Below are 142,757 nucleotides of genomic sequence, written 5' to 3'. Positions count from 1 at the left end.
TCGCTCCACTGTCTGTCCTGGGAGGTCGTCTGCAGCCCCCCGAAGGCCAACCAAACCACTCGTTTCTAAATGTTGACGTTAATGTTTCCTTTATTTTAAATACTTTATTTGGAAACAATGCTTTACTTCGAAAAACTTGTTCTAGAAAGCCGGATCGCCTTGAAATTAAGGAGTTTATCCTGCCTTGGTGATGGAGCTGTGATGAAACCAGGAGCTAAGGCAAGAAGTAAACAGAGATTTGGAAATGAAGGCATGTCTGCCTTATTTTTGTGTAAGGTACATTAACATATTATTTATGTAATAATTTTTATATGTTACAAGTGAATAGTATGATACATATTTATGAGTAGATTGTTAAAAATTAATTACAATGGAAAATATATTTTAATATAAATATAACATACTATAGAAAGTGTAACCACAAAGGTGCTTCAAAAGTTCATTGAAAAATGAAATGAAAAGGATCATGAAATTTTCCATGAGCTTTTTGAACCCCATTTATATATAAATGTTTAAAAGCAGACATGTCACCAAATATCTTATGAACAAAAACCAATTGATATTAACCTTCTGGTATATTTCTTGCAGAGCTTTCTCTCACTCTCTGTGAACCAGCGGTTCTCAACCTGTGGGTCGTGACCCCTTTGGGAGTAGAACAACCCTTTCACAGGGTCGCCGGATTCATAACAGCAGCAAAATGACAGTGATGAAGTGGCGATGAAAATAATTTTATGGTTGGGGGTCCCCACCACATGAAGAACGTATGAAAGGGTTGCGGCATTAGGAATGTTGAGAACCACTGATGCAAACACACAACAAGGAGATAGATTGACTAATCCCATACTTATTTTATAAGCCCAGCAGAGAGTGTACATAGGTTTCACATAGTTCCAGCAAAAGTCCTGGGACTTAGAGCTGTCACTGGCTCATTGGGGCCAATCCCTGAATGCCTGGCCCTGAATGAGTCTCAAACAAGTTGTCCAGCTTGGATCATGTACCCGTTCGGATAGGGATTAAAGTATGTCTCCCCAGAGTGTGTGTTGTCAATCACGACCTCTCTGCTTATGGCTATGGCCTTGCTTGGAAACGGGTGTCTTTGTTAAGTGAACGAAGTAGGACTAGTGTAGGGTACATCTTGAATCCATCTCTTTTGAGCTGTAACAGCGATGAAACAAGTCAGCTAGGAAGCAGAAGCAAGGGAAGGGAGATGACAGGCACAGGAAGCTGCCCGAGGGGCGGCAGCTCAGAGAGACAGGGAGCTTCATGCAGATCTCAGAGAGAGAGAGAAGTAGCCTTTCCCCAAGAGCGGGCATTCTGACTTCAAACTTCCAGCCTTCTGAGACTGTGCGAAGAGAAGGGTTTTTGTTTGTTTGTTAAAGCCACACATTTGAGGCCCCCCCCCCATTACAGGAGCACAAGAGAACTAAAAGGAGATTGGGTCCCACAACAGTGGGGTACTTCTCGATCAAGTCCCTCACCTGTGAGAGTGCTTTTGGAATTGGGGACAGATGGAAGCTGGAATTCTGTCATTCCACATTAGAACTGACTTGAAGGCAGCGCGTTTGTGAATCAGCGGCCATCTGGGCTCTGCTTTTTGTGCAGTGGCAAAGGCGCTATCTGCATTACATTCAAATATTGGGTGGAAATTCCAACGTGGAACGGATGGACTTGGATATCTGGCTGAAGAGATTTCTAAGCACGATCTTCAAAGGGCTGCGTGGCTTCTCCTTGCAGCCTGTAGTAAAATGTGAGAAGAAAGATAAGACTTTTAAAAAGAACGGTACAAAATGAAAACAAAAGTTAAACTTGTGTAAACTAAGCAAGCATATCCTGGAATGTTCAACATTGACTGCCCCCCCCAAAACTTAAACCCATTGTAATCAAGTTCATTCTGATTCATTGCAATCATATATAGGGCAGAGTAGAATGGCTCCTTAGGGTTTCTAAGCATGTAATTTTCCATGGAAGCAGATTGCCTCACCTTTCATTTGCAGAGCAGCTGGTGGTCTTGAACTGCCAACCTTTCCATTGACAGCCTAATCCTTACTCCACCATGCTACCACGGCTCCTTTCACCAAGGATATGGTTATACAGCCTTTTGTTTAAGAGATTAAGCCTGTGACTGAGGGATTTAACCAATGACCACAGCAGAACGCTCCTCAGCTTAGACTTAAGGGGATAGAGAGAGAACAAACGGAGAGAACTCTGTGCATTTTACAGGCAGGAAACGGACCAAAGAGGCTAAATCTGTTGTCTTCCAAGGAAAGAAAAGAGCTGTCCCTGGAGAGGCTTGGAACTGAGCAGAACTGTTGGAAGAAGCAGCGTTCTGGACGGCGAGGATGCCTTTCTGTTTGGCCGAGAGGATGGGGTCACTGTGCAAAGCTGAAAAGATAGGGCTGCCTTGGCCAAGGGACCTACCAGGACCAGGGGGTCACCACTCAGATGGACTAGAATAATGGAGCCAGGCTCTGACAGCTGGGGGAGCAGAGCTGTCATCTCCAAGTGGGGCCAGAAGACAGAGTTGAAGGCCAGGGCTGAATCTTCCACCCAGAATCCAGCAAGCATGGCCGACACCCCGTCTGAAGTTCAGGCCTTTTGCCTAAATGATCCCAAAGAACAGGGGATTATTTCCAAGGGCTGAGCGCTAATGGAGTTTGTTCTGCTGGGTTTCAGGATTGCTAGGTGCTTCTTATCCCATCGTTCCTTCCAGTTTCTTCCGTTGAATGGAAATGCCAACCTCATGTCTGCTCTGCCATGATACTTTAAATATAACTTGGATTAGAAATTTCACAGGTTCATAGACAAAGAGGAATTGGACTTCAGGATGGAATACTGCCTAAAGTCTCACCCACATTTAATTTAGATGATTGAGAAATGAGATTTCAGACTTGGACTTGATCTAAGATTTGGGAATCATGTGATGGGGTGAATGTATCCTGCATGTGGTAAGGGCAATAAATTTAGATGTCAAAGAGTGAGATGTTATAGATTGGAAGGTTTTTTTAAAAAAATATATTAGAAATCCTAACCTCTGTTCTTGTGGTGAGGAGTCCTGGTGGCACAGTGAGTTAAGTATTGGGTTGCTAATTGCAGGTCGGCAGTTCAAACCCACCAGCTTCTCCGTGGGAGAAAGATGAGACTGTCTAAAAATGCACAGCCCTGGAAACCCAAAGAAGCAGCTCCCCACTGTCCAGTAGGTCTGTGAGTGAGGAGTAACTCAGTAGCAATAGGTTTGGCTTTGTTTGGTTTTTTTTTGGGAGGGGGGTGGTTGTGTGGCATATCTGTGGTCCCATTTGGGGTTTTGGTGTGCTAATGAGACAGGATTTGGTGTGTTAATGAGACAGGATGAGGGCAGGAAATATCTTGGATCAATCTCTTTTACGACAGGCTCCAGATCCAGCAAGAGCTCAGAGCTGCTCCAGGTCTCTCTTATACAAAAGGTCACACCCCTAAGGAGGTGTGATTGGCCACAAGGGATTGAGAGGCTAGGCCCCGCCCCTACCTTCATCCAAGTACAGCTAATCATCACAGCTCTCTTTACCATTCTCCTGTAAATCTAAAGCTATTCTAAAGTTTAAAAACTATTCTTAATGGTAGTTGTATTCTAACACCACGACCTGAGTGCTACGATCATGAATGTTTTCAATTTTCTTCATTATACTTTTTATGTTGCTCAAATGTTCTACGAAGCATAAACTAGTTACAACATCTTTTTTTTTTTAAATAGGTGTGAGCTTCAGGTGAGAGATGGCAAACTGACCACATGGCTTTATCTCCTTTCCAGATAAAGCCACACACCACCACCGCTGCAACCCGCAAGCACACAACAAATGAATTTTTTTTAAGTATAAACTCACGGGCACACAAAGCATGGGCGTGGAGACCTCAGCGGTGAAGAGAGTTCAGCAGATCGTTGGATAACTGAAAGAGGCTGGAGAAAGCGCTGTGCTGAAAGGGCCCGGAGAGGTCACTGATGATCAATGAGCAACTTCTCCACATCAGGTTCGGAGAAGTCCAGAACTCGGTGACAGCAGGCTCTTCAGAAGTGACTTTGAAAACTCACGGAAGTCTAGGGAACTGGCTCAAACCCAGGGGACAGATTGGCAAAAACATTTGAAAAAGTACAACTCCAGCCTCTCCCCCATCCCCACACGGTCTGGCCAAACTAAAGCCCACCGTCATCGGTTCGATTCTGACTCCAATGCAGAGACGTTAGCAGTAGTGAACGGAGCCCCCGGGTGGTGTGAACCCTGGATTGGGCTGCTAACGGAAAGATTGCTGGTTTGAATCCACCCAAAGACATCTTTGAAGACAGAACAGGCCATCTGCTTCTGACAGGCCCCAGCCACGAACACCCTGGGACGCAGTTCTACGCTGAGAGGAATTAAAAACACAAGGGCTAAAATAAAAGGATGGACAAAAGGGTAGGAAAAGCAAGTTGAAGAAAGTAGAACAAAAGATAAAGGGATGAAAACGAAGAAAGGAAAATGTGCTGGGAAATTATCGTTCCCATTTTGGGATCCGAGAGAACAATTTCTTGTCATAATGAATCTAAGATTCCATTGAAGCTGGAACAGTGGACAAATATAAACCTAATTCAGCCTTCAAAGGAAATGGGGTCACACAAAACAAATGAATGGAGAAGCCCAAGACTGGGTTGGCAATAAAACATCAGAACAGCATTCAGCACGAGTGTCTCCCGATCCCTCCCCCCTGCCACCCCCCACCCCCCCTGAGCAGTTAAGTCTGCCCACATCACACTGAGCCCTTGCCCTGCACAGGCACACACCCGCCCAGGAGCACCCCCTGGACATGATACAAAGCAAGACACTGATCTCATGTGAGGGTAGACACACACGCGTGTCATCTACGCGGTGGCAACAACACGCCCGGCAGTGAATCTAAGTTCAGAGCTGCTCTCGCCCATGCGAGGGGAACCCGTCGCTAAGGCAACGCTGCCAATCTGCTCCGCTGTCACAAGCAGCAGGAAGGCCTTTAAGAGCTCCATGTTTGCGGGCCATTTTTAAGAGCCCATTAAAGGGGGTGTAAGACCTGTTATTTCAGGAATCAGGACATTAGGGAAGACCGCTCATTGTAAAGTACACCCCCTCCCAATGGCCTTTCCTGGGACCTCCGATTAGGGGTGCAGCGATAAACAAAGGAAATGTTAGCATGTCAGAGCACATGCCAAGTGAGGGGAGGCAGAGGAGGGAAGAGGGAACTCTAACCACAGACCAAAACCAAAGATCAGTCTAGGTGGGGGGGGGGGGGGGAATAAAAAATATATATCATATATAAATTCAAGTCAAAAGAAAAGGGATTTCGTGCAACGCAGGATGGAAAAGTACAAGGAGCACACTAAATGCAAATGATGGGTAACAAGCAGGTCCACAGCCTATGGTGACAACCCTCCCCCCATCAATCAGGTTTCTCCTCATCTGTTAGCTCAAGATTATTTATAGACCTGGCGACTTCAACAAGAATCTCTCAAGGGAGGGCGTGCAGGCTGCAATCATTGCTTTCTGGATCTGTCTGCACCACGTCAGCATCCAACGCCGCATGCAGGTGTCCTTTTGTTTCCGACACGTGGGCATTTAACTGGTTGTCCAGCAGCTCCTTGGTCAGCATAGATTGAGAAAGGGCACCTCTTCCTCTTCCACGTCCACCTCCTCAGCCTCCAAAACCCTCTTTTCTCGATCTATTAAACCTGGACCTCTACCACCGATTCCACCATGACCTAGGCTCCCTCTCCCAGGACCCCCACAACCACCTCTTCTGTGGTAGTTACAGAATCTGTTGCCAACTTGAAACTATTAAGAGTGAAGGGGTGCGGTGTAGCCTGTCAATCAGGTGGCAGTTTGATGCCCTCATTTGGAGGCTCTAGGGAGATAAATAGCTTGCTGGAGGCAGGACACCTACTCACTCCCTGGGAGACATTGCATCTGACAAGACACATGGAGCTATGCGAGAGCCTTGGAGCTGAAGGAGCCACATGGAGAGCCCTGCCAGAACTGAGATGCCCGTGGATCCACAAGACTTCCCACCCTGGCCTGTGATCTTCCTGCATTTGGCATCATTGCATGTGCTTCATGAGTCTGAAGAGGAGTTTATAGACTGGTATCAGACATATGGGCTAATATCAGACTTATGGATTTGATCTAGATTGGGCTGGAATGTTTTCTCAATATACAATTGCTCTTTTAGATCTTTCTTATGCACATATGAACATCTATGAATTTGTTTCTCCAGTCTACCCAGACTAACACACCTTCTTACACACATTCGGAGAGCTATGGCTCGTCTACCTCGGAGCAGGTTCTGACCTCACAGTAGCATCCCAGCGCTGAGCAGGGTTCTCATGGTACGTCTCCCACACACATCTCCCACACAGTCCTCCTCTGGGCAAGCCTCTCTGAGTTACGGGCAGAACTCATGCTCCAATTGCTCCCCTGCCCAGGACCTCGATGGGCCTGCCTACTCCCGCCTGGATGTTACTCTTATCCAGGCACTTCTAAAAGTGCGTCTGCTGAAGTAAGTGTCAATGCTGCCTGGACCGCATTCCTTCTGCTGGGCCCGTCTTCCATTTGTGACCCTGGCTAGCTGCTGCCGCCGCATCGAAACACCAACAGTCACCGGTGCGGCTGTTTGTTCCCCCGCATATTAGCAAAGCGCTCATATAGAGACATCTCGGTGGGGCCCTTCAACACAACTCTCGGAGCGACCGTGCAGCCATCTTCAAATGCCGAGAATCATCCTGCGGCGGCCACCGAGGCCCAGGAACCCGCTGCACCTGAATTGATACGTGTGGGCTGAGGGTGGGTGCGTTTGTGTGATCGGTCCACCTGCTCATGGGACCTGCCCTTCCTTTCATCTTTGTCCCGTAGCTGCCACTGATGCCACCCCCTCCCACTCGAGCCCCCAAACAAAATCGAAACATTTCCAGGGAGTTCCAGCATCTGATGAGCTTCAGGAAAGAGAAAAGGAAGCAGAGAAGAGGGAAGAAAGGCAAATTTCTCAGAAGTGAAGGCATAGATCTCCACACAGAAAATGCCTGCTGACTTTCCAATACAGAAGGCAGGAGATGGACAGACACGCCAAGGCAATGTCTTTGAGGTTCCGAAAGCCGAGGTAAAGGGGATGACCCAGAGCTTCCAGGGAGGAGAATCGGGTCCTTCATGAAGGAGTGGGAGCCTGAATGGCGTCAGACACTTCCACAGCGGAGCAGGAGGCTAGAAGACAGTAGTGCTGGGCGTCCAAAATTGTCAGTGAAAATTAATTTTGTCTTAGAAGTCTATACTTAGCCAAAGAAGTTATACATATGAGAGTGGGATTAAGCTATCTATGTATGTATGTGGTGTGTGTGTATATATATATATATATATATTCAAAATTCTTACCTCCCACACACGTTTCTAAGGAAGATAATGAAGGATATGATTCACTGAAATGAAAGACTGAGCCAAGAAAAGGAACAAAGGCATTCCAGAAAGCAGAGGAACAATCTAAAGGAGATAGAACACTGATGGTAAGTCCTGAGATGACAGCGAAGCCCCAGGTGTGGAGATCAGCTCATCCAAATTGGATCAAGGTGAGAGGGCACCTGAGGGCGACTTGTGGTGCGTGCAAATGCAAGTGATGGATGGTTTGATGCATTTGGGAATTTGGGGGGAGGAGAATGGTAGATATTTAACAACTATGTATAGGGCCTTTGAAAAATGTTAGCAATACCCCAAGAATAATAATAATAAACTTGCAAGAACAAAAAGCACTAAACAAAAGCAAAAGGACAGTAACTGTTAATGGCAGGGAACACCCAAAGTTGCATAAGACAGGGAATGTGACTGTGCTATGCTACTGGTAAGCAGGAACAGATTTTCCAGTTATGAGCAATATTTAATAAACATTGACTATTTTTTAAAATCATACTAAATAAAAAAACAAATAACTTTTTAAAAGTCATACTATACAAGAGTATGAGGGAAGGGGAAGTGTAAGAAAAAGAGAAGGTCCGTTATCATGCAGGAAATCAGTTGGTAGTATTGAGCTTGCACGTACTCATACAAGACAAGGCAAGGCTTGATTTGATGAATAGACACAATAAACCACTTTCAGATTCAGATAGCTTGTTACTTGAATAACCGCTCACTTCCATGAAGTACATTCTAGTTCACAGCAAGCCTACTAGATTGCCTGGAACTGCCCCGCACAGTTGCCAAAGCGGAAATATTCCCAGAAGCAGACTGCCCCATCTTTCTCCCACAGAGCGACTGGTGGGTTTGAACCCTCAACCTTTCAATTAGCAGACACGCACGTCCACCACTGCATTACCAGGACTCCTTTCCAAAGCGACTCTCTTTCCAGAATGGATGTAATGTCCAAACTTCATCATCAAACTAGAGTCCATCAAGAATAAAGAACAATCCTGCAAGCCAAACGAGAGAGAGGCCTGATGGGCTACCAGAGGGAGATGGGACACGCAATTCCATACTCAGAACTGGGAAAACAACAAAGCTCTGTCTCGGGACAGCCTACTAGGCGAGACAGAGACCCTCGTGGGACACAGCCTCGTAGCTGTTCTTACAAATCCCCATCCTCTCCTGTCCCCAAAACCCACGTTAGCTGAGGACCAGCCTTGCCTAACGAGCCCCGAGGGCACCGTGGCCAACAAGTTGGGCGCTAACAGCCTCAAGGTCAGCCTCAAATTCACCAGCTGCTCTGCGGGAGAAAGATTAGACTGTCTACTCCAGAGCACAGTTACAGTCTCAAGAGAGCCACGGGGCTGTTCTGCCCTCCCTAAAGAATCCCTATGAGTCAGAATGGACCGGATGGTGATGGGTTTGCCTTGGGGAGCCTTTGCGTGCCTGGCCTCTTTGGGTCTCTGCAGACCACCTGGGGGGCTAGAGCACAGCAGTTCCCCTCAGTAGCTCGGTCAATGGGTGTGTCAAGGAACATGCGTATATGCATATTATTTTAAAGTAGGGTAAGGGCCCCTGAGCTTATGCTAAGGGGAAAATTCAGGGATGGCGAATGGAGCTGGTTGAGCAACATGATGAGCATAATATTCCAAAATGAGACCCGTGCCGACTGTTGGTGGTGAACACTTTGTTGCCACTTGTATATTTACCATATTTTTTAAAAAGTGAAAACAGAATTTACCAGAAAGAAAAAAAAAGAAAAACACTAAAAGAGTTCAAAGTAGCTCTCTCTGGGAAAGAAGTTGGGAGGTAGGGGCAAAGGGCTTACTGCCTTTCTAGAAAACACTCTTTGGTTCTATTTAAGTTTTTTCTATAGGGACTTCAATCAAAATACAAACCCTTGGCCTGTCGCTCAGGAGCTGATGTTAGAGCCTAGAGCGACCGTCCTCTGCAGCCCCATGCTTCTCCTCCTCCTCGTTTTCTGAGGCCCAAACCTTCCTTTCTCGAAGCACAAGTCTTGAGACTGCAGGCTGAAAGAACGATGCGGTGCCCAGCAAAATAAAAAAGAGGAGACACTCATTGAGTCACTGTGATGTTCAAAAAGCATGGGAAGCAAAGGAGATCCCAAAAGCTTTCGGTAAGAGGTGGAAATGAGGCAGTCAGAGCAGATGAGGAATCAGAATTACAGTTGAGCATCTCGAGGTCATGCTGGATCCCTGAAGGCAATGGCACCAAACTTCTGAGGAAAGATGATTTTCATCCCTGAATTTATTCCCAATAAGCCATCAAATAAATGAACCAGAAAACTAAAGATCTTGCCAATTTTTTTTCCCTCGGTATTCAAAATATTGAAGACCCATGCACCTTTTTCTTAGGAAATGCTTCCCTGCATGAAGGCAGCAGCCAATACGGCCCCTGAATTGGGGTCACAATATCTCCTCCCAGGGGCACGGGCAGCAGCCGGGCTCCCTGTAGAAGAATGGCCATGTGGGATTTCAAATGTGGTCGAGGAGCACTAGATCATGAGACCACCATGGAGAACATTCAGTGGACCCAGGCACACTCCCCAGTGAGGAGGTGGTTCCTGAGTGGGAGGAGAGATGTCACCTGCATGATTGATGCCAGTGCACAAAAGCGCACATTCAGGACCATTCTCTCACTTTCTGAGGCTCCCTTAGCTCCACCAGCCACACCTGGATTCAACAAGCCAGGAAGGAGGGTGAGGGAAAGGATCTGTGGGCCCACCATACCTCTACTCTTCCTCCACAGCGCAGAGGTGCAGGGCCCAGCACTAAGACTGCAGGCAAACCCAGTGATTGTGCAGACGGAAGAAATGGTGTTGAGTGAGCACAGGGAAGGCAATGGGAAGACCTTGAAGAGGAAGGGGTTCGTGCTCCCTTCAGAGATTCCCAAACCACCTTTGCAGAGCATGTCTCTGCAGAAACCAGCACCCAGAGGTGTTAAACTTTGGAATTGTCTTTGGGACCGGGAGTGGGTGCCCACTGAGCTTGAGCACGGCCATAAAGAGCAAACAACAGTTGAGGCCCAAGAGTCCCGCCCACATTACTCCACCAATGGCCGCACAACACAGAGAGCTGCACAGGATGCTCCCCGCCTCACACCTGGCCACGCACTGGCCTAACTGCATGAACGTGTTAAGTTTAACACGAATTCACCATCGAAGGATGAAAAGGCTATCTGGCTGGTTTGTGAGTCGGTTCGATGGCAGTGGGTTGGGTTTGGGGTTTGGTCCTTAGGTCAAAAACAGTGAGGATTGCCTTTGACCTTCCCAGGTGCCGGCCATAGGTGGGAACGCCTAGGATGGGAAGCATCGTTGTTGGCCTCAGATGTCTAGAGTCTAGGAGGGGGGGAGTGGGGGGAAGGGAAGAAAAGGACACGAAACAACTGACTCCTGTTTTGTTATGCTCAGAAGCCAACACGACATGGATGAAGGGGCTCCCAGGTAAGTTCTTTCAGATGGACAAAATCTCTCGAGGGAACAGAGGGGTCCTGAGCACAATCCTACAGAAGCCTGATAAACTCAAAATGCCCATAACGCAGTCCAGAGAGAGAGACGGGATTCTGAAAGGGCGCAGCGCTGAGTCCACTTCAAGGAGCGTGAGAAAAGAAAGTTAACTATGTTTCCGAGAGAACCGCGTCGCCACGAAGAACCAGCAGCGTGAATGAACAGAGAATGAGGCAGCTTGAAGTGTGCGATGACCTTTGATTCCCCGACCTTGCCCTTGCATACGGAAGCGAGAGTGGATGCGTCTAAATTTTGTGATTGAGATTTGAGGGGTTGTTTGTAAGCCCAGGGAGCCTTCGTGGCACCGTGGTTAAGCATCGAACAACCTTCCAGTTCCCTGCAAAGCTGGGGCCGTCTGCTTCCGAAAGTCTGCAGCCTCAGAGACCTAAGGCCGGTGTTCTACTCTGTCGCGTAGGCTGCCTATGAGCTGGCCTTGACTTGATGGCCCTGAGTTTAGTTTTTCTGGGTTGTTGCCCCAGAGACGCTGGCTAATATCTTCTGGTCATTTTCAATCACATGCCGACATAGAGAAAAGAGTCGACTAGGGCTCCGTCTGATCAAAAAGTGAAAGCCTTCGCTATTGGGTCGATCCGTATGCACAGTGACAGCATACAATCACAAGCACCCACCGTTACTAAGTTGTCCGTTGTGCTTAGCCCTTCTCAGAGGACTCCACGCAGAAACAGAATATTTTAACTTGATCATGAGGCCATACGTACATTATCAGCTCAAATTTAGGATCTTTACTGAACTCATTTGAAATTTATATTGGTATCTTGGTTACCTTGAAAATCTTGGATCCTAATGAGTACATAATTGTTTATTTGCTTCATCTCACCGGTACATAATCAGTTGAGATGAATAGCAAAAGTTTTACTAACAACATGATCATTAAAAGGAGTCTAACAATTTTGTAGGTGGGTCGGGTGTTGTTCCGTAGGCCATACAATGGGACATCAAAAATTCATGACAAAATTTCATTTCCTTTTCATTCTATTTTACCATGAACTTTTTGAAGTCCCCTTGTAGACCTCTGAAGTCATACCCTCAAATTCCTATGTTAAAGTCTCTTGAAATAATCTCTTGGTCCCCAATACCTTCCACATTGAGAGCTTCAGTCAGTGTGTGTTAAATAAATGAATACGGGCAGAAGTAGGAATCACATAACTATTATGTGACTGGGAACAAACAGAGTCCCGAAGATGGTCGAGGAATAAATCACTGCCGGTTGAAGGCAGAGTTACTTCAGGCACCTCAGCCGGGGCTCAGACCCCCGGGTCCCACGCACCCATAACGAACTCTCAAAAACAAGCAAACCTGACTGTGTCCCTCCCATAGAAAAACAAAACAGATGCTCTGTGGGTGTTTTTTAAGCAAATCACTGGGGATGGTAGCTCTTGGAGTTCTTCAGCTGGGGGTGACAGGCTGCGCGTCCAAATCCACGTAGGAAGGGGAGGTAAGTGCACCCCTGACACCAGCTCTTCCCTCCTGGGCTTCCACCCAAAACGTCTACTCTCAGCTCTGGCTCAGGTGACCCTGGGAGAGTGTCTGTGGTCCCTTCCAGAATGCCCTGCCTCATGGATCAGGAAGCTCTGTCCTGGAGGGAGGAGGCCAATGCAGAAGGGTAGGGGGATAACAGATGAGGCTAAATTAATTTTGGAAACCATTAGATCTTGGAGAAGAGAGCATGTTTGCAGCAGAGACAGTGAATCACTGTGATTTGCAGAAGCAGGCACAGAGCAACTAGCCATCTGGATGCTGTGTGGCTTCCAGTCCCCCCCCCCCCACCGCCCCAACGGAAACGTCAAGCAAGCAGAAGGCTGGTCATTACATAGCCCAGGCCGGGCACTGCAGGCCCCGCGGTTAACTCCTGGGCCTCCAGCCGGCTGGGAGCCCAGAGGCCTAAGACGAAGGGCGAGCTGGCACGTCACACACAGCAAATGGGCAGGAAATGCAATGGCAGTCATTCTACTTCCTTCTTCCTGTGAGCGCCAATCAAACTCTATCATGACTCAGGGAGCAGTTCACACGCCCCAGAAAAGCATTCAACCTCCTTACACGAGTGTAAAAATTACGCTAGTTGATGCTCAAGATGGCCATATGAGGGGATCTGCCCACGGCGCCACTCCAAAGGGACCCACTGCATGCTATCCTTGTGAGTAGCACCCCCTGTGGTGATACAACAGAGTGACTTTGCCACAACCCAAGTTACACAACAATTATAACCTCGCCTCTTTTCATCAACAAGGAACTAGACACCAAAAATGTGAATTTGTTCCAGGTAAAAAGAGGACTGAGACTTGAACTCAGATTTCTGGATCCTTTCCTACATGATCCATATTTGCAAACAGCTACTCTCACTTGTAAAGTTATGAGAGCCAAACAATGAGGTACATGAGTGTGAAAGAGTTTTATAAACTTGTTAGCTACTGTCAGGACTTGGCCCCTGACGCATGATAACCTTGTACACAGCTGAAGAAAACACTGCCTGATCCAACGCCATCGCTGTGATTGGTTGGGTACCAGATCATTGAGATACACAGGACTTCCATTGGCTGATTTTCAGAAGTAAATCATTAGGGCTCTTTGGACTGGTATTGCCATTTTTAATCAATCATACGACTCATTCTTCCAGAAGTGACAAATGGCAGAAAAAGAGTGTCAGTCAGAATCAAAAGGAATATTTCAACATCTATCCTAAAGTGTAACACTGTCAGTAGTAGGGTAATATTCATACGCCAATAAGAAAAACCAGTTAATTATGACTATTATTCAAATTTACATACCAACCGTGTGTGCCAAAAATGAAGAACTTGACTACTGTCATCAACTCATCAGACATGCAATCAGGGCACACTGGCAGTTACTGGTGAAGAGAATGCAAACATTGAAAACGAAGGAGAGTCAGCAATTGGGAAATAAGGCTTCAGTGACAGAAATGGTGCTGGAGATCGCATGCTATAGGGTTGCACAAGACCAAGGACCTGCTTGTTGCAAATAACTATTCTCAACAGCATGAACTGCGACTCTACCCATGAACCTCTCCAGATGAAATAAAAGATGAGGAGAAGCCCAGGATAGTAAGTCAACCATGTTCAGGAGCGGACTACAGGCCAGTCAAATGCTCATGTGAAAGCGGAAGGAAACGAAAATAAGCTCATGAGCATCCAGGTACAACCGGCTTGAATTGAGAAGCCATCTCAAGAACAGTTGTGGCACATTGGAAACCAATAACCAAAGACCAGAACATCCTACACAGAGAAAGCAAACAGTCCTTTTAAAGAGAGAAAGATAGAAAAGATCAAAACGGATGCCAGAGAGGCTTTGAAACTTGTTCTTGAATGTAGAGTAGCTAAACACACACACACAACAACAAACCTCACTGCCAGTGAGTCGATGTCGATTCACCGCGAGCCCATAGGACAGGGTAGAACTGCCCCTGTGGGTTTCCACGGCTGCAACTCTTTCCAGGAGTAGAAAGCCCCAGCTTTCTCCCAAGGAGCAGTTAGTGGTTTCGAACTGTGGACCTTGCAGATTACAGCCCAACATGTAACCATGACCAGAGTTCCTTAGAGTAAGTAAAGGGAACAGAAAGTGTCAACAGAAAGCTCAAGAAAACAGTGGTCTAATGAAATCCACAGAGCTGTGGAGCTAGAAAACCAAAGGGAAGCACAAGCTCAGCCTTGCTCAAGCTGAAAGGACTGAAGAAAATCGTGCAAACCGTCAGCTATGTGCTTGGAGGACGCAACTGGCAAACACTGAATGGTGAAGAAGCGTCAAAAGAAGGACGGAAGGAACATACAGTCACTGTGTCAGAAAGAACTGATCCGCATTCAGCTATTTCCAGAGGTAGCGATGAACCAATGACACGGAAGGAAGGAGCCCAAGCTACACTTCAAGGCACTGGCACAAAAAAAAGGTTCTAGGAACTGACAGAATATCAATTGAGACGTTTCAACAGATACAATGCTGGAAAGGCCCACTCCTCAATGTCAAGAAAGCTGGAAGGCAGCTCCCAGATCGACACACAAGTAGAAATCCATCTTTGTGCCCATTCCAAAGAAAAGATGCAGAAATTACACAGCAATATTGATATTCATGAATATCACTTCCACAGATAAAAAGTCACTGAACGAAATTAAAAAATAGTTGCAGAAGTACATTGACGGGGAACAGCCAGAGAGTCGTGGCAGATTTGGAAGAGGATCCGGTAGGAGGGGGATCATTTGCCGAAGTCAGACGGATGGTACCTGAAAGTGAAGAAATTCAGAAGGGTGCTTACCTGTGTTTTATTGACTATGCAAAGGTATTCAAATGTGTGAATTGCAACTAAGCATGGACGTGGCAGCGGGAATTTCAGAATGCCTAGTTGTGCTCGTGCTGAACTTGGACACACACCACAAGTTGAACAGTCGTTCCAAGAGAGCAAGTGAACACTCCCCAAACTCACTGCCATGGAGTTGATGCTGACTCGTAGCAGCCCTGCCGGACAGGGTAGACCTGCCCCGCTGGGTTTGCGAGACTTCGACTCTTTATGGGAGTAGAAAGCCCCCTCCTCCTCCTGAGTGGTTTCAAACTGCAGACCTGGTAACCACCACGCCACCAGAGCTCCGAAGTGGACACTGCATGGGTTACAATCAGGAAAAGTGTGTGTCAGGGTTGTATCCTCTCACCACATGTATTCAATCTGTGTGCTGAGCACATAAACCAAGAAGCTGGACCATCTGAACACCAAGCTAAGCATGGAAGAAGATTCATTAATAGCTGGAAGTAGACTTGAAGCCTTTATTGACCTAGGGTAGGTATGGATTAGACCTCAGCATAAAGAAAACAAAAATCCTCACAACTAGACCAATAACTAACCTCATGATAAACAGAGAAAGGATTGAAGTTGTCAGTGAGTTCATTTTGCCTGGTCCACAATTAACGCTCAGGGACACAGCAATCAAGAGAGCAAAGGATGTATTGTATTAGGCCAGAGGTTCTCAACCTGTGTGTCGCGACCCCTTAGAGGGGGATGGTCAAATGACCCTTCACATAGGTACCTAAAACCATTGGAAAACACATTTTCGATGGTCTTAGGAACCAAGACACCACTCCTCTATCCATCTCCAGGCGGGTCTGCTCACATGAAAATATGCCACATATGAGTGAGTACCAGGCGTGAAGACTGTTACCCATGCTACACCATGCTTCAAGACAAAATTTCATTTATTTGTCATTAAAAACAAATATTTCACACTCTATAACACCATATTGTTTTTGTGGTGAATCACTATGTTTTAATTATGTTCAATTTGTAACAATGAAAATATATCCTGCCTATCAGATATTTACATGATGATTCATCACAGTAGCAAAATGACAGTTATTAAATAGCAACAAAAATAATGTTATGGTTGGGTGGTCACCACCACATGAGGAACTGGATGCAAGGGTCGCGGCATGAGGAGGGTTGAGAACCACTGCTTTAGGAAAATCTACTGCAAAGGACCTCTTGGACGTGTTTACACCAATGGGGGCGCTTTGAGGATGGTGGCACTTTGAGCAGGTGCACAGAGCCGAAACTATGGTGTTTTCGGTTGTCCCCTCTGCACGCAGAAGTCGGACAGTGAATCGAGGAAGGACCCCCTCACAGGGACTGACTGACACATGTGAACTGTGGCATTGCGAAGACGGTGGACTGTGTGGGAAGAACAGGCAGAATTCTCTTTAGGAGCAAGAATGGAAGGACACTGTCGCACACAGGGCTTGGTATCAGGAAGGGGCCAGTCTGCAGGAAAGGACATTATGCTTCCTCCCTCCCCTCCACCACCCCCCACCCCCGCCAACTATCACGATCCCAATTCTACCTTGCAAGCCCAGAGGATGGACACTGGTACAGATAGGAACTGGAAACACAGGGAATCCAGGGTGGATGATCCCTTCAGGACTAGTGGTGTGAATAGCGATACTGGGAAGGTGGAGGGAAGGTGGGTTGGAAAGGGGGAACCGATTATAAGGATCTACATGTGACCTCCTCCCTGGGGGACAGACCACAGAAAAGTGGGTGAAGGGAGACGTCCAACAGGGCAAGATATGACAAAATAATAATTTATAAATTATCTAAGGGTTCATAAGGGAAGGGGGAGCGAAAAAATGAGGAGCTGATGCCAGGGGCTTAAGTGGAGAGCAAATGTTTTGAGAATGATGAGGGCAGTGAATGTACAAATGTGCTTTACATAATTGATGTATGTATGGATTGTGATAAGAATTGTATGAGCCCCTAATAAAATTATTTTTAAAATCAAAAAATATGTTTGCAATGAAAAATAAAAAAAGAAAGAAAAATGCCTGCTTCTCCAGGAGGGTCCAAAGCCAGGAATGGAGAATACCATGTAGACAACCCAGAGGTTAATGGCCTCACTTGGAGGTGAGGTACCGCACCTGCCTGCTCATTTGCTGAAGGACCATTGACTGACCACTTCCCACTCGACACTTACAGTGGAGGCTCCCAGGAGCCTCAGCCAAGAGCTGTGTGGACCAGCTCAGTGTGCTGCGATGGCCCGAGAGGCCCACACAGGGTTTTGATCTGCATGGACCGCGGAGACGATGTGGGTGAGAATCTCAGCTCTGCCTTTTCCCTCCTGAGGTTGGACGAGGAGGCTGACCTGGTTTCCTTCATGCCTGAAGTCAGGTTCATGTGCCTGGCCTGAAAGAGAGGTGAAGATAGAGTGAGATCACACGTGCCTTGGGGAAACAGGCAGGTAGGTAGTCAGGAGCACAGAAAATTTAAACAATGGAGACAGGTGGGGGGAGGGGCTGGGGGGGACTGCAGCAAATGGCCAGGTGGGAGGGGGTTTCCCAACACTGCCTGATGGAGTTGTCAAGAAAAATCAGAAATCCAGATTTTTATGAAACCATTTCCCATTTTCTAAAGTCTATGCGGGTACTTTCACCTATAGTAATGAGAAAAGAAACATTTTTAAAAGCCCCAAACCCTGTGAGATGTAACACAGCAGTCCACAGGCTGTGCGTGTGGAACGATGGGCCCACACCTGTCATGCCTCCTTTCTCCATCGTACTCCTTTCTGCCTGGTTTCTGAGAGGTAAACCGAGGCACGGGGAGACGGACAAAGATAGCTGAAAGGATGAAGGGAGAGCAGAGACAGCAATAGCTTTCTTAGCCGGGAGCTCTGAGCAAAGCCCCATGGTCTAGCAAGTAGCCCAGGGGGGTAGTGGGCTTTGCCCGGGGCCGAAGTTTGTAAAGGAAAGCGGGGAGAGGGTGGGGGTCCGTGCTGCAACAGGAAGGTTTATGGCCCAGGATGTAGTTTTTCAGCTCTGGCAGGCAGACCTGCCGTTGTCAGGGAGTCCGGCATTCCAGGAATTGTTCTTCAGGCTCCTCATTTCAGGGGGGCAGCTGCTGACCTGAGGGGAGGGGGGCACGTGCAGGGAAGCGAGGCCCTGACCTGCTTCAGCTCAGCCCAATCAGTTTCCCCCTGCTCCTCTCTGTCACCCACGTGGCAGACTGGGCTGCCAGTGCGCTAAGCCCCCAGGATTCTGGACCCAAGACCTGGGTGGGCAGGTCGAACGGGCGTCCTGTGGACGGGGGCGCAGAGGGGGGGGTTGTCTCAGGGGCAGCAGGTTGGGGACTGGAGCTGCCACCCAGGAGCCCCTTCCCCAGAGGGGGCCGCAGCGACGAGAGGCGATCGTCCCTAGAAAGAAGGACCGTCCAAGCGACCCGAGCCTCGAGGGCAGCGCTTTGGGGACCGGCAGCGTCCGGGATGCTCGCGCACGCCAAGCCCGCACCGCCCTCCAGCGCTAGGCGCCGCACCCACTGCGTGCCCCGCCCCCGGCCCGGGCGCCTTCCCGATCGGGGGCGTGGGGTGGCTGCGGAAGCGGAACGGAGGCTGGGGGCGGCGCGGGGGCGGGGGCGGCCCCGGCATCACAGCCCTTCCCAGAAGGGCCCGCTTTGCTTTCCCCGCCCGTTCCCGGACGCGCCCCGCGGCCCGCAGCCGTTCCCAGGCCGGCCCCGGGCTCCACGGGCGCTCGCCCCTCCCCGCCCGCCGGGAGCTCTTCCCGGGAAAGGGCGGGAGGCTTCCCGACAGCCCCGCTGTCCGTCCGCCCTTCCTCCCAGGTGAGGCCTTGTCCCCGTGAGGTCCGTCTGGGCTCCAGGTGCGACGTGGGGCTCGGGGCCGGCCCCTGCGCACAGCTGGGAGGGCTGCGGGGACAGCTGGGTCTGCAGCTGTACGCTGCCGTCGGTGCCACCGGGCGGGGCCGGCGCCGCATCCTTCCAACCTCAGATCAGCCTGGAGCAGCGGTTCTCCACCCTCCTCGCGCCTCGACCCTTGCATATATACCCCACACCATAAAATTATTTCCGTTGCTACTCCATCACTGTCATTTTGCTACTGTTATGAATCGGGCGACCCCCAAAGGGGTCGCGACCCCCGGGTGGAGAACCGCCCTAAATGGAAAGGCATTTTACCATGCAACCAAATCTGAGGCAGACGCCCGCCGGAGACTTTGAGACTGAGACCCCAACAACTGAATGAAGGCCATGCATGCCCCCTGCGGGAGGGGATTGCGTGTCAGGACTAACCAACGGCCCGTGAAAGACAAACTTAGTGAACTTGGAGCCTAGGCCGTACACCAGTTGCTATGGGGATGTGCACTGCCCTGGGTCTGATCGGTGTCATAGGGTTATGGCAAAGGACCTAACTGGATCGGGTCTCTGAGCTTATCCAGGCGGGTCACCAGCAACGGACTCTCACATGGTTCAGAAATCATAAATGTATGTACATCATCAATCTCCAAGTGATCAAACATAACATGACCATATGACCCAGCGATTCCGCTGCTAGGTAGCTATCCAACAACAGAAAGAATCCAACCAAGACTTGTACATGAATGTTCAAAATAGCACGATTCCTAATAGCGAGAAAGCAGAAACTCCCAAATGGTCCTCAAATTCCCCCTTCCCTCCACTTTTCCCTTACCCTCCTGGTATACCACTGTCATTATTGGTCCTGAGGGGTTTATCCGTCCTGGATTCCCTGTGTTTCCAGTTCCTATCTGTACCAGTGTACATCCTCTGGTCTAGCTGGATTTGTAGGTAGAATTGGGATCATGATAGTGGGGGGAAGAAGCATTAAAGAACTATGATAGTCAGGGGGAGGAAACATTAAAGAACTAGAGGAAAGTTGTATGTTTCATCGGTGCTATACTGCACCCTGACTGGCTCGTCTCCTCCCCCTGACCCTTCTGTAAGGGGATGTTCACTTGCCTGCAGATGGGCTTTGGGTCTCCACTCTGCACTCATCCTCATTTACAATGATATGATTTTTTGTTCGTTGGTGCCTGATACCTGATCCCTTCGACACCTCGTGATCGCACAGGCTGGTGTGCTTCTTCCATATGGGCTTTGTTGCTTCTGAGCTAGATGGCCGCTTGTTTACTTTCAAGCCTTTAAGACCCCAGACACTATATCTTTTGATAACCGGGCACCATCAGCTTTCTTCACCATATTTGTTTATGCACCCGCTCTGTCTTCAGCGATTGTGTCGGGAAGGTGAGCATCATGGAATGCCAGTTTAATAGAACAAAGTGTTCTTGCATTGAGGGAGTACTTGAGTCGAGGCCCAATGTCCGGACATCTGCTACCTTATGCTAAACCTATAAGTATATGTACATAGATCTATTTCCCCATCGTCATATATAATTATATTTACATATTTACATGCCCGTATTTAGACCTCTCTAAATGCCCTTTGCCTACTAGTTCTTTCCTCTATTTTTTTAATCATGTTATTGGGAGCTCATACAACTCTTATCACAATCCATCCATCCATCCATTGTGTCAAGTACATTTGTAAATGTGTTGCTATCATCATTTTCAAAGCATTTGTTTTCTGCTTGAGCCCTTGGTATCAACTCCTCATTTCTCCCCCACCCTCTTTCTCTATTTCTGAAGGGGAGAAATTAAGAGACAGACAAAAGTTTTGGGGTGCTCACCGCCTACATGACATCAGGAACCAGGTCCAAGTGGGAGAGAGAAAAAGAATGCATTCTTTTGCCAACTTATACAGTCTTGGTTCATACAAATCCCACCCACCCACCCACCACCACAGTCCCCCACATACCAGGTGGGCAGTGTCAACCCTAGAGGTCCCTGAGCTCATTCCAGGGAGTAACCTGACACCAGTGCTGGGGGCAGGTAAGGGGGAGTGACTGTCCCCTGAGCAGGGGGAGCAATAGCAACATGTCAGCTCCTATTGATAAAGCTGCCGGCCAGACAGCAATCAGCCCTGTGCTTGTCAGGAGGATTATGAAGGTCGTGCTATCATGGGAGGATATTGTGGGGTGATGTTTATTAGGAGAATGTGACTGTGACTCTTCTCCAGGTCACAAATGTGACGGCCTCCCTCCACTCAGAATTCCGGCCTAAAGAATCTGTCCACATACACTCTCTTCCCGGTCCTCCGTTTCCCACAGAGGTTAGTGTTGATTCCAGGCTTAAAAGTTTGTTTGTAAGGAAAAGCAGGGGGAAGAAGTTTGTTTCGTTCCCAAACAACAGATTTGGGGGTTCCTTCAGTCGGCCTGTATCCAATAAGTCTGGTTTCCGATAAGAGTTGGACGTTCTGTTGCTTCTTTTCCTTTTGATCGGAATCAATCTACTGAGCCCTTGATCAAAATGTTCGGTGGTCGGGCACCATCCACTTCCTCTGTCCCCCTGGCAAAGGAGGGAGTCGTAGCTCCTGAAGGCGTGAGACCTGCAGCCCGGTTCCTTTTCCAGCTCCAGGGTCCCCTTCTTACTCTGGCCTCATGTTAAGCTGTACCATGTTTTGTTCCCTTTACACAACACACATTGGCTGAGCATTCACCGCCTGCAGGTGCTGCATTCAGTACTGGGGATTCTGACATAATAAGACAGGTCCCAGCCTTGATGAACAAAGTCTTTAGCAAGAGAGACTTGTTAAAAGCAAAAAGGAAAGTCTTTTCATCGCAACCTGGAGATGCTGAGGAAACTTTTCAGTCTCTGGTGGGTAAAGACACTTCTAACAGAAATTGGGTAGCCCTTTTTGCAGAGGAACAGTACATGCAGACCAGCTGGGGCATGTCGCATGTCTGTCCTGCGAGTGTCTCATAAGAGGTCATGAAGAAAGCGTGCCTGAGATCACATTAAGAGCCCTTGAATGACATACCGATGATGGTGGGCTTATGAAAAGGAGCGGCACTTGAAGACAGGTGGGCTGAGTTCAAATCCTGCCTGTGCAACTTTAAGAGCTGTGTGACGTGGGGCAAGTTACACACCCTCTCTGTGCCTCCTGTTTCCGTGTGGGAAATGGAACGAATCATGAATGTAGAGCAATGCCAGACACCAAGTAATGTGCTATTCTTTTTCACCTATCACCACCTCAACCCTTTCCTAGCAGCTGGGTCTTCGGGAACATAACTACAAGAAATGACAATAAAGAAAAAGGCAGGGATGTGGGGGTGGATGCTGGCAGCCCTGGGGCTCACAGGAGCAGGCTGGCTGCCAGGGTCAGGTGCAGAAGTCCCCACCGCCAGCCCAGCCCTGGGAGAGGGGAGCGGTCAGGTAAAGATTTGGGGGAGACCCACTCAGCAGAGGGAAAGCTGTGATGGGAACACTTCTCTCTCAAGAGGAAAAAGGGCCAGGGAATGCCATTTGTGTCCCCACTGATATGCAAATCATCTTATGAGACAGATGATTTTGCTGGAAAAACACATCCTGTTCAGTCCAGAGCATTTCCCTTGACGTCAGTCAGCTGGGGTGGTCAGGGAGTGAGAGGGGTGATGCAGAAAGGAGCCTGTGCATTTGGCAAATGCAGGCTGTCAGCTGATAAGAGAACTGGCCCAGCCCCCCCTCCCCCTGCAGCCATCCCCAGACAGGCTCTCCCAGCCACAGGGGGGTGGGGAAGGTGGGGTTCTCTGTGGGGAGTCAGGAGTCCAGGCTTCTAGGGCTAGCTCAATCCCTAATGCATTGATTGCTGTTTCCTGATCCTTAAACGGAGAGGGTTAAAATTAGATGAAATGATTGTAACTTGAGGCATAAACTAAACCAAACTCCCAGCCCTCCAGTCAATTCCAACTCAGAGTGACCTTATAGGACAGGGCAGAACTGCCCCTGTGGCTTTCTGAAATTGTCACTGTGTCAGTGGGTAGAAAGCCGCCTTTCTCCCACAGAGAGGCTGGCAGTTTCGAACTGTTGATCTTGTGGTTAGCAGCCCAAAGTTGAACTCATCACACCACCCAGGCTCCTCCCAACTTAGGGTAGACAGAGTCTTAAAGTCTACTTGGGCTTCAAGGGATTGGTGCACTTCTCAATTGCATACACAATGGTGCCCAGGTGTATTTTTCTAGGGGGTGGGGAGGGGTGAGCAGAGCAGTCACGGTCCACCCAGGGTCTGTCACCCAGACAAAAGCTGAACTAAGTGGTCTCTGTGGTTCTGGAGCTGGGTGGATAGAAACGTCCCAGTGACAAGGATGTGTCTTCTAACAGAAGCATTGTCCCTGGCATGACAGGACACAGGCTCAAGGAACACATATTGAATAAATGAATGACCAGCATGGGGGTGGTCAGGACACAGAGCGAGGAGTGGAGGGGGGTGTTGCCACAGGGCCCAGCTGTGGAAGGGAGGGTGACCGGTGAGGACAGCTGGTGAGGGACCAGGGGGTGGGGCATGGAGGCCAAGTGCCATCTGAGAAAGCATCCTAATCTCGGTTCAGTCATGGGTTTCGCTTGGTAATCTGGTCCCCAAAGTTCCGTACGCCTATTGGTAGGGCACCACCCAGCTTCTGTGTATCAGCAGCAAGCTGCCTGATCCTCTTGATGGGTCACGAGCACCTTCTCTGCATAGCACCCAGTCTTTTTGTGGGAGTTACAAGACCATGACTGGAAAAGCCACCTCAAAGTGACCCTTTGCATCAGCCCTGCAAAGACACTCTGTCCTTAGAAGGCCTTTCTTTGCATGCGTTGTATGCTTGTGGTTTGGTATTTGGTAATATATAGTTTTAAGGAAGGGGTGGATATAAGATTGCATATCTATAGTAAGTCTGAACCCCCAAACACAAAGCCTGTGTGTATGCATATATGCGCCTTCCTTCATTTTTTTTCATGCTTGATCTTCTTAATCAGGTGAGAGGCATTCTTGGTATTCTACAGCAGAGGAGGCAGCTGGGTGGCACAGGGCTGGGAGGATCAGCATGGCAGGAAGGATACCCTTGTGGTTCAAGACACCGAGCCCCTGGGGGAGCTCTGCTCTGGGCCCAGCCAGGGGATGCTCCCCTGTCACCTGAGAAGGCCAGGGCCTGGGAAGAGTTTCCAGTTAGCGATGGCCCTTCAAGACAGGACTTTGGGCCATTGCTCAGAGAGGTACAGAATCTAGCAGGATCCATTGCCCCATAAGAAAGGACAGGGCGGGGAATAGGCCTGGAATTCTAGACCGAGTTCCCCATTCCCAGAGAACAGGGGCAGACCACCATCCCCCACACTGAGCGCAGCACAGGGGGCCAGGGAGTGGCGAAAGAGCACAAGGACCGCATCAGTCCATCACCCGCAGGGAGGCACAGATGGTAAATGCCGGCCCTCGAGGGAGAACCGAAAACCACTTCCCTCTTCACTCTTTCAGCCTCACCTGTTTTCTGAACCACTCTCTCTGCCAAGCCCCAGAGGCTTTCATCCAGGCCACACCCAAAACTTCTTCTCCATCCTCTTCCTTGTAGATGGCCCAGGTGCCCCTTTCCCGGAATGCCCAAGCTCCCCGCGCTGTTCTCCTGCCCATGAGAGCACACCTACCTCCTGCGTTTTCCAACCCACCCTTCCCTACGGTGGGTATCCCCAAAGCCCAGCCCTCAGACTGCTCGCCTTCATCCAGGTGGACTGCCTCCGAAAGAGGAGTCCTCTCAGTGGACAAATGTCTCTAAGTCTGTAGCATGATGAACAGCAGAGGGGGCATGGCCACTGCTGGGGAGGGTCGAGCGTTGGTTTATTTTCACAAAAGCATCATCTTCACTTTGCAGATGAGGAAATGATTCTGGTGAGCCCAGTACCTCCATCAAGGGTCACCGCTAGTACGGGAGATGCCAGCTCTGCTCCCCCCAACCCCCAGCATAGGAGATCTGGCCCAATTCACCACCTTCTCATCTACGGTAGTCCCCTCCCGGACAGACTGCCGCTCGGTGGGGCTCAGGAAGCTCCGGGGAAGGAGATACCACCTCATTCTAGAGCAGTGGTTCTCAACCTGTGGGTCGCGACCCCTTTGGGGGTGATCAACAACCCTTTCACAGGGGTCGTCCGATTCATAACAGTAGCAAAATGCCAGTGATGAAGTAGCAGTGAAAGTAATGTTATGGTTGGGGGGGTCCCCACCTGAAAGTAATGTTATAGTTGGGGGGTCCCCACCACATGAGGAACTGTATTTAAGGGTGGCGGCACTGGGCAGGCGGAGAACCACAGTCATAGAGGGTGTGAGGGACTGCACTGGAGAGAGCCTGCTGCCAACCCCAGACCTCCTCTGGGTCACCATCAAGCTGCCCCTGGCACTGTGCCAGGGTGACCACCGGACAGCCTTGTGCACTGGCCAGAGAGGGATCCTGAGCTGGTGAGCTGATTTCCTCTTCCTTTATTCCCTCTGGCCCTACTGAAAGCATTGGTTAGGAGTGGCCGCCATCAGCTCTCTCTCTGGAGATCTTTATTAAAGTAACCATAGACTCTAGTAGTCATGGGAGGTTCACATCCACCCAGACGTGCCTTGGAAGAAAGGCCTGGCTGGCAATCTACTTCTGAAAAACCCACCGGTTGGATTTGGATATACACAAGGTCACCCTGGGTCAGAGTCAGCTCAACAGAATCTGGGATAGTAGTGGGATTTCCATTCCCCAGCAGCTATTAAGACAAGAGCCCCTTCATTTACCTGGATGCGCGTGGGCCCTCGCAGTAGGCAGAGCCCACCTTGTCCAACGTTGTATAAGAAAGGTACTCAGGAAAGTATTTCAGCCTGGGATCACACACACATACCCAGTCACCACCACACGCCCACAGACTCTTGCACTGTTTTGCCGTCCCGGGGCCGACATCTCCCTGCTTTTGCGGGGACTACTCCCTCATTCCTGCGACATGTCATTCTGGAAGAAGCTGCCAGTTGCACACCATTCACAGGCATGAGCACATAACCCAGGTTGGGCCAGTTGCTACACACACACACACACACACACACACACACACACACACACACACACAACCTGCCGAGAGTGATTGGAATAGTCACATGGCCTGAGCTGAACCAGTCAGGATCCTTCCATAGCATTTCCTTGCCATGTTTGAAAAGCCCATTATAAGTACATCCGTAACATGAATACGTGATCATTGAGAACATTCAAACCTGGCTCCTTCAAGCTCCACTTTTTTTCCCTTGTGATAGGAATTTTTATCAGGGGCTCGTACAACTCTTTTCACACTCCATCCATCCACCCATCCATCCATCCATCCATTGTGTCAAGCACATTTATACATTTGTAGCCACCATCATTCTCAAAACATTTGCTTTCTACTTAAGCCCTTGGGATCAGCTCCTCGTTTTTCCCTTCCCTCCCCGTAACCTGTCCCTCATCAAGCTCCACTTTCAATCCGAGTTCCTCACCAGAGTGATTTGGTGAGAGGCCAGACCTTTCTCTATTCAGATGCATACGTTTAGAAATCCTGTATTATAAACATATGCATAGGGTTACCTGTTTTTGTTTATGCTCAAGTAATACCATATTATATGTATCATGCGGCACTGTTGTTTCCACTCAATAAGAAGTCTTATGTCAGCACACACTTCATCTGTGAAGCAGTCTCCTCATTTCAGTGCATCAATATAACATAGTTGAAGATGGATGTTTAGCTCTTTCTAATTGTGCTCTCTAAGTGGGGCTTTAGGGAACGTCCTTGCACCCGTCTCCTTAGTGTGCAGGGGGGAGAGTTACTGATCTGGATTTTGAGAAGCGGCTTCATTAGATCCCAGCATCCATATTTCAAACCATAATGTTGCTGTGAGGTGCCATTGAGCTGATTGGGGGCTCATCATGACCCCGTTTGTTATAAAGCAGAATTCCCTCGTGAGGGTTTCAAGACTGTACTCTTTCCTCATGCAGGTAGCCAGGCCTGTCTCCCACAGGCCCACGGATGGATTTGAACCGTCAGCCTCTTGGTTAGCAATGGAATGTTTACTCTCTGTACCACCCCCAGAATGCCAACTTTCTCTCCAAAGTGGTTGGGCCAACTCACACGCGCTCCAGCAATGTGTCAGAGCCCCAAAACCGCCATGCTCACATTTCTTCACCAAGACGAGATCGTATCCAAGTGGATCCTTTATTAGCTCCTATGATGAAAACACTCTTGAGGATGGAACTGATGAGGACACATCTTCTCCTCGCCGGGCCTGAGGCTACACGACAGGAGCATGGGGCCTCCCAGAACTCAGCGAGGAGGGTGAATCCTGGGTTGGGCCATGTCCTGAACCGGTTATTCTACCTCTGCTATCTCCACAGCTGGCTCCTGTGAGCCAGCGCTTGCCCCCTTGGGTTCCATGCTCGTCAGAGCCGTTACTGCTACATTCAACCAAAAGATGGCATGAGCTCCAGGTGAAAATGTACCTTTGTATCTTACGCCTTTATTTTTGTCATCCTTGGCCCTGAGCTCACCAAGTTTGCACCGATTCTCTATGGTTGTCAATTCCAAATCACAGGAACCCCGTGTGTTACAGGGTACAATTGCCCCCTAGGGGTTTCTTGGGCGTCATTTTCAATGGGAGCAGATCATCAGGCCGTTTCTGCAAAGTACCACTGGGTAGATTCAAACTGCCAACCTTGCGGTTAGTCAGCAGCTGATCGAAAAACCTATTTGTACCCCCCGGGGACCTACTGATTCTCTAGTCTCTTTTGCTGTTGCTTTTCAAAAGACAAATTCACAAAAATAGTTTGTATATCTCTTTCCCCCATCCACACATGCATCAACCCAAGGGGGGCATTAAGGAGCTTCAGGTGACAGAGGTGAGGAATGGGCAGAGCAGCCAGCCAAGTCCCTGGCAACACCCAGGATGGAAGGGTGATTGCTCCCCGGGGGATCCATACAGGGGAACCCAGACCCTCTCAGAACCCACTTAGCCTCAGCCTCGTCAGAAAGGGTCTCAAAGAAGCTGCATGCTCAGGTTTAAAGAATGTTTGAGGACAAAAGAGACCCCAATCTCGAATATAATTGAACATTAAGTCTTAAGAGGGAGGAAGACACAGCCCCATCCTCTGGATGAGGTATCAGCACGAGGTCATGATGGTGTTCTAGTGTTCCCATTCAGGATGCTAGTTAAATAAGCCCTGGAACAAAGGAACCTCACCAATGCACCATTGGTGGCAGATCTACGGACAGGTCACAGTTACAGGAGGGACCGACTACAGCAGCAGGTAACGGGACCCGTACATTGTGTTCGATAGAAGGACTTCTCAACATTTGTCCAAGGCCTTCCAACTAAGGTAGTCAGGGCACGACAGCTAGGGCTTGACTCATGACTATGAGACCCTCAGCGCTGTTGGTCGAGCGCCCCCCCCCCCCAGGCAAGCCCCTCAGAGAGACGGCCCCTCCCTGGGCTGGCTGGAGAGGGATGGTGCTAACCCACTTTCCAACGCACTCTATCTGGGGGCAAGATTCTCGACGTCTTTGGTTACTGGTCTAAGGCATTCAGTGGAGGGGACGCTGAATCCCCATGGGGACGCTGCAGGCAGATTTGGGGCTATCCCTGCCATCCATAGCCTTCTGCAAACGGGGCGCTCGGAATTTAAGCTCTCATCCACAAGTAAAACAAGCGAAGAATAAGAGAGCAAGGATGGTAAGACAACGTAGAAGAGACTGCCCTCACTTTGTGTTCCTTTTCTCCGTCGTACCCGCCCCCCTAAACTGAGTGAAAACTCATTTGGTTAAAAATCTACATAGCAGTTGCAGCTTTTTAGAAACAGGCACAACATAAACACATAAACACAGGCTGCCAACGTTCCTGTGATGGTAGTGTGTGTGTGTTTATTGTTTTACTTTATTAACCAAAGGGTGAGAGCAAGGTGCTAAATTACATCTGATCCCAAATTAAAGGGGAGGAGCTTCACCTTTCTTCCTTCCATGACATCCTCTTTCCTGCTCTTGGCAAACTCTCCCCTTCCCGAAACCGCCGGCCAGCAGGATGCTGGCCAGTGGGGTCTCTAGTGGATGCCACCCCACACTAGAGTTCCGAGGATAGCCCCCCTTTCAGATAGGAGCTCATCTACCCTGCCCCCCAACCTAGCCTGACTGGGAGAAATCACAACAGGACAGGGACAACGTCCTTGTTTCAGATATGAAGGGTCCTGGAGAAAGTGCTGCTGTCCTTTGAGGCCCAACAGTGAAAGCCAAATGTCTTGGGGGGAACTGCAGGGAGCTAACAGCAGAGGGGCGACAAAGGGCAGCCAGGTTGAGAGCTCAGGGGAGGGTGCGACCCCTGGGAGAGCTGCATGGCCAGAGAGCCACTGCAGAGGAAGGATGTGTCAGTGAGAGGTTATGGAGGACAGGGCCACAAGAGGAGCAGCTCAGTCCCCGTCAAGACCCAGGGAGCCTTCAGCAAAGGTCCTTGCCCCGACCCCGCCATAGGTTTGGTGGTGATGGGTTTGTATGCTTGTTTGTCTCTGTGATATTATTCTTTCTTTTTTTAAATATCACTTTATCAGGAGGTTTTACAGATATCATCACAATCCGGAGTTCAATCACATCAGGCAGTATTGTACAATCGCTACCACAGTCAGTGTTGAAACATTTTCCTTCTTTTTGAACTCTTTGACATCAGCTCCCTCTCCTTGGTCCCCTCCCTCCCTGACTATACCCCCCAGGAACCCTTATTCCTCCCCCCCTATAATAGTTGTTTTGCTTGTTCGTTTGCCGTATCTTCCACTAGCCAATATATCCATTCACATACGATTCTGCTCTTATGCAGTCATCAATACTAACGGCTCCCGTTCTCCCCGCGATGGATTTTTAAAAATCGTTTTATTGGCATAGACTTCACATATCATAGAATTTCATTGATCAGTCATAGTAAGAAGGTTTGTGCAATCATCGCCCCAATCCACCTCAGGGCATTTGCTTCACGTACCCAACTGGTGTCAGCTCCCCATCCCCCCGCATCCTCCCCTGCCAGGCCCATGTCCAGTTACCTCTCTGTCTATCGACCTAGCCTGGATTGCATGTGCGGAAAATCACCCAAAAGGAAACACGATCATACAAAACCGTACAAAGCAAATGATCAGACAACCACAGCGATTACACAAAACAGAAAAATCACAGAGAGAAAGCAGAAAACCTTCCAAACTAAGACAATTTTCAAAAGGGTTCGAAGGGAGATCAAACGATAGGCGATGACATTTTAACCTCTCTACACCTGCCATAATCGACTTTACGGTAACAAGGCTCTCTGATAACAAGGCCATTCACATCCCTCGACTATGGTCAGAGGGGACTGACCAGAGACGCGATACACGTGGGGCCCTGCAAATGGATTTGGGCTTCCAGTGCCATCCAGAGCCTTCTGCAAACCAGGTGCTCTCAATTTAAGCTCTGCTATCATCCCCCCTTAGGATTGGGGTTTTATTATTTACAATCCTTGGGTCACACAGGCTGGTCGAGGATGGATTTTTCTTTTTTCTTTCTGAAAGCTGATATTGACTTGACTTCGACTCCCGGTGACTCATGTGTGTCAGAGCAGAAAGCAGAGTATTTCCGGTGGCTGATGTCTTTCCGTTGCGTAACATTTTCTGGGCTCAAAACAATAAACTAGCAACAAAGGCCAGTCCTCTGAGACTTTTTTTTCCACTGCTATATTTCCAGGATTTATAATGGTGTCTGGAAGACAGTAGATGCTCAGAAAGTGTTTATGAAATACATATTGCAGTACAGTGAATTACTTAATAACACTTTTCTAACTATGTTCTAGGAGCCCTGGTGGTAGGGTGCTTACACATTGGGCTGCTAACTGCAAGGTTAGCAGATTGAAACCACCAAACACTCCACAGGAGAGAGACAGGGCTTTCTACTCTCGCAAATAGTTCCAGTCTTGGAAACCCACGGAGGTCCTTCTACCCTGTCCTACAGGGTCACTATGAGTCAGCACTGACTCAATGGCAGTGAGTGAGAGCTATAATCTGGTGCCTCTCACAAAATGATTAGCTATGACTACGCAAATAAGGTGCTTGTGGCCTACCAAGTAAACTGGACAGCCTGCTAAAAATGCAAATAAGGTGCATGGAACCTTTGCAGGATGAAGCCACGCAAATAAAGGTTTGTGAAACCTCACGGAGGAAACTGGAAATGGCTCCAGTTTACCAGTGGATGCCGGGAACAAACATAAGCGCATTCTCTCATCATTTGCGAGGCTAAGGGTCTGAATTCAGTGCACCTGACCTAGGGAGAGGCTTTCTCTGTGTGTCAGCTCTGGAGGAAGGTCCCTGTCACCTTTCAATTTCTGTGGGCCCAGTAGTCGTTGGAGATCTCAGTCTGTCTGGACACCAGTCATTCTCTGGGGAAGCTCCCATTTTCACACGTTGTTTTCGGCATCCTTGAGTTGGCTCTGGCTCCTGGAGACCCTGTGGACAAGAGAAGGAAGCATTTCCCAGGCCTGTGCCTTTCCCAGCACCGCAGTTACACTTGAACCCATCTCGGCAGCCACTGTGCCATGTCAGTCTGTCTCCTTGAAGGACTTCCTCTTCTCCAGTGACCCTCTACTTTCCCCAGCTAGAGGTCCTCATCCCGAGTCTGCTCTCTCCTGAGAACATGTCCAGAGTGCACTGCCATCCTCTGGTCGAAGGAGCATTCATTCTGGCTGTACTTCTTTCCAGACAGATTTGTCTGTTCTGGCCCATTCTTCATCAATGCCACGGTTCAAAGGCATCAGTTCTTCTAGTCTTCCTGATTCATTTCCCAGCCTTCATGGGCATAGGAGGTGACTGAAAACATCATGGTGGGGCCAGGCTCACTTTAGTCTTCAAAGAGACATTGAAAAACACTTTAAAGAGGTTTAGTTTTGTGTTTTTTGCAGCCGATCAGCCCAGTGTACTGCTTCTTTTGGTGTCTTGACTGCTGCGTCCATGAACACTGATTGTCAATCCGTGTAAAATGAATCCTTGGCCGTGCTGATCTTCCTCCGTTTATCACGACAGTGTCTATTGGTCCAGGCATGAGAACTTTTGTTTTCTTTATATTGAGGTGCAATCCATACTGACACCTTGATCCTCACCAGGGAGTGCGGCAAGACCTCTTCATTCTCAGCAAGCAAGGCGTGGTGATCTGCATATTCTAGGTTGTTAATGAGCCTTCCTCGGATCCTGGTGGTGAATTCTTCTTTTTATATAGTATAAAGATTCATTAAGTATAGTGAAAGGATACAACAAATACACACCTTTCCTAATTTTCAACTAGGTAACATCTCCTCGTTCTGTTCAAAGAACAGCTTCTTGGTTCCCGTGAACACAATGTCGTGTTCCTGAAGTCCCATTCTTCTCCATGTGGTCCAGTTTGTTCTGATGCACACAGTCTACTACCTTGCATAGTGAATAAAACACAAAGTAAACCTCTTTCTGGTGTTCTCTGCTTTCAGCCAAGATCTAACCAATGTCATCAGTGATAACCCTTGTTCCAGTCCGGCTTGAATTTCTAGCAGCTCCTAGTTGGCGTATTGCTACAATTGTTTTTTCGATGATTGTCAGCAAAATGTTACTTGAGTGTGATATTGATGATTTTGTTCAATAATGCCCACATTCTGCTGGGTCACCTTTCTTTGGAATGGGTACAAATATGGATCTCTTCCAGTCAGTTTTCCAAAGGAGCTGTCTTCCAAACTCCTTGGCATAGACGAGTGAGTGCTTCCAGTGTTTGACCCGCTTGTGGAAATATTCCAATTGCTATTCCATCAATTCCTGGAGGCTTGTTTTTCACTAATGCTTGGACCTTTGCTTTCAGTACCATCCGTTCTTGATCATTTGCTACCTCTTGAAATGGGTGCGTATCAAACAATTCTTTTTTGGCACTGTGACTCTGTATAGTCTTTCCATCGTGCGTGTGTGTGTGTGTGTGCGCGCTTCCTGTCGCACTCAATTTTGTCCAGAGAATCTTTCAATACTGCAGCTCAAGGCTTGAGCGTGCTGGGCGCGTTCTTACTTTTGGTTTTCTAATGCTAGGTCTTTGCCCATTCCAACCTAATTGCTGTATTTTGTCTTCTCGGGCCACCTTTGGAAATGTTCTCTTCAGCTCTTGTCCTTCATTACATCCTCCATTTGCTTGAGTTACTGTGCTCAAGAGCAAGCTTCGGAGTCTCCTCTCGCTGGGGTCTCGTCTTTCTTTCCTGTGTTTTAGTGGCCTTTTGCTTTCTTCATGCTTGATGATCTGGATGTCCTCCCACCGCTCATCTGGTCTTGAGTGACTAGCGGTCAATGTGGCAGATCTGTCCTTGAGCTGTCCTCTAAATTCAGGTGGGGGATGCTCTAGATCATAGTTTGGCTCTCATGGGCTTGTTTTCATTTTCTTAAGCTTCGGTCTGAATTTGCAGGTGAATGTGTCCCACAGTTGGCTCCTGGCCTTGTTTTGGCTGCTGATAGTGAGCTTACCCACTGTCTCTTCCCACAGGTTTGGTCAATTTAATGCCTGTGGATTACACCTGGAAAGTTCCATGTGTATAATCATCTTTTGTGTGGTTGAAAAAAAGGTGTTTGCAACAAAGGTGTTGGTTTTCAAAACTCTCTCATGTAATCTCCAGCTTCATTTCTATCACCAAGGCCATATTTTCCCATTACTGATCTTCCTCTTTGTTTCCAATTTTTGTATTCCAATCACCAGTAATTATGAATGCATCCTGATTGCATTTGATCAGACGCAAGAAGTTGGTAAGATTCTCCAGTTTCTTCATCGCTGGCTTTAGTAGTTGATGTGTAAATGTGACTATTAGTCCAATGTACTGGTCTTCCCTATAGGTGTGCGGATATTATTCTACCACAGACGGCTTCGTATTTCAAATGAAATGTTCTTTTTGACGATGAATGTGACACTATTCGTCTACAATTTGTCATTCTCACCCTAGTAAACCATGTGATTGTCCAGTTCAAAATAACCAAAGTCCATTTCAGCTCCTTCAGGCCCAGGACATCAATTTCCATGTGTTCCATTTCATTGTTGACAGCGTTCAATTCTCCTAGGTCTATACTTTATACATTTCATGCTCTGATTGGTAATGGATGTTTACAGCGATCACCTCTCATTTTCAATCCTGCCACAATGGCAGAGGAAGGTCTGGAAGCTTTGTTCCAGTCACACTGCCAGAGGAGACCCTTACTCTGAGGAGGCAGCTGTCCCCCAGTCGGATTTTGAGTGCCTTCTAACCTGGCCAAGAAAGATGCTCACCCTCAGGCAATATACCAGACAACGTTCTGCTAACTCTTAAGATTTTCAGTGCCTAATAACTCCAAAATGGACTGACTGCCTCTTCTCTTTTTCCTAGTCCGTTCTTAGACTGGGAGGTCCGCTAAAACCTGTTCACCCCAGGTGACCCTGCTTATATTTGAACTAGCAGTGACATAGATTCCAGCAACACACAATCCATTGCAGCATGACAAACTAACACACATATACACCTACATAGAGTCATTTCTTCTCATATGAGCTCCCGTCGCCCACACCTCGAAGTCTTCCTCCTTCAGAGTCTTGCTTAACACTCACAAGCATGCTGCTGTGGCCGGCCCACTCTTGCGCCTCAACCCACACAGCACGAAAGCCCTTGGCTCCCACTGAGGGGCTGAGAAGTGCCCTGGGCTTTCGGAGCCTCCCTCTCAGGGGCTCTGGGCTCCCTCTCAAGCTACACACCCACACCTCTGCTGCCCACTTGGTAACTGAGAAGAGGGGGATAAGAGGCACCCGGGATAAGGGGCTCTACCAGTGGGGACCAAAATAAAGGGGGGTCCGGTGGGGATGTGCAGACTTTGGGTCTATAGCCAGGGCGGGGGTGTGGGCTTTTCTGCCCTGTTCTTAAAACAAAACATCAGGCCTGCTCCCTACTGTTGAAATGGATGAACTTCACCTTGAACATCACTTCTCTGGCCTATTAGAGTCAAGTCATTTCCGTTTCCTGGCAAGTGGGTCAGAGTGGATGTGTGCTCACTCCACAGGGATTCCAATGGGCTGTGTTTTGGAAGTATATTATCGAGACTTCCTCTGATAAGTCCTTGCCTCTGGAAGGACTCAAATCTCCAACCTCTCCATTAGCGGTCAAGAACATTAAGTGTTGGTGCTGCTCGGGGACTCCTGTTCTCTGCAGCCAGGAAGGGAACTGGCAGTAGATGTGGCAGAGAACTCTGGAACCTCAATGCTCGTATTTGTTGATATGTAACCAGAGACTGAGAAGAAAAGCTCTCTGGACCTCGCTCCTCCTTGAAGGGGCGGAAGACCCTCCCTGCTCCCCTGACTACCCAGGTGTGTTGGGGGGGGGGGGCACTTGAGCAGGATGCCAATGATGAATGTCTTTTCACCATCAAAGGTTCCCTTGCCAGGTGTCAAAGAGCCCTCAGTAATGGAAGGCTTGATTGCCTTAGGTGTTATTTTACCTAGATAGGCTTCTGCCTATGAGGTTGGGGAACCAATGTGGTCAACAAACAAAACAACAACAAACCCAACTAACATAGAATCCGTTCTTGTTCATAGCGACCCTGTCACGGTCTCCAAGGCTGTGGATCTTTACTGGAGCAGACAGCTGGCTGGTGGGTTAAACTGGCAACCTCAGAGTTCAAAGTCCAACACTTAAGTGGCAGTGCCAACACGTGACATCCCCTTGAGTTCTAAAAAGCTCGGGCAATATGGGGGGCTGCTCTTGTCTATCAGGGAGCTCCTGAACTAAGAAGCAAACAATCGACTACCCCCTCCGTTCCTTAGACCGGGGTTGGGGCACCGTTTTTTTTTCTGCCAAGGACCATTTAGATATTTATAAACCTCATTCTTGGGCCACACAAAATGATCAACTTAAAAATTAGCTTGCTATATTTGGTCCAAAGAACATTACATTAATGCTCCCCTAAGGTGATGGCTGGAAATGCTCCTCTGCGGAGGGAGGCATGTGATATTAACCGGTCTTACTGATTCCGCAGGCCTTGTATGGCTCGAGGGCTGGTGGTTCCCCACCCTTGACCCAGGGTAGAGCTGAGGTCATCCTTGGCCACAGAGCTCCTCCTGCTCTGGCCCCTCTGTGCAAGCTGCAGACTGCTGGGGTGGGGTGGGGGTGGGGTGATCCGCAGGATTCTGGCTGACCCTCTGGAGAGTTTGCTGCTGGAGGAGGGGTGCCCTGGTCCCCTCATCTCTTAGTCACGAGGCAGGGAGCCCTTACATGGCCATGGTGGCCACAGCAGCTGGCCTGGATGCCTGCTGGGTTGAGCCAGAAGCTGGAAGGGACATGGTCCAAAGTGCAGGTGCCAGGCCTAACCAGGGTCATAGACCGATGGTGAGGGGGCCATCTCCTCAGGTTGCCAAATAGAAGCAAATAAAAATGCAGGACAGGACAGCCAGGTGATTTTCATTTCAGATGAGCATTAAATAATTTTTAGTATACGTTTGGAATATTTGGGATATAGTTTGATGGAAAGGGGCTCCCGGTGGTATTCTGGGTTGGTTTTGCATGTTGGTTTGCTCACCAAAAGGCCAGCGGTTTGAAACCACCGGCTGCTCCCAGGGAGAAAGATGAAGCTTTCTACTCCAATAAAGAGTTACCATTTCAGGAACTCACAGGGGCTGTTAGTTCTAACCTGTCCTTCAGGGTCAATGAGTCCGAATCAACTCCACAGCAGTTTGCCTAAAAAAAAGTATTTATTGGGTTTATCTGAAATTCAAATCCACCCCCAGCTTCCTGTATTTTATCTCTTCTGCCCTTCAAAGCTAAGAGCCTCAGGGAAGCCAGCCCCCTCACAGAGCCCAAGCCCACACTCGCTGGAGGCTCCCAGAATTCTCCTGGGAGCTGGCTGCCTCCCAAGGCTGTGTCCTCAGTTTCCTGGGTGGCTATGGTGCAGCCCTGCACTGGGGCAGGGGGAAAAAGGGACCTCAGTAAAAAGAAAAGCCAGGGGTCCCCTGAGGTCGCCTCACCCAGGGGCTGCCATGAGGGGAGAGTGACCCATCTGTGTCCTTCAAAGGAGGTCCGGTGGGAAGGTGTCTGATCAGATGCCCTCCTCCTGGGAGGGGCTGCTGCAGGGCCAAGCCTGCCTTTGCTCAGCCGGAGCTGTGGGTGTGCTGGTGTGCCTCTGACCCTCTCGTCCCTGAACCTGGCCCCTGTTGTGTGACCCTGGCCAGTCACAGTGGCATAAGTAATGTCATTTATTCAGGGGATGACAACCCCAGAGCTGTCCATCTGCCTACTGGATTCCCTGTGTCCCCCCCCCACCCCCCGGCGCTTTTCCACCCCTTTCCTGAACGTCTCAGGGCACTGCCCCTCCCTGTGTCCCACCTCTGCCCAGGCCCACAGCCGTGCCCAGTCCTCTCCTACATGGACTGTGAACTGTTCCGGGCTTATCCTGCTCCAGGTCTCTCCCCACCATACCCAGAGTCAGGTGTCTAACATCCAAACATACCTAACTAGGTCTAGCAGGAGCGTCCCATGGGTCTTGGGATCAAGCGAAAAGAAAACACCTTGTCTGCCATCTGCCCTCTGCTAGTTTCTTATCCTGTCACAAACCACCAGCAGGTTCGGCACTGCCTGGCCCTCTGCCCCCTGACCTGCTCAGCTCTTTCTCACATGCCATGTCTACAAGGACGCCCACCCCCACCACCACCCCACATTCCCTTCCCCTCTCCAAGCTTCAGGGACAATGAGACCTGCACCACCCTGCCAGCCTCCCTAGGGTCTCAGAGAGAATCAGGTAGGGGGAGGGCGATCAGACCACCTTGTAACTGGACAAGCATTGTGAGCCATGAAACTGATGAGGAGGCAGATTGGAGTCTCTTCTTGATAAAGCTGTGCTGATCACAGATGCCCACCAGAAAGACGTACCAGGGGCACCACAGGGAGGGACAAAGTTGAAAGGGCAGGGCAATTCTGGAAGGGGGGAATGGGGCGGGCATTTAGCAGTGCATCCTTCATCCCCTCGCGAGGCCTGGGTCTGTGGGAATCTTGGGGAGGCAAGTGTCAGGAGGCTTTGACCTCTTCTTTCAAGCTCAGCACGGTGAGTCACGAGGAGGTGCCCCCCCCCAACCTCTCCTCCTCCACTCGAGGCTGAGCTGCCACGGTCCAGAGGAAGGAGGGCAGCCACGCAGTGAATGAGTCACCGAGCTGAGTCACAGCTGCTCACGGCTCCTCTCAGGCCTCTGACGAAGGCTGTGCTGGCCGCCTGGCATTCTGCCAGCCTCGCCCCTTCCCTCGCCCCACCCCCTATCTCTCTCTCTCTCCCCCCCCCCCCCCCGCCCCCGGCCCCCCCACCCCCACCCCGTTACTTCCCCGGACTGCTCTCTTCTTATTTCACAGGTTCAGAAGAATCTCACTGTGTCTCCCAGTTCCTTTCATTCATTCTTCAGGCCCTAGGGATGAAGACCTAGTCCTTGCCTCCAGCCTCCATCCACGTCCAGCCACTGCAGGTGTAGGAGGCCTGGTACCACGTGGCAGAGCTCCACACACCATCTCGCTTCTGGCTCATAGGAGCGGAGTCAGGGAGCCGGCCTGGGGCACAGTCCCTGGGCTTGCTACTCCAGGCAACAGTCTCTGAAGCCTACAGTGGGTTGCTATGAGTCAGCATTGACTCGATGGCAGTGAGTGAGTGAGTGAGTGAGTGAGTGAGTGTGTGTGTGTGTTCTTTTAAGCCTTCACAGTGAGCATGTATTACTTATATAATTAGCAAAATGACAATGATATTTCCATCTTGAACAAAAAAAAATACCCCGCGAAATCCAGCCCCCCTTTTCATTTGCAGTACGTAGCTTGTGTGCTGATCCGGGGCATCAGAACACCAGCGCTGAGCACAGCATGACCTGGGGCGGCGGGGCGGGGGCGGGGGAGTCCTCATCTCTCGGGTGGTTCGTTGAAGGTTCCTGGGCTGACAGTTCTAACCCACCCAGAGGTGACAGACAGGCCCGGAGCACTGCTTCCGTAGAGATGACAGTGAAGAAAATGCTGTGGACAAGCTCTTGGACTCCGTCATGCCATAGGCTGGAATCTGTTCATTTGGGACAAGTCCTGTAAAATGCTCAGCATAAAGCCTTGTCCTTAGGAGCTAGTAATAAATGTTGAACAAGCAAGTGGAACATTGGTGAAGCGCTGAGCTGCTAACCAGAAGGGGAGCGGTTCGAATACCCTCCACCGTTCTGCCAGAGGAAGACCTGATGATGTTTCTGTCAGGATCCCCCAAACCCAAACCTTCCTTGCCTTCAAGTAACTTCTGACGCACAGCAACCTGATATTGGGTTTCTGAGACTGTGGAACTTCATGGCAGCTGATGGCCTCATCTTTCTTCTGAGGAGTGGCTGGTGGGTTTGACCCACCGACCTTGCGGCTAGCAGTCCGACATCTAAGTCACCATGGTTCCTTGCCACCAAGGAAACCCTCTGAGACAGTTCTGAGACTGTAGCTCTTTATGGGCTGATGGTTCCAACTGCTGACAGTGAGCAGCCCAAGCTGTTACCCCATGGCGCCACCAGACCCCCTGCCTGACTCAGCGAGCCCATCCTGTGGTTTCTCCAGGCAATCAGGCAGCCTCCTCTTTCTCCAGTGGAGCAGCTGAGGGCTGGGAGGGGGTCACCTTCCAGTACTGGGCCTAGTCCTTAGTCCCCTGTCCCCAGCACCCCAGGGCTCCCTTGTAAGGATGCTTTGGGGATTGGGGGGGAGTGGGGATGGGTTGGGGGAGCTGAGAAATGGGGTGCTGGAGAGGGAGAACATGGTGGGAGGGAGCGAGCTGGGAGGCAGGCCGGAAGCACAGGAACACAGGGAAGGTGGGGACAGTAGGGGGCGGGGGAGGGGAGAGGCTAGGTAAGGGAGGGGCGCATTAGAGGCCCAAGGGCCCCAGGCCAGGGAAGGGTAGCCCCTCCCTTCTTCCCGTCAGTGTGCTGAGCTCACGCAGCAGCCCCCCACGCGACCCCCCAGCTCCAGGCTGGCTGGTGGGGTTCCATCCACACCCACCCCCATGGACGCTGTCGTCAGGCAGCCGCTGGGGAGGACTCGGCAGGAGCCTCCAGCGCCACCTCCTCGGCCTCTCTCCCAGTGGGTGCTGCTATTTTAGTCAGCACATTATTTCCTGCTGTGATTTTTTTTTCCTGCCTTCTAATTTGGGCTCTGAGGTAAGCTGTGACATCCGCTCCTCCAGCGCCCGCGCCCCCACCGCCACCCCGCCCCTGTGCGGGCACCCCGGGGCCTCATACCCACCCCCACCCCCAACACCCCCAACACTCAGGGGTTCACCGCCCAGAGGAGCTGGCCTGAGAATAGTCCTCCTGTGAGGAGGGGCTCCTCCCCCTCTGTGGGCTCCAAGAGTCTAGTTTGAATGTATTTCTAGGCAAGAGTTTGGGGGAAAAAAAGACGAAAAAAAGGCAGGGACCTGCTATAAATCTCATAAATATAGGCGACAGTGGAAGCTACCATATCGGTGGTTTTAAGGGTTTTTGGCTGCTGGTTTTTAGGATAAGGGCCTCTTTGAGAATCAAATGAAAGCTAAGCGCCTTCTCCCAGAAAGGGTGCATGGGCCAACCTCGGGGCGCAAACACACACACACACACACACACACACAGCAATTCTGCATTTGATTTTCAGGTTTGAGCACCTCCTGCAGCTTGTCCACAGAACCCTAAGGATCCAGGACCCCAAGTTTTAATCTCATCTCCAAGGTACTTAGTAACTCTTGCCAATTTCACTCCAACTGGGGAAGCTCACAACCCCCTTCTCCCTTCCCCCCATTGGGGTTGATTGGTTATTTTAAGTTTTCCCTAGGATGTGCAGGTGCAGGTTTGCCTGCACACCTGTTGCAGGCCCGTGTCTCCAGTCTAGTTGATTGGGGCCGGCTCACACACATCGAGGGGCTGGCTACTGGAAAGGTCAGCATTTGAGACCACCAGCTGATCAGGGGGAAAGACAGGCATTCTATTCCCTAAGTCACTCAGAAAGGCACAGGCTCTTTGCGCGCGCCCTTAACTTGCGCTCTGCCGGGCGGAGGCAGCCCTTCTCCAGTCGCATGCTGACTGCCTTGCAAGCCGCTGGACTCATCTTCCAGCGCGGTATCAGACAGTAAGACTTTCTGGTTTGTAAAAAAACGCCCAAATCTTCAAGTGCCCAATGGTGCTTAGAATCTCAACTACTTCGCTAGCAGAGGAGCGCCAAGAAGCCGGGGACTACCAGGTGTCAGTAAAAGAGATGGACCCGACGTGTCTGAGACCCTGATTTGGACGTTTAGCTTTTAGAACTGTGAGAAAATGAATGTTTGTGCTTCAAAAAAAAAAAAATCTCAACTACTTCGTGCTTATTTTCAGGGAAGAAATTTTTTTTTTAATTTTAGAAAGAAAAGCTGGGTAGAAGAGCACTGATCTGGAGAAACTCCACTTCCTAAATGTGCATTCTGATCATGTTTCCTGCCCCTCCATCCCTCCCCCAACTGCATCCTCAATGGGAGGGCCTCCTCATCGTGTAGCTCAGGCCCCTTATCTTGGTTCTCATCTTCCGGACTTCTGGGGCATACTATCTGACATGATAAAGGGCTCTCTCTGACATGATAAAGGGCTCTCTCTCTCTCTCTCTCTCTCTCTCTCTCTCTCTCTCTCTCTCCCTCCCTCCCTCCCTCCCTCCCTCCCTCCCTCCTTCAAACGCTCGCTGTGAGCTCCCACAGGAGAACCCAGATAGGTTCTCTCTCTGCTTCTCTTTGTGCCTTCTCTGGGTCCAGCTCCTCTTCCTGTACATCTTCAAGAGTGGTGTGTTATTCTGGATTGACTACAGAAACAAATGCATAAACACTCATATGTATGTAAGAGAGAGCTTTCTGTCAAAGACTAATTGTATGTTAAGAAAACATCCCAGCCCAGTCCAGATCAAGTCCATAAGTACAATATTAACCCGTAAGTCTAATACCAGTGTGTTAGACAGGGTTCTCAAGAGAGACAAAACCAGATTGCTAGTAATTTTATAGATAGCTAACACAAGAAAAGAACCGTTAAATTATATACAGATAGATATATAATACAAGAAATGAACAGTTAAATTATAAATCAGTGAGACACTAGCAGTCTTTTAAGTCCTGAGGGCCGCAAGTTCCTCTTCTGTAGAGAGAGCTGGGCTATATATACCCAGGCAGCAAACAGCAAGGCAGGTCACCAACTGTCGGTCCCCAGCTCCAGAGATGAACATTCCAATCATGTGGGCTTAAAGGGACCTTAACTTACAGCGACGCAGTCCACAAGCTAGGCATCCCACAGGTAGTGTACCCTTTAAATTGAGGCACAGAACAAGCAAGGCAGCCACACGCTGGTCTGATAATTAAAGAGCGAGAGACAAGCAAGGTGAGGTTCACGGAGCCATTTATCTCTCCGCCCTTCAATCAATCCCACTTGTATTTATCGGCCAGGCTGGCACAATAAACTATCACAACCAGTCTGTAAGTTCCTCTTCAGACTCACTCAACACATGCAATGACACCAGGTTCAGGAAGATCACAGGCCAGTAGGTGGATGGTCTTGTGGATCCAGTGGCAATGGAAGCATACCAGCACTGGTGTGGGTCTCCGCATGGCTCCCCCAGCTCCAGGGCTCTGGCTCTATCAGTATGGCTCCATGTGACTTCTCATCAGGAATACCAAGCAGAGAGAGTCTGGGCCTGGCCTCCATGAGCTATTTATCTCTGTAGTGCCTCCAAATGAGGTCATCAAGCTGTGACCTGATTGACACCCTAAACTCCACCCCTTCACTCTTAATAGTCTCAGGTTGACACCAGATTATGTAACTACCACAAGTGACTATTGTCCAAGGTCCATCATCCTGCCCTTAATTTCCTATTTCTACTCTCTGCCCTGCCCCTTCGCACACCTCCGCCCCCAGAAAAAGGGTCCCACTGATTTCAATGGCTTGTGCTATGTCCTCTACGCCACCAGCTCCCGAGCCCCAGTTCCAATTTCAAGTGTCCGCTGGGGAACTCTACATGTAAACCTTAGGGTCATCTCAAACTCAACATACCGAAACATTAATTTCTCATTTTCCCTTAAACCAGCCCTCCTTTCTGGCCTCCCTTTTCTCTAATTAACCAAGGAGATCCCTTCACAAAAGTAGACCTATTTCTAAGTTCTTATTTTGTGGGGCTTACTCATAAGTATTTTGAAAGCATCATAGTGACTTTGAGTTCATGATCGATCGTCCTGGCTCAAAAGGCCCCAGCAACATCGACTCACTCTTCACCTCTCCTCCCACCTCCATGCAGGCAGCAAATCCTGAACATCCTTTCTTTGGGATCTCTCTCGGGCATCCATCTCTTCCCTTTTTTCCCACTCGCATTCACCCAATCCTGCAGTCAGCTGCAGTAGCTTCCCGGTTGGTGTTTCTGCCGATTGTCTTTAATGCAGGTCAACTTCCTCGCCAAGGCCTCTCTTGATTATAAGCTTCTCCTGCCATCCATCTGAACTGCATAGCAGACCTCTGGCCTATTCCAAACTTTTGGTCAATCCCTCCTATCTTGCCCACGGACAGCTCTCCCATTGTTACTCATCACAGTGTGCCCTTCAATCAGGAGCTTCCACAGAACCTTGTAGTGCTCTTGCCTAGACCCTGATCTAAGCAAGCGTGCTCGGGGTCAGACAGAACCCCAGGAGCCCACCCAGTCTTTAACACAAGTGCTTTGGATTCATCTTGGTTTCCTATATTTTTTGGTCTAGCTGAGTTCAGCACCACCACCCCAATCCCGTCCCCTTTAAAAAAAATTAACCAAGGAGTATTCTTCATCAGAGAGCCAAAGCAAGAACAACCAACCAACCCAAGTCAACTCAACAACAGTTGCTGCAGAATCAACGCCAACTCATGTAACTGCTTATGCTTGAAGGACTTGGTCCTTGTCCCCCTTCTCTGAGAACTTGGGTCCAGCAGGGAAAGGGACACAAAAGGATCCTGGTTGTATGTTTCTAGAATGATCATGAATCCCATAAAATATGAGTCGCTATTATGCTTTCAAAATACATGCAAATACGCTCTCAAGCTGTGAACCTACAACTACAACTATGCCTGCCTTTGTGAGGCTAACACGAAGACCCTAGAAATCCTTAAGTCTTAAGGAAATTACTTAGAAACTTCCTGAACATCGGCATAGGTGGAGAATGTGGGAAACAACCTTTAGGTTGTCTGTGACCCACCATTGCTGTGAGTCAGAAGACCTACCAGCGTTACTCTTTGAAAACTAGCCTTGAGATGCAAGTCTAGACAATCTCCCTAATCTCTAACCTTAAAGGAAAAAAAAAAGTCAGCTAATCTCTAAGCCTGGATTAAAGATCTAGGTACCATGCTTTGTTGTTACACTGGTGGCTGAGTTGTGGAGCCAAGGGGATAACTGCACCTATCAACTGAATGTTTGTGCTCCCGGAGAAAAGGCAGTGATAAATACTGACAGCCTACTCCTGGACAGCCTACTGCTGGACAGCCTACCGAGACTCTGCCGGCTGCCACCGACCCCTCAACTCAACTCGCTGCCATCAGGTTAATTCTGACTCCTGGTGACACTGGGTGGCAGGGTGGAATTGCCCCTGGGGCTTTCTGAGAAAGTAACCTTTTATGGGAGCCTCAAGCTTCTCCCGAGAAGTGGCTGTGCTATGAGGGGTCTCTGCCCACTTGAGCCATGGCTAAACCTTCCTCCCGAGACCGCTCATTCAAGGTAAAAGGCCTAGAGATCTGGATGACAACCATTTGTGGTACAGTGATTATGGCTGATTTAGTCAGGGGGGTTGTAAATCCCATGAAATGATTGGGTATGTGCATGCAGATAGAGTATCTAAAACGCTAATGAGGGGATTGGTCAGTTTCAGCATCCTTCTGTGTTCAGAAGCAGTCCTGGGGGATCTCATCATCATCGAGTGCCTCCTTTGGACCCTGAGATTCCTGTGCACTGCACGTCCTTGATCCAGGAGCCAGAGGGCTGTGAACCAGAGACATGACAGAGAAGTCTGGCGGCAGCAGAGGCAGCAGCTCCAGGAGCCAGAGCCAAAGAGTGAAGAGCCACTTTCTTAGTCTGGGTACTTTAGAGAAACAAATCCACAGCAGCTCATGTATGAGAGAGAGTTTTATATAAAGGTTAACTGCACAACAAGAAAACATCCCAACCCAGTGCTGCCCAAGCCTAAAGTCCAACATTAACCCATATGTCCAACACCAATCCACAAAGTCCTCCTCCTTCTCACAAAACAGACGCAATGATGCCGATTGCAGGAAGAAAGTCAAGTCAATGAACGTGTAAGCATCTCAGTGCTGGCAGGGGTCTCCACACGGGTGCTCCAGCACCCAGGGCTGCATCGGGTAGGTCCATGTGGCTTCTCCTGAGGAATATCTTGCAGGAAGTAAGCCTTGCCAGCTGAAGTGGCTAAGGCAGCTGCACCCTAGTCTAACCACCAGAAAGTAAGAGACCCGAGAACTAGAAAGGCAAGGCTCATTGAGCCATTTATCCCTCAGCCCTTCAATTAACCCCACATGTGTTTATCGGCCAGGTTGGCACAATAAACTAACTACCTCAGCCACAGAGTGAGAAAGCTGAGTGGCTTCAGGTAGGAGACTCTGTGCAGAGTGGAGACTCTCTAGGCCTGTGGTTCTCAACCTTCCTCATGCCTCAACCCTTTAATACAGTTCCTCGTGTGGTGGTGACCCCCCAACCATAAAATTATTTTCACTGCTAATTCATCAGTATCATTTTGCTACTGTTATGAATTGGGCCACCCCTGTGAAAGGGTCATTCGACCCCCAAAGGGGTCACGACCCACAGGTTGAGAACCACTGCTCTAGGCATTTAACTGGAAAGCTAAGCTTGGGCTAGGAAGTCAAGTGCCTTTAAGGTGCAGGGGAGTGCTCTTTAGGCATTCATTAGCAAGGCTAAAGGAACTTTGTCACAGCCCCTGAGTGCAGCAGAGGCCATATCCACATAGCTGAAAGGCCAAGAATCAGAGAGACATGTCTGACTGAAAGAACTATATCCTGAGAAATTATGATCCTGAATTGTAATCTGTTAACTTCCCCATACAGCTTGGCCAGGAGCCACAGGTAGATGCCCTGGCTCCTGACTTCTTTGTGCCAAACCTTGTTGTGGCGGATGTCAACTCCCATGATGTACCTCCTGTTCAGCCAGGTCTGGAAAAAGCGGCCTCATGCCCATTTTAGATCACCGAATTAACATTGTACTTGTTCATTATGACTCATTGGTTCTACATGTTGTGAGATTTTACTTGTGTATCTGATCAAGATTTCCTTGCAGTGAATAAAATGAGTTTATGCATGCCAAGCCTGAGAATCTCTATTAATTTCTTTTTTTCCCCCAACTATATTGTTGATCTTTATTTTTTAAATCATTTTTATTGGGGGCTCTTACAGCTCTTATAACATTCCATACATCAATTATATCAAGCATATTTGTACATATATTGCTATCATTTCCAGAACATTTTCTCCTTGAGCCCTTGGTATAAGCTCTTCTTTTTCCCCTCCCTCTGCCACCCTCATGAATCCTTGTATCAGTTATATATTATTATTATTCCATATATTATACTGTCCATTGTCTCCCTTCACCCACATTTCTGTCATCTGTCCCCTTCGGGGAGGAGGCTATACATCCAAGATGGGTTCCCTCTTTCTCCCCCTTCCTCCTCCCCAACCATTCCCTGCCCCTCATGATATTGTTACACCCAGTCCTGTTCCTAAGGGTTTTATCTGTCCTGAATCCCATGTGTCAAGAGCTCTTATCTGTACTAATGTGTGTTCTCCGGTCTACCAAGATTTGTACAGTAGAACTGGATCATGGTCGTGGGGAGGGGAAGCATTCAGGAACTAGAGGAATGATGTGTGTTTCCTCGGTGCTAAACTGCACCTTGGTTGAATCATCCCTTCCTTATAAGCCTTCTGTGGAGGGATATCAAATTATCTACAGATGGGCTTTGGGTCTCCACTCCAACCCCCCCTCCCCCCACCACCCAATTTGGTTTGATATAGTTGTCTGTTTTGGATCTTTTAATATCTGATACCTGATCCTGTCGACACTTCATGATCACACAAATTGGTGTACTTCTTCCATGTGGGCTTATTTACTTCCCTGCTAGATGGCTGCTTGTTTAAAGTCAAGCCTTTAAGACTGCAGACGCTATATATATTTTTATAGCCAGGCACCATCTGCTCTCTTCACCACATTTACTTATGCACCCATTTTGTCTTCAGCGATTGTCTAAGGATGGTGAGTATCAAAGACTGCCAGGTTATCAGAATAAAGTATTCTTGTGTTAAAGGAGGCCTTGAATAGAGGCCCAAAGTCCATCTGCTATCTTACTACTTAACCTATAAATATATGTACATTGGCCTCTATCCCTTTTGTTGTAAATTATATATTTACATATATAAATGTCTATAGCTATACCTCTATAAGTAGCTATTAGTTTCTAAGATATGAAACTATACGCAGTGGGTGTCTGTACTGATAGCTTCCTCCTTCCCTCTCCGCTTCAGGTCTCACCACAGCATGCCTGTTCTCAATTCCCCACTGCAGGGGTGCTCTCTCTTATCTGCCACAACAACCGACCACCCACGAGGTGGCTTAACACCACAGTGGAGCCTCCGAAGCTGTGCCTCTGGGGGCTGCAGCTCAGCTGCTGACCAAAAGGGTGGAGGCTCAAGTCCACCAGGAGTACCTTGGAAGAAAGGCCTGGTGATCTGTCTTTAAAGAAGCCAGCCACTAAAACCCTAAGCAATGCAGCCCGACTCTGACTTACCCAGGGTTGCCATGGATCACCAACAAGCATAGGGCACAAACCTCCCAGGTTTCCCACTCCCACGAAGAGTTCCAGTCTTGGAAACCCGCGGGGGCAGTTCTACAGGGTGACTCTGAGTTGGAATGAACTCAATGGCAGTGAGTTTGGTTTGGAGAAAGGAAACAGGGTGGCAATGACATGGGTGAGAGAGGCCAGGTGCGTGAGGTCACTGAGTAGTGGGACATGCATGGCCTGCAGATCTCATATGCCCGGATGAGTGGGCATGGTGGTTACATAACCTGGCGTCAACCTGAGACTATTAAGAGTGGAGAATTGGAGTTGAGCCTACCGGGTCGCAGCTTGATGACCTCATTTGAAGGAGCTCCAGAGATAAATAGCTCACTGGAGGCCACACCTACACTCTGCTTCGTCTTTCTGCTGACAAGACACATAGAGCTTCGCTGATGGAGCCAGAGCCTTGGAGCTGGAGAAGCCACATGGAGACCCCTGACGACTGCACTGAGATGCTTCCACCATCACTGGATCCACAAGACCTTCCACCGACTGTCCTGTGATCTTCCTGCATTCAGCGTCATTGCATGTGTTGTATGAGTCTGAAGAGGAATTTCCAGATTGGTATCGGACATATGGGCTAATATTGGACTTATGGACTTGATGTGGACTGGGCTGGGATGTTTCCTTAATGTACCCTTTGATAGAAAGCTCTCTTATACACATGAGTGTCTATGAATTTGTTTCTCTAGTACACCCGGACCAGCACAGAGTGGTTGCTATCATCCAGTCCCAGGAATGGCCATTGGGCTCGGTGCCTGGGTTTTTCAGAAGAAAGACCAACTTTGGATTTGTCTATGAGGACTGATCACATCTTAGAACACTGTGGGCCCCACAGAGCAGGACTGCGAGCTGTCAAGGCCACAGGTGATCCAGCCACCCGTCTCCTGCTTTGCCGCCATTCTTGATACAGTGGAAAACACTCTTGATGTGCAAGTTTTTAGTTCTGATCGCGTCTGAATTGAGCTCTGTAGCCCAGAGTAAGTTACACACACCACCAGCCTCAGTTTCCTCATCTCTGCAAGGAAGCACCCTAGTAAATGAACCCCGGAGCCTTTTCAACTTGGTGTTTGATCCTGTGGTCTGTGGCTTATCTGAACCAGTGAGGAAATCCTACCTAAGTGTACTGTCAGGTTAATGAGCCAAAATAATTTTTAAAAACCTCCTAGCCATCAAGTCAATGCCAACTCACAGGGAGCCTACAGGACAGGGTAGCACTGCCCCTGGGGGTTTCGGAGACTGTCACTCTTTGTGGGAACAGAAAGCCTCGTCTTTCTCCCAAGGAGCGGCGGGTGGTTTCCAACTGCTGACCTTGGATGGCAGCCCCGTGCTTCACCACAAAGCCACCAGGCTTCCTTCCCATTGATGAGAATCCCCATAGTGGTCACATTTACAAGTCCTGGCGGTGCAAAGTAGGCCTTGGTTCGCGGAACTGCTCCAGTGTTAAGAGGAATATTCCCATTTTACGAAGTTTATTGTTGGAAGGCTTCCTGAAATACCAGCACTCAGCTTCCTGCTGCTCTAAGCACAGGACCGCAGCCCTGCGGGCCAGGGAGACGGGAGGCGGTGTCTGGCCTGGCAAGGTGGGCAGTGGAAGAGTCCTGCTGCAGGGTAGTGGTAGGTGTCCTGGGCCAGCAGCCACTTTCCTGGGGGCCCCACCAGTCTCTGCAGAGCGCTGGCCCCAGGGGTAACACCCACTTGTGGAGCACAGCTCATTTCCAAGCTGGGCATTCCTTGAAAGCGGGGCCCCCTGGAACGTGTGTGGAGGCCGGCTGCCCAGGTCAAACCAGGGCTCATGTCCACTGAGCTTTGGAGTCTGTGGTTTGAATCCAGATTCTCCTGAGCCGTAGTTTCCTGATCTGCAAATTGGAGGCAGCAATACTCCCTGACAGGGGTGTTAAGGAGTTTGGGAGGTAGTCAATACTGGCTAAAAGGAAATAATTATTTCACTAGGACTGTCATCTTTCAATGGCGCCCTGGTGGTGCAGTGGTTATGCGTTGGGCTGCTAACTTATAAGGTCAGCGGTTCAAAACCATCAGCCATTCCTTGGGAGAAAGATGAGGCTTTCTACTCCAGTAATGAGTCACAGTCTCAGAAACCCTCAGGGGCAGTTCTACCCGGTCCTACAGGGTCCCTGCGACTCAGAGCTGACATGACGGCAGTGAGTGGTGACTTTGTGTTTGTTTTTGTCATCTCGCACGTAAGATCCCGCTGGCTCTCCAGCGTTTTGGTTAATACCAGCCTCCTTCCACCACATGGACCTGTGAGGAAGCAGCTGCAGAGTGAGAGGTGGTTCCTGCTTCCTTCTCCCTTACGAGCCCTGGCGCCATCGGCGGCCAAGCACAAGGTCAGCCATTCCAACAGACCAGCCGCCCATGGGGAGAAAGACGAGGCTTGTCGCTCCAGGAAAGAGTTAAAGCCTAGAGCTGGGACCAAGGGCTCAAGTAGATAGAAAATGCCTTGAGAATGATGGTGGCAGCATATGTATAAATGTGCTCGACACAATGGGTGAATGTATGGACCATAAGAGATGTAAGAGCCCCCAATATAAGTATTAAGAAAAAACTATTCAACTACAAAAAACAGAGCTGCTTGTACATATGTGGACTGCTAGGTATTATATAAAAGCTATCTTTAGAAAGGAAAAAAAACAATCATAATAAAAGAGTTAAAGCCTTGGGAATCCACAGGGGCAGGTCCACCCTGTGGGAGAGGGGTCGCTATGAGTCAGAATGGACTCCATGGCAGGGAGTCACTGAACGCCTTTTCCCTTCCTCCCCCTCTGCCATCCTGGAAGAGGGGACTCCAGTCTCCTTCCCCAACCGTTATCATACTAATCAAATGCTTATTATTCAGTGAAGAATCATCACAGGATATAAAAGCCTAATGAGGACAGGAGATTTTATTGACAGGCTCCAAGTAGCTCACCCTAAATGACTTCCTCATCACAACCACCATGAACACGGTCACTTCACCGCAGACGCGTGACAGAAACCACTCTTACCAAGCGATCAAAGCCCCAGGCGTCAGGTGGGCCGGTACCACGCACCTCCTGATAGAACAGGGAGGCCGGCCAGCGGGGGCCTGAGTGCCTCACCTGAAGCCAGCCTCCAGCGAGTCTCAGAACAACTCCACCCAGGGGTAGCCCGGCCTCCTGAAAAGTCGGTGTCAGCTGAGAGGGAGCAGCAGGGAGCGGGATTGTCCCAAGCACAGAACGAAAGAAACCTGGCCACCAGGTGAATGAATGATCTGGGGGTGGATGCTGCACCAGAAACCAACCAACACACCACATTGCTATCGAGCACATCCTAGGCACAATGGGACCCACGTTAATAAGGACGGGAAAGTAAAAAAAGAAGGAGTCATAGAATTAAGTCAACATTCAGTTCTTGGATTTTCTTTTTTATGAAGAAATAAAAGAAGTTCCCGTTCTTGAGACAGTCACACTGAAGAAGAGTCCAGACCCGTGTCTGAATAAGTCCAGAAGGACAAGAAATCCCTGGCCTATATGCACATGCACAGCCCCTGGGTGGTGCAGTTGCTTGTGGGCGAGGCCAGCCTGGTGGCTGAGTCCTGAAAACCCCGAGAGTGGGGTCTTCTCTGCCGCACAGTTTCCGTGTGACCGAGGGAACGTGAGGACGGCTGGTCTGGACACGCAGGCAGACGGGGAGAAGGGGCAGCCCAACACCGCCCGAGTGAAGAGTCCGGGGTGTGCTCGGGACCAGTCTGAGACTTCTTTAAATTGGAATGATTTCATATCAAAAAGTTTTTTAAAAACTCAGAGCCAGGCTTCTGTCTCCTTATTCCAACAGCTAGACAATAATCATTAAAAATAAAAAGGAAATCATAATAATCCCTTCCTCTTGTCCCAAGGACTAAAGGAAATTAACAATGCCCGGCTCCCAGACAAAGGCATGCTTTGAAGCGTCCAGAAAAATCACAGTCACGGTATCATGGCCCTGCCAGCAAGCCGATGCTGACTCTTAGCGACGCAATAGGACTGGGTAGAACTGCCCTTGACTTTCCAAGACCGTAACTCTTGACCACAGTAGAGTCTCATCCTTCTGGTGTTGCCGGTGGTTTTGAACTGCTGACCTTGAAGTTAGCAACCCAATGCATAACCACTACCAGGGCTTCCAACCAAAAAACCAAACTCCCTGCCATGGAGTCAACGCTGATGCATAACAACCCAGGAAGACTGGGTAGAACTGCCCCTGAGTTGCGGAGATGGTAACTGTTTACTGAAGTAGAAAGGCCACCTGGCTTTCTATTTCAGAGCACCTGGTGGTTTTGAACTGCTGGCCTTGCAGATCGCAGCCCAGCATGTAATCACCACCCCACCAGGGCTCCTCATCCCTAACACTAGATCAGTAGCTAACAAGCTATTGCAAGAAACCTCCAATGTAGCGACCGAGACGGGGAGAGAGGAGGACCTGCCTATTCCAGGGTGACCAGAGAAAGCCTTACTGGGGAGCTGGTACTGAAGCGGATGGTGAAGAATGGGAAGGTGCCGGTGCACAAGCAGGCAGCCTAGGTGGTGAGAAGGGCAGGAACAAAGGCCCTGGGGTGGGCACCAGCTTGGTGCAAGCCAAGAGCATTTTTTTGTTTTGTTTTGTTTTGTTTGTTTGTTGTTTACTGAGAATTTTTTTTATTCCTGTTACTTACTTGGGTGAAGTGATTTACCCATCTTTATTCAAAAAAGAGGTAATCTTGTAGAATGTTTCATTTGAGGGATCATTTACAGATATAAACAATTTTTAAGATATGTAAATCCCATTTCTTTTTTTATTTTTAGGGGGCGGCTCAAACAACGCTTATCGCAATCCATCCATCCACCCATTCTGTCAAGCACATCTGTACATTTGTTGCCATCATCATTCTCAAAACATTTGCTCTCTGCTTGAGCCCTTGGGATCAGCTCCTCATTTTTTCCCCTCCCTCCCAGTTCCCCCCTCCCTCATGAACCCTGACCAGGAGTGGTTGCTCTCTCTCTTGGGCTGCTGCTGTGGTGGGTAGGTGCCACTGAGCCGATTTTGCCCCTAAGACCCCTACGTGACAGGATGGAAGCAGAAGGCTAGATCATTCTTCTGAGGAGCCCCCCATCCCAGGGCAGGGGCCCACCTCAGTGTTTCAGTTCCCAGTGGCCCCGCCAACACTTCCTTCTCCTGGATCGGGCCAAGCCCTGGAGGACAGGCCAGTGCAGCCACTGGGAAGCTTTTGATGGGTGAACAGATGAAGGGGTGCGCTTTGGTTTCAGGGTTTGCCCACAAGGACGTCTCCCCCTCCTAGCCCCCGCCTCGCTATGCTGTTGGCATTAAGCACAGTGCTGCAGTGTTCACCTCTCAGGTCCCCGAGCTGCCCAGAGGGCCACCCCTCAGCAGCAGGGACCCAGACTTGCCCAAACCTGGCACCAGGGGGGGGCCAGGCTCCTCCCAGCCCCGCAGCCTGCCTGTCTGTTTGTTCAGCAGGTTCACGTGAGCCCGCGCGCGCAGCACAGTCTGTTCTGACTCCGGAACACTTACGAGATGAGCCCGTTGGTGAGAAATCACCGAAAATAAGCAGAGTGAAGGGGTGGGGCCCGCAGGGCGGGAAACAGCTCTGGAGGCGCCTTTTCCTCTTGTCCTTGGGCACCAGGGAAGGGACTCCGGAGGATTTCCTGCCTGTCTCCGTTACCTGGTGCTGTTCCAACAGAAACACCGAAAGTGAGCGGCTTTAACAAAGAAAAATTAAATTTCTCACAGTTCAGGGGGCTAGACGTCCGGATTCTGGGCCCGGCTCTAAGAGGGGACCCTCCTGTTCTGTCAGCCCTCAGTCTGTGTCTCTTAACATCTGCGGGCCTGGCACACCCTGGGATGGCCATACGTCTGGTTGTCAATCTTGCCCTGGGTCTAGCAGGTTCCCAGCGTGGGGACCCTGGGTCCAAACGCACAGTCCACCACCAGCTCTTCCTTCTTGGTGGCCACAAGGTCCCAGTCTCTCTGCTCATGATTTACATCTCATCTCTAATTCTGTAATTATTAACTTATTAATTGCCAGGCGTCCTGCCTCATTAACACCTAAGAGAGCAGTTCTCGACCACTGACCTAAGAGGTTACGTGTTCAGCAGAGTTCTCTAGAGAAATAAAACCAGGACACTTACGATTATATGAATATTTAAAAGGACTGGTCTATACAGTGAGAAGGAATGTGGCAGCTAATTAGCCCACACAGCAGGATGGAGGGCTCAGTTCAACTCACTTTAGTGGAACAGTTACTGACAGTCCTGCGACTCAAGGAGGGGCTTTGGTCCAAGGCCAAGGAAGCAAAACAGGCAGTGTGTCCGCAGGCAGCAGACAGAAGGGTGGGTCAGTGTGTTAGTCTGGGTACGCTAGAGAAACAGATCCACATAAACTCATGTATAAGAGAGAGTTTTATATAAAGGTTACGTGCACATCAGGAAAACATCCCAACCCAGTGCTGCCCAAACCCACAAGTCCAGCATTAACCCATATGTCCGACACCAATCCACAAAGTCCTCCTGCATCTCACAAAACACACACTATGATGCCGACTGCAGGAGGAAAGCCAAGTCAGTGAATGTGTAAGCATCTCAGCACTGGCAGGGGTCTCCACACGGCTGCTCCAGCACTCAGGACTGCATCAGGGTAGATTCATGTGGCTTCTCCTCAGGAATGTCTTGCAGGAAGTGGGCATTACCAGCTGAAGCAGGGAACTGGCTAAGGCAGCTGCACCCTGGTCCGACCATCACAAAGCAAGAGACCCGAGAATTAGAAAGGCGAGCCTCACCAATCCACTTATCCCTCCGCCCTTCAATTAACCCCACATGTGTTTATCGGCCAGGTTGCCACAATAAACTAACTACCTCCATCAGCAACGGTCGGCAGCTTGGGAGCTTGGCGAAGCAGGCCTGGATGAAATATCAAACTCAAGCAATGCAAGGCGACAGGATCCACCAGCCTCCAGCTCAAGTGATGTGCACACCAGCAGTGTGGTCTCGAAGGAGCCTCAAGCTGTAGCAACACAATTCCTGGGTTGGCTTTGCCCACAGGTAGTGTAGCCGACAGGTTGAGGCGGAGAACTAGCTAAAGCAGCGCATGCTGGTCTGATCACCAGAGACCAAGAGCGACAGGGGCGGGCCTTGTAGAGCCATTTACCTTTTTGCCCTCCAGCCAAACTTTGACCTGATTAATCTCCACCCACGTTCCTATTGGCCAGGTTGGCACAATAAACGTAACGATCACAGTTATAAAAAAAATTGGATCACATCACAAACTACAGAATGATTACGTAATACTGAGAATCATGACCTAATCAAGTTGACATATATTTTGAGGGCATAAAATTCAACCCACGACACCTCCTCGGCTCCTAAACTGTGATGTGGGAGGAACTAGAACACTAAACCACTGAATTTCCCGTTCTCCCTTCCATTCCAAACATCCATCTGTATTCAAGTCACAACCCGGGCCAGTGTTGGGACCAGTACCTGCCTCATCCTGTTCCCTCTGCCGTCAGTGTCCTCTCTCTTCTCCGCCAGTGACGTTTCCGTGTCCTTCCAAGCCCAATAGCAATGTCACCACCTTGAAAACCTTTGACTGCCTTCCCCAGGATTCTGCCAGCTACATTGTAAAAACCCAGTTGGATAAGAGAAGAGTTAAAATGCTGAATTTCTTTGTTTTTGTCTCACTGGACACTATCGCAGTGTGGAAATGCTAGTTACTATGTGGTGTCTATCGCAAGCATCTCTTTGTAGTTATGTAACCCTATGCTTACCAAATGAATAATTAACAAAGGCAAGTCATTTGGCTGACACAATAATTTTAATTATTTAAACAATTAAGCTAAGGGGGAGGGGAAGGAATGACCTGGTTCCAGAACATAAGAACTCTCGGCCCTGGCCAGCCTTTCGATCCACATCACCTGCCTCATTTACCCACAAGGCTTGGCATGCAATAGATGCCGTAACACAGCGGTTCTCAACCTGCCTAACGCCGCGACCCTTTCATACACCTCCTCATGGTGTGCTGACCGCCCTCCCCAACCATATTATTTTTGCTGCTACTGCATAACTCTATTTTTGCTGCTTTAATGATCCCAGAGACCCTTGTGAAGGGTTGTTGGACCCCCCCAAAGGGGTCGCGACCCACAGGTTGAGAACCACTGCTCTAGCAGGCGCTCAGAAAAGGTTAAGTGTGTCTAAGGAGGCCTTGGGTGGCACAAATGGTTACACATTTCACCATTAACCCAGGAGTTGGCAGTTCAAAACGAGGCTAAAATTCAAGTGCTGCCCCAGCCTCAGTCTTTCAGGAGCCCAGGTGGCACAGTGGTTACATGTTGGGCTGCAATCCAAAAGGTCAGCAGTTTGAAACCACCAGCCACTCCTGGGAGCAAATTTCTCCTCCTGTCACCAGGCAACAGTCTCAGAAGCTTACAGGCGCAGTTCTAGCCTGTCCTACCAGGTCTCAGTGAGTTGGCATCCACTCGTGTGTTCTGGACCGGCTCCAAGAACAGGGCAGCAGCCTGGGTTCTGACGCCCATCCCAGCCTGCTCTGCCCCTTGCTCCAGGCGGCTTCCCAAGAAGCAGAGTCTGGCCGGCGATGGGCGGTGCTGTCCTCTTCCAAAATTAGCTCAGGCCTTAAAAATCACAGCCCAGCGCCTGCTCCTCTCACGCCAAGGTAAACAGGAGATGTCAGGGCCTCTTAGGCATCTGGAAGAGGACAGCGCCTTCTGCCCCCTCCCTTCCTCGTATGAGGTCATCGAGTCAGTGACAGAGCAAACAGTGACATGTGTTGGGACTTGTTCGTGGACGGATTCCAGGGTTTCTCCAACCTCACGCTCCTCCCCGCCTGGAGAATGGCAGACCCAGGTGCAGACAGTAATCTGGATTCAGTGTGGAATCCTGGGAAGTAGAGGCGAGCGGGGCGGGCACCACCTGATCTTTGCGTGGAAGGTTCCAGAGGCCAAAGTGGTCTCAGTTATTCCCATTTGTGTTAGAACAGGCGTTCTCTTGTCCACTTTCCAAACGAGGGAGCAGAGGCTCATTGTAGCTCAGCATCTTCATCACGCTGCCTGCCTTCCGTGTGACACAGCCAGACTTAAAATGCATGTTGGGATTCGAGATCCACCTCCCCACACACCCCAGCTCCCTGAACGTCAGCCATTGGCACACCTGTTTTTGGCTTCTTATCTGCCACTTACTACCACACCATGATGCACACTTCACGTGTGTCTTTAAATACGGTCACTTTAAAAATTGACCTCATTCTAAGTAATGATGTGTGTGTGTGTGTTCATATGTGTAGCTCGTATATACTCACAGCCATCCAGTTGATGCTGATGCATAATGAGCACCCTGTGGGTTTCTGAAACTATTTTTTTCTATAGGAGAAAGTCCCTGTCTTTCTCCCAAGGAGCGGCTGCTGGTTTTGAACTGCCAACCATGTGGATGACAGCCCAATGCTAAAATCGCTGTACCACCAGGGTTCCTATGTGTGTAGCTACTAAAGTTCAAAATCTTCATCTTCACCCTCTCGGGTCAACTCTCATGACACCAGGGGCATTACTGCCACTCTGGGAGACTGCCCACCCTTTATCACCAAGGACGGAGCGCCACAGGCTGGCAGCCAAGTGACTGCCTGTATTGAACTACCTGCCAGTGGGATTGTCCAAGAACACCATTGTCCCTGATAGGGCTGGGCCTCTTGTTGAGTCATGGTGGACAAGGACTCGTGAGTCCAATGCCAAAGGGGAGTTCTGTAGATGGTCCTAAAACTTAAGAGTTCACCATCCTGCACTCTAAATGTGATTCTAAAGCCGTGCGCGCCCTGAGAAACGCACACAGCTTACACACAGAGACGACAGAAAGCCAGACGAAATGAGCACAAGGCCAGGAATCCAAGAAGCTCAGATCTAGACTTGATCCCACCACCAAGGGGCGTGACTTTGTCTGAGCCGGTGGTCAGTTTGTCTAACCCTGGCTTCCTTGTTTAGGGAGCAAAGATGGTGATACCTCCTCCTTCTACCTTTCAAGACTGATAGGACATTCCGATTTGTTTTTAATGGGTGTGAATGCTCTTCGATAAATCGTAAAGCTGTAATAGGGGGGTTTTAGATAGATGATACACAGCAACCCCAAACTCTTCCACAGTTATCATTGATCTAACTGGAGGTTGATTTTTCCGGAGGTGAAACGAACTCATGAGAAACAGGTGAGGACGAGAATTGGAGAGCAGCCTCCAGGTGTGGAAGCAGGTGTGGGACCTGCCTTTGGCTCTGGTGCTGACCTTCGGTTGGAGGGTTTTGGTGACTAAGTTGTGGCCATGTGTAGGTCTGCACTGCCCCCTTGTGGCCGCCCACGGCTGCACTGACTTCAGAAGGGTGCGTGACAAAGGCAGACGGAGGAAACCCCAGCCATACTTCCAACTTAGGATTTTCCAGGGCCAGTAAAGGACTTAAAACCCAGAATTAAAGCCAGATGCCGGACTCCACAGCGTCTTAACGGGAAAGAGACGGTCGTGCCTGGCTTTGTCCTAAGTACGACAGGAATCCAGACCTCTGTCTGGACTATATTTGCTAAAAATGGTCAGTTCCTAGTTTGTCCCATTTTTTTTCTGGATATAACGGTCCCTGTGAAGTGTCCTTTCTTGGCCAGAAAAACTTCCAGTCGAAAGAGCTAAACTACAGCCTCCAACCTCCCACCCATTTAACTGGGTGCTTATTTTATGAACTGATAGGGCCCGTGGTGGAAGGCTGGAGATACAAAAATAAATATGCCGTTCCTGCCCTTGGGAACTCACAAAGCTTACATAACAGTAAAGCATACATAACCCAAGCACACATGAAATGAACAGCTATTGGGCCATTGGCGTAATGGCTACAATAGTACACATAACACGCTGTGGGCCTGGTGGGCAGAGATCAGGGACCATGGGGTGCATCTGAGAGCAGCGAGACCCACAGGCATACTAAGGACTACTTTTCAGGTGCGTGGCTAACGGTTTTACAGACACCTGTTTTGTATCCCATCCCTAGGAGGTAGGCATTCTTTTCTCTATTTATTGACGGAAAATTATACCCAGAAAAAGCACAGGATATGTTTGGGGCAAATACCATAGTTGTGGAGGGTATCAGGTGCACGTGGTGCTAGTTAATGCACATCCAGTTGGCTGGGTATGGATCTCAGTGCTTTGACAGTTCTGTAATGATTTCATCACCCGCGTGAGGGGATGTGCTCCAGGTGTGCCTTGTATCCAATTTAAACAAGGGGGCTTCAAAAGCTCATGGGAAGAAGGACATTGTTTTTTCATTCCACTTTTCCAGACTGTTGGAAGTCCCCACGTATAATGGGCATTATGGCACAGTGCGCTTCTGGGGTCTGAATCTGGCATCCAGTTCAACATCTTACCTGTTCCTTGGTCAGTGTCCATGGCCCAGGCACCAGCAGCCTGCCATGTAACTGACAACTTTGGTTGTCATTAAAAATAAACAAAACAACTCACTGCCATTGAGTAGATGCAGACTGATGGCGACCCTATAGGACAGGGTAGAACTGCCCCTTGAGTTTCTGAGACTGTAACCCTTTATGGGAGTAGAAAGCCCCACCTTTCTCCCACATAGCAGCTGGTGGCTTTGAACTGCTGACCACTTGAATTGCAGCCTAACACACAATATAACCACTAAATCATCAGGCTTCCTTTTGGTTGTCATAGTGATTGAAAAGTGCAGGAATCCTATGAGGAGGAATTTAAACCTTCAAATGAATTTTAATTTCACCCTTGGGGTAATGGGATGCTTTTGAGATTTCAGAGCAAGGTGCTCCGTTCAGGGGTGCTGAAATGAGGGGAGCTTGGGTTTGGGGCAGTGCAAAGGGGTGAATCTGAAAACCTGTACAAGGAGAAATTGAAAGGGGCTTGGGAGTACTGAAGACAGAGTCACCTTTGGTAGAAACAACCGTCCCCACATGCTCTGCTCTACAACCTGCTTCGTCAGTGCCAAGTCTGTGGATGTGAGAACGACGTCTGTCTCATTCCCACCAGGACTACAGCTAGATTACGGTGGTCCCAAACCTCTTCAAACCAAAACAGGGGCCCCCTAAACACTGACACTCAGGAGCAGAGTGGCTGCCTTGAAGAGATCAGAGTGACCCATTTTCAAGGTCAAGAGAGTTTTATGTCATTTCCCAGCAGCTCAACATTTGGCTAAGCCAAGTCCCAGATGGGAAGCCAGCCCTCCCTCGGGTTCTGATTCCTGCCTTTGATTGCCACCGGCCCGGCAGGCTTCCGTCCAGCCCCTGCTCTCAGGAAGCCAGCCACAGCTGCTGGCCACTTGTCACACCCCATCTGGGAGGTGGCAGCATTTCAGTGGGAAAGTCACACATTTCCAGACTGTGGCTAACAGGCTTCAAAGATGGTTGGGAATTGTGTCATCGGTCCCTGTAGGGCCAACTTCATCCAGCGGCACTCCAGTAGCAGGGGGTATAAGCGTGGCCTTCAGACATAAGCCGGGCTTGGCTTTGCTCTCCTGGGTCTGGACAAATCCAGGGAAAATAGTTACAGCCGGAAATGAAGGAACATTTGTGCAATGGGCCAAGCACGGCACAAACATCTGTGAAGAATGGTCTGTGTTCCCAAGTTCTGATTCTAGGAAAGGGAGACTCTCTTGAAGTAGGATCTCTTTACTGATTTTTTGGGGGGTAACCCTTGGGCACCAGGCCTTTGTGTTTGCTTTTGGACACAAACTTTGACATCAAACCACCCAAAGCGACTCAATCTGGTGAGTTCTGGGTCCAAGGGAACAAAATGAGATTTAGGGACCCTTAAATACATACAAAATAATGACCCATTCGGGGGAACTTGGATATGCCTCAAGTGTCATGTGAACAGCTCATCTTATCTCACTAAAAAGTTTGGAAGTGTAATCAGCCTAGGAAGAGACTTCTGGGATGCTTGCAGTACCTTTGACTCCACACCTGGAGGGGAGGCAGGAGGTGGTACTGGATAAATTATTTCAGCCCCACAGAGCATAAACTACGAAAATTAAAATATACAAGAGGGCTGCAAAGACTCATGTCAAAATGGAATGAAAAGATAGTGGAATTTATCCACTAACTTTTTGAACTCTATACATTTACATAAGCCCTTCACAAACCAATGACAAAGTCTGAGGTTCCAAAAAGGAGATTCGCTTTCAGGGACTGTCTGTAGCTCTGCACCTCAGGCCCAACTGCAGGAAACACGGGTCTAGTGTGGTTTTGTGATGCCGAGATTTCGTTTTTACCCTTGCTGCATTTCTTCTCTTTTCTAAATATCTTTAATAATGAAAAGGCTAAAGTGTATTTTGTCAGATCTGTTTAATGATCCAGGGATTTTTTTTTAAGAAGACAATAAGGATTAAGAACTCAGACTCTAAAATTAGACTGTTTGGTTTCCATCTGTTTCATGGGCTACATGTGACCCTGAGCACGTTTTAACCTCAAAAGTCCTCAGGTTCCTTTCCCACACCTGAACAAAATTATAGTACTTCCCTCAATGAGATATTTTGATGATTACATGGAAATCTATCCAAAGCACTTAATACAGTGCATGGCACACTGGGAGCATGACAAAAATGGTTGAAAGTTTTGGCTTTATAAGTTTTTGTAGGTTTATATCCCTATAAAATCCCTAGACAAAGGACCAGGTTTCGGTGCTACATACAAACTCCTGGCCTTTTTGCCCCAGAACACTGCTCACTGGGGTGTGTACCGTGTGGCAGTTACGGTTGTGTCAACGTGCCTGCGTCTGAACGCTCAGTGGTTTGGGTAGTTAGCATGTAGTTGTCCCTCATGGTGAGATCTAATAGAATGTCATCAATTCCAGGCTAAGAGCTGCTATGAGCAACCAATCAATCCAAAGGGATTTTCCTCAGGGGTGTGGTCTGCTTCCAATATATGTGGATCCTCTGGTAAAGTTTGCTTGAGTTTACTGGGTCTGCATCCTGCAAGGCTTATCATCTGACCTCTGGCTCCTTGAACTTGAGCTAGAAGCCTGCCCATCGTGGGAGTTAGCAGCACCGTCTCCTCATCTGCTGATCGTGGCTTCATTTGCCTCTGCATCTAGAAGTACGATATTTGAATTGCTGATCTTGGGTTCAAAGGGGCCCCTGCAGCTCTGTGAACCAGAAGGGCATCTGACCCATGGAGTTGGCACTTGCTGTCTCTACAACTATAGGCGCCATTTCCTTGAACTAATTACGTCTATACGTGGGAGTAGATTGTGTAGAGCTGTTGGCTGCAAGGTCAGTGGTTCAAACCTACCAGTTGCTCCACAAGAGACAAGACTACACTGTTTGTTCCTGTAAGGAGATAGTACTTTATTTTTCTCCCCAGTGAATGAGTGCCCACAACCAGAATAATCATCTCCATTCTGTTCCCAGGACTAAAGATGAAAGAATCCACTGTCCAAGATTAGGGCCAGTCTTGAAAAGTCCTGTGTGTCCTTGGCCTCTCACCTTGCCGGCTGGTGCCACGCCTTCCTTCCTCAGGAAGACAGCAACCGTTCTCCGGCTGCTCTTCTGAGATGCAGACTTATCTAGTCAGCTTCTTTCTTGACATCTTCACGTAGATGTCTTGGAGGCACACTGAGCTCAACTGAAAGAACCCCATGTCCTCTCTACTGGGGCCACAGCATTCTCCTGTTGATCAGCTCTGTCTTCAGCCACACCCCAGAACTTCCCAAGTTACTTCCTGTCTGAAGAATACAAGGGGCCAGGAAGTAAGAGGCCAAGATACCTTCCTGAATTTCTGCATGTTTCCAGAAAGGTGAGAAGCCCCATAGCAGGACGAGCTTATTTGCCCCCGTATTGGAGGATGGGTATCGCATATGACGGTCAGAGTCCTGGACATCCAGATGTTCTTATCAGGAGCCTGGGGCATGAACAAGTGCAAGGGGCCTTCCTGTGTGCTGACAGGGTGGTTTGCTCTCCAACCTGGCGGAGGACTGTTACAGTTCTATGGTTTAGTGTCTATCAATTTCCAGTCCCAAACACGAGAGGGACACCCAGGGCAATGCCCATGGCGTGGCTTCATATTTCAACACCCACCTGAGGAAGCAAATTTGGTGACTCCTAGGCTCAACTCCAGAGTAGGCTATTGTTCATGAGAAGGTGTCTCTAAGCTATGGTCAGTCTGGGCCTTTAAGTCAACATGAGAGGCATCTTTGCCTTCTCGTTTAAGAGGGCCCCTTCTCTCATTTTACTTATTTGCAAACTTTATGGTTCCTTTTTTACATACGTACATACAAACATAAATACCACATTCAGAAGAACAGGGGAGGGGATACATTAAGAAAGCCACTGCAGAGAAGAAAAGACAGGGAACAGATCTGACGGGGGATCTCCGAGCTCCCGCTCCGGCTCCGTCGTGCGGTACTCTCCCCGAGCCCCGCATCGCTTGGTCCACAGGCCTTCTCTGGGCTCTGGGGCGTCAATAGCCATACTTGTCGTTGAGGTGTGTCCTGCCATCTCCACTTTGGCCTAGAGTACGCAAGAAGAAATACAGTCACTATTCAGCGTCAGGGAGGAAAAAATACATCAGTGGGCCAAAAATAAACAGATAGTTTTCTCCTACAAGAAAAAAATTTACTTTTTATATACATTTATTCCTATCCTTGCTGCACTTCTTAAACCAAGCACACCTATAACTAAATTTCTACTAATTACCATATACACTGGCATATAAGCCAAGGTTTTTTTAAAAATCATTTTATTGGGGGCTCGTACAACTCTTGTCACAATCCATACACCCATCCATTGTGTCAGCACTTTTGTACATTTGTTGCCATCATCATTCTCAAAACATTTGTTTTCTACTTGAGCCCTTGGTATCAGCTCATTTTTCCCCTCCCTACCCCCGCCCCCTTGAACCCTTGATAATTTATAAATTATTATTATTTTGTCATATCTTACACTGTCTGACATCTCCCTTCACCTACTTCTCCACTATCCTTCCCCCAAGGAGGTTATATGTAGATCCTTGTAATCTGTGGCCCCTTTCTCCCTCACCTTCCCTCCACCAACCCGGTATCACCACTCTCACCACTTGTCCTGAAGGATTCAATCATCTGTCACAGATTCCCTGTGTTTCCAGTTCCTGTCTATACCAGTATACATCCTCTGATCCAGCCGGATTTGTAAGGTAGAATTGGGATCATGATAGTGGGGGGGAGGAAGCATTCAAGAACTAGAGGAAAACTGTATTATTTCATCATTGCTACACTGTACCCTGAGTGGCTCGTCTCCTCCATTCACAATGCTATGATTTTTTTTTATTTGATGCCTGATACCTGATCCCTTTGACACCTTGTGATCTCACAGGCTGGTGTGCTTCTTCCATGTGGACTTTGTTGTTTCTCAGTTAAATGACTGCCTGTTTTTCTTCAAGTGCTTAAGACCCCAGATGCTATGTCTTTTGGTAGGTGGGCACCATCAGCTTTCCTCACCACATTTGCTTATGCACCCACTTGGTCTTCGGTGATCGTATTGGGATAGGCTGGTATATAAACCGAGTTTTCCAGCACATTTTTAATGGTAAAACTCGGGGCCTTGGCTGATATACTCCAGTATATGCGGTAATTACTAAGTCTATTACCAACTCAATCCATACAGGAAGCAACCCGGATGACGACTTGGGCAGATAAGCGCCTCAAAAGTGTCCCAACACAAGGGCTTCAAGGCAAGCCTCTAAAACAGACAGTTTGATAATATCTTTTAAATGCTCAGGGTCTCTGATCCATCAAGTGAACTTTAATGGATCTTCTTCTACCGCTGCCCCCCTTGCAAAGCTGCGCATGTTAGAGCTTAGTTATTGCCGAGTCGTTTGAGCTGTCAGGAGACCCCCCCCACACACACACACACAAATCAAGGAAGCTGGTGAAATAAGCGAAGGCATACGCTTACCATGAAAAGAAAGCGCAATCTCTAAGTAGGTATGGGAGGAGCCCATGACCCACACACTCCTGTGGCGTACCCCAGATTTAGATTCCTTTATAAGCATTTTATACATGTAAGATTTCTTAAGGAACTTGATAATATTTGGTTGTACTTAGAGAGAGAAAAAACTACGTGAACAAGGCACAGCCACAAAACTTTTTCATTTAATGTAAAAAATAAAATTGAAAATGTATACAAAAGTAAAGAGACACATATAATGAATTCCCAGGTAATACTCAACATGTGGCTGATTCTTAACTTTCCTCCACCACTGGATTCTTTGAGGAAAATCCCAGAGGGCATTCTGTGCATGCCTCCAGAAAGTAAGCACTTCCGAAAAACCTTTACAAAAGCCAACCTCAATATCAGACTTTTAAAAGACCAGCAGTGTTTTCTGAATGCCATCAATCTCCACCCCGTGTTCCAATTTCACCAACTGGCTCATGCTTTCTTTTGACGGAGAGGATGTGTATTTGAATAAGGGTCCAGTCTGGTTGGTACATTTCTAGCGATGAATCTACCTGCCCCCCCCAGGAGGGAGGATTTACACACCACACCCTTGTAACTTCACAAAACTGTGAACATTAAATAGATACACTGCCATTTAAAATCTAAATAACTAAAACTTAAAGCCAAACCCACAAAAGTTGAGAGTACTTTACCTTCAGGAGGGACCCAGACACAGTAGTCGGGGTCATCTTCCGGGTATGTGGAAGAAAGGGGGGGTGGGACCTGCAACGATAAGATGGTTGATTTCATTCAAAGCCATTCAACTCTAAGCACCCTATCCTGCGGCTGCCAGTGAACAACCGCCAGAGAGCAGTTTCTCCTACAGGTCGGGGCTCCAGCGCCCGCCGTGGGAGGCTCTTTCTGGGAAATGTCTGTGAAGCTCCAGCTAGTGGCTTGCAGTGAGCGCTTTCCGTGCGGGTGCGAGGCCTTTAGCAAAGCTGTGTGGCAGCAGCTGCTGAATGGCAGAACCCACCCGGGCCGCCGCCTTGCAATCGCTCTGGGACTACCGTGTCCCTGCAAAACCGTGTGCTCGGTCATTCATTCGCAACCAACAGGCAGGATCCATCTCGGGGAAACTATTCACTAGAGCCGATCGGGAGAGAAGAAAGCCCCTGATGTCCTGATCCATTTCCAGATGGGGAACAGACACGATATCGAAAGGAGTCCACTGCATTCTACCAGAGTAAGAGGAAGGAAATAACTGTCACTCAAATGCCCTCATGTGGGCAAACTAGGGCAGGAAGGCGGAGTCGCAAACTAACAAGAGATCACTGAATGTGAGACGGTATAGGGAGGAGGGCGGATGGGGACTAGAATGAGAATGACAACAAGGGATTCCAAACACAAAAAGTCAAAAATAAAGAGAAAAGGTAGCTTCTGAGGCTGCGTCTATACAACCAAATACCTCCCGGGGTCTGGCTTCTTTGGCTGTTTCGGGTCATGGTTTCATGGGACATCCAGCTGGCTGACCTACCCAATCAGTGCCTCTCTGCTATGTCCTCGTTTCGTTTTTAAGAAGCCTGCAAGCAGCCATCTAAGGCAGGACAGTCAGTCTGTTCACCTGGAGCCGTCAAGAGGGAGAAGAGGCGGGGACAGGAGACAGTGAGGGAATGGTGGCGACCTGCCTCCATCCACAAACACCTCCTTTGCCATGAACACTGATGGTGCCTCCCTAAGTGAACGTTTGAACAAAGCTTCCACAGAAGAATCCCAATCCAAGGGAAGAACATGTAGAATAAAATGGTTCTCGTGGACAAAAGGTTTCTGTAGCTGTGACGGGTAAATGACTCGCTAAAATTCTTGCCCTGAATGAAGTAATCTTTAAACCTTAACAAAAATATTCCTCCCAGGGTCACCTTATAGGGTGGGCTGTGTGACAGTCAGGCTTTTCTATGCCAACATGGCTCCTGTCGGAGCACGAGGGCGGAGTGTGGCCTGTCCCTCAGGTCACAGCTTGACTACAGGGTGACTGGGATAGGTGGCTCTCTCAGGCCAGCCTTTCTCTTCCTCCCTGGAGGAGGCCAGCCACTCTCTCTGCTTCACCTTCCTGTTGAGCCACGTGGAGCCATGCTGACAGCCGAGCGAGTCCTGAGATGCACCCACCGGCCTGCGATTGTCCTGCATTCTGCACTGTTGCATGTGGCTGCAAACGGACTGAAGGACTGGATCTGGATCTGGACTGGGATGTTTTCTTGATATCCAATTACTCCGAGCTATAAAGCTCTCTCTTATACACATATGAGTGTCACTGGATCTGATTCTGCAGTCAGCCCAGTCTGACACAGGCTGCTAACGGCCAGGTCAGCAGTTGAAACCATCAGCCCCTCTGGGGGAGAATGACTGTAAAGAATTACAGCCTGGGATCCCAAGGGACAGTCCTACCTTGTCCTGTAGGGTCACTATGAGATGGAACCAATTCAAGGACACAGAGTTTGGAGTTTTTTGTCCATCTAATCAATTCTGGCTCATAGAGACCCTATAAGATATAAGGGTATAAGAGCCTATAAGATACAAGGACCTACAAGAGTAGACTTGTCTCTTAAGAGTTTATAAGACTGTAAATCTTTATGAGATAAGACAGCCTTATCTTTTTCCTTAGAAGCAGCTGGTGCTAACTGAACTTGCGGTTAGAAGTTCATTATCTAAGCTACACTGCCACAAGGGTTTGGTTAACTAGTCAAAAAAAAGGTCTAGTGTGAGCATTATGCTCTTTAAGGATTATCTATGGTGGGCTCAAATTGATAACAGCAACCCTGCAGGACAGGGTAGAACTGCACTTGTGGGTTTCCGAGACAGCCACTCTTTATTGCAGTAGAAGCCCTGTCTTTCTCTGGCAGAACGGCTGGTGGTTTTGAACTGCTGACCTTGCAGCTAGCAGCCCAATCCATAACCACTATGCCACTAGGACTCCTTATATATAGTAACTTTATGCAAAGAAGGTGAAAATGTCATAAATTGGACATTTGGAAAGTGTTGAGTTAGTGTATGTCAACAATAATACAATAAGTAAAATTGAGAAAGAAAGCGCACCAACAAAAGAAAGCCCCTATTTCTAGGAGCGGGGCTCATGAGGTAGCTGAGAACGCTGCTGAACCCAATCCCCCAGACCCTTTCTTCCGGAAGTGGCTCCCGGCAAAGGGGTTTGTCTCTGCTTACCTTACTGGGGCCGGCAGCTTCCGTTTGCTTCTGTTCACCTCTGCTTCTCTCACGTGCATTCTTGGAGACTAATTTTTTAGGAAAAAGGGGCAGTAGTTATTTTTAGAAAAAGGAATCAAGGAAGGAGACATTCCTCAAAAGAGTCAATTTAATGATCCAATAAAACACGCCAGTGACCATGTGACCTCAACAATTCCTTCCAGCTCCCCAACTGCCAGTGAGTCAATTCTGACTCCTAGTGACAGTCTTGGGCTGGCCAGGCTTCACAGATGGATGTGACCTCATCTTCCCCCTGAAGCAGCGGGGGTGGGGGGGGTGGGCTGGAACTGCTCACCTGGCAGTTAGCAGCCCAACCCGTCACCCAGCAGACTCCTCTCCTAAAAGGCCTGCGATGGCTACGGCCAGAGCGGTCGGGAGAGACTTATCCTCCAACAGGGGCTGATTTTCAGATCCGGAGCCCACCCCGCGAGCTGGCACAGCATCACCCCACCCGAGACGGGAAAGGAAAAGCAGGCTGATGCCAGGATTCCCCTGGCCAGACGCTGCCAGTAAATCCGGAACAAGAGAATCTTACAAGAGCAGCATTTAGTTCACCACGTTTCTTGATTAGTGTGGGAATCACTCCCATGGCAGGCACCTGATTTCATGCCGGAGGGCGTGGCACAGCCAGAGGGAAACATGTGACCATGAGGTGCTTGTGCGCCAGGGAGAGAGAGCCTTGAGACGGCCGGGCATGAGGAGAAAGGCAGGTGGGATGGCACCGACTGCCACGTCGCGCACATTCCACCTTCTCCTGTGCGTTGGCAGCCGCGTGGGCCAGTGTCACTGGCTGCTCTCAGGGCAGCTGCCAATCTGCCCTCTAACAGCACAGGGCTGCCGGAGTGCACAGCAGCACTGGACGCAGCTGCCCCACTTGCCTGAAGGCTCCTGGAGGGATGTGGCGGGATCGCAGGTCTCTGGCTCATCTCTTGTCTCTGGCACCCGGCCGAGCGGGGGCATGCTCCCTGTAAACAGCAGTGCAGAAGCACACTGTCACTGTCTCACTCCCGGAGAGCAGAACAAGAACGGCTAAGTACGGACAGCATCACCCAATGGGACGACCCTCCGCTCTACAACGTAGTTGGGTTTCCAGTCAGCGTGCTTCCAGATGTCTAGCAGGGAACCACATTTCCCACTTGAAAAAAGTGGCCAATGGTGACACACAATTTTTTGGTAAAACTTACAAAAAGCTTAACAATACGAACGCTGCTTGGCCTAGAAACCCTACTGCTAGGAGCTCATTCACAGCAAAGGCTCAGCAAGGAGCCCCGAGAGCGACGACATGCTGACATGAGCCAGCAAGTCGACCACGAGGGCCCGGGCCCTCACTGAAAACCACATCTTCACAGAGTATTTTAAGACTTGGGAAAAACAGGTCACAAGATAGCACGCATCGGAGAGCAAATGCCTTGAGAATGATTGGGGCAGGGAAGGTATGGATGTGCTTTATACAATTGATGTATGTATATGTATGGATTGTGATAAGAGTTGTATGAGTCCCTAATAAAATGTAAAAAAAAAAGAAAGTACGTGGCAACTTTTAACATAGATGGGATTATCGATGAACTTCAAGAGCTAATTTCTCATTAGAAACCACGGAGACTAGATAATGACAGAGTGCAGACTGCAGAGTGTAGAAAAAAATACCATTAAGAACCTATATCTAATAACACTATCTTTCAAAAATGAACAAGAAATTAATAGAAAAAAAAAAGATAGCACGCATCATGTGATCCCAATGTTATAATAAATAGATAATAGAGAAGAAAGAAAACACTAGCATCTCCCTCATTAGTTGCAGATTCATTATTTTCTTATAAATCAACATTTCAAATCTGTAATATTTTTGCATATGCATGTTTACTTCGGTCTCTACACAAAACACAATAATCATTGTTCCTCTTCCTGCCATCTGTCTACATGCCACCCTCACAACGCCTGAGTCTAAGCGGGGACTCAGGAAAGAGTATGCCCCAGTGCCTCGGTGGCATGTTTGAAAAGGCCAGGCACCGTGCCAGGCTCTGAGCAATAAACGAGGGCTACAACTCAGGAAGATTTGCCTCACGCAGATACAGAAACAGCAACTTTGCTGATGCTCAAGCCATTGGAAGTGAGTCCAGAGAAGGGCTGCCTACAGGCCTGGTGTTCTCCCACGCACCAGCCTAGCTCACGGTCAACGTACACGCGGTATAGAGAGAAAAAAGAAAGCACAGCTGCGCGCCCCCCCATGCCCATCTGTACTGTTGTTCCGCATGCTCCCCATTTCCTGCGAGATCTTAATCTTGCCAAGCAGGTGGACTACCCTTGATATTTCTCAGGAAAATAACCTCTTTTTTACAAGGGACAGGAAGATATTGGGAAAACCAACAATGATCTGTGGGGGTGGGATTGGACACGTTTTTCTTCTTTGGGTTCTTACGTGTGACCTTAAATGTCTAGAATGGACATAAATTCCTTTTATAATCAGAAGATGGTATCATTTATTTTAAATGAGTGCATTTCCTCTGTTCATAGTGCTAATCACTTATTTGACAAAGCGGGTGGCATGCCAGGGTCTCGGCTAGGTACCAAGGGTCCCCAAAATAAGGCATGATCTGTCTTGGGAAGTTTAGTCCAAGGGGTAGAATTATGCTTGTGTTAGGAATGGGAAGTAACCTTAGCTGGGGGACATGAATCTCGACACTCCCTGATGACGCCTCTCACCCGCCCTCCTGCCCTGCCTGCCTCGTAGCCCCGGCAGACCCAGGCTCGTCCTGTGTTCGCTGGGGCTTGAAGGTCACAGTTTCACTTTTCTGGAGACCTGAAGCAGACTATAAATACAGTTGACCTGTGAACAACACCAGTTTGCACGCACAGGTCCAGACAAATACATGGACTTCTTTTCCAATAAACATATTGTACGCAGCTAATGAAGGATTCCGTGGGGAAAATGTTGAATGATGCAGGAAGCCTCAAAAGAAAGTGATGGAGTCACGACACCACAGAGAAGCCCGCAGTCGACATTCACAGTTTAAGAGGCAACAGACGGTGCTGAAGGAACAAGTGAAGCTGCACTGAAGGCATTCGCCAACAGCGCGGCTCCAGGAATGAACGGACACCACTCGCAGCGTTTCCACACGCTGACGAAGCACTGGAAGGATCACTGATTCAGGTCACATTAGGTGACAGCTATTTGGCCAACCAAATAGAAGAGATCCATATTTGTGCCCACTACAAAGTGAGGTGACTCTACAAAATGCAGAAACTATCAAGTAGTAGACTGCAACTCAATGATGTAAAGAAGACAAAACTCCTCCAAACTGGAGCAACAGACGACATCAGGATAAAGGGTCCACGTGGAAACAGCCGCCAAGAGATCAAGCGGCACATTGCATGGGAATCACCTGCACAAGAGCTCTTCCAAGGGCAGATGAGCAAGGCTGTCCCCTTGGGGACAAAGGTGTGCCTGACCCAATCACCTCATAAGCACGTGGGAATTGGGACAGTGAATAAAGAAGATCCCGGAAATTTTGATATACTGGAATTACGATGTTGACAAGAACACTGAAGGCACCAGGGTCTCGAAAGAAGTACAGTCCGAACGCGCCTTACAACGAAGGACGGCAGCAGCAGTACTGTGGCATCCTGCTGGATAAAGCAGAAGGCTCGAGGACGTGGCCTGGCGCAGTGGCTACAACAAGGGGCTCAGACACAGCACTGAGGGTGAGGCAGGCCGGGCGGTGTTTCTTTCTGCTGTCTATAGGGTCACTGAACTACAACCAGGTGACATGGACACTGACACCACAGGGAATGGTGGGAGGAGGACTGACACTGTATAGAAAATAAAAAAGACAAATGACGATATATTTCCGTGGAGTTACACCAAATGTGCCTACCTCTCCAGCCTCCCTTTCCGTCTCCTCCCTTCTTCCACCGCTGCCCTGAGGCCGAGAGATCACCTCCCCCACTGCCTCCTCCCCCTCAACCTACTCACATGAAGGCAATCACCGTGGCCACAGACATGGGGACTTAGAGTTTCAATACAATGCAGTACGGTATCGTTCCTCATGATTTTCTTAGAACGGTGATTTTCTCTAGCTTATTTTATCGTAGGAACCTAATACAATACCTAAGTCACTGCCCCTGTGAGTGTCTAAGACTGTAACTCTTTTTTCTTCTTTTTCTTTTACTGTAACTTTTTGGTAGTAGAAAGCCCTATCTTTCTCCCTCGGAGCAGCTGGTGGTTTTGAACTGCTGGCCTGGTGTTTAGCAGGCCAATATGTAACTACCACACCATCAGGGCTCCTGTACAACACATACACATACAAAATGTCTACCAACTGACTGCGTTGTTGGTAAGGCAAGCAGCCCACAGGCTAGTAGCAATTCAGATTTGGGGTGGTTAAAAGCCATACGTGGATGTTTGATTCTGTGAGGGTGGGTGGGTCAGCAACCTTACATGCTGTGTTGTTCGAGGGTCACCTGTACCTGCACTTAATCTGCAATGGGGACAGATAGAAGGGCTGGAAGTCAGAGGAAGAAGACCAAGAGACAGACCAGCGTTCCTCGCGACGAGGCGCAGGCTAGACCAGGGCTTCGATGCAGGTTGGGTGCAGTGCCTGTGAGTAGCACAGGGAGCAGGGGAGAGGCGGCCGTGGCCTTTTGCTTCTTAAGAACAAGGGAAGCCTCTGGGAGGGCTCCTTTCGGGCCCTGCAGCTCCTGGCTGCTTCTCAGGCTGTAGCTCACCACTGCGCTCCTCCACTGTCTTCTTGCCGCACTCCTCCTCCTCCTCCTCTTCCTCCTCCTCTTCTACTTCCGGATCGTCTTTCATTCTCATCAGCGTTGGAGGGAGTTCTGGACGCTTAGGGGGTAACTTCTATAAGGGAAGCAAAACTGTGAACACAGAGTTCAAGATGAAGACAAAAAAGAGACAAATCTTTCCCGCGGTTAAGCTCATGGTGAAATGCCCAGTCTCCTTCTAGGTTAATAAGCCCTGCCCAAGTCTGCTGAAAGTAGGACATTCACACAAAATTTTACCTACCTATGACCCTCATGAACTTTAGCACCTATCTGGATTACTTTCTGAAATTAAAAGCATATCAACCTGAAAACCCTTGATGAAGCTTATAAGGAAGAAAAGCCTTTATCTGTGCAGCAGCAGCAAGAATGCTGCCCGGCATCTTAAAGACGGTGATGTATTACTACACCTTCTAGGAAATACAGGCATCCCTGTATTTTGGCGAAGAATTTGCTTCACCAAAACACTGTCAGTTTGGACCCAGAGCCACGGGGAGCCGGCGAGGCAGCCTGCAGAGCGCGCGATCAGAAGCCCCGCGAGGGAGGCAGCTGTCGAGTCAGTGCAGACGCGACAGCAGCAGGTTTGGTTTCGGTGGGTTCTAGGAATCAAGCAAATCCAAACTCCTAGAGACACAGAATCTGTGTGCTGCTTTTCAATTAGACGCAACACCACGTAAGTCAGCACAGAGATCCTGAGGAAAAGGAAGGGGTTTCTTAGAGACTTGGTCCAAGGAGTCTACTCACGGCTTTCCAGTAAGGGTAATGATCAGGAAGGTTCTCAGAGTTCACGACAGATAGGGCACCGAATCATACGTGGGCATATTATCTTTGTAACACAGGATTTCAGCGAACCTCTAGGGAGAGCTTTTCTGTGAGGAAATTTTCTACTTAAAACAGGTACAAGTTGGCTGGCCCTACTATGAGACATGATGCCCCTCAGTGACTAAGGGCAATACAGGGGACAGCACCGGAGACACAGTGTGGGAATTGCACCTGACCTGATCCCACCACACCGAGGCAAATCACTGGGGGAGTGCAGCGGAACAGTAAGGGAATGGAGTGGCAAGGTCCCCAGGGAATGCTGAAAGTGGACTTTGGGGCCAGGGCGTGGTGCCCCAACAGACTGGACTGGAAAACGCTCCTAAGGGCCAGCAAACGATCCCTGAACTAACTACAAGCTTTTCTCTTGTGAACTGTTTTGTTCTGTTCTTTTTCAGTGGTTTGTTTTGGTTGTTTTATTGTCTGGTTGTATACTGTTGCTTTGTTTTCCTCTGTCTAGTTTTCGTGCATGTTAGTGACTCCACAGGTCTGTCTGAATAGGACAGGCTGGATGAACTATCTGGATGAAAAACAACGGGACCGACAGTTCCGGGGGGACTTGGGGTGGGGGGGTAGGGGGGGTAAGGAAGTGGTGTTAACAAACCCAGGGACAAGGGAAAAACATGGGACCCCAAATGGTAGAGAAGGGGGAGTGGCAGGCCTGGTGGGAAACGATCAAGGGTAAGGTTGCTTAGAGAAGAGGTATACTCTAGCCCAGGTGGCGATGAAGCATGGTGGTAGGGCAGGAGGAAGGTCAAGGGAGATGGAGGAAAGAGCTAGGAGTCAAAGGGCATTCATGGAGGTCTAGACAAAGACATGTACATGCAAATATATATAGGAGGATGGGGAAATAGATCTATGTGTCTATATTTATAGGTCAAGTATTAAGGTGGCGGAAGGACCTTGGGCCTCTACTCAAACACTCCCTCAATGCATGAATACCTTCTTTTATTAAATTGGAACTCTATGATGCTCACTCTCCCAACACAACGGCTGGAGCCAAAGTGGGTGAACAAGTAAATGTGGTGAAGAAAGCTGATGGTGCCCGGCTATCAAAAGAGATCGTGACTGGGGTCTTAAAGGCTTGAAGATAAACAAGCGGCCATCTAGCTCAGAAGCAACAAAGTCCACATGGAAGAACACACCAGCCTGTGTGATCGAGTGGTCCCAAAGGGATCAGTTACCAGGCATCAAAGAACAAAAAATCATATCATTGACTGCACACCTCCATGATAGGATCGCTGAAGACAAATGGGTGCATAAGCAAATGTGGTGAAGAAAGCTGATGGTGCCCGGCTATCAAAAGAGATAGTGTCTGGGGTCTTAAAGGCTTGATGGTGAACAAGCGGCCATCTAGCTCAGAAGCAAATAAGCCCACATGGAAGAAGCACACCGGCCAGTGCGATCACGAGGTGCCCAAGGGACCAGGTATAAGGCATCATGCAAAAAAAAAAAAGATATAAGTGTGTGTATGTATGTGTATATATGTGTATATGTATATATGTATGTGTATATATGTATATATATATATCATATTAAATGAAGGGGGAAGTGCAGAGTGGAGACCCAAGGCCCAAGTGTCGGCTAATGGAGATCCCCTCATAGAGGGGTTTAGGAGAGGAGATGGGTTAATTAGGGTGTGAGGTAGTATCGATGAAGAACAAAGCTTTCCCCCAGATCCTGGATGCTTCCTCCCCCCAACTACCATGATCCGAATTCTACCTTGCAGGGCTGGATAGGACAGAGGCTGTACACTGGTACATATGAGGGTTGGAGGTACAGGGAATCCAGGGTGGATGATACCTTCAGGACCAAGGGTGTGAGGGACGATGCTGGGAGAGTGGAGGGTGAGTGGGTTGGAAAGGGGGAACTGATTACAAGGATCCACATGTGACCTCTTCCCTGGGAGAGGGACAGCAGAGAAGGGGGGAAGGGAGACTCCAGATAGGGCAAGATTTGACAAAATAACGATGTATAAATTACCAAGGGCATATGAGGGAGGGGGGAATGGGGAGGGAGATGGGGAAAAAAAAGAGGACCTGATGCAAGGGGCTTAAGTGGAGAGCAAATGCCTTGAGAATGATTGGGGCAGGGAATGTATGGATGTGCTTTATACAATTGATGTATGTATATGTATGGATTGTGGTAAGAGTTGTTTGAGTCCCTAATAAAATGTAAAAGAAGAAAAGAGAAAAAAATGATTAGGGCAAAGACTGTACAGATGTGCTTTATACAATTGATGTATGTATATGTATGAACTGTGAAAAGAATTGTATCAGCCCCAATAAATTGTTAAAAAAAAAAAAAAAACAGGTACAAGTTACCGCTAGCCCTCCCCCACACACACAGAGAAGCCTCCCTCCACCGCCAATAACCCCATCGAGACCGGAGGCTGAGACTGCAGACCTCTGTCACCCCAGGGCAGCTGACCCGACCTTGGGGTTCAGCTCTTTGGCTTGGTGAAGACTCTACAGGCGGACTTTCTGAGGTAGGCTGCATGGACAGGGAGAACACACAGTGAGTCTTCATTTCTGCATGTACAGGGAGAACACACCTACCTCAGAGCAGCACAGGGCATTCGAAGGATCATGACACGCGGGAGGCAGGAGACCTGGATCTGCCTCCCAGCCTAGTGATTTCCTGGTGTCTGAGCTTTCTGTAACCTCTCTGAATCCCCTTCCTCCCCGTGAGAGGTACTATTCTCCACACGTCATAAATTTGGGGGAGGATTAAACGAAGCTTGGGAAAGCAGGTGCTTACACTATTGTACTAACCAGTATTAGGTGACGGGGACTATTACAACTGTATATTAGGGAAAGAGAATTTAACCTCGGGGCCTTTTCTTAAATACAGTCTTCACCACAAGTGAATAAACTGGTATTCTAATTTACACATCAGTCACTTCCACCTGGCCTGGCATAAATGGATTCTCCGATTCCTGACAAAGCCAGAATCAACAGGAAAGTCCTGGAGACGCGATTCCCCCCAAGCCCTTGGTCACATTCCAATGGCATGAATCGTTTCTGCAAAATATGGCCCAGGGTAGCTGAAGAGCTAAAAGTCCAACACCGACCCACCACTTACCCCCACAGTTCCAGTTTTTAATTTGAATTTGCTTCCTCCTTTCATGGCGCCAAAAAGAGGCAGCGTAAGCTTTTTAGCTTTGTTTTCTGAATCTGTACTCTGCTTTTCTGTCCTAGGAAGAAAGAACAATTATACACACAGTATCCATTTTAGTGAGTCCAACGTTTTATCTAAAAATACCAAAAGCAATCTTTGGCAAACAGGGTGCAGTATAACACACTACACAAAATACACAACATTCCTCCAGTTCTTTAATGTTTTCTCCCCCCACACCCCCACGATCATGACCCCAGTTCTACCTTACAAATCTGGCTAGAACGGAGCATGTACACGGGTACAGAGAAGAGCTCTTGACACACAGAATCCAGGGTAGATAAGCCCTCAGGAACAGTAATGAAGGTGGGAGAAAAGGGGGAAAAAGTGGGAAGTGATCACAATGATCAACATATAACCCCACACCTGAGGGGGATGAACAACAGAAACACGGGTGAAGGGAGACAGCAGACGGTGTAAGATATGAAAATAACAATTTATGATTTATCAAGGGGTCACGAGAGAGGAGGATGGGGGAAGAGCTGATACCAAGGGCTCAAGTAGAAAGAAAATGTTTTTAAAGTGATGATGGCAACATATGTACAATTGCTGTATGGATTATTATAAGAATCCCCAATAAAATTATTTATTTAAAAAAAGAAGAAGAAATCTTTGGCAAAACCAAAAGAATCAGAAAAGTACTCTCTAGGTCTACAACAGGGCATATTCAGGCGGGTGACAGCACCACCACGGGCACGATAACGGTGCCGCCTTACCACCTCATGCAGGGAGGATGATGGCGGGGACAGGCCGGTCCCTGCCTCTGAGCAGCAGGAGAGGAAGACCTTTTCCACAAGCCCAAGGCGGCTCCGCACCTCACTTCTCCCAAGGGCTTCGCACACATGCTCATCATGCACATGGGCTCGGAGCCAACAAGTTTAAAAAAGGAGTATGTCTGAGGGAGCGGCCGCGGACTCCCTGCGTGTCAGTGTCGACACAGACATCAGGAGACCCCAGGTCCTCGCTGAGTGAGCTCATGAAACCGTGGGGGTGGGACCTCCACGGGGGGCCTTGTATGAGTGTGCAAGGTTTACCCCTGTGGCAGGGTGAAGGCACCACCCTGTCACTCTCCATCTCCTGGGAAATATTTGCATTTTCCTTCGGAGAGGTGTCTGCCTTGCTCAGGTTCCGGGTCTCACAGGTCCTATTGGTGGCATCGCGCAACTAACAGGGCAGAGCTGGGAAAGAGCAGCGTGCAGAGAGTAAACGTACAAGACTGGGGGAGAGCGGCGGACACAATAGGGAAGGCAGGACAAGGAGACAAGGGGAAGCCCGCGTGAGAAGAGCCACGCAGACCAGGAAAGACAAGCCTCCTGCTTTCTTCCGACTCCCAGCCATCCCGAGGGTAAGAACAGCACAGGTATTGGCTGAACTCAGAAGTGTGATGACAAGGTGGCTACCCTGGTCCACGTCCCCCTCACCCGCTGAAGCTCCAACTCTCAGGTGAGGAGAAGAGAGAAGACGCCCACATACAAAGTCAGGAGGAGAAAGCAGCCGCACGCACAGGCCAGGTGGGGAGGGAGCACCCCCAGAGCCTGCTGTCGACCTTAGGATTCCAGAGACAGCCGCGGAGGCAGCTGCACTCCGGGTCAGGCATCAGACTGCTAAAAAAGTGGTTCAAGCCCACTAGCCTCTCCTTGGGACAAGAAGGCTGCCCCGTAAAGAGTCACGGTCTCCAAAACCCCAGACAGCGTCGCAGTGAGGCAGTGCTTGGGCAAGAGGAGGTACCTGCCAGTGTCTAGTCAGTCATCTATGCAATCCCCCAACATCAAGTTACATGCGAGAGCGGGCGGAGGGCTAAAGGCTGAGAGTCGGACACCTGTCATGCCACCTGGTGACTCCCCACCCCACCCTGCTTCCCTCCTCCCTTACAGGTTTCCCTCGAGAGCCCATTAAATCCCTATAGAAGAATCCCTGTCTCGGGGTCTGGTAAGGGGACCCCCGATTGAAGCACAAGTACTGACTGACCAATGTGTTCTTTTCTCCATTCTCACCGCCACTTTTCACGCTGACAGTGTCTCCCACTGCTCTGTACCTGCCACGGCCACTCCGTGTCGTGAAACGTTCCCATCTGTTAGCAGCCCACTGCGGACGCACCCGACCGCGGGGTTCCCCACACCGAGTATGCCTCCAGGGCAAATCCCTAGAAATAAGACTGCCTGCTCAGTAGGCAGAGCCTCGATAAGCGGGGTGGATGCTGCCAACTTGCTCTCTGTAGGGCTACACGAATGGTTCTTCCAGGAACAACCTAAGAAAGTGCCTTTCATCCTGGCGTCGGCGGCTTAGAGTATTAACAACTTAGGAATCCACTTAAAAATGGAAGACTCTGGCCCCAGCCCACCTGGAGCGACAAAGAATAGAGGGAGCCAAAGACTGAAGGACTAATGCGTGCAGACAGGCGAGAAGGACTACACAGTGCCCAACTCCCCTCCTGAATGTCCTGGTCAGGGAGCAAATGCGAGGTCCTGCACAGACTAGGAGACAAATGTAGACCACAACTCCAATTCATACCATAAAGAGACGAGAGCAGCCGTTCTCAACCTGTGGGTCGCAACCCCTTTGGGGGCCGAACGACTCTTTCACGGGGGTCACCCGATTCGTAACAAGTGCAAAATGGCAGTGATGAAGTAGCAACGAAAATAACCTTATGGTCGGGGGTCCCCACGACCTGAAGAACTGGATGCAAGGGTCGCGGCCTGAGGAAGGTTAGACCCACTGAAGTACAGGAACGGGAAGACTACTGTCCTAAGATGCCCTTTTAACTTGGAACGGACACCAGTCCCGGATGTCACTTTACAAGCTCATGACAGACGGTGTGTTTATTATGCACACACCACCACCCGTGAGGAGCGTGTTCCTCAGAACAATCAACCAAGTCATGCCCACAGGCAGCCTTTGCCCAGAGCAACAGGACAGGGCAAGGCAGGGCAGGAAGTGAGAAGGATGGACAGAGGGAGGGTGGGAATGAGGAGAGTGCTGACCCTGTAGGAAGAGCAACCAACGGTCCGGGATAGTTTATGCATGAATTGTTGAGTGAGAAACTAATTTGCTGTGTAAATCTTCACCTAAAATACAAAAAATATTGGGGAAGGGAAAAACAGTATCACATTGCACCATTTGGATTTGTTTTATATACTTAAGAGTTACTTTATATTTTTACCCATGACCTACCAGTCAGTATCCTTTGCCAATTTTTCTCTAGGGTGGTCGGTTGTCTACTTGTTATTCATAAAGAGTCTCTACATATTGGCACAATTAGTATTTGTGCCTATTATTGTTTGAAGAAGTTCATTCTCTACTAAAAGGGAGAGGCTCTAAGAAGCCTCTAGCAGCCTGCATTTCACAAACAGAGGAGTCTCTGAAACCACTGCTCTCTGCATTACAGTTCTATTAATGGCTGACTATAGCTGACATAAGGGCCACGGGCAACACCAGCTGCTAACTGAGCCACGGCAATGCTAAGCCGCCCAGACACTCCGGCAACTTACTGCCACGAAGATTACAGGCAAGGAAACATGACTCCAGAACACAAGGGGTTGTGATGGGCCAGAATTGACAGCAGCCAAATGTGGCGGGTTTCTGTTTTTGATATCTAAGCTAAAGATCACTGAAAATGTCAGTTATGCCAATCAAGCCTTGATACACGCTATCTGGAAAACCCTCGAAAGCGGAGTGAAGTCGATTACCAAAGGACAAATCTGCCATCGCACTCACGTAAAGAGGCAACAGCAGAGACAGACGTCTATCGGTGGGTGCTCTGGGCAGCAGAGAGGAAAGGTAGCACCGTGTTTCCCTTTATAAGGATGAGATGAGAGACAGCATGCTTAATGCCACTGTCCATATGGAAACATTAAATCGCCCAATGTTGTATGTCACATACCACGAATTATCTACGAATAATAACAACTCGGGCTTCATTAAAACTCCAAGCAGAGCGTGGGACTTACTTTTTCAGTTCTGGGATCTCTGCTGGCTTTACAATTTTTATCAACCCTTTAAGTCTCTGCTGCTCTTTCCGCAGTTCGAAAGTCCTCAGGTGAAGTTTCTTCCGGGACACACCATCCAAGGCACTCCCCGACTTCATCTCCGACATGAACGCGTCCAAGGAGTCCTGAGACGGTGACTCTGACTGAGCTGCGCAAGGAAGGCATGAGACGTGTTTGAAAAGGGGGCCTTGTACATGTACATCGTCTTAAATGAGCCCCACAGGACAGCCCCTGCCGCTCAGAGCTGAACAGAGGGCATCGCTGATGCTGACAGAAGACGCAGGCCGTGGCTGTGAGCGCGAATCGCGTTGGGTCTACTAGAGCCCAGACATCAAATTATTGAGAGCGCTCTCGGCTCTGAAATGGCATTCTTCTTCTTCGAGACAGTTCATTGGCTCCATATGCTGCATTCTCCGTCTTCCTGGCTGATGGAGCCCAGTGTCACGGCGCTCAGTGAACGCTGTGGAAGCGACACCCCCCCACCCCACCCACCCCCCCGTCTTACCTCTGCTCGAGGCTTTCAGTCGCTCCGAGATCTCAGAGAGCTCCTTTTCGGCGTCGCTTAACTTTGCAACCTGTAATGCCCAAAGCAACAGTTACCAACGGCTTCTCTTCGTGCAGAACAGAAGTCCAGAGAGCCGTGCAGGGCTTCAGCTAAGTTTGTTCCTTATGAAGCTAGCACTTTCCACTTGCTAAGTGAATTCTACAACTAAATTACATTTAAAGTCAGAGCTGAAGAACTTAGAATTCAATGGAATGAGTGTAGAACTCACATTCTATTCGACAGGAAGAGGGCTTAAGGCATTTTTCATGGACGAATCAAAGGATCAATTGTGGATATGTTTTAAGTTCTGAATATTAAATACAATGTAAGCATATGCAAACATATAATTTAAAATAGTGAGTCTATTACTCACTATACTCCTCAAATTTCTTCGCCTCCTCTTGACTGCCAGAAGCCTAAAGTCAATTTCATCTCTTTTGGAGTCACCTCTGAAGGGTCAATATAAACCTGAAGAATCAGTATAAACCTAAGGAGAATCGCTAGCAGCAAGCTGAATTTTATCCGACCAGTTGGAGAAAACTGGTTGTTGGTTTCCATTAATTTTGCAGATCATGTAAAAGTGTAATCTGGGACCAAATTTCAATGCCACTACTTTTTAAAAGTTCTGGTTATCATAAAATAGATTTAAATAATGCATAGTTTTATAACAAAGATTTAACTACCCAAACTACTTCTAAAAGTAAAACTTACCAGTGATTCAAAGGTCTCTGGCTTCTCATCAATCTTCCCAGCCTTCTTCATTCGGCTGAGACGCTTCTTCTCCACGAGGCCAGTGCGGTCCAGGAACGTGTCATCGTCACTGTCGTAAAAGTCTGCGTCCTCCCAGTTCTTGGCCTTCCTTTTCCGAGATACTAGGAGGGAGCGAACGAAGTGACCCTGAGAGCAGCTTCGCTGTTCTAACGGCTTTATTGACATATCATTCACATGGCACACAATTCAATGGGTTAAAGAGATCAGATGCTTTAAGAGCAAGTAATTAAAGCCAATGAAAATCACCAACCATGATCTAAGAGTCAAGAAACTGCTAAATTATATATGTAAAGAAAGAGCTCATTTATCTCACGAGCAAAAGGCTCTCTTAAAAATCAATGAGAAAAAGAGAAACAGGTCAATGATCCAGAAGAAAATCTGAAAATAATAAAAGGAGCAGATCCAAGTGATCAACATTTGAGATGATTAAAAATGCAATGATCAGGTACCAGGCATCTAAGACCCACAATAAAACCATCCCCAAGGTGAACGGGGAGGGGTCATGGAGTGGTGACCCAATGCCTATCTGTAGACAATTGGGCATCCTCACAGAGGGATCACAGGGAAGAGATTAGACAGTCGGGGTGCAGTACAGCATCGATGAAAGACACAACTTTCCTGTAGCTCTTTGGTGCTTCCTTCTCCCCACTATCATGACCTCAATTCTACCTTACAAATCCGATTAGACTAGAGCAAGCACACTGCTACAGATAAGAGCCCACAACACAGGGAATCCAGGCTAGATGAACCCCTCAGGGCCAACAAGGAGAGTAGAGATACCAGGAGGATTAGGGGAGGGTAGGGGGAGAAAGGAGGATCAATCTAGAACCCCCTCCCAGGGGGACAAATAAAAGTGGGTGAGGGGTGATGGAGGACAATGTAAGATATGGAAAAAATAATCTATAACTTATCAAGGGTTCGTGAGGGAGGGTGGGTGGGGGAGAGAGGGGAAAGAAATGAGGTGCTGATATCAGGCTCAGGTGGGAAGAGAATGCTTTGAAAATGATGGTGGCATATGTGCAAATGTGCTTGGCACACTGGATGTATGTACGGATTGTGATAAAGAGATGTGAGAGCCTCCAATAAAAGTATTTATAAAAAGATGCGACGATCTAACAATTTCACTTCTAAATTTATCCCACGGATATCAAGTTCAGCATTGTTTCTAACAGTGAAGATCCAGAAAGTCAATCAAGAAGAGACCGTCGTTTTTATTAATTTTTTCTCCACCATACTCCATCCTCTCAGAAACTCTCTGACCGTTCTATCTGATTTAGGAAGGTCTCCCCTTCGATCTCTAATTCAGATATAAGAAAAAGAGACTCCCTTTCCAAGGAGCTTTTCAAAGTGGGAGGATAAAAATACAGGACTGCAAGGAATCAGCTTTACTGTGTAGATTAAGAACTAATCTACGTTTGAGACATAAATACTGCCCTTTCCCTGTCTAGAGGAAAGATGTGTTGAAAATCAGAAGGCATAGGGAAACAGTAAGTCTAATAGATGACGGGACCACGAAAACATCTATCCTGCAGCCCCGACATCAAAAGAACTAGATCGTGCCCAGCTACCACTACCAACTGCTCTGAGAAGGGATCACATTAGGTCTTGGAAAGAGTGGGAGAAAAATGCCGTACAAAACTCAAAATCATAAAAGAGACGAAGCTTACTGGTCACACAGAGAGTGGTGAGATCCTCAAGACTGCAGCCCTAGTCACGCTGCAGGTCTGGAAGTGAACTCAGCTCTGTGGCTTAATTTTCAGTCTTTTTTTAAAAAACATTTTATTAGGGGCTCATACAACTCTTATCACAGTCCATACATATACATACATCAATTGTATAAAGCACAGCTGTACATTCTTTGCCCTAATCATTTTCTCTTTTTTTCTCCTCTTTTCTTTTTTTACATTTTATTAGGGACTCATACAACTCTTATCACAATCCATACATATACATACATCAATTGTATAAAGCACATCCATACATTCCCTGCCCCAATCATTCTCAAAGCATTTGCTCTCCACTTAAGCCCTTTGCATCAGGTCCTCTTTTTTTTTTCCCCTCGCGCCCCCTAATTTTCAGTCTTTAAGGGAACAACGGGGATCTTGGTGGTACTGTTGGGGAAACACTGGAAGACTCACCACAGGACTGGCAGTTCAAACCCACCAGCTACTGCTCAGAACAAAGAAGAGGCCGCCTGCTTCCATACAGATTTAAAGCCTCAGAAACATACACAGGTTGCCCCGAGTCAGAACCACTTGATGGCTGCGGGCATGAGAAAAACAAGGGCGCACCAGCCAGGTAGCACACCTTAGAATAACAGCCATTTCACATCAGAAGGTAGCATGTGGCCAAGGTCAACATTAAGAAGGGTTAAGAAAGAAAGAAAACTGAAGACAAGCAACACAGAAATGGGGAAAGTGGTGGCACACTGGGGGAACTGCAATGAATGAGAGAAAAGAAAGTGCATATGAATATTGAAACAAACAAAAACAACAATGACCGATGATCTGCTCTGTAAACACTTATCCAATTCACAGTAAAACGTGAAAGAAAGAAAAAATGTATTGAGCAGAGAGCAAGAGACACCCATGTATCCTGGTGATAGCAGTTCTGGGATTCAGAAGTACTGCGTCCTTGTGACATAACTTGAGGTCCTGCTTCATGCCATTCTTCCTTCAGCCTTGTGAGCTATTCGTCACAGCAGAGAGAACCATCACCTTTCCTCCTGGCTTGAGTTTTTCTGATTTGCAACCCAAATAGCCTTTTTTTTTTTAGTCTTTTATGAATATAAGTCTGATAATATCTAGGTTAAGATGGTACAGCAAACATGCATATCTAATTTGCTTTCTCACCAAACTCCATGGTAGTAAAGAGACACTAATTCACAAAGAAATGAAACTCACTGCCATCGAGTCGGTTCTGACCTACAGCGACCCCACAGGATAGGGAAGACCTGTCCCTGTAGGTCCAAGAGCGATGGCAACGCTCTACAGGAGTAGAAGGCCCTGAATGGCTGGTTTCAACCTGCTGACAGGTGGTTAGCAGCCCTAACCTGCTATGACACCAAGGCTCCTTAGGAAAGAGCACAGCAACACTAAATTGTTGAAAGTTAGAAAGGAGACAGAAGAGTGGAAATGAACTTGGCAGAACTAAAAGAGAGGACTCCCATGATGCCCCGAGGGGGATGCCGGACCATGTTCTCTCTAGCATAAAATGACAATAATGTGTCTAAGGCGAACCAGAGACACAGATGAACCATAGATGAAAGGATGGATTTGGGCTTGCACTTAATTCTAGCCCAATCTCGGAACAGCTAGTTCTTATGACATGGCCTGCTTGATGCTCACCCTCAGGAAGATGTGATGAAGAAACCAGATGGTGCCTGGTTATCAGAAAGACTAGCACCTGGGGTCGAACAGGCTTGTTTTCAAACAAGCGGTCATCTGCGTGAGCACCCACACGACAGGAGCACTCCAGCCCATGGAATACAAGCAGTATAATCCACATTGAAAGGAGGCATCGGGGCTCCCGTTGAGAACACCTGGTTTATGAGAGGCCGTGGATGATAGTGGAAGCCCCAAATCCCTTCGCAAGGACCCCACGTAGATGAAGCCTCTGGTGACCCTCCAGGTGGTAGTGGAGGGATGTGACGAGCCCTGTTAAAGCCGATTACAGCCAACGCAGTAAGGTCAAGATGCAATATCTTTTCATTTTATCTTCTTTCTGACCCATTTAAATTTGTTCTAGTCTTTAATATTTTCTGCTTTCTTTTTAATTGAGGTTTTTATCTGTTTGACTTGGTTATTCTTGATAGTGTCTGTCTTTTAATGTTTTCTACATATGAAATTCAGGACAGGCAAGTCTATAGATTAATGGTTCCCTGGTTGCGGAGAAAGGGGGAGTTAATAATGATGAGGACAAGAATGAAGAAAATGCTATAAAGCTGATCATGGGAATGTCTGTACAACTCTTCTTGATGTGACTGAACTATTGAATTGTATGATATGAGAATTATATGCCAATAAATCCATTGAAAAATAAAATAAAAGAGAGGACTCCCAAACCACTAGTGGGGAAAGTAGAGAACCAATCTGATTACACGGCAGGATTCACAGAAACCAAGAAATAAGAGGACTTAATTAAAGCTGGCTGAGTAACAGATCCTCCTCTGACTCACCTCCTTCCCAGCTACCATGGAAACCCAGAGGCTAATCTCTAGAAAGGTAGACCAGAGTCTCTGGACAGTGGTTAGGGCATGAACACTATATTCAAGAAACTGTCCTGCCCTGAAAATGGCTGCGTGCTGAGCACTTGCCCGGACCTCTCCTACCCGACAGCTCTACCAGTGCTGGCAGCCAGTGCTCTTCTCCGCAGGAGAATTAGACAGTGCTCTTCAGAGAAGATGACTGACAGAAGGAGAACAACCGACAGACCCTTACAGCAAGTGTAGCATTCTTCCACAAAAGACCCTCCAGAAGGCTTGCTGGCATCGAGTCAATCAGCCCCACCTATGTATTCCAAGCTGCCCATCAGTTTTCAGTCTCCAAATAGGAGCGCACAACTAAAGATTACATGATACTTCAGAGACGTCTAAAAAAAACCCAAAACAAACAAAAAGAAAAGGGCAACGCAGAGAAAGCAGACTAGCAGAGAGATGAGAGGAGCGCTCTGTAATCTGAAAAAGAATAAGGGGCTATCACATAAAAAAAAGAATATTCAAGGAAATAAAAAGGCCTGAATTTTGATAGCAAAATTAAAAGGCCAAAAGATAAAGTCGCAAAAAATTTCTCAGAAGGGAACAAAAAGAGGGGGAGTTAGAAAAAAAGATAAAGAGAAGAAACGTAGATGCTCTGACCCTGAGGTCTAATATCTTAACAATTCTAACATAAGTGCAGGAAACAAGATGGCACAATCAATGACATAATTGCGTGAATGCAACTGTCAGGAGGTCCCAGATCAGAGGACCCCAAATGCCCAGCAAACACGGATGCAACTAGACGCACAGCAGGGGCATGACGGCTCAGTTGCAGTCTTGAGGACAAAGGGAACACCACTAAAAATGCATGCTCTCTCTTCATACACCAGCGTTTTGGCCTGTTAAAACGACAGAAAGAGCTGTCCCACACCAAACTAGAATAAGGTAAGAACACTGAGAATATAAGAATCAAGAAACAGAAAACCCAAACCAGGAGAAAAGCAAAGGAAATACCAAGAAGGACCGCAGCAGAGTCAAGCCCCAGGATGACAGTCTGTCTGGCAGCAGGTCGAGAGGGCACTAGGCCCTAAAAGGAGGAAAACCACATTCTGCAGCAGAGACGTTGAACCTGATAAAGTGGTCAGTGTGACTAGCCATGTTAGAAACCAGACAGCTATTCAGGTGCAAGAGAAGAACGAGTAAGAGCGGCAAGGAAACCAAGACACAGCAACAAAACTATTACTAGCTCTAAGGCAAATAAAATTATTTGACTAGGGCTACTAGTTGCCTAACATCATAATGTAAGTGCTAAATATAAATTTAATGAACCAATAGGCAACGCTTCAAGTTAATGACTTGGAATACAGTAGTATCTATTTTTTTGGAAATATGAGTATTTGTAAATGCCTGAGGATATAACTGAAAGAGACGAAAATTGTAGACTCTATGGATGAGGACTACGAAAGGTATTTGTTTTTGCTCATTTTTAACTACATGTTACTGTGTAAAAACAAAAAATTAACTTTAGAATAAAGCCTAATAAATTATGGTATAGACATTGTTTTGTTTTTAAATAAAGTTCATACATTGATAGGAACAATACCAGGATACATACTTGTGTTAAAAAAGTTAGTCATAGAGAAATAAAAATGACAGGCCTACATGTTTTTGTCTGAATGTTTATCATTTGTTAAAGAATTTAGTCCTGCAGATAAACCCCTCAGGACAAATAATGAGAGTAGCGATACCATGAGGGTAAGTGGAAGGTGGGGAGAAGAGGAAGAGAAAGGGAGAACTGATTGCAATGATTGACATACAACACCCCACCCCACCTCAGGGGACAAACGACAGAAACGTGGGTGAAGGGAGACAGTGGATGGTGTGAGATATAAAAGTGAAAATAATTTCTAAATTACCGAGGGTTCATGAGGGTGGGAAGGCAGACAAGGAAAAAGGAGGCGCTGATACCAAGGGCTCAAGTAGAAAGACAATGTTTTGTAAAGGGTGATGGCAACAATGTACAAATGTGCTTGACTCAATGTGTGTATGGATTGTGAGAAGAGCTGCAAGAGCCCCCAATAAAATTATTTTTTAATAAAATGAATTTATTCCTACACATGTATGTTCCTATATGTGCAGAAAATGAGCAAATACAAAAAAACGGCTACCTGAAGGTGCTGAGACTGAACGTTTTTTCACTTCTTGGAATTCTGTGCAATTTACATTTTCCGTCTATAAAGAGGTTTTATGTTAAATTTCTTTTCATTTTCTCTTTTAATTTTTAAAGAAAAAAAGTCTTTCCATATGCTGACCTGCCTCCTGACGCAGCAATCCCAAAGTGTCCAGGATCCGACAAGCTTCCAGGGAGCACTGGATCATGGCTTCCTTTTTCTTTCCTGAGTGAAGGGCCTCGGCCATGAGCTGTTTTCCAGTTGAATCATCCACGGGTAACCTACATTGGTTTGGAGAGAATCACAGCTTGGCTAAATCTTCAAGAAATTCTCATAAAGGCAACAAATAGGCTATGATCTTTTTTAAACTAACTTTTCAATCTCTCGATTCATTTTCTTCTATTCTGCAAAAGTTGGACTTTAATCTTTTCTTTCACCTTATCTTCTGCCCATGGAATAATTTTAGTGTTACTCAAATACCAACGCCCCAAATCAAGACTAGCTTAAAATTAAAGACTTAGCTTAGTACTCAAACTGTTGTCTAAAAGCACAGATTGAGCCTGGAGTCGGTCACGCATGGAAAAGAACGCACCTCACCCTGCAGAGCCAGGTGCTGTGCCCCTGTTCATCGAACTCATATTCTAATTCTTCTCCTGTGGCAGAAAGATGGACACAACAGGTTTAGCTACCAGTCGAGACAGAGAGAAAAGAGCAAAGGTTAAATACCAACAGTGGTTCCCATACCACAGCGAATTATTGGATTTCAGAGCATTTTACTTCTCACTTTTAGGGATCATGATCTGGTAATAAATTAAGATGACTTCGAGGCAGAGAAAAGAAAATACATTAAAGCCCAAATGTCCACTGGATTATCAAAACTTTTAAAAAATCATTTTATTGGCGGCTCGTACAATGCTTATCCCAATCCATCCATCCATCCATCGTGTCAGCACATTTGCACATTTGCTGCCGTCATCGTTCTCAAGAAACCTTTGCTTTCTGCTTGAGCCCTGGCATCAGCTCTATCAAACGTTTTATAGCAGAATTTCGCATCATCAACTAGGTTACTGATTTCCAGGTCCCCTCCACCCAAGATTTCAGAAGGAGTAAAATATTTATAACCCAAAGCAGCTTTTCTTTTAACACTCGATGATTTCCAAAGTCCTGGGTAAATAGCAAAAACCAGAAAAACTAGCAGCCAATGACGGATCCTAACTCTTCAAAGACCCCACTAAAGACGGACGTCAACGAGCCTCCTGACACTGGCCCCAGAGGGCGTCTGTGGCTCGTTTCTCCCGGTTGCCTGTTTTTCGTCATTGCTGATGGCTGTTGAGTTGGTCCCAACTCACGGCGACCCCACGCACAAAAGTAGAAAGCGTCGCCGGGCTCTGTGCCGTCGTCGGGATCGGGGGTCGGCGCCATCCCATGGTTGTGGCCACATTGCATTTCGATTGCCTTCTAACCTAGGGCCCCTCTCCTAGCACTATGGTCAACAGGATTCTGCTGTGACCCATACAGTCCTCATGGGCTGCTTTTTAGAACTAGTCTCAGTCTGGAAGCTATGTTGAAACCGATCTGCCATGGCTAGCCCCGACGGTGCTGAAATGTCGGTGGCATGGCTTGTGCATCGAGCCACACGCAAGCTTCCAGTCGGACATCGGGACAGAGGGTGGTGGGCCGCTTGTAGAAGCATAAATTGTAAAGGAGATCCCATTGAACCTCCTCTGCAGAGCCGCCCACGGATGCTCTGTCAACGCGTCTCGACCGAAGCAAGCCTCTGTGGGAACGTTTTACACAGAGAAAGCGTACTTCTTTTCTCCTGAGACAGGAAGAACGACTACTAGTATTTTTACAATTAAAAAAAAAATCTGAGGTTCTCAAACTTTTGGTCTTAGAATCTCTTTACATTCTTAAAAATTATTGAGGTACAATGTGCTTAACACAATTGATGTATGTATGGATTGTGGTAAGAATTGTAATAGCCCCCAATAAAATGATTTTAATTGAGGACTTCTAAGAGGTTTTTGCTTATATGTGTTACATTTATCAACACTGACCAGAGTAGAAATTTAAAATTTTTACCCTTGATCTTAGCCAAAAGGCTGAGAAGCAATTGAAATTTAAAATTTTTAAATATTAACTTGTCTTTAAAAAAAAGGAAACCTGAAGCAAATGACCAACCAAAACCAAACTCACTGCTTTAAGTTGATGCCGACTCATCACAACCTACAGGGCAGGGTGGAACTGTGAGTTTCCAGGCCTGTGACTCTTACGGGAGTAGAAAGCTCTATATTTCTCCCGTGGAGCAACTGGTGGTTTCGAACTGCTGACTGTGAAGTTAGCAGCCCAACTGGTTGCCACTACACCACCAGGACTCCGAAGCAACTGGCCACACAGCCAAAACTCGAGCAGATTGGTGAGCAGGTACATAGAGCATCCTAAGGGTAGCGCGCAACCTAAAAACTGTACTGCTCAGGTCCCGGCAAAACCAGAATCTGCTGACATACCTTCTCGGTCAAAAAACCCTTGGAGAGCCTTTTTGGGATCCTTTATATAAAAGGCCTCCCTTTCCTGCTGAAATTCTAGGACAATGGGGTTCTCTTCAGCCTCATCCTCGATAGCATCTTCTCCTATAGGAAACAGGGAAGAACGGAAAGATAGGTATTCAATAACAGAAGTATAAAAATCTAAAGAGGTAATCGGTATGGTGACTGCGATCCTTCAAGCTGCATGAAGAACGTTATTAGTGATGCAAAGAAGGGGCTTCAAGGAAGGGCGGAGGGGAAAGCCCACAAGCAAACCACCGCAATCTAGAACGCTCCAGGCTTTCGAAGGCATGTAACAAGTTATTACTTGTTTTCAAGGCAATTTATTCCCCCCAATTATCACTTTTTCTATAGCACAAAGCCAACCTGAGCTCCTCAGTCTGGCATTCTCATCACCTCACACTGCGGCCGAACGCCCTGTGCCCAGTCATGTCCCAGTACTACCCTTATCTGCCACGGAGCCGGCCTACTCAGCACCTGTCGGGAGCTGCGCGTATCCCCACCCTGGATTTTAGCCATGAATCTACTCTCGCCATACAAACTGCCCAGAGGTTTTTCTGCCCTTTGTTCCTTTCCCGCCAGAGGGTGGCTGCCCTGACCCTTGCTAGGATTGGTGATCTTTCACTAGCAGCTGCTATGCTCATTGGTCAATACATGCCTGATGGCATCTCCCCCCAGGCTCACCAGGAATGCTTCATTAGCATACTTACCTGTTTGATCAGTTGCCCGCCACCCCTTCCTTGTTTAAAGATGCACGACTATTGGCTACCTCAGCTGTACCCTATGTTACATGTGACGTAATGGTGCCAGCCCCTCGATGGCTATTTAAACCTCTGCTCTCAACTCAATAAATGAGGCTTGATCAGATTCTTGTCTTGCCTCCATTTCTCGCGCCCTTGCCCATCTTCATTCCCAGTCCCTCTTTCAGTTGTTCACGTTGTAGATGTCCTGCGGGCCAGGACAAGCAGCACCTTAAAACCATCCTCCCCTGCCCTGAACACGGTTCCTAAGGCTCACTCGCAAGGTTCGCTTCGACGGCTACTTTTCGTCTCCTCAGTCTGACTCAAGACCCTTCTGCTTCTAAATTGGTAGTTTTATGAAGATCTAAGTCAGTGCTGCCCAATAGAAACATGAAAGCTGTATGTCATGTTATGAATATGATATTGCACATTCTTTTTTTACTATACATCTTTCAAAATCAGTGTGCATTTTACACTGATAGCACCTATTTGGATTACCAAATATACTCGAGTATAGGCCAACCCGAATACCTGCCAAGGCACCTAATTTTACCACAAAAACTACATAAAACGTGCTGAAAAACTCGACTTATACATGAGTATATGCAGTACCAACATCTCAAGTGCTTGAAAATCACGTGTGGCCAATGTCTACCCGAGTAGACAGAACAGGCTGAGGTCCTCAGCGACGGCGCCTTTCTCTGAAACCTTAATGCAGCATGGGGGAGGAACTTACGCTCCTAGCGTCTGCTTGGCGTCGCTGAAAGAACCGAGCAACAGGAATGGGAAGATTCCGGAGTGTACACCAACATTCACAGAGGCCACGACCCAGTCTGACGACACACCCAAAGCCAGAGGGAAAGAAAAGGTATTTGACTGTCCCCCTCTGGGACCACTATGATAACCAGGCAGCCATTTAAAGTTTTTCTCCTGCAGAGAACTTATTTTGGGGGCATTTCAAATGATTGTGGGCCACAGAAACCACCCAGTAGCCTAATGTCAGTGGATCTCAGAAAGGGAGGCGATTTCAATCATTCCTGTTGAAGTAGGCCCACAGTTACTTTCTACTGTCTCTTCTTCTCCTTACGTCTCATTGTAATGAGCCTCTATTGAGCCATTTGTTTTCAAAAGTAAAATGACCTCCCTGTATGCGCGCAGAGGAACTGCTCAAATTGACCCTATATATTTTCTTCTTTTGCGTGTTTTTAACCAGTACTTAACAAATGCTTTCTTAATAGGGTTCTTGTCTTTGCAACTGTGCATTAGGGCCGTTATCTCCCTTTTAATATTCTTACCTCTGAACAGCCATCCTTCAAAATCAGTTTTTATTTTACAGAAAGATACACTTGCCCTATCTGCTGGAATTATGAAAAGTGATATGAAATACCTGTCAGGGGACGTAAGTAGTAAATCTAAAATGTTAACCTCTGGCAGCAAGTGCAATCTCTTACCCATTCCCCAGGTGCAGCCGATTTCATCATCCTGACTACTCGGATTCCTCTGTGCTTCGGTGGCGTCCGGATCCTCCTCTTCATCTGAGTCTTCTCCTAACATCTTCTTTTCCAACAGCAGTTGTTGTTGCTTACGTAATTCCTTCAACTGCGTTACCGTTAACTCAGATTCTGCCTCTTGGTCTTCCTCTGGTCCCTGGTGAATCCAGTGAAAACATCCACTCAGATTTTACAATTATGGAAGTCACTTTCAAAAATAAGGCTATCTGTCTGAGGGGCCGGCCCTAATCCCAACTACGTGGGCACCTGGCCCTCCCCCCAGAAGAATTTATTTCAGAGGACAGCACTGAAGCTGCAGCTCAGGGAGAGGGACATGTCTGATCAGAGCACACGGGAGCAAATGAAGGTGGAGGAATTGAGAGTGGAGCACATCTGGCCCACCAAGCCTTTGAGGACGATATTCTGGCTCAGAGCAGCCAATCCACAGAAAAGACCACATGGCCAGCCCCACTATGAGACCTGACATCCCTCACTGACCCATAGCCCTACAGGGGACAACATTGGAGACACCACACCGAGGCAAATCACTAAGGGTGTGGAACAGAACAGCGAGGGGAACAGAGCAACAAAGTCCCCAGGGAATACTAAAAATAGACTTTGGAGCCTTGGCTTGGCACCCCATCAGACTCTACCGGAAAAGACTCCTAAAGGCCAACAAACAGTCCTTGAACTAACTACAAGCTTTTCTTTTGTACTGTTTTTTGTCATTGGCTTTTTGTTGTTTTGTTTTCTTAAGTCGCTTGGTTTTGCTCTGTCTTGTTTTTTTGCATATTATTATCTCTGCAGGTCTGTCAAAATAAGATAGGCTGGATGAACAATCTGGAGAAGAAAACAATGGGACCGACAGTTCTGGGGAGACATGGGAGAGGAGGAGGTGGGGGGAAAGAAAGTGGTGTTAACAAACTCAGGGACAAGGGAACAACATGATCCAAATCGGTGGTGGGGAGGGTGTAGGAGGCCTGGTAAGGTGTGACCAAAGGTAATGTAACTGAGAGGAATTACTGAAACCCAAATGAAGGCTGAGCATGATAGTGGGATAAGAGGAAAGTCAAAGGAAATAGAAGAGCTAGGAGGTAAAGGGCATTTATAGAGGTCTAAATACAGGCATGTACATATGTAAATATATTTATATATGGTGATGAAGAAATAGATATATGTACATATATTTATAGGTTTAGTATTAAGGTAGCAGGACATTGGGCCTCCACTCAAATACTCCCTCAATGCAAGAATACTTAGTTCTATTAAACTGGCATTCTATGATGCTCACCTTCCTGATACAATCGCTGAAGACAAAGAGGGTGCATAAGCAAATGTAAAAAAAGCTGATGGTAGGCTATCAAAAGATACAACAACAAAGCCCACATGGAAGAAGCACCCCAGCCTGTGTGATCACGAGGTGCCGAAGGGATCAGTTATCAAGCATCAAAGAACAAAAAAATCATATCACTGAGAATGAGGGGGAGTGCAGAGTGAGGACCCAAAGCCATTCTGTAGGCAACTGGACATCCCCTTATGGAAGGGTCACGGGGAAGAGACAAGCCAGTCAAGGTACAGTGTAGCAATGATGAAACATACAACTTTCTTCTAGTTCCTAAATGCTTCCTCCCCTCACCCACCCTCCTCTCCATCACGATTCAAATTCTACCTTACAAATCTGGCTAGACCAGAGGATGTACACTGGTACAGATAGGAACCGGAAACACAGGGAATCCAGGATAGATGATCCCTTCAGGACCAGTGGTGAGAGTGGCAATACTGGGAGGGTAGAAGGAGGGTGGGGTAGAAAGGGGGAACCGATTACAGGGATCAACATATAACCTCCTCCCTGGGGCACAGACAACAGAAAAGTGGGTGAAGGAAGATGTTGGACAGTGTTATGACAAAATAATTTATAAATTATCAAAGGTTCATGAGGGAGGGGGAAGCAGGTGGGGAGGGGAAAAATGAGGAGCTGATGCCAGGGGCTTAAGTGGAGGGCAAATGTTTTAAGAATGATGAGGGCAATGAATGTACAAATGTACTTTACACAATTGATGTATATATGGATTGTGATAAAAGTATGAGCTCCCAATAAAATCATTAGAAAAAAGGCTCTCCGTACAAAAGCCTGGTATTAAGAACAATGATCCCTCCCTAATTAAAAACAACTCTTAGATAAAGAGAGTTATGGGGAAAGTTTAAATAATTAGATCAGGAATAACTAACCTACAGAATGCAGACAGCACACATTTATTGAATCCAAGCTGCCTCCTGTCAATGATGTCAATGGCAACTAATCATTTAAAAATGTTCCTTGGGTTAACACCCTACCACAGCAGTTCTCAACCTGTGGGTCGCAATCACTTTGGGGGTGTCAAACAACCCTTTCTCAGGGGTTGCCCGATTCATCACAGTAGCAAAATGACAGTGATGAAGTAGCAACAAAAATAATGCTAAGGTTGGCGGGGGGTGGGGGGGGGTGGGGGGGGGGCACCACAACGTGAGGAACTTTATTAAAGGGTCATGGCATCAGGAAGGTTGGGAACCACTGCCCTACCAGGAAGATAGTTTGGAGTTCATACTTAAAACACTATATGCTAAGTATCTTAAAAGTCATAATATTGGGAAAATCCGTTTTTACCTGTTTTTCCCCTTCCACTTTGTGAAATAAGCTCCCACTAGCAATGTCTCCTTTCCTCTTTGGGGAAATTTGTTTGAACTCGGGTTAGTCAGTGGATCTGAAGTTCCTCCATCTGAGGCTGTGACAAATTATTAAGTTTTATCTAGAACTGGGTTTTCTAATAAATTGAACCACTTACACCAAAAATTGCTATACACAATTGGGAATGGATTATTAATTTCAAAAAATCATGGAAAAATGGAATTAAAAGATGATAAAATTTTTCTATGAACTTTTTTTTAAAAAACCCTAGTGCAAACCCTTCTAAGATCCAAATCTTGAGAAAGGACACATCCCTGAGTACCTGAAACTGTCAGCACCTCCACCTTCCTAAGGAGGCCCTTTGGGTGCTCAGATAGCTCTCTCAAACTCACCCAGGTAAACATACCCTATTAGATGACATCACAAGGTAAAGTCTCTACCATTAGTAAGAAACAGCTTCTACTTGATTGGAGGTCAAGTCTATGGCTGAACCAAAAGGATTCTTTGCTCTCTGCTCAGAGTTTGCCTCCTAACTCAGATTTGGTGAGGCCTTTGTGGGGTTAGGATATCTAGTTCCAAACCTTCAATTCACACACACTCCCCACGAAAAAAAACAAGACACACCAAAAGCACTTCAACGACTGTCACCGAGTCAATTCAGATGTATCAAACTCGTAATGTAAGCCCATTTTAAATCTAGGATATTTTGTTCATTAACTGAAAAAGGATTCCAAACCTCCTAGTCATCAAATCGTCCATATTTTGTTAGAGCAACCTTTCTTAGTTTAGGCATTTCAAAAAGCAAATGGTAATATATTCAAGTTTGTAGAGAAAAATCTTCATGCTATGTTTTTAAGTTTTGGTATTGGAAGAATGATCGCATCCTAGCGAGACTAGGGAAATAATCCAAATTGGGGGGGGGTATTGTTAAAAGATAGTGCACCTAATTTAAATCTTAGCTTTTTCATCAACTAGAAATTGGTAATAAAGACCGTTTGGGGAAGAGGAAAAATAATCAGATTAGCCATCACTAGCCTATAGCATGCACCCTTAATAAATCATCTAACAGTTTGTGCTGTAAATGGGCCGATCAAAACTGTAATGTGAGGAGAGCATCCCTTCTGCGAAAGGCTCCCTGTTCAAAGGCGGCTTTCCGGCTTAATAAAACCTTTTAACTAGAATGGAGCTCTTGATCAGATTCACCACCACCACCCACCACCCCACCCCGCAATAGAAGTCATCGGGTTCTTCCATTTCTAGAGTCGTTGATGGGGACAATATCCTTCCTCGGCGCAGGTTTACGGGGCTCGGGCGCCCTGCAACTTTGGGGTTTTCGGATTTACCTGCAGGATGAAGAGCCGGGTGCTGCCTCCAAAGCGAAGAACGTGTCCCACGTGGACCCGACAATAGGTGTGGGGAGGGATGCGGGTTTTGTTGAGGAAAGTGCCGTGAGTGCTTCCCAGATCGTAGAGATAGAAGCCGGGCCCGGGCCCGGTACCGTCTCCGTCGGCGCTGGACACCCGGTGCTGCAGCACGGCGTGGTACCTAGACACCGAAGGGTGCTCCAGGCACACGTCGCAGGTCGGCAGCCGCCCGAAAAGGCAGCGGCTCGTGCCTTTCAAGCTGCGGGTGCCAAGGATGGCGCCGCCCTTCAGGGTCTCCAGGCTGTAGGGGACCGTGGCCGGCCCGCCCCACGGCGGCTCTTGATAGGCAGGCGCCCGGGCCGGGCTACTGGAGGGAGAAGCGGCTGTCGGGGGTCGCGGGGCCTCCTCCTGTGGACCCCGGGTCGCCCCGCTGTCCGGCCCGGCAGGTGGAACTTGAGGCTCCTCGGAATCCGGGTTCAGCGGCGCCGCGGGCCCCTCTTTCTTCGCTTCCTCGGCATGGCAGGGACTGGTGACCGAGGCTCTCCCCCGCGCTGCAGCCGGTGGCACGGGCAAGGACGGCTTCTTGAAGTCGCTGTTGAGTTCCAGCGGAGCTGGCGGCTCCGGCGGAGTGGGCCGACCAGCCATCCTCGACCGGGTGACGTCTCGAACTCCGTCCCCGGGAAACGCCACCCCGCGGTCACAACGTTCCTCTTCGCGCTTCCTTCTCCCCCGACGTCCTTCGGCTTCTTTGGAGACGAGGGTGGCGTGGCGTCTTCACGAGTCTGAACGTCCGGGTGGGTCCGGTAACACGGAAAGGTGGGAGTACGAGAAAAAGGAGTCTTCGGAGGCCGGGGAACATCTTTGCCAGGTGGACCAGGCTCTAGGAATCACTTCCTGTGTGAGAAGAAGTGCTTCCGGCAGGCTTGGCCCAGCTCAACAAATCGGCCTTCCAGGCCAGGTGGATGGCTGTCGTTTTCTGGGCCTGAGTCCAGTGCGACCGTGGAGGGTGAGCCCTCCCAGCACGTCGGCAGGTGCACCCCTCCCCGCCTCCCGCTGCCCGGGTCTCGGGGAACCCGAGGACGGTGGTGGGCGCCCCGCTGACGGCGCCGGAGGACCCCCCCCCCCCGCGGGGACGTTGCTCGTCGGCTCTTCGCCACCTTCCTCGCTCTTCCCGTGACGGTAGGCGGGCTGTTTCCTTTGCTTCCTTCATTCTTGTATTCTTTCCGGAACCGGTTATGGAGGCAGCATGACTGAAGGGTTAGGAGGGTGGGGCGTGTTCCCTCTTTAAGGATTCGTGCCCGGGAGCAGCAGCGCCAAGGCACCAACTCCAAGTTCGAAAAAAGAGAAGTTCACTGGAAGGTGACACTCGCGGGGAGACAGCCACGCAGGTTGTCTTGATGGTGTTTACTTTGAAATCAGAATACTTGTAGCGTATATACTGTTTACTCTGGAATTCACTCTGTGGGTAGTGTAGGGGGTGGAGTCAAGTAGGGGGTGGAGTCAAGTGCAGATGTTTTACATGAACTCAACGTTTCAGGATAATCACAGGAAACACTTGCTGACCATGAGCACGCAGACAGAACGATAAGGTTCTTTTAAGTCTTAGGTCTACCTCAGGGTGTCCCAAATGACTCGCCAGATAGCAGGATTTCGCCTTTTGGTCACTAGCAATCTGGCAAATAAAGAGGAGATTCGCAGGCTCTTCCAAGAGATGTCCATTCCCAACCTGTTTGCCCCTGAGCAGTGTAGCAAGTTAGAAACATCCCAAAGGGATCTTGGTGAGGGTCAAAGGAAGGATGCTGTCAATGTGACCACAGTATGTAAAACTTATAGTGCCCAGAGGCTGTAGCTCAACTCTCTTTCCTCCATGGCCACTTGGGCTGTGGGGCAAGACACTGAGCCTCTGTTTCCACATCTGAAAAAAATGTGGAATAATCGTAATAATAATAGGATCTACTTAGTATGGTTATTGGGAGAATTGAATTCAACTCTAAAGACCAAGCGTGGCATTTAGTAAGCAGGCAGTCAGTGCTATATGTGACTGCGTGCTGGACACTGTACTAAGACAATGGCCATGAGGACTAGGGGAGAGAATCTGCTTGTAATGTAGGTCTCCTTAAAATGCCTCCCGTGATGGGGACGTGCAGAATGCCATGAGAAGGTCCTGAAAGGAGATAGACGCTGTCACATGAAGTGATGGGAGTGGGTGACTGAAAGCATGCTTGGGAATGAAGTCTGCCAAGGAGGTGAGGGGTAGCAAGACATTTCTGGCAGACACCGCAGAGCTTAAAGAGTCACTAGTGGAAGGGTGTGCCTTTCGATCCATCGTTAGAACGAACATGGTCACTTACCCCCCAGGAAGCTCCTCGGTGCTTGCGATTGACTACACCCGTGCCTCTAGATCCACACTAAGGCTTCCTTCCACGTTGAACTGTTCTGTCTGTTTCTCTCCCTCCCCTCAGGACAGGGGGGTCCATGATCAGTAGTGGCCACCACACAGAGTGCCCGGCACTCTGTAAAAGTTTGTTGGACTTGAGGAGACATATAGAAATTGGGAAACGGTGGGTTGGAGCCAGAGTGTGATTTCTGTTTAATGCCAAGCCCTAAAACTTTGACTGGTTTTTCTCCAGTAGGCAGCAAGAAGCCATTAAAAACTCAAAAAGCCATTTTAAAATTCAGGTCTAGGGAGACGCCGGATAGGGCAAGATATGACAAAATAATAATGTATAAATTATCAAGGGCTCGTGAGGGAGGGGGGACCAGGGAGGGAAAGGAAAAAAGAGAACTTGATGCAAAGGGCTTAAGTGGAGAGCAAATGCTTTGAAAATGATTATGGCAAAGAATGTACAGATGTGCTTTATACAATTGATGTATGTATATGTATGGATTATGATAAGAGTTGTATGAGTCCCTAATAAAATGTTTTTAAAAAAACTCAAGTCTGAGTTTTCAAAATACTAAGGCTAGCAGAAATGTGGAGAACAGATTAGACACAATGGAGACCGGAAGAAGAGGTCAGAGTGAGGAGGCTACGGAAGTGCTTCAGACTCTTTTCTGTGCCCCATGCCCGTTGAAAGCATAAAGCCATTATGTTATTTCTTCATGAACTTTCCCGCCAGGACAAGAGAAAAGGTTCCCGTGCTTGACAAGCACAATGTAAGAACCACTATGACTCATCTGTAGCCCGAATTCTTTTCCCCCTGCTGACTTAGGACAAGTGTGTCAAGGTCCTCTATTAAGAAAGACTCCAAGCCTCAGAGTTAAGCACCATCCCTTGCAACATGCTCAGGATTGGGCATACTGGGAGTTCTAGCGATGAGTTAGAGGTTGATGGAAAACCATCTAGGCCCTACCACCCCAGATAGCATCCCAGCTACTACTATACCATTGACCCAAAGTCCACCCTTGGTTCAGTGCGGTAGAAAGGATCTCTGTGATCATGGTGACGGGAAGTGAATCACCTTTCTCTTTTTTTTCCAGAGAGAACGTCTGTGGGCCTACAGTTTTGCTGACGCTGACACTCATCACGTGATCTTTAACTGCCTAATTCTTCTGTCAATAGTTCGCACACTTTTTTTTTTAACCACGAAAGCCTTTGGTTGTCAGAGATTTAAAAGCACGACTTTCAGGATATCATTTACATTTAACCCGGAAGCGCTTCCTTTCATAGTCCAAAATGTTGAGATACTGGGGTGAGATACCGATCTCATCAAGCCAGACCAATCGAAGTTCCTTTGATTTGCTCCCTCGCGAATTCCGTCTGGTGGAAGTCCATGACCCACCCTTGCACCAGCCCTCAGCCAACAAGCCCAGGCCTCCTACCGTGCTGGACATCCCCTCCTCTGAGCCCTGCAGCCTCACCATCCATACGATCCAGCTGATCCAGCACAGCCGCCGTCTGCGCAACCTCATCGCCACCGCGCAGGCTCAGAGCCAGCAGCAGACAGAAGGCATCAAGACTGAAGAGAGTGAACCTCTTCCTGCCTGCCCCGGATCCCCTCCTCTCCCTGATGACCTCCTGCCTTTAGACTGCAAGAATCCCAATGCCCCATTCCAGGTCCGGCACAGTGATCCAGAGAGTGACTTTTATCGGTAAGAGCAGGCGTGATTTTCTCAACCACTCTTCCCCACATTCCTGTGAAGCGTGTCATAGCATTGCCATTCTCCTCACAACGTGGCCAAAGTTGCTCAGATAATTAGCAGGAAGTATAGACTTGAACCCCATCGCCTCCTAGACTGAGATAATAAATTTCTGTTCATTAAAATAGGGAGGGGGAAAAAAGGAGGAAGGCAGAAAGAATACAGTCTCTGCTCCTGGCTCTGCCTTCTTGATGGTAGTAGATCTGATCCCCTCTTAATTTTTGATGCCACACCTACTGAGTGTCAAGCCCTTCACTAGAAGCAAAATAACCCCCGAGTATATAAAGCAAGCCTCATGGCTCTTCCAGTCTATCTGTGGGTTTGAAGGAGCCGGGTATGCACCAACTGCAAAGTTGACTGCAACATCAGCGGTTCAAACCCACCAGTCATTCTGTGAAAGAAGAAGAGGCTGTGTGCTCCATGAACCCTGAACTGGTAGAATTAAGGGTGTGAGGAGTCCTGGGGACACAGTGGGTAAGTGCTCAGCTGCTAAACAAAAGGTCGGCGATTCAAACCCACCAGCTTCTCTGCGTGAGAAACAGGAGGCTGTCTGCATTCTTAGGCTTACAGCCTCAGGAAACCCCTCAGAGCAATTCTCCTCTGCCGCCAGGCTTACTATAGTCAAAACCAGCTGACCACAGTAGGGGTTTTTTGTTTGTTTATGAGGTCTTAGTCTTATTAGCTACTTGTGAAGTCTTTTGTGTTTGACCTTGGGACTTGGTCCTGGGAAATGATGTGTAAACATGAAAAGTGACTTGGAAATCAAGTTTCTTGTTTGTGCTATTTTTATCTACATATTTCCTTTACTGGAAGGAAGTGAAGGAGAGTAGGCATGTCCAGGATACATTATTAAAGGCTAGTTGAAAGTTGAGCGTTGCTGGTGGTACTGTGGGTTAAGCGATGGGCCACTGTCTTAAGGTCAGCATTTCAGACTCAGCAGCTACTCCACGGGAGAAAGATGAGACTGTGCTCCCATAAGGACGTAGTCTCAGGAACCTGTGTAGTTGAGCTCTGTCTGACAGGGTCACCGTGAGTCACCGTCAACTGGATGGCTGAGGACTGGGGCTTTTGCTTTTGAAGTATTTTCTTGGACAGATTGTGATTTATACAGTAGTGATTAGGAGCAAACTGGTGTGTTATGAAGAACATGTGTCAGACCCCACTACTGACTGATAGGCAAAACAGAAATAACTTTGGCAGGTCAAGCCATCTGAACCTCAGTCTCCTCACTGGCCAAATGAATAATAATAGGGACCTTACTTGTTTCACAGACAAGGATTGCCTGAAAACGTTTTCGACGCTGTAAATGATTTAAATTACTCTTTAAAAAATAGGGTTGCCTTCTCAGTTCTAAAAATGGCACCATGTCGTATAAAGGATTTCCTAGTTGGAAGCTCAGATTTCTGAAGTCGTATATTGCCCAGAATGTGAGGAGGTGGTTGTGGGTAATTTGAAATCAAAGCACTGTGGAGCAGTGTGGGTGAAATGTACTGTAAGACGAATCAGATCCTTTCCGGTGTTTAACCCTTTTCCTCTCTGTTCTTGAGTTTTTTATGTTTGCTTCCTGTTTGTGTTTGGTATGATTTTCTGCATTAAATCCAGGATAGGTAAGCCTATACATAGTCACTGGACTAATCATTCCCCAAGGGCGTGGCAGGAAGGCTTGGGGGAAACGAGCCAGCAGCAAATACGAGGAGAAGCTGTTCTGAAATGGATTGTGGCAGGATCACACAGTTACATTGTATGAGATGTGAAGTCTCTGCCAACAAAACCATTAAGAGAAAAAAGTTACTCAGATCCTGAAAGCGCTCAAAATCGAGTTGCTAGGAGGAAGAGAGAGACTTACTTTTTATTGCCTATTTGGTACTGTTTAAGCTTTTCTGTGATAGACATGTGCTGCCTAGTCAAGTTTCCTGTGATCCAGAGAGCTCAGAAATGTATCCCTTGGTCAAACAGGACTTCCCAGGACCGCAAGGACGGAAACTGTCGCTCCTTTGCAAGGACACTCATGATTAACTCTGCCCTGTCTCCACTCGCAGTGGGAAAGGGGAGCCCGTGCCTGAACTCAGCTGGCACTCCTGTCGACAGCTCCTCTACCAGGCAGTGGCCACGATCCTGGCCCACGCGGGCTTCGAGAGCGCTAACGAAAGTGTCCTGGAGACCCTGACTGATGTGGCGCACGAGTATTGTCTCAAGTTCACCAAGCTGCTGCGCTTTGCTGCAGATCGGGAGGCCCAGCGGGGGCAGACTCCCTTCCCCGACATCGTGGAGCAGGTGTTCCATGAGGTCGGCGTCGGCAGCGTGCTCGCCCTCCAGAAGTTCTGGCAGCACCGCATCAAGGACTATCACAGTTACATGCTGCAGGTGAGCGGACCCGGGGGAGGGGTCCGGCACACCACGACTCTGTGGGTTAGGCTGTGGGCTGCTCGCATTCATTTCTCGTAGCCCTGTTCCACTGGGCCTCAGCACTATCTTGGCTAGACCCCAGGGGCCACCTTTAGTCAGTGAAGGACCTCGCACTACTTCAGGAAGAAGCGACCAACAGGTTGGCGGCGTCAGAGAGAAGGCGGCCAGCATGCTTTTACCCAGCAAGGAGTGATGGTGAGCGCCTCTGGGATCAGGCACTGGGGTAAAGACGCGCAGATGGGTAAAGATCAGAACCATTTCAGATCGTGTTCAGCGCTGGGAAAAACAAGCAAATACAGTGAGGTGATACTGCCCAGAGTGGGAGGACACTAATTTTGGGTCAAACCAGAAATATTGACTATGATCAACTCATGTGGCCTAACTCACTGTCCATCTCTCCAAATCTAAAATATGATCAGGAGTGTTCAATACACGGCGGAAGAGCCTTTGCTAATCGACCAGGATTTCATTCATGATACTAGTAAGGTACATACGCCTAGTGTTGGTTTTCAGTCAAAAACGAGTCCTTTCTGATTCACCTCCAACCAGCCTAACGTTATTTTTTTCACTATATACCGTATGCACACACTTCCTTTACATGTCTTTCTCGCTGATCGATGCAAAGCCAACACAGGTTCCTTCCACTGGCAATGGTGGTGGGATAGGCTTTTCAGTAGGATGTAACTTGCTCTTAATATTTCTTGGAAAATGAACTCTTGCTCGCCAACAGATTAGTAAGCAACTCTCTGAAGAGTATGAACGGATTGTCAATCCTGAGAAGGCGGCAGAGGATGCCAAGCCCGTGAAGATCAAGGAGGAGCCTGTGAGTGACATCACCTTCCCAGTCAGCGAGGAGCTGGAGGTGGACCTTGCTTCTGGAGACCAGGCACTCCCCATCGGCGTGCTTGGAGCGCAGAGTGAGCGTTTGCCATCCAACCTGGAGGTCGAAGCTTCGCCACAGGCTTCAAGTAAGAGGAACCTGCATACTCTAACTGTACGAGAGCTGTTGTTCTCGGTATGGGGTGATTTCTGGGGTCACTCTCAGGAAGCGGTTGGACAAAAGGGGGGTGGGCAGGAGAATGGGAGGTCCTAACAGGTAATAGCTTCACTGATCTAAAGCTGTCCACCTTCTTCTCTCTGTCACTGGTGGGAGATCATGAGCACAGCTCTACAGGTATGCTTTAAAATAATTCCTAGTTCAGATCTGTCATCTTGTTGGTCATTGGAGTTGATTTATTTGACACAACTTCTTTCCTTACTGTTCTAAATTGGAGCTCCCTGAAGCATGCACTTCTTTTAAGAGAGCTACCAGATAGGTAGACGAGTATTAATTGCATAAGGGTGTTTGTATCGTGGCTCCGTGGGTTAGACTGTGGACTGCTAACCACAAGATTGGAAGTTCAAATCCATCAGCCACTTCCTGGGAGAAAGATGAGGCCATCGGCTCCATACAGATTGTCCGTCTCAGAAACCCTAAGGAGCAGTTGCTCTGTCCTGGAGGGAGACCCTGTCAGAATCTAATCAATGCCAGAGGGTTTGGTTTGTGTAGTGGGACTTCCATGACTACCCCGATACAATGGGGTGATGGGATGAAATAAGGCTACCCAGCGAACTGGAAGTAGAAAGGCTGATAGTCAGAGTTGGTACCTTGTTGATGATAGGAAAAGTAGACACTTAACCAGATTCTCTAAGTACCCAAAGTACCAGGATCAGAGCGAAAACTGAGCTCAAAGGACCCATCTGCCTTGGCTGCTGTACTGTCTTCTGCCCCGTCTTACCACGAGTATGTTCTATTCACTCTATTTCTAGGTGCAGAGGTAAATGCTTCCCCACTTTGGAACCTGGCCCATGTGAAGATGGAGCCTCAAGAGAGTGAAGAAGGCACCGTCTCTGGGCACGGTGTGCTGGGCAGCGATGTCTTTGAAGAGCCCATGTCAGGCATGAGTGAAGCCGGCATCCCGCAGAGCCCTGAAGACTCAGATAGCAGCTACGGGTCCCACTCCACCGACAGCCTCATGGGGTCCTCCCCAGTCTTCAACCAGCGCTGCAAGAAGAGGATGAGGAAAATATGAGAGAAAAGGGGACTCTTCTGTACGAATGTCCTAAAACATTCTTCAAGAAGCCTTCGTGGACTCATTAGAATGTCTCCATAAACAATGAAACTCAGTGAGTTTTCCCAACGTCAGTGGTACCAAAAAAGGTTGTGCTTTATTTTTGTATTGTTTTTATGGTTTCCCACAGCAACCAAACCACCTTTCACAAACAAAACACAACACTGAAATGGTTATCTGGAAACCAGCGCACTGCGCTGACTCCTATCCTGACTGACCTTTGCTTCCCTAGAGCCATTTCTCTGACATCTGAGAAGACTTACCTGCTTTGAACTCCCCGGCAGGGACATTAGAAGGATTGAGGCGTTTGTGAGCATAAAGGTGTGGTTTTTTGGGGGTTTTTTTTGTTTGTTTTTTAATGTAACTTGTATTTTTGGTTCAAGTCATTGGGAGCCTGATACCTAATAGGAAATAGCTAAACTCTGTACAGATTATCGCTAGTTGCCTTTTCAAACTATCTGCCTATGGATTCTCAAAGGTCTGCCATGACATAGCCTTTTTGCTTACTCAGATTGCTCATTTCCTTCCACTGTCTTACTCTACACTGACTCGGCTTATCCTCACCCCATTTGCCTTTTTATTTCCAGTGACTCAGTCTGTGTCCTTTTTTCTCTATTTCATTGGATTTTCCCTCCTTGATGAATGGTGCCTACAGGAGCTGGCCAAGCAGGCTTGAGCTTACTGCCCTGATTTCTGCTGGGCCATTGGAGAACAGGTCCACGCCTCGGTCAGAGTTCTACTCATGGTGTTTCTACTACTGAATGAGCAGTTGTTGAGATTAACCAGTCACCTTTCTATTTTGTGGAGACGCTTCCAAATGTCTGTGGGGAAATTCCAGGGTCTTTTCATTCCACCTGTCCACGAACATTCTGAAACCCCTCATAGTCACTCACCCATTGGTGCCTGCCCTACATGGCAGCCAAGTGGTTAAGTAAATGATGTTGGACAGCGGTAAGGAGCTGTCGTCGGCAAATGTGTGCTGTGCCTTGGTGAGACACTGGCATGTTATGTTTTGGGGTTTGTTTTTGCTTTCTGTTGCTGGATTCAAGTCTTAACAAGATGTAGACTACTTTAAGAGACCAAAAACCAAGACATAACTTATTAACATGATTGCCTTAAATGTACTAGGGATTGAGAATAAACAAATTCCACCCCCCCCCCAAAAAAAAAAACCTCTTCTGATTTCGGTAATCTGTAGATTTGTTAATCATATTATCCTACATGCTTAGCTCACTTATCTAAATCTTAATTGTTCCTATCTTTGTTTCCCCTTGTTTATTAGTGAAAGCAGCCAGCAGGCAGGCAGTTTCCAGAAATAATTTATGTAATCAGCAAACATTTACTGAGTACCTATGTACCTGGTATGTGCACGGTCCGTGAGAAAGACACCAAGATGATTCACACTCCATGTCTGCAGACTCTCATGGTGTGCATAGCACAGGGGAGTTAAATACTTACTCTGTAAGAAAGAAGTGTACAAAAGCACTAAAACTACCCATGTTCAGAGTTTGTTTTTTGTGAGTGTGCAAATTGTTTTTAAACCAAAGGTATCCACTAGGCATAACATGAAAATACTTCATAGTAAATGAACTTTATTGTTTAGAATATTTAGAGACTAGGCACCAGCAGATGGAGATTAGGGTCCTTTGATCAGGTTATTTTGAGGACTGGTACCTGAGAATCAAGGGCCTGGAATTATGCCAGGGCTGAGCTGCTTATTAGATACTGCTGGGCCCCACCCTCGGTTTGGCTTCACAGGGTACAAGAGCAGGGCCTAGCAACGTGCATTTCTACAAGTTCCCAGGTGATGCTGACGCTTCCTAATCCAGGGATGAGTGCTTTTGAGAATCCCAGAGAGACAGACCGTAAGTTCCCAAGTTATTTGACCTGCCACCACCATTTAGGGGGAATTACTCAGGGCCCCTACAATTAAAAACTTTATACTATAGCCCATAATCCAGGATAAAGGGTAGGTTTCTGCTTTTGTAGCCCCCCTGATGGTTGTAAGTTTGGCTGCGATCCACACAACGGGCAGTTTGAAACCTCCAGCAGCCCCAAGGGAGAAAGACTGGGCTTGCTACTCCTGCAAACAGTGTCCCAGAACCCCACAGGGGACAGCACTGAGTCAGCACTGACTCAATGGCAGCGAGTTTGGATCAGTTCAGTGCCCCTCAGGGAGTGATACTGTCCAACTAGTCTAGATAGCTTCTAGAACAGTGGTTCTCAACCTGGGGTCATGGCCCCTTGAGGGGTCAAACAACCCTTTCACAGGAGTCCTCTAAGACCGTCTCCAGGCAGAGACCCCACATATGGGTCACCACCACATCATCAGGAGGGTGAGAGCCACTATTCTAGAAAGAACTACTGTTTTAAGACACCATCAAAAATGTGGAGGTAGGCCCACCTTACCATGGCTGTGAAACGGGGCATGCACATGGCCCAAATCCATGATGGCATTAAGTAAACCAACAAAACGTTCAACAGCGCAAACAATACGAACAGCCTGGCTGCGTGCCTGGTCGCTAGATATGTATGCACACGGGGTTGTTAAACATCACCCCTCCTTTAGACAGGTCTGGACATGTGGCTTTAAGCCTCCCTACTGAACAGGACACATCTATTTGCAATAATAGAATTTTCCAATCTGAAATTACAACAGGTCAGTTTATAAACTGAAAAACATTTTATCCAAGTCATCAAGAGGTTGCTTCTGCTTTAATCCGGTCTCCAACAGCCCTGGAGTCACATTTCAGACCAACATGGACTGGTTGCCAAGGGGACTCCACTGCCCCTGAGCAAGCTTAGTCTCCCCCTCCCCCTTGCTCCTAACAGGAGAGGAATTCATAGTGTAGGATCTAGAGCAAGGTGCCAGGAAAGTAGAAGCTGCAGATCCAACCAAAAAGATTTGAAGTCAACAGAGTAACAGAGCTCTCTCATCCACCTGTCCATCAGCAGCAAAAGGTATTTGAATTCTAAATAATACACTTGCAGCCTTTTCAGGCCTCAAGGGACACAGCTCCCAAGAGCATCCAAGGTGCATCCTTGTCTGAGGGAAAGTGAAGAGAAAGCAGCGTCTGCCTTCCAGTGGCAAGGGTCTTCCATCCTGGCTTCATCCAAGTCGCGGCAATCTCAGTAAGGAACCTGTGTCCACCCCGCCAGGGCAGGAGAGTGCCTGCTGCGTAGAGTTCAAAATCTTACACTTCAAGGAACTACTGACGAAGTATTTCCTCCAGTCTTGCCTATTTGTTGTTTTTCTTCCAGTACTGTGCCATTGATTCTTGCATAAAATTCTGGAACGATGGCTCCTCCCGGCTTTCCTCTGTAACTGAAGGGGAGAAAGATGACGAATGCTTTGTCAGTCTACCAGACAGATCGGCTACGAAACAAAAGTGCTCACTGCTGGCAAAGAAACATGCAGTTAGCTAACTGTGTAGCCCAAAATGTAGTTTCTTTACTCCTGAGCAGGGAGCACACTTTCCCCAGAGGAATCAATAAGGCGGTCCCCGTCCTAAGGTACATTTTCCCAGGAGCAACGAAAGGTCCTCACAAAGACCTTCTTGTGAATACTGATGGCACCTTCATTCGTCATGGCTGAAACCTGGAAACAATCTCAACGTCCTGCAACTAGTGAATGGATAAACTGTGGCACATCCAAATCATGGAATATTACACAATAAACTCAAGCAAAACACCCACTCAAAAGCATTTTGCTCTTCATGAGACAAAGTGCATGCAAACTTTCGAAAGGATGGGGAAAAATATTTGCTGAGTGAAAGACGTGAAATGCAAAAAGCCAAATACTATGTGGTTCTTAGATTAAATTCTGAAAAAGGCAAGAGTAGGCACAGAGAGCAGAACAAGCATTGCCCGGAGCTGTGTAAAGAGAGGGAGGAACTTTCTGGGGTAAGGTTTACTATTTCTAAATTATACATCAATAAATCTGACTAAATGAAGCAATGTATTCGTCAGCATACAGGAGTAAGGAAGCACTGCTCCTGGTTGTACGAGGACCAAAATCTTAGGGTTATTTCAAGAAATGGGTTCGTTCATAGCCCATAAAAGCATGGCAAGTAGAATGCTGATTGGTAGCCAGAGCCCAGCCATCCGCACTGTTACAACCCTTTCTGACTGGTTGAGGACTATTGATGAGAAAGGGCTTCATAAAGTTCATGAAACATGGAAAGAAAAGAATGTAATATTTCCAAGAACTTTTAAAAGTTCCCTCATATATTCCTGAAACAATAGCAAAACCCACAAACCGGAATCCTGAACTCCTCAAATTGAGTGAGGCTCAAAAGATGAGATGACGTAAGACCAATAAAAGCCGGTCCACACATTAATGTGAATCCCTCCCTTGGAAGGCTGACAACTTCCATCCTCAGTGCTGTTTCCTCTGCTCTCCTCGCTGCTGGCTGCATGTTTCCTCCCAAAAGAGGCTTCTGAGCACTTACTGTGGGGTCAGGATACCCCTCGGGCTCTGCTCACCTCTGTGATCAATGTCATCGGTGTCACTGTCTGCTTCCTCATCCTCCTCATCCAAGGTTCCTCGGGTCAAGATCAAGTCAGAAGGGTCCATCGCAGAAGATACGCTGTCTGGAGAAAACACACGTCGTGACTACATCACTCCACACACAAAAAAAGTCATTTTAAATCAGTCATTACCATTATAATTTGACAAGGTAAAAGCATTTGTGATTAAATACAAGTGCATGACCACTCTATTCAAGAACTTGAGAAATCTGAGAGCCCTTCGTGTGCTGGGGAGGGAGTGCGATGGAGGATTAAGGATGGCCTAAGGCAGCAACCTCATGAGCAGTTTTACAGGGGCCCCTGAGGCTCTGAGAAAGGATAACACAGGGCATGCGGCTCAACTAAGAAGTAAGCCTCTCCAATAACTTTTTCCTCAGATTCACTGAGAATGCCCCGACAGAAGGGGAGTTAGCCAGTTATGAATGTAGCAGGCCCTTTGTGGCAGATTTAATATTTGCCATTTGGCGTATGCATGAATGTTCCCTGGGCCCATGACACAGAGAAATTGAGATTAAGGAGATGTGCAACAAGTGTGAACAGGAGAACCTTGACTTAGCTGGTAAAGCCAGCCAGTTCCCAGCAACTCCTCCTCCCAGTGGTTCTGTGCTTCTCTTGTAGACACAGGAAGGAGGCTGGCACACTCGTCCTCAAAGCAACATGCACGAGGGGAAAGAAAATGCTAGTGTTGTGAAGACAAAACCACAGCGCATCCAATGTAGACGCAGACTGCACGGGGCTGTCGCAGCCCTGCCCCACTAATCCAAGGGCTGTCCATCCCAATCAGGTGGAAATGGAGGGAGGCACAAGGTCCACAGATGTAACAAGCTATCTCCGGATTAAAAAATCACTGGTCTCAAAACATTCTGTCCTATGGTGTCATTACAACGGCATTCTACCGTGTTGAGGGTAATGAGGGATGGATGACATGGCAAATGGGAATTTTAGACCACTTCACTGTGTTCGTGCAGAACCTGGTCAGAGACCAAGAGGCAGCCATTCAGACCACTCAAAGGTTCCAAAAGAGGAAAAGGATGTGCCCAGGTGGGAGCCCCTGACCGTGCTATTCAAGCTGCATGCTGAGAAAGCAAGCCCCGAGGCCGCACTGCGTGAAGAAGAGCACGGGCCAGGACTTAAGAGCCTGCCATCTGTGAATCTCCCAGCTGTGCATGCTGCAAGTCAAGAGGGACTGAAGCCCTGCTGGTGAAGTTCAAAGACCACAGCTTTCCAGATGGATTACACTTCAACATGAAGCAAGCAAAAAGCCTCACAATTGGACCAGTCACATGATGATAAATGGAAAAAAAGATTGATGTTGTCTAAGATTTCGTTTTACTGAGAACCACAATCATCAATGCCCATGGGAACAGCAGCCAAGAAATCAAACAAACCTGTAAGTGCAGGGAGTTTATGTTAGTGAAGTAGTAACTTAGAAATGGCTGCCACAACTTGAATAGAAACAATGTCACTGAATTATAAATGTCTAAAAGTGTTGAATCTGGTGTCTGATTTTGCTGTCTATAGTCTCAAGGACAAAATGAACAAATATTAGAGGAAAAAGAGAAGAACCAGTGGAGTATATGAGAACTCTTCTCAATTGCCCTCTAACATCCAAAACCATTCTAAAAAGAAAAAAAGTCTACTTAAAGAAAAAGAAATCTATTACATTTGGCATATATGTTGCAAAAGACAGGGTGCAGGGTGGCAACGATGAAACATACAACTTTCCTCTAGTTCCTAAATGCTTGCTCCCCCCCGCCCCCACTATCATGATCCCAATTCTACCTTACAAATCCAGCCAGACCAGAGGATGTACATTGATACAGAGAGGAACTGGAAACAAAGGGAATCCAGGACGGATGATCCCTTCAGGACCAGTGGTGAGAGTGGGGATACCGGGAGGGTAGAGGGAAGGTGGGTTGGAAACGGAACCAATTATAAGGATCTACATATAACCTCCTCCCTGGGGGACGGCCAACAGAAAAGTGGGTGAAGGGAGACATCGTACAGTGTAATATATGACAAAATAGTAACTTATGAATTCTCAAGGGTTCATGAAGGAGGGGGAAGCGGGGAGGAAGGGAAAAAATGAGCGGATTCCAGGGGTTTAAGTGGAGAGCAAATGTTTTGAGAATGATGAGGGCATGAATGTACAAATGCGCTTGACACAATTAATGTAGGTATGGGATGGTGGTAAGAGTTGTATGAGCGCCTAATAAAACGATTAAAAAAACAAAAGATATCACCTTGAGGACAAAGGTCTGACTGAGCCCAGCCGTGGGTTTGCCATCACCTCGTATGCTATGAAAGCTGGGCAGTGATGAGGAAGACTGCAGGAGAGCCAGCACCTCTGAGCGACTGACCCTCAATGAGCTGGATTAACTCAGTGGCTGCAAGCAGAGGCGCCACCCTAACAATTCTGAGCGTGGCGCAGGATCCGGCAGTGTTTCTGTTGCACACAGGAAGAGCCTGACTGTACCTAACCATCATAATCTCAACGTGTCATCCACACAAAATGCCATTTTGTTTTCAAAATACTTCTTACTGACACACAACAGCTCACCCAAAGAATCGGAGTTACTATCACCAGTAAGAACACCGTATCTCTCCTGATTTGATGCACTACAAAGAAGTTCACTTCCATAAAGGTCTGGTAGGAATGCGTCTCCTCACGCAAATCGAGGACACCATGAGAAACAGACACTGGAGAACCCTTGGTAATCGAAGAGGTCTCCACTGTAGGCTTCAAAGTTGCCACGTGTAAGGACCGAATGAGGAACCGTTCCTGATCAAAGACCATCGACAAACTAACGCAATTCAGTCAGGGTTTTCCGTTGCTATAAAATGCTCACAGGTCCAACATCGAAAAAAGGTCTACACACTAGACAATTGCATGAGGGGCTTCAAAAAGTTTATGGAAAAATGGAATTAAAAAGCAAGCTTTCAGATGTCGCCTAGTTTAAGAAATATTTTTGAATGATTCAAGAGCAAAGGTAAGTCATTTTAATGTACTCTTAACTGATTCGGAAAATAGTAACACATCTGTGTATGTATAATGTATAAATACATATGTTTACATCTTTATGAACATAAAAACTTACACGTAAATATATGCACTTATAAGTACTGTATGTTATTGATGACAAAGAAGGATGCATGAGCGAGGCACAAAGGTCATGTCTAAGGTAACCGGGTGAAGTGGTGTATGGCCATGCTTCTCTTAAACCTCAAGTTAGGTCAAAATAAACACTAAAAACAAATTAGGATGGTGTTACAAAATAACGTTGACAAAAACTTCCTTAAGCCCCAAAGTGCAGGTGTATATATCTTTCAAGTGTTTACATCATTCCAAATCATTATTTTAAAAATACATTTTATCACTGTCTCTTTAATATACGTATGCACACACATGCATGCAATATTCCTGCTGAGTGGAGAAAACTGTACTCTCCCCTTAGTTTCTAACACCAGGAGACCCTCCCGTACCTGGGGCGGTCCCCGCGTCCAAGGCCACAGCACCCATGTCTTTCCGAAGGCGCTCCAACTGCTCTTTCTGCTGCTGACTCTGTGTGTTGGCCTTTGTAGAGAGAAAACAGCTTATTTTTCTGGAACCTCACCTTAGATGTTAAGATTCCTAAGTGAGGCCAGGCAATTACACAAATACTAGAGGACAATTAAGTATTGCGGCGGATCAGGGAGACCTGACTGGGGACCCAGAGAGTGAGTAGTTTGGGCCCAGCCTATGTAACAGAGCTTTCAGTTGAATTAGATGGAGCAGAAACGTAGTGGAAAACTAGTGAAAGGACTAAGGCAGCCCATGGAGGGAGGACACGTGATCATCTGGGCCAAGGGTGGTAAACTACGGTCTATCCTGACTAGGAAAACAATTTACAATGAGCCTTGTAACGGACCTTGGAAAAGGGCTGGGGACATAGAAGCATATAGAAAAATGGGGTTTTTAAAAATTAAAATACAAGGAGAAAAATAATTAAGGAAACTTTATGCATCCAGAACAGTATTTGTGTGTTATAAATAGGAATAATGCAGAAAAAACATACAACTTTACACATTTAAATAAGCAATCACCTAAAAGATATGATAGTCCGAGCAAATACATGTCACCAATGGTGGGGTAGTGGCCCTGAAACGCATATACAGCCCCTTTCCTTACCAGTGATTTCTTCAGCCGTTCATATTCAGGACGATACTCCCTGAAAAGGAGAAAGTTTTCTTAGTTCCTCTGCCTCATCATCTATCATGACTCTCCCCATCACTGCCACTTTCCCAGGACCCGGCAATGGCACCAGGCTTACTCGACAGGCAGATGTAACAAGTCTTGGTTGGTCACCACGACAGTTTACTCTCACAGAATGAAAAGCCCCGGTACACCAAAGCCCACAAAAGAGAAAAAAAAATTTTTTTTGGTCAAGCAAGTTCTTTATTAAATATTTAAGTTCAGAGTATAGAAAATATGTTTACAGACTGGGATGAATGTGATCAGATGTATTTCTAAAAATAAATGGTGTCTCCAAGGTAAAAACACAGACACACACACCAACAACCACCACCACCCCAAGGTACCTGCTGCTCACTTATCCCACCCAGAAACAAGCAGACACGATTCTGACAGCTGGGCCTCGAGGTGACCACCAGAGAGATGGTGGCTGATGTGCGTGCTCCCACTGTCGGGGTAAGTGCTGCCGATGAGTAAAAGAAGGCCTACTGGCCTCAGGAAGATGAATATAAACAGGGGGCTTCAAAACATTTGTAGGAAGATGGGATTAAAAGACAGTGGGATTATTCCACAACTTTGTGCAGTTCCCTTGTAAAATGATGTGGTTTAACATGAGCAACAATGAAATACAGAAAATAGTTCCCTTTGTGGCCTTGATCACACCCAAACCAACCATGAGCTAAAAATCAAGATAATATGTCTGCAAATCACAATGTATTTCATAGGATCTCTGCTAAATAAGAAGCCCAAAGAAGCATATTAATAAGCAGCTAGTTAAACACTGGGCCTAAGACAGTATATAGGTGTTTTGAGAACATTTTCTTTTAAGTAAATGGAATTCCATTATTAACCTTGACAATATTAATAACCACTTATTATGAAATGTCCTTACTCTACGTCACCAACTATACTAGATGCTTTATATGTATTTTCTCAAATACTCTTCAAAACAATCTTAGCAATAAGTATTATTCCTATTTTATAAATGTGGAAAACTTGCCATTAAGTCTAACAGAAATCCAGCCTGCACCTGTCTGAATCCAAAGCCTATGCTCTTAATCACAGAAGCACGTCAAATTCAATCTGCTGCTTGTTTCTGAGCATAACGCACTGGTACTAGCCCCTTTCCCCAAACCTGCCCTGCCATAACTCTAAGCAACAACTAATCTAGCTACTGTCTATACATTTACTTATCTTGGATTTCACATAAATAAAACCATACCGAAAGAACAAAAAATCCCAACAATAACCCAATAAAAACTTCAATCCAAAAGAAAGCACGATAAAAACAAGAACAAATTTAAAATGAGTCAAAAGAGTAAACAGTAAGATGCTAAAAATTACCGTATATACTCGTGTAGAAGCCGAGTTTTTCAGCACATTTATAATGCAGTTTTTGTGGTAAAATTAGGTGCCTCGGCTGATATTTGGGTCGGTTCTACTCAAGCATATAGGTAATCAGTATCAGCAGCGGTCCAATTTCCAGTGCACTCTCCATGAGGACAAGGCTAGTCACATCCAAGGTCAATGGTCCAAGGAATTCAATGGAGACTTAATCCCCATGGAGACTGCAAATGAACTCTGGGCTTCTGCAGACCAGGGGCTCAGAAGTTAAGCTCTAACACAATCCCTCCTCTGATCTTTGGTTTTATTATTGACTATTTTTGTATCACGCAGGATGACGTGCTTCTCTCTGCACCGGCTTTGATACGCACTGATTTAGATGGCCTCTTGCTTTAAATTTAGGACAAGGTTTTAAGAGCCCCCAGTGTTATTCTGACAGCTGGACACCAGGTGATTTTTTCACCACACTGCACTATGGCATCCGTATCTTCAGTAATCCTAAGTATTTCGTGGTGTAAGGATTGAGCAGGGCCACATCCTAAGAACTGATTGTTCTCAGATTAGGGCTTAAAGGTTAAGTGCAAGCTCTGGTTCTGGCGCAGCTTGGGTAGCTAACGCTACTACCAGCCCAGCGCAGATGCTGCCTCCAGAGCTTGTGGACAAGCATAGGGTAGAGGATTCACACTGGGATGACACGTGCTAAGGAAACTGTTGGCATGCTTCCAGGTTTTGATGACTTTGTCACCATGGTATTGGAAGATGTGACAATCTGGAATCACACCAGAAGGATTACTAAATTACATCAGGTTTTGCTACATGGAAACCACGTTAAAAATGCTGGAGAAGGACCTAAAGTATGAGTGGATTTTCTTGACTTCTTGCTTGTTTTGTTTTTTAAAGGCAACAAGATGGATTTTTTTTCAACTTTTTAAATCTTGAGATTTAAATTTTTATGTAAGGCAATCAGGATTATCTTGGGAGAACAAAAAGTAAACAGTTTCTTATCTGAGATGAAAATAATGGTGTTTGAGGTTGTTTTAAAGCACAAGCGCTATATGTGGTTCTATTGAACACATGTCCATGCAGTTACTTATTACCTGCGGAAGCTTCCGCCTTACAGTGACACAGCGGAGTAGATCCCGCATAGATGTAAGGTTCACCATGCTAAAAATTTGGCTCTTTACAGAGGTATGACTTGTACTTTTTTTTCCCATCATGTTATTGGGGGCTCTTATAACTCTTGTTCCAAACCATACATCAATTGTATCAGACATATTCGTACAGATATTCCATCGTTCTTTTCTAGACATTTACTTTCCATTGAGCCCTTGGGATCAGCTCCTCTTTTTATCCCTACCACCCACCCCCAACCTTTGTAGCTCCTTAATAGATTGTAAATTGTTAATTATTTTAAAATCTCACACCGACCACTGTCTCCCCCTCTGGTTTCTGTTGTTCTTCCCCCTGGATGGGGGTGTGTGCCATTCACTGTGATCAGTGCCCCACGACTTGTACTCTTAACCGCCCAATAATCACCAGCAGACTTTTATAAGTCTACTTAAACCAGTGGTTCTCAACCTTCCTAATGCCACAACCCTTTCATACAGTTCCTCATGTTGTGGTCACCACCACCCCCCAACCATAAAATATATTTCATTGCTACTTCATCACTGTTAATTTTGCTACTGTTATGAATCAGGCGGCCCGTGAAAGGGTCGTTCAATCTCCAAAGGAGTAGCGACCCACAGGTTGAGAACCGCTGCCGTAAACTTTTTGAGAAAGACAATGGGAGTTGTTGCGCAGACATGTGGTCAGACCCAATACACACATGCGGAGGAAACATATCACACACCCCACACAAACCGAAGTGCTCCGTCTGCTAAAACTGCTATTCAGAGGACCTGATGCCAGCGGCTTAAGTGGAGAGCAAATGTTTTGAGAATGATGAGGGTAATGAATGTACAAAAATGCTTTACACAATTGATGTATGCACGGATTGTGATAAGAGTTGTATAACCCCATAATAAAATGATTTTTAAAAACCTGCTACTCGATCAGAATTCTAAGAATGCCCTCAGGAAGATGGCCCTTTGTCCTCACCGTTCATATTCTTCTGCAGCACTGGCGACCTGCCCAAAGAGCTCCTCTAAGCCTGTGCCCTGGACAGCAGAGACGCCTACCACCTGCCAAAACACGATAACGCAGTAAGGAAACAAGATGCCTTCTACTGGGCTGTATGGCCACTCAAACGCCAGAAAACCTTCCGAAGCAGTGTAGAGACTTTAGGCACATGGCATGTTTAGTCAAAGACAAAAAATAAGTCTATAGAAAATAAGGTCCTGGAAAGGAAGGAATTAGGACCGAACTACTATGGTATCAATCAGGGCTTATCTCCTCCACACCACACCACTCTATTCCCTGTGGAAATTAGTATCTCAGGCCGTTGCTTAGAAACATACAACCACCCGTGGATCCCACCCCAATTTACATTCCCAAATGTCTTTTTAGTCAAGTTTGCACATTAAGCCAGAACAGTTAGAAACATTTCACATCTAACATCAGTTACGTGTTTGCCTTAGTACATAATTACCTTTCTATGTGTAATAATATTAAAGAAACACTCTCAGATACACTGAAACATCTTTAAAATAATAGGACAATAAAAATGTTTTGATGACCATCATAAAGTAGCACTCATTTATTATTTATTATATACCACCGAACAGTTAAAGCTTACCCTGAGTGAACTGTAAAACTCATCTAACACGAGGCTCATGGAACGAGTCAGGTTACTGACGTAGGTAGTCTCTTGATTCAAGGCATCTTGGAAAGCCTCAAAATCCTGCATCCACTCCACGGCAAAACTGTGATCGATGATGTCAGTCTGTGCCCGAGAGCAGAGAGTCATTGGCAATTAGATGAGACAGCAGACAATGGCAAAGGTCATTTAATCAGAAGTTTGTGTCACATCATGCATATTTTCCTCTCCCCTCATTTCCTCTTCTACCATAGCAAACCACAAAGAGCTCGCGTTGGTCTGTAGCATATAAAATTAAAAGGAGGTCTCCATTCTCTTACTCAAAGCAGACCCGCAGGGAGCACAGCCGCAGTGGACACCAGCACATTCCTGGCTCTGGAGTCAAGTGAGCCGTCCCTTGTATCCTAACCATCACCAATGCCAGGGAAGGTTTTCTTTTCTGGTTTAGTTTTTATTATGTCTTCCAACATACTAGCAGTTCACCCCCATTTACAGTCATGGGCTGAGAAATAACTGATTACATTAAGGTCAAGAGACTATCTCAACTAATTTTCATTCAACCTGATTGAATTAATTTCCTAAAGTGGCCATGACTCTCTTTCAGTAAAGCTCGACCCTGTTTCCCAGGACCTTCTGATCCACCTAAGTCCCCCAACAATGGGGAGGTGCTGGGGGGACATGCTAACTCTCGACAGGAGGCAGGCACTTACTTTATTCATGACCACAATGAAAGGCAGCTTGGTTTTATACAAGATGCTGAAAAGCAAATATCAAAACATGATTACTGATAGGACTTACATTCATTTAATCAGAAGGAGCATCCTGAGTAATGTCAGACAAGGCCGGCGGGGTGGCTTTTACGCACACACAAACACTAGTGAGGCGTGCCCTTCCTCTCTTAAGGGCACCACCAGTCATGCAAGCCTCTGCGTTTCAGAGTCCCAGATGCACCTTTATTCAGTCTCTCCTCACAGAACAATTTCACCCTACCTAGCATGACACACATAAACAGCATTTAGACCAGGGAGCCCTATTGTACTGACACTTGGATTTCATTCACATAGGGGTAATCACCACAAGATTCACAGTCACAGACCACCCACTTTTATAACAAGCTAAGGAAGAGCAGCAATTGCTGTAGAAAACGTCGTTGGCATGGGTGCCTCTTTTCTCTCTGACCTCCCCCGCACAATCATGACACAGAGTGGCAAATCGGAAGAAGTACATATGTAGGGTGAGCACTCAGGACGAAGTAGCATTACAGAAGCAAAGGGAGAGAAGGGAAGAGGAGGAGGCCTTATGCCTTGGACTACCATGCCCACAATCAATTACCTGCACGCATAGAGCATATTGGACATGAAGGTCACTGGGTTGGTATTTCGTGATGTGTCCATTACATAGATGACAACTGTTGGAAATGAGGATGCCTAAAGCCACAAAAATAACCAAAGCCTGGTCAGAGGGCTCATGACTTTCCCCCCAAACTATCTCCCAATTTCCTGAGTAAGGGAAAGCCACTTTAGGTTGGGAATGCAGAGCTTCTCCGACTCCCCCTTCTCATAAAATGCCAGCAATCAGTCTAGTCCTCTAGTTACTTTCAGAAACAGGTTCTGGAATACTCACCAGGGCCTCAGTGATGATTGTCCCAGAAGCTGACCAGGTAAATACTTCTATTTGTCCTGGTGTGTCGATCAAGACATATCTGTGTCGAGAGATCATTACAAGTGTTCAAACTTGTGCACTGCCGAGAGATCCCATCACACAAAATACTACTTATTTATCTTACTTGTCTTTTAAAGACTATTTATCAGTCATCTGAGACTGTAAGGGGATCTGCTCACTGCCCAATCCAACTGGATTCCTCAAGCTAATGGCAGGAGCAGCACAGTGTGCACTGCTCTAAGAAATCAGAGGCGGCACGGTGCTGCTCCTAGATGTACACTGTATAAAAATGGACAAGCCAAACCAGAATGTAAATCTCTCCACAAACCATCTTGTAAGATCACTGATGACATCTGACAGCTGGTTAAAATGGGCAGTTTTGTATTATGTGTAATTTATGGATGGAGTAGAAACGGAAGCTCTTCCTTTCACTCAAAAGGCAGCTAACAAAAAAAGATGGCATTAGAAAGCATCACTTGATAATTTTTATCATTATTGATTCAGGCAAAAGTTATCAATGGATGCTAAAACTAGTGTGTAAACGTTTGCAATGATTAAATATATTCTATGATCAACGACAAGAAAAGCACTCAAAAATTGGGAAAGCAGAGGGCCGGGACTCCGAGGAAAATTCCAAACCCCAAAAGCCTAAGCTAGCAATGGACTACGGAGGCCCCTTTGTCTAGCGTTCCACCACAGGAGTCTCGAGCGAAACACTGGAATCCAGATGTGCACACTCACTACTAACTCAGTGGTAGCACACAAAACACACCGATTCACGTGCAGCTACGAGTTTGGCTGGCTCTCTCACTTGAGCAAAAATATTTTCAAGTAATTAATGTGTACCTTCTAGATTAAAATGGTGAATGGAGGTTGCTACTCATTCTTTTAAGACCTAATAAAATGATGCTGAAATAGTAAAATAGAGGTGAGGGCAAACCAAGAAATAGCAAAGTAGAAACAAAAAAATTACTGTATCCAATAAACTTCAAACTTGGTAGCAAAAGAAAGAGAACATTCTGGAGCAGAGAGACACAATAAGGATTGTTCCTAAAGCAAAACCAAGGTTTTTCAATGAAGACTGACAACCCTGTACCGAGCCCTCCTTTCTCCTGGCCATTCCCTCTGGTTGCAGAAAAAATAATTTGCCTGAAATATCTGTGACTTGAAATGAAATCCAAGCAGGACTTCGGAGGTTGAAGACTCACACTGTACCACAGTAAACAGAATGTCTAGACAAGGTTCTTGCAGGGTCTTGGGACCAGATGCCTTCCTGATTTTACACAACGGGGGTCATTCTCCCTTCTCTCACCCTCGCCCCAGACCTGTATTGACGAAATGCTCAATAGTACACATTAACGTACATTAAGAAGTAAAGAAGCAGGGAAGTTACAGCAATTAGGGGGAACCTAAAAGAAAGCCAGATAAATAAAAATTATCGTAGAGGTTAACTGGAGTCCATGAAAAAGCTTTACAAGATATAACACAAGAAAACTTTCCTGAAATGAAGAACTAAATCTGACTGAAATAGTAGACAATGCTCCTAGATATTTTTATATGGCCTGTTCAACAATGAGGTGTAAGACTGAGGCGTGTATAGATCAAATGAGTACACTTCAAGAATAAAACGGGGAAAAAGTTTGAGAAAGAAAATGTGACTATCATGCCCAGCTCTAATATCACACAAACATTCGGCATATAGGTAGATATTTGGAACTCAAGGGAAACCAGGGCTGAATTCACTGTCATTGAAATCCTGCCAACTAGGAGACAACTTGAAATAGAAACAGTAGAAATGAAAGCGTGGTTTAAAATACGCGAGCACTGAACTCATTTGACTGTGGGTACGGAATAAAATGAGAAAATATTAACATGGCGACGTAAACGCAATATAAACCAGAAGGCCTGAGGGGGATGTGAGAGCAACTACGTAAGTGCTTCATCTTTCATAACAGGGAGTCAGGGAACTGATCTTTAGAACTGCAATAATTTATGTAATCAAGAAAACATGATTCCTAGCTACTTCACATTTTTCATGATCAGACCCTGACTTTTACAGGAATCATTTAACAAGTACCAAACACACCAATAGATAAACACTTATTTTAACATAAACCATTTTTCTCCAGTTTTATGTCACTTTTTCTACTGTCATACACTTTCAAATTACATCTGGTGCCTTTATATTTGACCGTTTGTTTTCTTTGATGTTTCTGTTTTAAACTGGTTTTTCTAGGCCTGCCCCTCAGACTGGCCAAGGACGGATGGCCAACATCTGCCACTCCATGAAAGCAAAGAGAACACTGGCAGAAGCACTGTCAGGGCCCTCGACATTACCCAGAGGTTCCCAACGAGCCAGGGGCGACGGTCAAAAAGGAAAGAGCACGACTGACCTTGAGTCTCGCGGTGTTTCAACTAGCACCGATCCCACTGGCAGGGGAGGGGCAGAGGAGGAGTGGAGAACTACCAGTGTTGGACCTGCTCATCTTTACTTGCCTGACTCCAACAGAGCTCATTCTGTGTGAACAGTGCTGTTCACAAAGCAATTGTTGAAAACCATTAAAAGTGACTATTTAACAATGCAGGAGCCCTGGTGGTGTAGGGGTTATGCTTTGGGCTGCGAGCTGTATGGTTGGCAGTTCAAAACCACCAGCAGCCCCAAGGGGCAAAGTTCTATTCCTGTCAACCGTCAGTCTCAGAAACCCAGAGAAGTCACGATGTGTCTTGACTGATCTGATGGCAGCGAGTTTGGGAGTTAATTAACAGCACACCAGCCTGCCAATTGGTTATCAGCTAGAGCTAACCAAAAAACTTTAAAAGAAAGTGGGAATGATGTGTATCCAGATGTTTTAATTAATTAAAAAAGCAAGTAACTACAACTGTTGGCAAGAATAGGGAGAAACTGAAACCTTTATACATTCTGGCAGATGCACAGCTACACACCAAGTGACCGCAGGATCCAGCAACTCCACTTGTAAGCGCGCACAAGAGCACTGCGACACACTTGCATGTGACAATTTACACAGGGACTTTCATGGCAACATTCACATGAACCAAAACTTCAAAACAATACAAATGTCCATCAGCTGATGAAAGATAAAGTGTGGCATATCCATAAAGAATATTATTCAGCAATAAAAAGTCTTGTTCCAGGCAACATCAAGAATAAACCTTGACTACATTAGGCTACGTGAAAGAAGCCAAGTACAAAAGACCGCATGTGGTATGATGGAATGGTATTTACATGAAATGTCCCCAACAGGTAAATCCATAGAGCAGAAAGTGAATGTCAGGGGCTGGCACAGGGAGTGACGGCTAATGAGTAGGTGGGCTTCCTTTGTCAGGAAATGAAAATGTTGACAATTGATAATTTTGAGACTAAAAACCACTAAAATGTATACTTTAAAAGAGTAAGCTTAAAAAAAAAGAGTAAGCTTTATAGTATGTTAAATATACCTCAGTAAAGGTTTTATATTTTTTTTAAAAAGTATCTCTTGTAGGTCCTGTATTTAAAAAATGCATCCAACTCAATTTTCTACCGATATATGTAGGCATAGAAATATGGAAGGCTAGTCAAAAAATATAAACGCGTTATTTCTTGTAGGAATCAGAATGTGCCTGGTTTGAATTCTTTAAAATGAGCAGATACGAAAAGGCTTCAAAAAGTTGATGGATACAATGGGGCTATCATTCTGCATGCCCCACCATAAGATTAGCGCTACCTTGGAGAAATCTAAAGTTTCAAACATTCCTGCAATATCTTTCACTTTGTACTTTTTACTTTAAGGACTATTATCTCTTATTTAAATAGACTTGCTTCCTTGAAAGAGGAATTTGATTCTTTCTGAATGCAGATCATTTCTGGACGCGCTCTGCTGGTGCTGGGGCTGGCACTGGGCTGTTGGCCGCTCACTCAGTGGTTCCGGCTCAACGACAGTTCTACAGGAGAGGGGCGGGGCCGTCTGCTTCTGTAGGGACTTACAGTTTTGAAAAACCTCAACATCTCCAAAATGAAGAATAACAATTGACAAAACAGAAGAGAAAGCTTTATGTAAAGAACTGCAGACATTTGCTAAATGATATTGTCAAAAATTCCCTGAGAAATAAATTTGTGGAAAAGTGGAATTAAAAGATAACTGAACTATCCCCCCAACTTTTTGATGTTCCTTCATGTCTTTTAGAAAAACAATGAATTTTCTTTCTTTCTTAAAAAATAAAAACAGATTAAGAATCTAGCATCGGGTAACTGCAGGTAATGACAATAGGAAGTATGGTTTTATATTTTAAAAATGTTTTTTTATTTTAAAAAATTGATTCCTTGCCTCATGTAACCTATACCCATATAAAGAAGGGTTGGAAAGGTGTAACAGAAAATTTAGAGATGGGATAATAGTTGATTTAGCTCTACAGGTTTAAATCTTAATGAATGTTTTTGGTCTACACTTCATCGCAATCTTAACTCTTTCAGGGCTTGATAGTTTCCTAGAATCTTTCCCAACACTTACTAATGTGCCAATTATAGAAATTAAAAATAGGTGTTAAACTGGAACTACAGGGGGAACTGATTACAAGAATCCACGTATAGCCTCCTCCCTGGGGGATGGAAAGCAGAGAAGAGGGCAGGGGGAGACATCGGACAGTGTAACATATGACAAAATAACAATATATGAATTATGAAGGGTTCATGAGGTAGGAGGGAGTGGGGAGGGAGGGAAAAAATGAGCAGCTGATATTAAGGGCTCAAGTGGAAGGCAAATGTTTTGAGAATGATGATGGCAACAAATGTACATATTTGCGCTTGACACAATGAATGTATGTATGGATAGTGATAAGAATTGCATGAGCCCCCAATAAAATGATTTTTTTAAAAAAAGAGTTGTATGAGCCCCCAATAAAATGATTTAAAAAAATAACAACCTGTAACTACTCACTTATACATGTTCTGGGCCTTCTCAATAAATTTCATCACCTAAGAGGAAAACAACACAAGATCAAGTTCCAATGCAAAATCAGAGCCTTCTCCAGAGTGGTATACCTCCTGAGTCCCAGTGTTCTTATTCTTACTGCATTAACTAATACACTCACTGATGTACAGAAACACATCCACATCAGCAACACTGTCACAACACCCTGCGCATAGCACAAGGGCATGAAAGGCTGGAGAGTGACTTTTTCATGGTCAAGTTCTATCTCTTGGCACATCCATAAAATGCTAATATCCTGTCTCATTCAATCAAATCAGGGTAATAAATTAATGGTTATTCTGACAGAATTTGAAGGTGACCAGAGAAAAATCTAAAGGATGACAAATACCTGCCACAAGTGAAAATCCCCATTATCTTTCCACCCCATGCCCATTCCAAGTGGCCCACCCACCCCCGTCCCACCATTCCAGAAACAGCACAAAAAGCCAATAATGCCTAAGAACGTAGGTGTCTTGGTTTTGTGTTTTATTAGCTATTACAAATATTGAATATGAAACACTTCCCAGCACTGATCTTCTCATAGCCTACTTATTACCTACCAAAACGCTTCCTATTTTCTATAATTATATTCAAGTGTATTGCTCTTCTTTCTCAGAGTTCACGCTAAGGCATTTTAAGTCACAAGTTTTACCATAGTCCTGTCCATGAGTTTAAGTCAGACATACCTGATCAAATCTGGTAGCAAAGAGATTGAGTGAGGTCACTATGCCACCATTGGGTCCAAGTCCATATCTAGATATCAGGTTGAGGATTCAAACGGTTTATAGAGCAACTCAGATTATCAACTGATACCCAGGATATCAAGCACACAAACAGCATATGGCACAGGTATTCCATTCTTGGGTATTGGCAACCCAATCCTTGTTTGACAAGTACAATCGCATAGCCTTTACAGAGAACAATCACTACCACTGCCTTCTTTATTCATCTATCATTTTCAAGGGTGGCTAGGCAACAATCAAAGAAACTAACATGACCCAACTATAATAAACAGATTTATCAACAATGATAGTCTGCATTAACCACTGAGACACTCTAATTGTGTTCCTTGCTGATCCTCACTAATTAAACAACCTACATGTAATTTGTTCATGACCTAAGGGACATATAAGTTACACTTAATGTTCGTGCTCCTCTGGTGTCTTGGGATACCAGTGTCCCACCTATACAAGGGTTCTTCAAATAGTTCAAGGACAATCTAATTATTTTTAAAAACCCTATGCATGGATTTAAAAAATAAGAATGTGTACCAAAATCAACTTGTACTAATTGTTCAACATGCCTGAGGTATTTAAAAGGAGAAGAGATCTGTCTGAAAAGAGGTTCTCTCAGAACAACATGAATGCTGCTAAAATTGAAGGGGGCACACCAAATTTACTATGCAGCTTAGGTGAAAGAATGGTGAAATAACTGAGGCTTGGATAAAGTTTACAGGGGCAATGCCCCAGAGAAATCCATTTACAAACGGCAAACTTGTTTGAAAAAGGGACAAGACAATGAAGAAGATGAAATCCACAGGCCATCCACATCAACTACAAGTCAACAGTCTTGTCCATGCTCTACGTGAGGAGAACCAACAACAGCAGAATCACATGCCACCCCTAATTTTTCCAGCTTACACGATTCTAAAGGAAAAATTAAAGTTGAGCAAACAGTTTGTTCCATGGACGGCAAAGCTGTTGTGCCTGGATCAGGTGCAGAGAAGGGCGGAGCTTCCCACCCCAAAAAAAATGTAAACAGAGATTCAAATCCTGAAGGATGCCTTCGTGCAACTGTCGATAAACTATGAAACATGGCTTTACTGGTACAATTGTGAAGACAACAAGCAGTCAGAGGCCTGACTAGCAAAAGGTGGAAGTGGTACAGTCAAAGCAAAACCAGACTAGGTCACGGCCATGGTTTTAAGGGACGCTCAACAAAGCATTATGCTTGTTGACTTTCAGGATTACCAAAGAATGGTAACACCTACTTTTGAGAGTCATTTGAAAAACGTTAGCCAATGATGCAGCCCCAAGAAAATGCCTTGAAAAGCTTCCCCAAAGTCCTGGCTTTGTAAGTCAGTTTGTCGTCTATTCTGGAAAGACCTAGACAGTGACTAGCCCCTCTCTTGGTGGGTGTTGTACTTGGACTGGGTCATTCATGCAACGATTCTCACAGACTCTGCCTTCAACAATTTGTTAACATCTCAATAATTGATTAAGAAGACCAAAATCCTCACAACCAGACCAATAGGTAACAACATGATAAATGGAGAAAAGACTGAAGTTTCCAAGGATTTCGTTTTGCTGGGATCCACGATTAAAGCTCGTGGGAGCAGCAACCAGGGGATCAAGTGGTGCACTGCCCTGGGTACATCTGCTGCACAGACCTCTTTAGAGGGCTGCGAAGTGCCTGGCCCATGCCAGGATATTTTCAATCACCTCATATGCTTGTGAAAGTTGGGACACTGAATATAGGAAACTGAAGAATTCATGCCTTGGAGCTGTGGTGCAAGTGGAGAATAAAGAAAAATACAACGAACTGCCAAGGACGAGCAAATCTTGGAAGACGTACTGCCAGAGTGCTCCTTAGAGGCAAGGAAGGCAAGACTTCATCTTACACACTTTGGACTTGTGTTCAGGGACCAGTCCCTGGAGAGGGACATCACACTTGGTAAAGAAGAGTGGCATCACAAAAAGGAAGGCCCTCAATGAGATGGACTGACACAGCGGCTGCAACAGCGGGTCCAGGCACAGGACAATGGTGGGGATGGCACAGTGTTTCGCCGTGTTGTGCAGAGGGTCGGAACTGACTCAGCAGCACCTAAGGCCACTTGATGAAAAACCTGAAGAGGAGAGGACTGTGTGTTGTAGGCAGTGACGTGAGCAAACAGAAAGAGGTTGCTAGAAATGATGAAAAGGAAGGATAAAATAGAGCAGAAAAAAATTATGCTTTGTAAGAAAGGTTGTGTTTCAGCAGTACAGTAGCAGACAACACTGCACGACCAAAGATCGCCACCACTGCTGTCCAAAGAATGAATAAAGACAGCCCTCCTCGGCCACCCTTTGCCCAACTCAATTGTGGGAGGACAGACAGTTCCCCAGAGGTACAGAAGACGAGCAAACCAGAAGGCCCTCTCAATCAGTGGCCATCACTGATTCCTCATTGACCTTGGCATTGTAAACACTGCCCAATGTTCCCACCGGCTTGCTCTCATTTGCTTTCTGTGGGCCAGAAAATCAAAAGCAGTGGCAGGTCCTCCTTTCTGGTAAAGAAGCCAGGAGTAAGCCAGAAGGCAAAGGGCTCAAAGACGTCATAAACCGTTTACCTTGGGATCTAGAGAGTGATGCAAAGAATGCAGGGCAAAGTGATCCCCAAGCACAATCCTGTGTAGCAAGGTGCCCTTCCGTGGTTACTAAAGAAACACGGCCACAATAAAGGCAGTTTTTCATGCCTCCTTTCACCAAGCCCACCACCCACATCCAGTGGAACACCCATTCCACATAGTTCTTAAAATCCATTAAAATGTAAAAACCACAGGAATTCGCTGCTGGCTGCAGGGGGAGGGGTGTGTGAGAATGCTATCAATAAAAACTTCCTTAACAACAACAAAAATAATTTAGTCATGAATTAACAACTCCTTGTGGTGTTGCAAATTTTGACTTGCTAACTGCAGTCGACAGTTCCAAACTACTAGGCACTCCCACAACACCAAACTCGCTGCCTCAAACCAATGCTGACTCATAGCCCCTCTGTCGGTTTCCAAGACTGTAACTGTTTTCGGGAGTAGAAAGCAAAGTCTTTCTCCCAAAGAGCTGCTGGTAGTTTCGAACTGCTGACCATGGGAACTGCAGCCCAAAGTAGAACCACTATACTACCAGGTCTCTTCAATCGCTCCCATAAAGATGTACGAATGGGAAACACACTACAGGATCGCTATGAGTCAGAATCAAGGCCCTGTTAGTGGGTGAGTTCAGCGGCTCACTGGTTAGAAGCCAGCGGCAGCTCTTGGGGGAAAGGTCACTGGAGGAGATCTGCATCCAGGGAAGCCTAGGGCGCAGTAGATGTGAGTCAGAATCGTATGGGTGCCCCACAGTCACAGCAGCCTAGGCTTACCTAACGAAAAGTACTAAATTAATCCTCCCGAAGCTGACTCATATCTGGATGTCCCAATATGAAGCCGTGGTGGGCAATAAGTAAGTGTACCCTTCAAGGTAATGCCACCAAGCTGCCTTTCTCCTTCTTAACCCTCGAATTACACCAGCTGGATGTCTGGGAAAATGGTAGGAAAGCTGAAAGCATAAACTAGAATGGTATTTCTGATCACCCACAAGGCCTAATCCCCACTAATGAAATCACTTTAAAGCAATCAAACATTTGGTTTTGCAAAAACACGCTTTCAAATTTAAAAAATAAAATACAATGCCCGGACATCGATGACCAGGAATGAGTCAACATTGAAGCTGATATGGAAAAGGATACTGTTTCATGACTTCTTTATACTTCACCGTGTCACAAATATCTAAAGGAAGAAAAAGAAATTGGGAAGCCATATAAAAACAATATAATTTCAGACCTTTAATGTCTTAAGTCATTAAGTCCATCAAACAATCTCTTTCCTCAGAGCAAGATTTCTCAGGCGGATGAGTTACTTTTAATCTGTCCTTAATTCTGATCTCTTCTAAAGCTTAGCGCATTAAACTGTGATATGAAGCAAGACCCTGAGAATGACCCAAAGGACCCGAGTGCCTGGTCAGCACTGTCCCCACCAACCAGAACCTGAACTAGCCACTTAGACAGCTATCAAATTTCTTTTCTACCGTTTTCTCTACCTGCACACTGGTTTTCTTCCTTACAAAGGGAACCTGCCAACCCATGAAAAATGTTAGGAGAGGAACTCTCAAATTATATGGCAAATACCTGCTAAAAGGTGAAAAGTTTTATGTTAATTTAAATATTTTATCATGTCTCACCCCACCAATCCTATCATTCAAGTCAAGTGGAAAACATGTCCTATATGGTATTGCTCAAAATCTGCTATTATTTAAAATGTAAGAGACACACTAATTCTGCATGCATTCTACTGCTGGGGGGAAAAATGCTATCAACAATAACAATAGAGCTAAATCAAGATGAGAGTTTACTTATTACTATTAACTAATCGACCCAAAAATATCTATCTAAACCTATTCACCTGCAGATCTCCCCAACAACCATTAGAAGAAGTCCACCTTTACCCACCGGGAGCCCTAGTCATCAGTCTGCTCACAAGGTCAGCAGCTGGAAACCACCAGCGGTTCTGGGAGAGAAAACTGAGACTTTTTACTCCCATAGAATTCTACCATTTAGGTGAGGAGATGAGCAATTTCCCCCCAAATTATATTTGCTTTTTAATACAGTGTCCTTTCATTTGTATGTCCAGAGCGCAAGGAAGTTTAGCAGGATTAGGAGATGAGGGGTCAGGTATCAAGCAGTGAGGGCCTGGGAATCGGGAAGCCTACATTTCATCAAAGATCATACACAGGATCACATCCACTCCGAATACTCTCGGGATATGGTAAAATTGGGAACCTCTCACCAGAACAATGCACATCTATGATTCCATATACATTCTCCACCTAACTTTGGGGATGGGAGCAAGATCCCTAAAGATCAATGAGTGGAGCACAGCATGAGGACTCACATTCTGGCTCAACTCAAGAAACAGAAAGGTTTGTCTACGATTAGAGCCAACTAAGGGGCTTACAGTGTGAACGTGAGTGACTTTCTGTCACTTACTCACCTAAAGAGCAGTAGGCGAGCACCCTAGAGCCAGAACGAGGGGGAAGATGAGGCTAAGTGGGAAGGGGCCAAAGAACTGTGGGAAAAGGAAACCAAAAGCCCACTGCCACCTGACTCACAGCGACCCCCTCGGACAGAGTAGAACTGTTCTGCAGGCTTTCTGAGGCTGTAAATCTTTCTGGGAGCAGTCAGTCTCATCTTTCTCCCCTGGAACAGCTGGGGGAGCGGGAGCAGCTGGGCACTGAACTGCCAACCCTGTGGTTAGCAGCCCAACGCCTAAACCCAGGGGCATCACCGTAGGGAAGGCTTAAGTAAACAAATGGAAAATGTGGCTAATGAGGAAGCCTGAATCCAGGCTTCTAATATACCCAAGAGATATAAAAGTAGATCCAGGGGCCTAAAAAACGAAGGCCCTGAAGGTTGAGGCTATCAGTTCCCTCTGAGGCAGCTAACCCAGCTCTGGCGGGGTTCACTCACCTATATTGGCGGGGAAGGGCACATCATGCACAGCGGGGTCCAGGTTGATCACGTAAGGTGGCGAGTTTTGGCTATGCAAGTGTCCCGTGAGCCTCTGTGGAAACAGGACGAAGTGAATGGAGAGAGGAAGGCAGTAAGGAGTTGAAAGAGAGCGTCCATGTGTTTGCTGCCTAGGACTGAAGGCTTCTGCGTCTACCCTTCCCTTTATCTCAAACCACCGTGCCGGAGATTCACCTCCAACATGCAGCTCACGGTTAAAACACTACTTTATTGCTCATCTAACAGACCTTCTACTACTCTCTCGCGGGGTGTAGGAGAAGATGAAGGGCAGTCTCCCTTACTAAGATGAGCACTGGTCCATGAAAGCAGGAAGCTAGTCAACCAGGTTTGCAGTGTCCCTGGTGCCTGGAGAAGGCGCTAAACGAATCCCTTCATCAATCTTCCCAAGAGCACTCTTTGCTGCTGACGTTTGCTGGAAATCCCCGCCTTTCAGAAATTCGCTATCAGTAGGGCAATTCAGTACAGTATGGTAAGCTCGATCAAGCACTCCAGGAGCAGATGGTTCACAGAACCAGAGTCCTAATTGACCCAGACTACAGCCCTGGTGGCACAGTGGTTAAGCGCTGGGCCGCTAGCCGTAAGGTAGGAAGTTTGAAACTACAGGCTGCTCCCCAGGAAGGGTGAAGCTTTCTACTCCCACAAACCATCAGTCTCAGAAACGCACACGGGTCCTTCTACCCTGTCTTGTAGGGTCGCTAGGCGTCAGAATTGACCCCCTGGCAGTTGAGTCTGAGTGAGGGTCCGAGAAGACTTTGCGAGAACGGCACCAAAGCTGACGTGACCTTCCCCCCAAAACCACGCGTTGGTACCCTTCCCCTGGCGACAACTCCCCGCCTTTCCTAGGCCTGCTCGCCCCAATGTCTCACGTGCGTCATTTGGCAGCCCCCCGCCCCACTCGCCTTGTTACCTGTACAAAGGTGGTTTTTCCAGATCCCGCCATTCCCAACACCAACAGACACACCGGGAGCTGAGGACCCCCCGAAGCCTGCGGCTCCGACGAAGCCATGGAAGCCGCCATCTTGCCTCGAGATCCGCCCACTCTACGCTCGAGACGCCGGGCGGCTAGCGAGACGTCCGTGACGCTCGGAGCGGCCACGCTCGCGGAGCCGGGGGCGGGGCACGTCGAGGGGCGGGGAAAGGGCGGGGCCGGGGACGCGCCGGAACGTCTCTGAGTCCCAACTCGACTCCGGGGCCAACTAAAGGCAGAGGCGGTGCAATGGTTCCGCAGGCAACCGAGCGCAAGGCGGAAGGATCCGGGGAAGGGGCGTACCCCGTCAGGGGGTGGGGCTTGGGAAAGGAACGCCCTGGTGACCCAAGGGAGGCAACGACTCGCGATCCCCAAAGCAAGGCTTTCCCCGCTGAAAGAAAATGAGTAGAGCGGGGCTCCCTGTCTTCCCGCGAGGAACTGGCAGCGGAGCCGCCAGGGCTTCCCCTGCAGCCGAGGAGGTTAAACCGGTTAGGGCCAGGAAGGTCGGGACTGCGCCAGGGCACTGCCCCCACGTTTGCTGGGCAGCGCCGACACCCGCGGAGCCCCAAACGGAGAAACAGTCTCACGCACCTGGACTCGGTTCCCGTGTGTCGCCGGCCCCGGACTCTAGCGCTCTGCACTCAGCCACTACCTGTAGTGGGCTGCACAATCACCGTCACCTGGACGATGAGCGCTTTGATCCCTGGAGCACGTGAGTTGAGGAGCGGAAAAACGTTTCCTCCCCCGGGAGCGCCCTCGGAGACTATGAACACCTGGTGAAAAAGCCCAGCTCAAGCGTATTGTCGACTGCTCGGTCTGTGGCCTCCTGCAGCCGATCAGGGTTGTGTGCCCTGGCTCTGTTAGCGGTGAAACCTTGAGCGGGTCCCTTAAATTCTCGGCACCAGTTTTCTCTTCTTTAACCGCCCTGGCGGTAATCCCGGGTGCGGCTCACGGTAAATGTTAACCGTCAGAAGCGGTAACCCCGAGCCACCCTCGGATTACACTGCAGAGAAGTCCCTTAAACTGCACCCCGGTCCAGCGGTGTCCTCTGCTGTGATCGCAGAGCGATCTGACTTCCTCCTTCTTTCCCTTCGTTCTGTTCTCTGCGTGCAGTGTGTGGAAATTCAAAACTGCAAGTCTAAAAGAGACATAAGCACTCACAAACAGTGATTCATTGTAACCTGTGAGGATTACATTGTATTAAAGCAAATCACCTCAGATTTGTCCCTGGATCAGTCTCCAGTGCAGTGCACTGTCATTTGGAAAAATTTTGGCCTGGAAGTTTTTTGTCCATGGCATCCAAAAAGTGCTACTTTAGCACAAAAGGAGTTTTAGACCAGATAAATGACAGCAACGGTGACTTAGAATTACTCCCAGAATTGAGCAATAGCGGTTCCTGGGGAAATTCATCATCCGACCCGGTCACTGATCAGACAGTTCCGATTCTGCACCTGAGCTTAGTGATGTGCGAACTTGGTGCTCTATTGTCTGCGGTACAGATCAGGCAGCTCCCCCAAGATTCCCTTTTACTGGAGCACCTGGTATGAAAGTAGACGGTGACCACAACCCTTTGGCGCACCTACAATTATTTCTGACCGATAAGGTCATTGAAAAAATTGTTTCAGAGAAAAACCGGTACAAAGAGCAACAATCCACCACTATGCTTCATGAGTTTTCAAGAAGCAGAAAGTGGGAACCAGTGACCAAAGATGACATTTGGAAATTTCTGGGCCTAATATTTCAGGGAGTGGTGAGGAAACCCCTGTGGAAATGGTATCGGACCACCAATAAATTACTTGCAACTCCATCTTTTGGCACTGTCATGTCAGAATACAGATTTTCCCTGATTATGAAATTTTTCACTTCATAAACAAATGAATTTGGGTACAAAATTACAGACATAATTAGACCGCCAGGGAGGTTAAAATAGTTGTTGCTGTTGTTAAGGATCATTGACTCAGTTCTGACCCATGGCGGCATTACGCACAACAGAACAAAACAGTCCAACTCTGCACTATCCACACAATTGTTCCTAGGCTTAAGCCCTTTGCTGCAGCCACCGTGCCAATGCTTCCTGTTAAGGGTCTTCCTTGGTTTTGCTGCCCCGCCACTTTACCAAGCATGGTGTCCTTCTTCAGAGACTGATCTCTCCTGACCGCATAGAGAAAGAGTAGTGAGCACTAACTTGTAAATTCCAGCCGCTTTTGCCCTTCTCTAAATTCCCTTGGCACTCACATTGTTGTCAGTTGCCGCCGAGTGCATCCGATTGGTGGCGACCCCGTAGCGTGTGCAAGGTTGTAACATTTCAGAAGCAGAACCCCCAGGCCTTTTGAACTATCCTTTCAATTAGTCCTAGAGCACAACCCAAGAGCTCTGGGAACATCGGAAGGGGGCTTCAAAAAGTTCAAGGGAAATGGAATCAAAAGATACTGGAATGTTTTCATATAACTGTATATTAGGTGCTCAAAAATATGTTCTTGTATGAATTGGTGTGCCAAGTGTGCACTTGTTACTTCCTAAGTTTTCCTTCAGAATCACTGGGAGAATGTATCCTTTGCTCTTCCTTCAGGTTTACTGAGGGTCCTGGAACATCCCTTCCACCATATCTTAATCTAATACATACGCTTCTCAACCCAACGAAGCTATCAGACACTGAACTGTTTCAAGAAAAGGCAATGGGGGAAGTGATGGAACTGAACAAGCAAATAAAACAAATTAAAATCCAGGAGAAGCAGCTAAAGGAAGACAGCTCGCAGCTCTGGACGGAAAAGCGACTTGTCCAGGCTGAACACAGATTCCTTCTGGAATGCCTGACCAACAACATTGAGGAGTCTAAAAGGCAACCTGTGAGGCTATGGAACAACTATGTGCAAAAGAGTGATCAGATTGAACTACGGAGGCAGGAATCAGCCGCCAGATATGCAAAACAAACTTCAGCCCTTAAAGCAGAGTTCTTGCAGAAACAAGAGACCCAAGCCCTTCTGAAGCACCAGCTGCAGGCGCTGGAGAACATTTTAACATTAAAAGAAAAACAGGATGTGGAATTAGAGACATTGCAGCAGGAGAAAAGGAAGGTCCAAGATGAGGGAGCCACAAAGGCACAGGAATTACAGGAATTACGTGTGCAGTTACTTGAGGAAAAAACACTTTTGGAGAAACAGCTGAGTGAGCCAGACTTGAGCCAGGTAGGAAAGAGGAAAAGATGGGAGCTTAATCAGAGCCAGGCCTTGGCACTGTCAGCAAAACAGTATGCTCTTGAGTTTTCCCATAACATCAGCAGAGAGAAACAACAGCTACAGATGGATCTACAACAACAAGTTCAGCAATCTCAAGAAGCGGTGGCTTGTCAACGCCACTTAAAAAACAGGAGGCAGCAACTGCAGCAGGAACAGTGGTACCTGGAGAGCGTAATCCGGGGAAAGCAGCGAATGCAAGCAAGATCTAATTGGTGCCTAAAACGACAAGGTAGTCTGAAGACCTCAGCAGCCCCTCCAGGAGACACCAAACCAAGGGTTAATCCCAAGGGATCTTGAAAGTGACAGATTACATGAGCATTGAGCACTTGGTTTGAGGCTCTGAACGCTCAGGAGTTTGTAGACCTCAGTTGCTATGGGAAGTTGTCCTTCATGATGTGTAGATCGGAAGGATTGCGTGTCTTCTTTCAGCAGCTTCATATTTCTTCCCAAGCCAGTTCTTCCTCTGATTCTCGGCTAGTAATCATTATCTATGCCCTACTCACGTCCAGTGTATGTGACCCTCCCTGACTACCCAGCCATTTCCCCAATACTCCATACTTTAAACTCACTCAAGAAAATCAACTTGCAATGAGAGAAAAAAGCTGTGACTTATTTCATCTACATTATTTATAGAGAAAGCACCTTTAAGGATAGCATTTATCTTTTGTGTATTTCTCAGTGCAGTAAATAAGCCATTATCAGTTTATCTTCATTCTTTTTTACTAACTCAGCACACAAAGGCCAGTGTTTTTAAGCTCATGATCAAGTAGGTCCTTCTGTAATTTTTTCATGAAGTGAAAAGTATTCTGATGATAGCCCATCCAATAAATGTAAGGTAGCCAAGTGCCTTTGGTCTAATGCCCAGCCCCTAGTTTTCAGCTATAATCTGAGAAGTTGAAAATGACTGTCTTAAATCGACTGATTTTGAAAATATTTTCTATGAGGAAATGCCTAGACCATTAATGACAAGACAATGCCTCTGTTTAAGAAAATGTTAAGAAGTTTTAACATTTATGTCCCTAACAGTATTTAAATTCTGTGACAAAATTGATTTAGTTCATTTATTTTCTCTCTACACGTACACTTTGTAGTACATGAAAAGCCTTTCACTAGTAATGTGTGCCACATAGTCCACTTTACAAAGGTGGAACTAGAATTTTAGAAGAATCTCAATCTTAGCATTTTTTGCACTTATGAAATATTTATGTTTAAACCAGTTACTTAAATGTTGAATCCTTGTTCAGGAATATATCCTTAAAGCAGTAAAAATCTATTTAGAGCTATATTTATCTTTTGATTTTTTTAACTGTTCATATAAAATTTATTTCCTACTTCATTTTACTTCTCTAATTCTTTGTCTTAATGCTTACTGGTATGCAAATAAAGCTGCAATTTTAATTGCCCAGAAAGACTGCAATTGGAAAAGCTTGGTACAAGTCAAGTTCAAGGCCCCATTCTCTGCAAATACAAAAACCCTAGCCTAAAACAATACACACCCAAAGCTAACCAAAGGAGCCCTGGTGGAGTAGTGATTGTGCATTGGGTAGTTAACTACAAGATCAGCATTTCAAACAGGAGAAAGATGAAGCTTTCTACTCCTGTGGTTAAGTCTTGGAAACCCACAGGAACAGTCCTATCCTGCCTTATGGGTCATTAGGAGTCAGAATGACGAGCTCAGTGGTTCTCAACCTGTGAGTCAAAGCCCCTTTAGGGTCACAGGGGTCGCCTGATTCATAACAGTAGCAAAATTAGTTATGAAGTAGCAGCAAAAATGTTATGGTTGGGGGGTCACTACAACATGAACTGTATTAAAGGGTCATGGCATTAGGAAGGTTGAGAAACACTAGACTAGATAGTGGGTGAGTGTCAACTAACCAGGTGTCAAAGTAGGATCTTTTTTTTTAATCGCTTTATTAGGGGCTCATACAACTCATCCCAACCCACACATACATCAATTGTGTAAAGCACATTTGTACAATCATTGCCTTCATCATTCTCAAAACATTTGCTCTCCACTTAAGCCCCTGGCATTAGGTCCTCATTTTCCCCCGCCCTCCCCGCTCCCCCTCCCTCATGAACCCTTGATAATTTATAAATTATTGTCTTATCTTGCCCTGTCCAACATCTCCCTTCACCCACTTTCCTGTTGTCCATCCCCCAGGGAGGTCACATGTAGATCCTTGTAATTGGTTCTTCCTTTCCAACCCACCCTCCATCTACCCTCCCAGTATAGCTACTCACACCACTGGTCCTGAAGGGATCATCCACCCTGGAATCCCTGTTTCCAGTTCCTATCTGTACCAGTGTACATCTTCTGGTCTATCCAGACTTGCAAGGTAGAATTGGGATCATGAAAGTGGGGGGTGGGGGTGGAGAAAGCATTTAGAAACTAGAGGAAAGTTGTATTTTTCATCATTGCTACATCGCACCCTGACTGCCTCATCTCCTCCCCAAGACCCTTCTATAAAAGGATGTCCAGTGGCCTACAAATGGACTTTGGGTCTCCACTTCTCACTCCCCCACCCCATTCACTGATAAAATTTTTTGTTCCAATTATGGCTGAGTCCTGATCCCTTTGACACCTTGTGATCGCACAGGCTGGTGTGCTTCTTCCATGTGGGCTTTGTTGCTTCTGAGCTACATGGCCGCTTCTTTCCCTTTAAGACCCCAGACACCGTATCTTTTGATAGCCGGGCACCATCAGCTTTCTTCACATTTGCTTATGAACCCATTTGTCTTCAGCGATCGTATCATGGAGGTGAGCACACAATGATAGGATTTTTTGTTCTTTGATGCCTGATAACGGATCCCTTCAGGACCTCATGATCACACAGGCTGGTATGCTTCCATGTGGACTTTGTTGCTTCTGAGCTAGATGGCTGCTTGTTTACCCTCAAGCCTTTAAGACCCCAGACGCTATATCTTTTGATAGCCGGGCACCATCAGCTTTCTTCACATTTACTAATTCACCCACTTTGTCTTCAGCAGTTGTGTCGGGAAGGTGAATATCATAGAGTGCCAATTTAATAGAAGTATTCTTGCATTGAGGGAGTATTTGAGTGAAGACCCAATGTCCTTCTGTTACCTTAATACTAAACAAATAAATACATGCACATAGATCTGTTTCCCCATCCTCATATATAAACATATTTGCATATGTACATCTTTATCTAGACCTCTATAAATGCCCTTTGCCTCCTAGCTCTTTCCTCTATTTCCTTTGACTTTCCTCCTGTCCCACTATCATGCTCAGTCCCCACCAGGGTTTCAGCAATTCCTCTTGTGGTTCCATTACTCTTGAACATGCCCTACCAGGCCTCCTACACACTCCTCACTGATTTAGATCACTTGTTGTTCCCTTGTCCCTGGGTTTGTTAAATACCACTACCTTTCCCCCTCTCCCATGTCCCCCCAGAACTGTCGGTCCCGTTGTTTTCTCCTCCAGATTGTTCATCCAGCCTATCTTATTTAGACAGACCTGCCTGCAGAGATAACATGCACAAAAACTAGACAGAGCAAAACCAAGGAACAATATACAACAAACACCAACCAATGACAAAAAAAAGAAAAGCTTGTAGTTAGTGCAAGGACTGTTAGCCTTTAGGAGTGTTTTCCAGTCCAGTCTGTTGGGGTACCATGTGCTGGCCCCAAAGTCCACCTTCAGCATTCCCTGGGGACCTCGCTGCTCCATTCCCTTGCTGTTCTGTTGCACCACCCTTAGTGTTTTGCCTCGGTGGGGCGGGATCAGATCAGGTGCAATTCCCATACTTTGTTTCGTGTTGTCCCCTGTAGGGGTATGGGTCAGTGAGGGGCATCATGTCTCAGTGGGGCCGGCCATGTGGTCCTCTGTGGACTGGCTGCTCTAATTGGGAACATCACCCTCACGGCCTGGTGGGTCAGCATGTGCTCCACTCAGATATGTCCCTCTCCCAGAGCTGCAGATTTAATGCCATCCTTTGGGGGGAGGGGCGGGTGTCCACTTAGTAGTTGGGATTGGGGCCAGCCCCCCAAGGATCTTAAGACCTTCTAATTCTGCTAGTCACTCCCTTCCTCCCATTGCTACCCCAATTAGTGTATTCAGGAGTAACTTCCATCTTAAGAGATGTGGTGGATTCTTCCAGAGGCCCTGAGGGCATACACAATGGATTACATATTGGGCTGCTATCAACAGGTCAGCAGTTCAAACTTACCAAATGCTCAGGAGAAAGACCAAGTTATCTGCATAGACTTGGAAATCCCATGGAGCAATTCTCTGCACTGTAAGACCATCATGTGTGCGAATGGGCTAACAGTGGGTTGGATCGTAAGGGTTTTGGTCCCTTTCAGAAATACCTCTAAAGGCCTAAAGATTTCAAAGGGTCAATCATCTGGAGTTCCACACCCTCATCAGGGTGCCAACTCGAATCTTGAAATCATTTTCCTGTCTGCTTTGCTATGCAGAACATTGTACAGGGGAATGGTTTCCGACAGTGACTTCAGATAGAGAAGACCTCCATGATAAAATGTAGGCCGAGACCCAAATAAACTGAAGTCCAGAGGGCAGAAAACAAATTTGTGCAGGCACAAGTATAAAAGCTCTAAGGACATTCAAAAAAACAGGTTTACGTGGCTGAAGCATACTTGGGGAAATGGTCAAAAGGCAAGGAGCTAGGGAGGTTAGCAGGAAGGTCTGGCTAGCCATGTTGTCTGAAGAGCTTGAATTCTATTCTATTCTATGGAGCAAAACCCATTAAGCTTTCAGCAAGTGGATGAGATCTGCTTTACATTTTTTAAAAAGCCCTGGCTGCTCTGTAGTATCCAAGCCAATAAAAAGTTAAAGAGCACCAATCAGGTAGCTGTGGCAATAATCTAGAAAGCGGGGATGGTAGTTTGGATGGGGCATAGAAATAGCTGGGCAATAGTCAATAGATGCTGGATTTGATGGTAAACAGATTTGCTAATGGATTCACTTTGAGAAGGAAAAATGGCATACACTCTTGGCCCCAGGATGAGAATGGTAAAGTAAGGCAGACTGGGAGAAACAGACTGTGGGCGGAGAACCAAAGGTAATGATCAAGCAGAAGTAAAATGTGTCCTGTTCCCTTTAAGCAGAATTTCCTTTGATGTGATTGTTCCCATCGAAGTATTTCAGGCATATTAAAAATACAGGAAATGTCACTGTCCCCTAAGAAATGATTACAAATTCAGCCGAACCCCTTCAGAGTCCCAGCACTACACTCAATGTAGGCTTTATCCTTCTTGCGTTTGCATACAGATCTATAAACCCGGATGTTCTTGTTTTGGTTTTAAACCTTATATACACGGTAACCTTGTCATAGGTGGTGTGCTTTTCCCAGACATTAGAATTATGCTTGATGAAACAAAGCTCCCTAGTGAGCTTTAAAGCTGCAGTATTCCACTGTATGATTCTATCACAAGTTATCCGTTCTCCTGATGGGCGATTAGGTTGTAAGTAAAACTGCTGTGACAGACCCAAGAATGTGATTTTCAAATAAGAGATTCATTTCCTGCTCATGTTAACAGTCATCTCATAGTCTAGGGTGGATGGTCTGGGTTGGCAAGTGGTTCCCTCCCAGGGTGATCCAGTCCATTTTGTGCTCTGCCATCCCTTAGGGTCTGCACATCACCTACATCTTGCTGGAGGATAGGGAAATGAAGATGGAGGCATACTCACTCTTTAAAAGTTCCAACCAGGGAGGAGATGAGTCAATCAGGGTGCGCTGTAGCACCGTTGAAGAATACAGCTTTCCTCTAGTTCCTAAATGCTTCCTCCCCCGGCACCCCCTCCCCCCCACTATCATGATTCGATTCTACCTTGAAATTATATACACTCGTGCAGATAGGAGCTGGAGGCACAGGGAATCCAAGGCGGATGATAGGACCAGGGGTGTGAGTGGCCATACTGGGAGGGTGGAGGGAGAGGGGGTTGGAAAGAGGAAATCGATTACAAGGATCTACATGTGACCTCCTCCCTGGGGGACGGACAACAGCAAAGGGGGTGAAGGGAGAAGTCGGACAGGGCACGATATGACAAAATAATAATTTATAAATTATCACGGGCTCATGAGGGAGGGGGAAAAAAAGACCTGATGCAAAGGGCTTAAGTGGAGAGCAAATGTTTTGAGAATGATGAGGGCAATGAATTACAGATGTGTTTGACACAATTGATGTCTGTATGGATTGTGATAAGAGTTGTATGAGCCCGTAATAAAAAGTTAAAAAAAAAAAGTTCCAGCCAAGAAGTGACAGAGTAATTTCACTTACATACCACTAGAGAGAAGTTAGCTGGTTACACCTCACCACACAGCCCTGGAAACTAACCTCCTATTTTCCCTGCTATCCTATGCCCTTGCAAGGTGAGAGCAAGTTTTAGTGGACAGCTGCTGGTTCCCAGAGTGTTCCCAGTATCTATCACACCCAGGACTGCGACACTCGTTCTGTAGGTTTTCTGGGACACCTGGGCAAGAACTGTCTTTCCATACACGCAGGAATGAGCAGGCCGAGTCTTCAGGTACAGATACAACTTTACTAAGTTAATGCCAGTTTTTGTCAATGATTGTGCCACCTTCCCACTCCCAACCATGGTAAAGTTCTTACTGCTCACAACTTGATCCTGTCCAACTTAGCATCTTTCTAATTAAATTTTTAAAATAAACTTAGAAACTCAGAGTAACAAGGATTATCCTGTCCTGTGGGATGATCCTTGGTCCCTGGG

General features: G+C 47.1%; 4 protein-coding genes, 1 long non-coding RNA gene and 2 pseudogenes across 9 annotated transcripts in view; 3 read left to right on the top strand and 4 right to left on the bottom strand.

Annotated features, from left to right (window-relative positions):
* LOC142430329 (uncharacterized) overlaps window positions 1–15,557 on the bottom strand; it is a 17,194-nt gene extending 1,637 nt beyond the window's left edge. Inside the window, exons 1-3 of the long non-coding RNA XR_012780635.1 lie at window positions 15,224–15,557; window positions 3,858–4,077; window positions 1–1,735 (exon numbers count right to left, since the gene is read on the bottom strand). The exon at window positions 1–1,735 is cut by the window's left edge and continues 1,637 nt beyond it. This is a non-coding gene — a long non-coding RNA (uncharacterized LOC142430329). The remainder of the gene's footprint in view (window positions 1,736–3,857; window positions 4,078–15,223) is intronic.
* On the bottom strand, window positions 5,488–12,233 carry LOC142430966 (chromatin target of PRMT1 protein pseudogene; annotated as a pseudogene).
* Window positions 15,558–62,758: 47,201 nt separating the features above from the next.
* Window positions 62,759–98,418, bottom strand: SLC4A1AP (solute carrier family 4 member 1 adaptor protein). 4 transcript variants are annotated; one of them, XM_075535289.1, is made up of 15 exons: window positions 97,355–98,415; window positions 93,308–93,503; window positions 91,078–91,200; window positions 89,163–89,223; window positions 88,712–88,851; window positions 82,145–82,305; window positions 81,395–81,464; window positions 80,851–81,037; window positions 76,811–76,922; window positions 72,857–72,986; window positions 69,010–69,096; window positions 68,093–68,160; window positions 67,319–67,412; window positions 65,590–65,659; window positions 62,759–63,472 (listed from the first exon to the last, which is right to left on the bottom strand). In XM_075535289.1, exons 1-14 carry the CDS (start codon window positions 98,018–98,020, stop codon window positions 65,622–65,624), a joined length of 2,133 nt encoding a protein of 710 aa, XP_075391404.1. In that variant the 5' UTR covers window positions 98,021–98,415; the 3' UTR covers window positions 62,759–63,472; window positions 65,590–65,621. The 4 variants fall into 4 exon arrangements, with proteins under 4 accessions (XP_075391404.1, XP_075391406.1, XP_075391405.1 ...); XM_075535291.1 differs by lacking the exon at window positions 69,010–69,096 and having other exon boundaries at window positions 97,355–98,418; XM_075535290.1 differs by lacking the exon at window positions 67,319–67,412 and having other exon boundaries at window positions 97,355–98,411.
* Window positions 98,271–107,996, top strand: SUPT7L (SPT7 like, STAGA complex subunit gamma). Of its 2 annotated transcripts, none has more exons than XM_075535294.1 (5): window positions 98,271–98,554; window positions 100,856–101,467; window positions 103,555–103,879; window positions 104,652–104,889; window positions 105,731–107,996. In XM_075535294.1, the coding sequence occupies exons 2-5, from the start codon at window positions 101,052–101,054 to the stop codon at window positions 105,991–105,993; spliced, it is 1,242 nt and encodes a 413-aa protein (XP_075391409.1). In that variant the 5' UTR covers window positions 98,271–98,554; window positions 100,856–101,051; the 3' UTR covers window positions 105,994–107,996. The 2 variants fall into 2 exon arrangements, with proteins under 2 accessions (XP_075391409.1, XP_075391410.1); XM_075535295.1 differs by lacking the exon at window positions 98,271–98,554 and adding an exon at window positions 98,598–98,763.
* GPN1 (GPN-loop GTPase 1) lies at window positions 107,594–132,906 on the bottom strand. The gene is made up of 14 exons (XM_075535296.1): window positions 132,747–132,906; window positions 131,780–131,873; window positions 130,004–130,043; window positions 126,208–126,274; window positions 125,489–125,526; window positions 120,519–120,597; window positions 120,228–120,322; window positions 119,606–119,651; window positions 118,875–119,021; window positions 118,238–118,320; window positions 114,731–114,770; window positions 114,046–114,136; window positions 110,518–110,625; window positions 107,594–109,357 (listed from the first exon to the last, which is right to left on the bottom strand). The coding sequence occupies exons 1-14, from the start codon at window positions 132,855–132,857 to the stop codon at window positions 109,272–109,274; spliced, it is 1,125 nt and encodes a 374-aa protein (XP_075391411.1). The 5' UTR covers window positions 132,858–132,906; the 3' UTR covers window positions 107,594–109,271.
* LOC142430252 (U6 snRNA-associated Sm-like protein LSm5 pseudogene) lies at window positions 116,827–117,111 on the top strand (annotated as a pseudogene).
* Window positions 132,907–133,156: 250 nt separating the features above from the next.
* On the top strand, window positions 133,157–137,253 carry CCDC121 (coiled-coil domain containing 121). The gene is made up of 2 exons (XM_075535293.1): window positions 133,157–133,518; window positions 135,376–137,253. The coding sequence occupies exons 1-2, from the start codon at window positions 133,208–133,210 to the stop codon at window positions 136,337–136,339; spliced, it is 1,275 nt and encodes a 424-aa protein (XP_075391408.1). The 5' UTR covers window positions 133,157–133,207; the 3' UTR covers window positions 136,340–137,253.
* The last annotated feature ends 5,504 nt before the right edge of the window (window positions 137,254–142,757 follow it).

This window comes from Tenrec ecaudatus, chromosome 17 (assembly GCF_050624435.1).
Source record: "Tenrec ecaudatus isolate mTenEca1 chromosome 17, mTenEca1.hap1, whole genome shotgun sequence".
Taxonomy (NCBI): Eukaryota; Metazoa; Chordata; class Mammalia; order Afrosoricida; family Tenrecidae; genus Tenrec; species Tenrec ecaudatus.
Note: the sequence above shows the minus strand (reverse complement) of the source record. Positions and strands in the feature narration are given on the sequence as shown.

Coding starts and splice junctions, on each gene's coding strand:
- SLC4A1AP (XM_075535289.1), bottom strand. CDS start 98,020: ATGGCTGGTCGGCCCACTCCGCCGGAGCCGCCAGCTCCGCTGGAACTC. Junction 91,201..93,307: donor CGGCTGCACCTGGGGAATGG/GTAAGAGATTGC, acceptor TGTTTCCTATAG/GAGAAGATGCTATCGAGGAT. Junction 82,306..88,711: donor ATTGCTGCGTCAGGAGGCAG/GTCAGCATATGG, acceptor GCTCCCTCCTAG/TATCTCGGAAAAGGAAGGCC.
- SUPT7L (XM_075535294.1), top strand. CDS start 101,052: ATGTTGAGATACTGGGGTGAGATACCGATCTCATCAAGCCAGACCAAT. Junction 101,468..103,554: donor CCAGAGAGTGACTTTTATCG/GTAAGAGCAGGC, acceptor CTCCACTCGCAG/TGGGAAAGGGGAGCCCGTGC. Junction 103,880..104,651: donor ATCACAGTTACATGCTGCAG/GTGAGCGGACCC, acceptor GCTCGCCAACAG/ATTAGTAAGCAACTCTCTGA.
- GPN1 (XM_075535296.1), bottom strand. CDS start 132,857: ATGGCGGCTTCCATGGCTTCGTCGGAGCCGCAGGCTTCGGGGGGTCCT. Junction 110,626..114,045: donor GGACGCGGGGACCGCCCCAG/GTACGGGAGGGT, acceptor TGTTTTCTCCAG/ACAGCGTATCTTCTGCGATG. Junction 109,358..110,517: donor CGATGACATTGATCACAGAG/GTGAGCAGAGCC, acceptor TCTCCCCTTCAG/TTACAGAGGAAAGCCGGGAG.
- CCDC121 (XM_075535293.1), top strand. CDS start 133,208: ATGAGTAGAGCGGGGCTCCCTGTCTTCCCGCGAGGAACTGGCAGCGGA. Junction 133,519..135,375: donor CGCTTTGATCCCTGGAGCAC/GTGAGTTGAGGA, acceptor CTCTTCCTTCAG/GTTTACTGAGGGTCCTGGAA.